The sequence below is a fragment of the Xyrauchen texanus genome, chromosome 19 (assembly GCF_025860055.1).
Source record: "Xyrauchen texanus isolate HMW12.3.18 chromosome 19, RBS_HiC_50CHRs, whole genome shotgun sequence".
Classification (NCBI taxonomy): domain Eukaryota; kingdom Metazoa; phylum Chordata; class Actinopteri; order Cypriniformes; family Catostomidae; genus Xyrauchen; species Xyrauchen texanus.
In genome coordinates, this window is record NC_068294.1 from 32,112,670 (window position 1) to 32,256,848 (window position 144,179).

Here is a 144,179-nt window from a genome sequence, read left to right on the forward strand (position 1 = left end):
AAGTCCCATGGACATTCTAAATTTCATCCCTAGTGAAGCAGACAAACTGGCTAATCCATATATCTGCTAGCTGCCTTGAAACATCACACAGGTCACATAAACTACAACATATAGAGACTGTATTACCTAGATATCATATAGAGACTGTGTGTGTTCCCCAAACTACCAAACACAAAACTCTCACAAAAATTTTAAGAAAAAATTTTGTTAAGGTAAAACTTTAAAATAACAAATAATGTAAGATAACATCTATAAATGTAGTGCTACTAAACATTAGATCTCTTTCAACCAAAGCACTAATTGTAAATTAAACGATTACAGATCATAGTTTGAATGCGCTCTGTTTGACTGAAACCTGGCTTAAACCAGATGAATATATTAGTTTAAATGAATCTACTTCCCATGTTATTGTTATAAAAATTAGCCTCGTCTGAAGGGTCAAGGAGGAGGTGTTGCTACAATATACTGTGAAGTTGTTGGTGTTACTCAGAAGACAGCATATAAGTTTAAGTCTTTTGAACTAAAAATGCTTAATGTGACACCATCTAATACAAATAAAAAATCTCTATCGTCTTTTGCCCTTGCTACATTACATAGATCACCCAGGCTGTATTCTGATTTCCTTGGTGTATTTGATAATATTCTGTCAGATTTAGTTGTTACTGTGGATAGAGCTTTAATTGTTGGTGATTTCAACATTCACATAGATAATGAAAATGACACATTGTGATTAGCATTTATCAATATTCTCAACTCTCTTGGAATCAGACAAAATGTAACAGGACCAATACACCACCATAATCATACGCTAGATTTAATTATTTCATATGGAGTTGATGTTGATACTATAGAAATTCTGTCACAGAGTGATGACTTCTCAGATCATTACCTCGTCTCTTGTATACTGCGATCAGCTAATGTTACTCAATCTACACCATGCTATCGTTCAGGTAGAACTCTTCTTTCGACCACTAAAGATAGCTTCACTAATAATCTTCCATATATATCTTATATAATCAGTAAGCCACATAGTCTAGAAGAACTTGATGTAATAACCAGTGGTAGACAGTAACAAAGTAAATGTAATTCTTTACTGTACTTAAGTAGCTTTTTTGTGTATCTATATTTTACTGAAGTATTTAAATTTGGGGAGACTTTTACTTTAACTCCACTACATTTCAAAGTCAAATATATTACTTTTTACTCTACTACATTTTCAAAATCAGTCGTTCCTTTTTATTTATGAGTGGATAAAAACGTAACTGGTCAAACGAGCCACCAATCACAGTACAGCGTGCGCGCTTTGTTTTGAACTTGCCTTGGCGGCATCTACTAAGCGCGAACCAGGGGTCCCAAAAGCATCGTTAGCCAACTATTGTCGCAATTTCCGTCGTTATCATCATAGTTCAACGAGTCGGTGTTTCCCGAAACCATCGTTCCAACGAACATTCGCAAACAGCATCGCAGAGTTGTGTGGTTGGAACGACAGCTCTCGACCTGTGGTTAGAAGCAGAGTTTCTTGTTATTATAACATGTGGGCTTAATAAATTATTATATTGAGCCAAATAAGCAAGATGACATTCAGTACAATCAGTATCTTTTATTTAGAAGACATACAAATGTCCTTTATGTCTTTTAGTTTGTAAATAGATTTAAAGCACCGTTTTTGAAGAGTGCGCATGTGTGAACGTGCTCTAGTGCAAGAACGAGCCTATGATTGAATCTGGAAATAAAGCAAATAACTGAGAAAAATATGAGATAGTCCTCAGATGACATGTCCGTAATTTATAGCAAAACATCTAGCATTAATTCGATCGCAAACAGATTCATTAAAAGTAGTTTTTACTCCACCACATGTGTGACATCATTAAAGGGTAACTAAACCCTTAACCAACTTTTTTTAGTTAATGATCTGTAAGAATGGGGCTTTATTAGTACTGGTCATTGATTCAAGTAATTTTTTTGACATTTGTGTATAAAGTGTTTTAATTCTACAATATATGGTGTAAAAACGTCTGAGTGCTGCCCTCTTCAGGTTGAACGGTGGCTACTGCAGTTGAATTTTCCTATTGGCTGTTTGCGGTACTCGTGACGTAGCGGTGACAGCTGACGTAAGCAGGTTCCAACTCACCACGCCCTTGGTACGAGCTACCACGCCCATGGCAGTATAAAAACCATCTCGTTTCAGTCAAAACCACTGTAGCGAGTCAGGAGTTGGAATTGCGAGTATTGAAAACGATCAGGATAGAGTATTTTAGCATCTATTTAGCATAGCATTTATATAGTTATTTAGATTATTTCGTGTAGCCTAGGTAGTTAATTAGCATATTTGTTAGTGTAGTATTGTTAGAAGCATAGTTAGTTAGTAGCATAGTATTGCGTCAGTTAGGATTGCTTCAAGTTAGCGTAGATTATCTGTATTTAGTACAGTGGTCAGGATGGTACGTAGGTGTAATGTTGCTGGTTGCAACAGCACTGCTGGACTGTATTGCTTTCCATATAGACTTGGAAATTAGGCGCCAGGGGTTGCACGTCCTTGTTCTGGAAGACCGCGAGTTCCCGCCTAGAGCTGGAGGAGTGTGCAAACTGCATTTTACGCAGGATTGCTTCTCCAACGCAATGGAGGTGGAAATGGGCTTCTCCAAACAGCTCGTGCTGAAAAGCGTCGCAGTGCCAAACGCTGCTTCTCCTGCATGGACTCCACCACCGCAGCGGCGTCTTGAGGTGAGTGATCATATATATTTGAATCACAATTTATGGTTAGGCTAAAGTTAATCCTCTGGGGTAGACAAACGTGCGTTCGCGATGCGGGAGTGTTAAACGTATTGCACCCTTATACATTGTATTACGGTATTGACTACCTGTATAGTTTTATTTGGAGGTATACGGTTTTGTACATGATGACGTTACGCTTTACGTCACATTCTTCTAAGTTGAGAGAACAGCTAACTGATGTTATGTTCAAGTGAAGCTTGCTAAATAAAAATCCTGCTAAAAGGATAAACATCACTGAACAGTGTTTCGTTTGTTTTTCCTGCACGCGAGTGAAGATGAATGCGCACTCGGATGCTCAACAGGGAGTTAAAACCGCAGTTTGAGCCAGCGGCTTGAATTGATATGGCTCCGGCCCTGTGTCCACAGACAATTCACCCTCCTCCACTTCAGGTGAAGGTGGGGGAGAAAGGTCCTCGACTTCAAAAGTCCGCTCCGAGGCAAAGCTACTTGCGTCACTCCAGTCACTCTCCATTTTAGAGTCTGACAGCAGCTGTCATTTAATTTGTCACTACGGGTCTCAGGTGCACGCGAGGTGTTTCGTCCCCTCTATCCCCGCTGGGGTCTGCCCACTTTGAGCATTTTTCAAATATTGCTAGTGGGTGGAGTCAGACTCTGAGCAGGGGTTTAGTTACCCTTTAACCAACGTGGTGGAACAACCAATTTGCGACAATACGGTTTCGGGAAACAGTCGTGACTAGCAAGTTGATTTCTTCAACAGTGCATCGTACTACGGTAGTGGAGCAGCAAGTTACGTCGTTGTATGGGAAACGCACCCCAGAGCCGTTAAATATGAGAGTTGCGAACATAGACGGTTGCGACAGTGATCTCGCCGCCAGCGTCACGTGATTCGTGTAGCTCTCAATAGTTCCAAACAAATTGCGTTGCCAATGATTTTAAGCGGGGCAGAGAGCAGCAGCTATTATTGCAGCAATTATCGGTAAATATTGACGCATAATGTACATTGCTTATTATGTTGACACTAAAATGACTTGCATATAATAGCATTGTTTTTCTGGGGAGTAGCAGAAACACTGCATTAATACGTTTTTGTGTTTAATTTTGGAGGAAATTGGCTGCTCCCATAACATATATATATATATATATATATATATATCTATTTATATATATTCTATGTATGTGTGTGTGTGCTGTAGCGTGCGTGTGTATATATATATATATATGTATGTATGTGTGTGTGTGCTGTAGCGTGTATGTGTGTATATATATATATATATATATATATATATATATATATATATATATATATATATATATATATATATATAATGGCGTTGTGCAGGTTTATGTGAATGTATCATAACATTAGGATGTTAATAATTATGACCATAGACACTCCAGAAAAATATATACAGTAAATACTGTAAATGCATTATACCTTATGGGAACAGTCCCTTCCATCCAAAATTAAACACACAAAAAATTTATTCAATTCAAATATATATATATATATATATATATATATATATATATACACATGTCATTTTATTAATAGATTGGTGTGCCAAGAGTGACATTAGTCTTCATGTAGACTGAGTTAAGCAAGAGTCTTGTGACAAATTATAATAGGACATTATGGCCATAAAAAATCATAGTACTTGGATACTTAAGTACATTTGAAGGCAAATAATTTTGTACTTTTACTCAAGTGAATGTTTAAAGGCAGCACTTCTACTTTTACTTGAGTAATATTTTACCTTGAGTATCTTTACTTTAACTCAAGTACATGGTATGTGTACTTCGTCCACCACTGGTAATAACAGAAAATGTAAAATACAGTCTTCTCTAGCACTCTTGATAATGTCACCCCCCTTCGATTAAAGCAAATGAAAGAAAAACGCCCACCATGGTACAATGATCACACTCATGCTATCAAGAGAGCAGATTGGAAAATGGAGCGGCAGTGGAAGAATACAAAATTAGAGGTATTTTGTGGTACATGGAAAGATAGTTTCTGTAGCTACAGGTCAGCATATTTGAGCAAACTCACAGAAAATAACCACAAATATCCTAGGTCTTTATTCAGTATTCTTATTCAGAATCTCTGAACCAGATATTCTGTAGCAGCACAATAGTAATATTGTTTTCATCAGCTGAATGGGAGACTAAACAGTGTTAAAGTGTGACTGCGCATGCAAGCCATTCACCGATCAACTATTTAGCCCTTTTCGGGGAATCGAACTTGCAAAATCCTATAACATTATTTCCAGGTTTCATATATATTGTGAATAGACTCTGATTTTTGAACCCCACAATGTGGGTTTATGTTTTCTCTTTTAATCGTTTAATGTAATTTTGAGTGTGAATACGGTACCTGCATGCTGGGTTGGAAATCTCAAGGATTAATGGTGGTGTTTTTATTATTACATATTGTTCTGAATGCAAAAAGAAACAAATGAAACACGGAATGTAGGCTGTCATCTGCGCACGTTGTGTGATCTTGAGGAACGATTACATCAAGATGTAGATTGGAATGCAGGTGCAGAATTTATATAAATAAAAAAGTCTAGCTCTCTTACCGTTTCTGGCATACCAGTGATTACCCCTCCGCGTGCCAGTGCTGGCATGCGTGCCATAAGTTTCCAACCCCTGACATAGACTATCAATTAATTGCCAACAAAGCCTTCATCAGCTAACTAAAAAAGGACAATCCATCTATGTAAATGTCTGCAGTTCATCCTGGATAGACTTCAAAGACATTAGTAATTAATCTTACAGTTCATACAAAATCTTTGTTTAAACACTGACCCTTAACACTTACTAAGTTTCTCATTTTAATCCATGACTTGCACTGTACATAAATAAGTAATATTGGCATTATATTTAATATAGTGAGAGGGGAAGTGGCCCCCACAGTGAGCCTGGTTTCACCCAAGGTTATTTTTCTCCATTAACCAACATCTTAAGGAGTTTTGTGTTCCTTGCCACAGTCACCTTCGGCTTGCTCACTGGGGTTCTAAAAACAATTATTATTTATTTATTTATTTTATACAAAATTTACAATCATATTTAATCAAAATAAACAAGGATAACTCTAAGACTATAAATATATTAGTTTCGTTTTCTGTCAATGCATAATTTTCTGAAAACCTGCTTTGAAAAGATGTGTGTTGTGAAAAGTGCTATACAAATTACTTGACTTGATTCTTTGCCAGGATTTTACTACAGCTGTCTTAAATTGCTGCTTGTGTTTCTGCTTTCAGTTTGGTCTTTAGCAAGTGAAATGCATGTTCATTTGGGTTGAGGTCAGATGACTGGCTCATGACTTTCAGCCTGATGATGGCCAGCTTTGACAGCATTGACACCTCTTTAGAACTCATAATGACAGTTTACAGCAATGGCTTCCAAATGCAAATTACAAGTTTTGAATCAGCTCCAGACCTTTTAAATGCTTAATTTTTAATGAAATAAACTGGGAAAAGTCCACACCTGGCAATGAAATAGCTTCTCAGTTGATTGTCCCATTACTTTTGAGCCCCTGGGAGACTGTGTATGAATCGTGCTGTAATTCCTAAATCGTTCATCCAATTAAATAACTTTAAATTAAAGCTGACAGATTACACTTCAATCACATATTGATTGCTTCATTTCAAATCATTGTGGTGGTATACAGGGCCAACATTATGAAAAGTATCTCTGTCCCAATACTACAGTACATTCATATCAAATTCCAATTAAAAGGAAATTAAACAGCACATACACAGTGTCTACTTGGAGCATAAATAGCACATAAATACTCAGAAAGAGAATAACTTTTTATTTCTTAGTTTCATTTGCATGCCATATAAAACAATGAACATTTTTACTGTTTTAGAGAAATCATTTCTGTATTACAAATGTCACACTAGTAAACTTATTATTGATGAGCATGTTACATTCTAGTTAAGTCGGACAGGTGATGAGTCTCTTCAATAAATAATTTATGTTATTGTAAAAATTTAAAATAAATTATATAAATTTTAGGAATTTATATAAGACAAACGTCATCAGGTCTGATATTGACAACATGGTTAAAATATTAAACAATGGCATTCAAATCTATTGTAGTAGCATGCCAAAAATGTATGATCATAAATTACATTGGACCAGTAACTATATACAATACATATTACAAAACCTTTACATAATGGAGAAATATCAATATGATATATTAGAATATTTTCTATTGTAAACATTATTAACATTAAAAGTCATTAGTTACAAACAAGTGCTAATTACTTTGGTGTTTTTTTTTTCTTTATTTGTTTTTCTTGTACTTTCAGAGACAACTTTCTTACAAGTAGTTTCGTGCTGAACCTAGTCTCAGACAAAATGTATATTCAGATGAAAATTGTTCATGAGTGTCCACAAACATTTTGAGTAAACAAACACAGTGTTTTGTTGCAAGCTTACATCTGGAAGTATTCACAGTGTTTTTTTAAGATTGTTTATCTAAGATCAAAATATATTTGACACGACATTTCACAAGTAAGCATGTCAAAATGCATGATGTTAACAATATATAAATAATAGAATTCTCAGTAAATTCTATTTCAGTAAAATGTATATTTGGATAAATGTGAAACTCTTCTCTCAATATAAAATGTGAAAATATCATATCATTCTACTACAGTTAAAAATCTTAAGCATTATTTTTATTTCTTTTTTTATAACTTCTAATCTGTAGTAGTGAGATATCAGAGCAAAAACAGAATGAACAGCACACCACTGTCTAAATGAATGATTCCAATGTTGACATCAGCTTTTATTAACTATTTGTATTTGCTATTGAAAGAGCATTCCAAGTGTTGACATCACAGGCCTCTTTTTGCCCTGCTGTGAGTGCTATGAGAGCACAGCTCAGGGAATCAGAGCTTTCAAGGCATTTTCACGACCACTACACATGCCCCGGCCCTCCCAATGTTTAGCGGGACCTCCTGGAATAACAAGAGACAGAGGTTAATGACGAGTGTCCAAACACAGCAAATTCCCTGCTCCGCATTGCTCACAGTCACACTCAGTCTGTAGTACCCGTTTTGAAATAGTCTACAGCACCATATCATGTTATGAAAGAGAGAGCAAAAGGGAGCCATTGGAAGCTTAGACTTAAAGCAAAATAGATGTGAATAGAGTGTTTGTAATTCAGGCTAGCTGTGGAAAAAGTGGTTAACCTCATGGTGCTCAGTGCCATTTTGACACAGTGGAAAAGAAATGAATGGCAGGAAATGCATGCAGTTCCTCTCCACAGACATACATCATCCAAGCATTCAAGGAAAATTCACAAAACTCACGGCTTTGACACTTATTCAACATTCTAAAACATTTATTGGTGCAATTTTTCTCAATGATCTGTGCAAACAAAACAAAACAAAAAATCAATAATAGAATTAAAGTAAACAGCGATAAAATGGGGGAGCAGTTGTAACATTTTTTTTTTTTACATTTTCCATAACTCACCAGCTATTAAAAATGTAACTGTCATATTTTTGTATAAATGTGTGCCAATATTAATAGTACCAAAATATTTAAATTGAGAGTGTCTAGATCACAGTATTGAATTTGAAACAAGAAGTCAGAGTGTTACACCCCCTTTCAGTGCGATTAATTTTGCTAAAAATAACGCATTCAAAAAATTTACGCCATTAATCGCAATGCCCCCGGACCGTTATATGGAAAATTCCTGAGAAATGCAAGCTTGTAGTACCACCTGTTTACTACAGAGGGCAGTAAGTGAAACTTCAGCTGCGTGGCAATGCGCAGTTTATATAGTGCAGAAAAACACCCTTGAGCAGCAGAACAACATGTGTTACGTTCTTGATTTCAAAACACTTGATGAAGCGCAAATCCGAATTAAGGGATTTCAGTATGTTTTCTAAGTATTAAACTATATTTATCTTGTCACAGTGACCTAAAAATGTTATGTTTATGACACTACACAAGTATGTCTGATGCAGTTATGTCTGAACTGCCCGAGTTACAACAGGAACGCACAATCCCTCCATCAGCGCTCAGACTGTCCGCAATAGGCTGAGAGAGGCTGGACTGAGAGCTTGTAGGCCTGTTGTAAGGCAGGTCCTTACCAGACATCACTGGCAACTATCGCCTATGGGCACAAACCCACCTTCGCTGGACCAGACAGGACTGGCAAAAAGTGCTCTTCACTGACGAGTTGCAGTTTTGTCTCACCAGGGGTGATGGTCGGACTCGCGTCTATCGTCGAAGGAATAAGTGTTACACCGATATCTGTATTCTGGAGCAGATCGATTTGGAGGTGGAGGGTCTGTCATGGTCTGGGGTGGTGTGTCACTGCATCACGGTCTGAGCTTGTTGTAATAGCAGGCAATCTCAGCGCTGTGCATTACAGGGAAGATATCCTCCTTCCTCATGTGGCACCCTTCCTGCAGGCTCATCCTGACATGATCTTCCAGCATGACAATGCCACCAGCCATTCGGCTCATTCTGTGCATGATTTCCTGCAAGACAGGAATGTCAGTGTTTTGCCATGGCCAGCGAAGATCCCAGATCTCAATCCCATGGAGCACGTCTGGGACCTGTTGGATCGGAGAGTGAGGGCTAGGACCATTCCCTCCAGATATGTCTGGGAACTTGCAAGTGCCTTGGTAGAAGAGTGGGATAACATCTCGCAGCAAGAACTGGCAAATCAGGTGCAGTCCATGAGGAGGAGATGCACAGCAGTACTTAATGCAGCTGGTGGCCACACCAGATACTGACTGTTACTTTTGATTTTGACCCCCCAGTTTCTGTTAGTCACATGTTTGTGAAACTTGTTCAGTTTATATCTTTTTTTATTTTTTATGTTCATACAAATATTTACATATATACATATATATATATACACACACACACACACACACACACACTTTTATATCAAAATAGGTACATATTTACAGACATTTAATCAAAAGTACACTTGTATTTCCATCTACTTTGTCATGCTTTTGTTGGGTACATAATGTTTGCACACTATTTTGTATCTAATGTAACTATAATGTTTAAGTAATGGAACATGATATTTAAAAATTATGTATTTCTAATTTTATGCATTTCTAGCTGTCATGAATAATGTGTGTTTAAAGCCAAATTCTTATTGAAACGTACATTATAATTATTGAAATTAGTTAAATCCTTTTTACTAAATTATATTTGATAAGCTGATAAGTCAAGAACAGTCTAGAACTGAATACTTAAATGACAATATTCATCACATATTTTAAATAATTAACCTTTAAATGTACAGTAGAAATATCATTTTTAACATTAGTGTTACAATTTAACCCAACCTAACAGCCGTGATAATTCTATGTGGTAGCTCTAGAATTATGCATCTTTTAACCAACAACCTAGAGATAAAATATCAAAAGAGTATCAAAGTAGAGTATCAAAACATAAAAATAATAATATTAATAATAGGGGCCTGGGTAGCTCAGTAAGTAAAGACACTGACTACCACGCCTGGAGTCATGAGCTCGAATCCAGGGCATGCTGAGTGCCTCCAGCCAGGTCTCCTAAGCAAACAAATTGGCCCGGTTGCTAGGGAGGGTAGAGTCACATGGGGTAACCTCCTCATGGTCACTATAATGTGGTTTTTGCTCTCGTGGTGAGTTGTGTGTGGATGCTGTGCAGAATAGCGTGAAGCCCCCATACGCGCTATGTCTCCGCAGTAACGCCCTTAACAAGCCACGTTAACTACAGATAGCGTGGATTGACAGTCTCAGACATGGAGGCAACTGAGTTTCGTCCTCCACCACCCAGATTGAGTCGAGTCACTATGCTACCATGTGGACTTAGAGCGCATTGGGAATTGGGCATTCCAAATTGGAGAGAAAAATAATAATACAATTATTATTAGTTTTACACTCATAAAATCAGTTCTTTGTTTCAAAACCTAGACATTTGCAGAGAGATAATTGTATTGAACATGTGTTGAATAATTGTAAATAACATGTTTGTGATTGAAGGAATTTTGTGTGTAACAAATGCCCCTGGTCTCTCCAACTAAAAGGCAGTGTGATATGATACAATACCCTTACCTCAGTCCATTCATTGTTCTGTGCATCATAGGACTCGACACTATTTAAGTAGGTCTGGCCGTCATACCCTCCAACTGCATATAACCTGTCTCCCAGCAGACACACCCCCACTGCATCTCGGGGGACGCTCAGGGATGACACTGTGGTCCATGTGTCTGTTTTGGGGTCATACCTGTAAATGCAGTACAGAGCATAAGAGACACAGTACAGCAACCTTTGTTTTGCCCTAAACAAATTACTAAAATATACTAGAGCTCTTCTCAGAACTCCACTCCACCTTTTATTTATTGTATCTTTTTCAAAATTTTCAGATTTTACTGCATGTTTTTTTTTTGTTTTTTTTGTTTTTTCAGTTCACACAGGTGCCCTGGCAAAATGTAAAACATATTCCACAAAGTTTGACAACCTGAGTGTCTGAGTACTTTCCTGTTTTAAATTTCATAACAGAATAACTATTATGTCTGAAAGCTAATAAACCTTTTTCTGTGAAAGGTTTTTCTTGAAATGTGTGTTTGTGCTATATTTTATCAAAATAAATTCCACTTGGTTTGATCTCTCCCCCTTTTTTGTCATATCATGTCAAAGATATTCATACTTTTTAATCGTTTAAATGTAAAAGCATTGAAGTTATGTAATTTCTGCAACACCAAACAGAATTTCAAAAATAAACTTTGTTTTCAAAACAGCTTTCTGAATACACCCACATCTGCCATTGGTCAAACAATGTGATAGTCCCACCCCCCACCCACACCATTGGTTGCGGAACATTGTTGGGGCGGGTCAAAGCAGGTCGCTCAATACAGCCATTTTCATAGTGCCACAGAAAGACAGTTTTTGAGAAAATGTACCTATGAATGGCTTACTTATAGTTGCCTTTGCATTTTAAGCTGGGATAGGCATTTTAACCTGCAAAAAAGTTACATCAGCTTTAAATGTTGCACTGTCAGCTAAATTATGCTCAGTGGTCTTCTATTTTGCAATCCAATGGGGCAACCCTTGTGTACCTGCTCTTTGTCTTGTTGTGTGGCATGCTTTTCTTTGTCAAGTATTGTTCAATAATGTTTGGAAGCTTAACTAATTTCTCACTAATTCACAATGCAGTTGTTGTTTGTCATAGTACCAATTATCACCAGCAGGAGGCGTCTGACACCAGATTATGAATTACCATAGTTTCCGGCCACATTCCTTAGTTACAAGGTAACAATGTGAGAAATGTGTGTTCAGATGTACGAATTGCAGTGCTTGGCATCCACTTTCAAAAATCTGCACTCACAGCCTACTTTTTGTAAGGTGTTATTGTTGTCATGATTACACATAATTAGGTGTTGGGTTTCTTTGTTGTCTTATGGTGTGCCATGGTAACTCACCTCTCCACACAGTCAGAGAGGCGTGAGCAATGGCTTGAAGCTGGTGCATCATGGCCTCCGACTGCATACAAGAAACTGTTGTATGTGGCCACACCCACTCCTCCTCTGCTCTTTGACATTGCTGCACACATGCTCCATTTATTGGTGTGAGGATCAAAACATTCCATTGATCGCAGACAGGAGCTTCCATCACGACCACCTACAGCAAACAACCTGTAGAAATACACATATAGGCTTTACTTAAAGCCAGTGTTAAACAACATTTGCAAACCCATTGTACTTCCATAAAGTGATGTAAATCTGAGTGAAACAGCATATTCAATGAGAACAAAATACAGCGCAGGACTTGATTTTGTCCATCAGGAATTGATTGGATTTTTAAAAGTGGACATTCCATACCAGAATGGAGACAGACCAGCCCTGCTAAAAAGACCAGCAGGACTAGCATGCAATTCCCATGCTGGTCTAGGCTCCTTTATTTGCTGGTGTAACTGGTGGACCAGCATGGTATTTCTGATGAAGCTGGTTTAGCTAGTTTAAAAGCCTGTTGGGGACAACAGCACACCAGCATCCCATTCTGGGAAAACAGCACCCAAAACACAACATATGCTGGTCTTGTCAGCAGGGTGGGCTGTGTCTAGAAGGTAACAACTCAGCAACCTAAGTCTTGTGAGAGTCTCATTCACTGATACTATGGTTAGGTTTAGGGTTAGATTTAGTGGTAGGGTTAAGGGTCAGGATTAATGTTTCTGTAGGACTCCAAATAAACAGTGTGTGAACGTTGCGTGTGGCTTGCGGATACCTTCTAGACAAGACCCCAGACCAGAGACAGTATAAGGAGAAGAGTATGGACCACTTAGAGGTAAAGCATTGCGTCATGTTATTTCTCTAGAACATGCATGCATATTTGCTGAAACAACATAAACAATAAATTTTTTTGCCTGATTTCAGCTAATGAAGCTATTTATTAAACCATTTTTGTCACATTTTATTGTGATTTAAAATATGTCACTGCCAAGAGATTTCTGTCTTTTCCCAGCTAGCCCAGATGGTTACCATGTTTACTGACTTAAAGGGACCTTAGCCTGACCTAAACACAAATTTACAGAGGATTGTTGATGAATACTCCCCTGCTGGAGGTTGAAGTTCATGTTCAACCTCAAGAGCATCTCAATTAATCCCATTGGTAATGCTACTTATTCAAATCTACCTTTATTTGGTATTATCTCTATAACCTTTATTACAATCATTTTAACTGTCATTAAATGGCATGTTAATTATTGTCAAGATTTTAGAAAGGCTGCATTACCTTCAACAGTAACTATTTTATAATTGTTTTAAACTTTATTTTTCTTATTGATATTTTCTTCAATGAAATAAAATGCACAGATTACCCATGTTTAAGTATAGGATCCTATATTAAAGGTGTTAGTTCACCAAAAAAAAAAAAATTCAGTCATTGTTTATTCACCCCTGTTTTGTTAAAACCCCATATGACTTTCTTTTGTTTTCTTAACACAAAGGGAGGAATTGTGAAAACATTTTGTGCCATACATTTGTGTTATACAATGGCAGTTAATAGTGACCACTTCTTCAAGCTTCAAAAGGACACATAAGTATAATTCAGCAGTCTAATACATTATTGTTTGTGCTTCTTGTCTTGTTCTGAATGAATAAGATAAGGATTATTGAGAAACAGACCAAAATGTAATGTATTATTTAATGAAAATCTTCAACAACCATTCATGAGACAGCATGCACGCAAGCTTTAGAGCTCCTTGCATGAGAGCAGCCGCTCATGAGATGGGGTCAGCCTAACCCAGAAATGGGGAGAAAGGCGGAGAGAGCAGGAATGTCTGTCACCTCTTCTGCATTCTAAACCTGTTTGTGTATGTGCATGTGTGTGTTTAGCTCACAGAGTGATGTGATGCAACAGTGCAGTAGTTAGAGGGAAGCTGCATGTGTGCTTCCTGCCTGCTTGCTAATCTCTCGCTTGCAGTGGTCCCCAGAGGTTGTTCTTGGCCAGCCACTACCCTGCTGCCTTGTGGGAATGCCTATTGAGGCAAAGGCTAGGGGAACACACCTGGAGAGAAGCAATGTGTTGGCGGCACACGTTAGGTGGTTCTTCAAAAGACTGGAGCTCTGGCAGCCTCCAGCAGCCATGTTGGGGGACTGGTTGTCCTGGGTTTCCCCCTTGCCACCATGATCTACCTCATCATGGTGAAGGCACCCCCTGTGGCACTCTAAAAAAACACTTTGCATATGTCTCCACCTCTGACCACTGTGTATGATATCTGACCTTACATTCGGTTGAAGTCTGGGTGAGATGGGGTGCCTGCCAATGGGAGCAGGGAAGAATGGCCTGGGAGCTCCTAGTTAGAAATGTGCATGTCAGCGGCAGAGGGTATATGGTCGTTAGCAGCTGGGGTTGAGTGGTAGCTGCTTTTGGCAGACCCCTGTGCAACTGAGCAGCCCTATTTAGGGACCACACTGCCTGCCCCAAAAGGGGAAGGGCCTAGAAAAGGTGGCCAAAAAATGTCCCACTCTCCAGGGTAGGTTAGAGTACCTACTGGGAATTCCACCCTTTGGTCAAAATAAGAAAAGGATCCCCTTCAAATTGGCAACATGGAATGTCAGGACTCTCCTGGATAGTGACAGTAAAAGACCTCACCAAAGGACCGCACTGACTGCTGAGGAACTGAGGGGCTACAACTTGGACATCACTGCTATTAGCGAGACAAGCTTCCTGGGTGAAGGTTCTCTGAAAGAATTGGGAGGAGGATACACCTAGTTCTCGAGAGGCTACCCCCCTGGAGGCCAAGATCAGCATGGTGTGGGTCTAGCAATCACAGACAACCTTCTACCAAACTTCACTGAGACACCCACTGAAATAAGTGAGAGGCTCCATATCCCCCTAGCAAAGGCATGATATGCTACTCTGAGTGCATATGCACCAACACTGCCAACAGACAACAGTGTGAAGGATGGCAGGAACGGCAAGATTTTTTTTCTGGGTGACTGCAATGCAATGGTGGGAAGAAACAGCAAAATATGGAGTAGAGTAATGGGTAGGAACAGTGTTGGGCAGGGCAATGCTAATGGCCTGAGGCTGCTAACACTTTGTGCAGAACATGACCTCACCATAACGAACACACTGTTTTAGAAGACCAAATACAAAACATCTTGGATGCACCTGCGATCCAAATACTGGCACCTGATTGATTACATTATAACAAGACTTATTGACACAAGCGATGTGTTGTTGGCCGGGCCATGAGAGGTGCAGAATGCTGGGCGGATCACTGCCTGATCATGACCAAGCTCCATATCAACGTGCGCCCCCTCTCAGGAAATCTACTAAAAAACAGCTGAATTGTGTTAAGATAAAGTCAGCTAAATGTGATAATGTTAGTTAATAGAAGATTTTATACAACGTTACCAAATATTTGAAGCATTTTTATGTTAGGGGGTCCTTGTATTTGCAGACAGTCTGGGTGAGGAGACCCTGGATCATAAAGGTTGACAACCTCTGACATTGAGAGACTGAAAATGCAGCATCTCTAAATATACCTGTGATATGTCCTGTTGGAAAGACTGATCAATGAATCACTTGATAAGGACATTGGGCTCTAGAGGTAGCTTGTAGGGTTTGATTTTGACCTGGTTTCAGAAGTGCCCCATGAGTCATCAGTTAATGTTCTGTTAGATATAAATCTATGGTCTCTGTTTTCTTGGATAAAACTAACTCCAGCTTGTCTGGCATTCAAGTGACTCTAATGTAAAAGGCATTAGGGATTATTAAGTCTCAGGGCCTATTAGCTCTTATCTGACTTTACTGGGTTACACTATGTATTTGATAGAGCACCTAATCAGACCTCACCATGATGAGATTCTATGGAGGAAAGTGTACGGCCACAGAGCACAACACATGGGTTGATGACATTAAAAACTTTTAGTAAGTGACATGTCTTTCAGTGTGAGATACTGTCTCTAAAACCATTTTAACCCTTTATGACCAATGGACATCAGTTTTCTGTGCTGTTTTTTTTAAGGGTTTTTTTCATTAGGTGCCACCAAAATCACAAAGAATTATTAGATTAAATGATGCTAAGTCAAACTATGATGCACTATTAAAAAAATAATAAAAAATCCTTTGAAATAAAGCATTGCAGCTTGACACAAGGTAACAAAATTGCATAATTCAGAACCAATATCTAATGTAATGGAGATCCTGAGATAACTATTAACCCTATAAAACTGTGTGTATCAAATATAGTACACAAAGTGTAACAAGTCCTGTTTCACTCTCTGTTCAAGCTGACAAGCCAAACAACCTATGGTATAAGTTTCACATGTTTATGGCACCATCTAGTGTTTATTTATTTTTATTTTTTTTGTGATCTATTTAAATAAATCACAAAAGTGACAGTAATGATTATATTGATTATATACTAAAATGAGTTTGCCAAATATAAACTTGTGCTTGTTTAACATTTTTTATATTATTTTATTGAAAACCCTTGAAATCCATGGAACAGGTTTTTGAGGTATAGCTCTCAATCACATTACAAAAAAACTAAATAAATCTCAGAGCTTTGAAAATTCTGACATGTAAAATGTAAAATATATTTTTAAAGTGTGAACTATTATTTATTTGTATTTTCATATATACAGCCTACTCTGTCATTATAAAGATCTTATTATTTTACATTACAAGCTATTATGATGTCATCTTACCATAAGTTCCTGAGACCCAGCGAAAATGTTTACAATTAACCTTTTTTAAATGTCAATGTAGTGTTTGATGCATAAAATACATATGATATATTTATATATTGAAAAAATATTATTTTATTCAAATTGTATTTGATGTGCTGAATTTAACTGTGATACATTTTAATCCATATTTATAGACCAATGAGAGGAAGTTATCAGGCAATTCAAAAACATTTGGTGTCTCTGAAAATCCCAGGGAGTCCTCCGATAATACCCCAATATTTACCACTGTAGCATGTATAGGCTAAGAAAAACCTCAATAAAAATATCCTACACAAAAATTAATGGCTGGGCCTCAGGAGGATAATGACTTCTAAAGCCTAATGTATCAAATATGATACCTAAAAAAAACTTGCAATTATTTGTTTTTGTTTTTTTACTTTTTCTTTTTATAGTTTGTATAATGTTAAAAAAAGAGTTTAATTCTTCATATGTAAGGCTTTATAGGATTAAAATATTACCATAAACTCTTTTATTATTATTGATTATAAATTTATGGCTGCATTTGTATACAAATAAAATATGGCCATATTTTTTGTTTCCCTGAAACATAATTAGGGTCTGAAAGGGATAAACACCATCTTGCTAATTATCTTATAATTGTTATGCATGCAGCTTTTATTTGCCAAATTAACTGAGAGACTATAGGGAAATTTGTACTTCTAAAAATTTATTTTTAACTCTGTAAGACCATTTAAAAAGTGAAGGAAAAATGTCATTAACAGCCAAAAACAAGGTGACCAGTCACAGCACTTAAAATATAGGCTACACTTTCATTAATAAATTAACATTCATTTCAACATAAAATCTTTTTACATGTTATACATCAACTACTCACATACTGCTATACTGCTACAAATGGCCATTTTTAACTTTTGTCTTTAGAGTACATAAAGAAATATAACAATCTATAAAAAAAAAGTTACATATTACTTATTCTACCTTACAATATCAGTGGTAATATATTGTGCTATTCCCTTTGGACAAATAAAGAACTTAAAATACTGTATAACAAGTTGATAAATGAAGAACAAGATGCAATAACACTTTAAAGATAGGAATTCCAAACTGGCGAACAATTGTAGTCTTACAGCACAGAACAACAAGACAGATAGACAAAACTAAAAGCAAAGCTGCCATACAAGAAGTGGAGCTAGATGGAGGAGGGTGTTAAGTCCAGCTTGCACCCATGCAATGGAAAGGCAGCTAAAGCAATGAATAAATGGAGGATTTAAATAGAACTGCTCTGACAAGCGTCTGAATTGTATTGGTAGACGTCATGATCAGCTGAGCATAATTTTTGCGAGCTTGACTCACGAGACCTACCTGAATTGATGCTGTACATGATTTTTCTATGATGTAACAAATTTCTAAATTGTGTAGCTGCAGCAATATACCTAAAAAAACCTTACTTTCCATGGAGAGCAGTGACTCCAACAGTGCTGCGCGGGGTGGACATACAGGCCACATAATTCCACTGCCTCGCCTGGGGGTCCCACCTTTCCACTGTGTTCAGATAGCTCCATCCGTCATGGCCTCCCACTGCATACATGGGGCCCTCTAGCACGGCAATTCCTTTTTGAACAAATAAATAAATAAATAAAAGGAAAGAGACAATACTCCAGGCTGTGCTTTTGGTGACACACACCATACATCAGACAAAGGCACAATCTAATAGCAAGTGTCTCGCTGCCTTTTTGTGTCGCTGTAAAATTTGCAAATGTCAAAATTTGAATATCAATACCATGGAATTAATATCAAAAGGATTCTTCTTAGACTAGATAACAGGAGCATTAAGATTTTCTGTTCTTTTTTTCGGTCAGACCCTAAGGACAAGAGCCCTGATTTGCTATGTTAAGCATTAAGTATTCATAGTGCATCTCGCTGCTCCCTTTGCAGAAAAGGTCTCTCCCATTTCTGTTATAAATCTCTGGCTGGGCTGTCTCTTTTTGGCTCTTGACAGATAAATCTTCTCTTGACTGACATTTTGGTTCTTATATTGCAATGCACTCAATGGGCAACATTTGAGTTTCAGTTTTATGGTGTTATTGTACAGTGGATTTTCTCCTCCCTGAGTTTAAATTACCTGCCATATATTTTATATACATTTTTGTGGGCAGCCCAGATTGCCTTTGTTGATTTATACAGTGTCGTTTTGATGTGGCCACCCAGTTATTTTATATTGCAATTTGTTTTTGAGGAGCTGGTGATTGAACCTCACAATTTCAATTATGCCCAGGTGGCTCTGGTGCTTTTAGTGAGATAGATGCACAGCAATAAGGTGTCTCATTTTATGAAACAAAAATTAGATGTCTTGTTATCTATCAGTTGATTTAGGTTACTATATCTGGTGCTTGTTTTCGGTTAGTATAGCCTATTTGGTGTTTGAAACATTAAATGGAAAAACTGAAACATATTGTCATAAAAGTCAACAATATTTTTAACACATCAGAACTAATATTGTATTATAAAATGGATAGTTCTGGTCCAAGATGCTGATTGGTCAATAACAGTGCTTTATTCATAAATACTTTCTCCTATCCCAGCTTAAAAGTGCTGTAAGTGATTTTTTTTCATGAAAGATATTAAAGAAATGTTCACTTCCTGAAAGATATTAATGAAATTAGTGTCCTGAGATATCTCACCAGTCTCTGTGACTGCTCTAGACTGTAAACAACAAACAAAAATCTGTCTGCGGGCCGTGGTCTCTCTCAACCTGTCAATCATTTTGCGCATTCTCATAGTACTGTAGTTGCAGCAAATTATTGAGGCTTACAGCCATTTTATGCTATGTTGTTATAACAGTTGTAAGTTGAGTGTGCTATTTTGTTGCTGATGTTTTTAAAAAACGTTTCTGCATGATGTCGGTCTCAATAAAGCTCATTGGGTATCTTTGGAGCGTGTGGAAAGAGGGGGCGTAGCTAATCCAACGGCTCAGTCTAGTGCAAGTAGAATGGCTAAAATTGATTACAGCACATTTAATATTCAGAGACAGGCATATGTAAGACATTCATAGGTTCATTTTCATGAAAACTGTAAACATTGTGTCTCTGTGGCACTATGACAATACCCCTGATTGTTTGCGTGACATGTCTCAGGAGAGATAACAACATTATCCCGGCCAGTCAAGTGAGTTGGGTGCAGGACTATTCAGTATTCAGAAAGCTGTTTTGAAAACTATGTTTATTTTTGCAATTCCGTTTGGTGGTGCTAGTGGCACAGAAATTACATACTTCACACAAACATCTTAAACATTTAATGAACACACCTAATCCATGTCTGTGGGTTGACATTGGAGGCATGGAGGACCAGACTTTAGTCAGTGGGTTGTAGCACTCCACCATGTTCGAGGTCTTGAGGCCATCCCTTCCCCCAACCACATAGAGTTTGTTATCGATCACTGCCACTCCAAACTGAAGTCTTCGTCCATTCATGATGCCAACCTGATTCCATCTGTTTGTGCGAAGGTCATATTTCTCTATTGTTGTGGATCCTAGGAGCAGACAGAGGCTCAATTCATTGATACTTGTAGAGCCAGTTGCATGCTGCTAGACTAATTGCTGTCAAAGTGTTTCTCAGGAACAAAATCAAATATGATAATGACTTGAATTCTTGATTTGAAAATACACAATTTCAGTGAGAAAAAGTATGAAACTTCTATTTGTGTAAAACAAGGTGTACCTTTTGATGCATCCATCCCCCCTACAGCATACAGAGATCCAACAGTGGATTTCCGTGGTTTAGTTCTTGGGCTCTGTAGCATGGGACGGCGTTCTGGTAAAAGATGATACTTCATGGCTTCCATTAGGAGCTTCTGGCATTCTAGGTCTTCTGAAAACATCTTATTGTTTTCCAGATCAACAAGAAGCTAAAGAAAAAATAGTGCATTGGCAACCAAAAGAAGAAGGGACCAATCAGTTCATGTGTTGAGTAAATATGTAAAAAAAAATGTATGTTAGCAGATATTTAGCTATTATATCAAAAAATGATCTACATTCTAGAGTCTCATACATGTATACATGTTATTGGCAAACCTGTGGAGGTAAAAGGGGGAGTCGGATGTATGCCAGCAACACTCCCAGATCCTGTTGCCGGTGCGGCACATCATAGCGAACCCACATCATTAGTGCTTGGAAAATAGTTTCTTCATCAGGAACGTTGATGTCATCACTGGACAAAAGCTTGACAATTTCCGTTGTGGGTAGCAAGAGGAATTCCTGATTCTGAATGACTTCTAGAAAGTGTCCCTGTAAGATTAACATAGTTGTTTACTCGTATCATAACTCTGTGTGCTTCAATGGAATGGGACATTGTTTTCAATATCATTACGAAGCCTGAGTTATATCAAAGTCAAGTCAGTTAACTCTGTTGCCATCTTTGTAATGCCCCTGGGCACATTTCTGTGTAGGCAATAAGTATACAAGTATAGCTCCTATATGGCAACAATAGTATCTTAAATATAGCTTTTTTTAGATAAAGTCAAGCTGTTTTTTACTCTGTTCCAGTTATTGTGCTTTCACATTTTAGAAAAAACAAACACTACCAAAAGACAATTTGCTTTGTTTTAGCTGAAAGGCGAGACTTCCATTTCTACAATCGCATTTGAGTTGTCCATTTTTCCCATTAATTTTTCTAAGAGTGGTTCATCTCTTTCCTTTTATGTTGCTGGTTATATTTTATATATTTTACTATATAAGTGACATTTCATTTCATTGTCCAATTCAGTAATGGTAAAATATAAAGAAAATATTAGAACAGATATATAATATCATTTTTTTTTTTTTTAAATATGCATTAAGGATAATCTAATAAATCAGCCTTTCTCATATGTATTCTTTGTCATTCATCTCAGCAATATAATGATCTACTCCATTGCATCCACAAGGACATTCATAGCTGCCCTCTGATAAAACCGTTTTGCAGGGTTCTACTTGAAGGATATGGAAGCGCAGCGTATAGTTCTAGCGGGAAGACTAGCAGCTGTACATCATCACATCATTAGCTGGGTAATTCCTAGCCAATCACATGTAAGCCATTGCTTTATAAGTCTGCTCACAATCTATCACATTGCTGTTTCAGTGTGCTAACACTGCAAATAGACACGTTTCAACCTCTCCAGGCCACATGAGAAACAGTGCACAGAACATCTCTGGAAGCCTGCCTTCCCTTTCCAACGACGTCATCACTTCAGCTCAACTTCTGCCAACAACAAACCCATGGGGAGTAAACAACCAGCAAACCTTATCTTCACCCATTTCTTATTCATTTAGGAGATCTCTCTCAATCGGATTGCATGACCCGGCGCGGAAGGAGCGCGCTCCACGCCAAGTCCGTCAAAATCATCAGCTCAGGCAGCAGCTGGTTTCCATCAGAAATGAGCCAAGTCATTTTCATATCCATCAAATACATTCAGATTTCGTTATAGGTCTGGCCGTCTGGGCCTTCCGTTGCCATGCTGCCTGTTAATTTTAAAGTGGCAATGCTGTCTGTTCATCATAACGCATCAATATCAAAAGCCAGTATTTCATGTCAACCGCGCATTCACTCATAACGCATCCGCATCAATATCAAAAGCCAGTATTTCATGTCAACCGCGCATTCACTCATAACGCATCCGCATCAATATCAAAAGCCAGTATTTCATGTCAACCGCGCGTTCACTCTCATAGTAATGGCAGGCAATCACGCAATCTCATCAGGGCAAATCAGTCAAGGTTCATTCACATGCCATTCACCATGCGCATGCCCGAGCATTCCCCATCGGGGAATTAAGATAATACTGTGGGTACGGAAAGTATTCAGACCCCCTTACATTTTTCACTCTTTGTTATATTGCAGCCATTTGCTAAAATCATTTAAGTTCATTTTTTTTCCTCATTATTGTACACACAGCACCCCATATTGACAGAAAAACACAGAATTGTTGACATTTTTGCACATTTATTAAAAAAGAAAAACTGAAATATCACATGGTCCTAAGTATTCAGACCCTTTGTTCAGTATTTAGTAGAAGCACCCTTTTGATCTAATACAGCCATGAGTCTTTTTGGGAAAGATGCAACAAGTTTTTCACATCTGGATTTGGGTATCCTCTGCCATTCCTCCTTGCAGATCCTCTCCAGTTCTGTCAGGTTGGATGGTAAACGTTGGTGGACAGCCATTTTCAGGTCTCTCCAGAGATGCTCAATTGGGTTTAAGTCAGGGCTCTGGCTGGGCCATTCAAGAACAGTCACAGAGTTGTTGTGAAGCCACTCCTTCGTTATTTTAACGGTGTGCTTAGGGTCATTGTCTTGTTGGAAGGTGAACCTTCGGCCCAGTCTGAGGTCCAGAGCACTCTGGAGAAGGTTTTCGTCCAGGATATCCCTGTACTTGGCCGCATTCATCTTTCCCTCGATTGCAACCAGTCGTCCTGTCCCTGCAGCTGAAAAACACCCCCACAGCATAATGCTGCCACCACCATGCTTCACTGTTGAGACTGTATTGGACAGGTGACAAAGTTTGGACAGGTTCTCCACACATACCGCTTAGAATTAAGGCCAAAAAGTTCTATCTTGGTCTCATCAGACCAGAGAATCTTATTTATCACCATCTTGGAGTCCTTCAGGTGTTTTTTAGCAAACTCCATGCGGGCTTTCATGTGTCTTGCACTGAGGAGAGGCTCACTCTGCCATAAAGCCCCGACTGGTGGATGGCTGCAGTGATGGTTGACTTACTACAACTTTCTCCCATCTCCCGACTGCATCTTTGGAGCTCAGCCACAGTGATCTTTGGGTTCTTCTTTACCTCTCTCACCAAGGCTCTTCTCCCCCGATAGCTCAGTTTGGCCGGACGGCCAGCTCTTGGAAGGGTTCTGGTCGTCCCAAACATCTTCCATTTAAGGATTATGGAGGCCACTGTGCTCTTATGAACCTTAAGGGCAGCAGACATTTTTTTGTAACCTTGGCCAGATCTGTGCCTTGCCACAATTCTGTCTCTGAGCTCATCAGGCAGTTCCTTTGACCTCATGATTCTCATTTGCTCTGACATGCACTGTGAGCTGTAAGGTCTTATATAGACAGGTGTGTGGCTTTCCTAATCAAGTCCAATCAGTATAATCAAACACAGCTGGACTCAATTGAAGGTGTAGAACCATCTCAAGGATGATTAGAAGAAATGGACAGCACCTGAGTTAAATATATGAGTGTCACAGCAAAGGGTCTGAATACTTAGGACCATGTGATATTTCAGTTTTTCTTTTTTAATAAATGTGCAAAAATGTCAACAATTCTGTGTTTTTCTGTCAATATGGGGTGCTGTGTGTACAATAATGAGGGGAAAAAAATGAACTTAAATGATTTTAGCAAATGGCTGCATTATAACAAAGAGTGAAAAGTTTAAGGGGGTCTGAATACTTTCCGTACCCACTGTAATTCAGGCATATCATCATGTACAGTCAGTGTTTATTGTATGGGGTCCCATTACTCCTTTCATTAAGATATCCCCATTTTGCTGGTCGCCTTCACCCAAATCACGTAATGGGTGCTTTCCAATACAATTTATCATCCCTATGCCCTACGTATTAGGAAAGACCAAGCCCATGATGTGGGCATTCAGAGGGAGCATGGCATCACAGTTTAACCCCTCGATGTGCGCTCCCCTTTTTCAGTACAAACCATGATAATGACATACCTGAACTTAAATGGTTGTATTCACTTGAGCCTTTGGAGTATGGACACAGTTGTAGTATAATTTGAAAGAAGACACTCTGGGCTTTATTTCACAAGTTTCAGAATTAATATATGTTGTTATTTTTTAAAGTTGGAGAACTATGAATTTATAGTAATGGAAATATTTGTGTTGAAAATTTTTTTATATAAACAAATTGCTGTTTCTGGAGGGTTGCTATCACGCAACAGAGATCGGATATCAACGTTGAACCCTCAGACCTTTGAAAAGATGTATAATTGGTTCACATTAATTACATATATTGATGGTAAATTATATATTAAATGTAAGCAGAGTGATGTCACTCCCGAGTGTGAACAAATGCGTATCAACAGGTTAATATAGCTTTCGCCAAAGCCTTGCATAAGGGTCCTTGGTGAAATAAACAACTTATTTTGTTCAGCACAACATATCGAGTGATGTTCACTGAGCGCCTCCAAGGGCGCATTAATGCCGATCCATAAACGCAGCATTTTTTTTACTCTATACGTACTTCCACGTTCTCATCACAAGCACGACAACGCACCTCTGACACCGGGGATATTCAAGCACTCGGGGCTTTATCCATGTTCCAAATTTCAAAGCCCAGAATCTAACAGCAATGTCAGCCCAACTACATTACTTTTAAGAATCAAAGCATCTCATTATGAGCTGTTCCCTTCTAATGTGCACGGTCAGGGACGTTACACTTTAGTAGCAGGTAAGTAGGTCTGTCAATCGCTGGATAAATCCTGTGCCGAGTCAAGCTCATTAATAGAATCGGTTACCATTAAAGGAGACCTAATAAGTCCCAGATGTCTCCAGAATGCATCTGCAAAGTCTCAGCTCAAAATACCCCATGGATCATTTATCCACAAATGCACCGGTCTCCACAAATGCAGTCAGAGACAATGGTAACCTCAGCGCATTAGCCGTGGAATCCGCTATCAAGCACATTTGGAAAGGAGATTTGCTAATATTCACAAAATCAGGACGTAAAGCTGGGAGTCAAACAGCTGGTACTGATCCATGCTTGATAATCACATTTTGAAGATCCAGATTTATATTGACACACATTCACAAAGCAGTCCAGTGTAAAATGATTTGCACAAACATGCACACATTTTGTATGTTTTGGGGCACATTTCTCAAAACAAAACTGTCCACTGCGGCTCTGACCCTGGAAGTACATGAGACTCCCCATGTTCACTTTTACAGCCAACAACAAAACTCTTAGGAAGCCTAGATATCATTCTTCTCACTCTATTTTGCTCCAGCTAGAGGAAGGAAGAAAGAGAAAAAAAAAAGGGGCCACATCTCTTGAATTTCTAGGCATCACGCTCCATTCTCTAAACCCGCAAGCTTCCTGCCTAAAGACACACGACAGGATCAGATATATTTGCACGTCGTTCTCTGGTCAGTTTGGGCCTCATAAGCAATCTCCAGTCCCTACCAGGCCAACTCAATTTTGCCATGCTTATCATTCCTCAAGGCCACTCCTTCGTTTCCCGCCTCCCCACACTAGCTCATTCCGTAGACAAACTCTCCTACCTATCAATCGATGATGGCTGCCTCTCCGGATGACATGTGCCTATTCATGGACGCAGCTCACTCCACAGGACTCAGGGTTAATTTGTAGGATCATGGTTCACAGGAAAATGGACAGAATTATACTATAGCTTCCTACGGTCCATCCGCTTTCTTCAAAATGAATCCCATCGTTAGGTAATTTCGTCATTTAATGTATATAATACATTTTCTTGATCTGCAATCCCTGTCTCGATGCGGCTCAGCTGAGGAAAGAAAGATATGACAGACACTCAAGCTATCAAATCCTTCCATGTTTATTCGTATAGCAATTAATTATATGGTCCAGCAAAACAACATTCCACTATAACCTCCAATGAAATGGTTCTTTACCCTATATGGGGTAGCATATGTTTGAGTACAGGAATGGGATATACATTCCCAGAGCAGCTGCACTTCGTGATGCTACAGCAAGCTACATCAACAAGAGAAGTTTAAATGAGGCCTTTATTATTCCCAACCACCATCACGGCCAGCGTCATATGGGTTTCCTTCAGACACGCAAATGCATCGTAGTTATGCGACAATTCCGCAGTCGTCACTATAAATCAATAAAGGCTGGTCCCCCTCGAACCATCATGTTCCTTATGAGACGTCTGACATGGCAGAGCAATTCCTGCAACTTCATTATCCCAGCCAGACACATCCCTGGGTTTTCAATGTAATCTCTGTCTCCCTCCCTTGTTTCGCAGGAGTTCCACAGACCAGCGCCTACTGGCACGCTTCAAGGTATACTGGAATCCACAATGGAGATGCTCTGCCGCCGATCTCCCCAATCGTACCCGAAATGGTCAACCTAACTCAAATCATCAAACAAGCTCAACTCTCCATCAGCCATAAGCTCTCATGCATATCTGGTGGTGGTTGGTGGCTCTCTCCCAGCACATCCGATTCAACTCAAGCACGCCCACTATTCACAAGGATGGCGCATAACTATTTTCCCCCCCTTGCCATGGTTCCTTTGCATGGGTATTGCACAAGCCAGCCGCTGGAAAGCTGGCACCATAATGGGATATTATTCGACAGGGTATTGCACGACAACATTGCCATTATCTACCATTACCAGCTCTACTACTTTCTCTCTTTTTGGGGGTAGGCTCCTCGCCCCTGCCTCCTATCTCCGGCAGGACATGACGGTTCTGGGTACAACTCCCTCGGACCGCCGGACGGGCCCTACGCCAAAGAGAGAGACATTACTTTCTGTTTTACATTTATCAAATAAATGGCATCTTTAACTTCACTCAAGCCTACGTGTCTTCCCGATAGAAATGGAAGCGCAGCGTAGTTCTAGCGGGAAGACTAGCAGCTGTACATCACATCATTAGCTGGGTAATTCCTAGCCAATCGCATGTAAGCCATTGCTTTAAGTCTAATCACAATCTATCACATTGCTGTTTCAGTGTGCTAACATTGCAACCTCCACCACCAGTTGAGCCCTGTCCCGCAGGGGGGTAGGCTCCTCGCCCCTGCCTCTTATCTCCAGCAGGACATAACTGTTCCGGGTACAACTCCCTCGGACCGCCGGACGGGGCCTACGCCAAAGAGAGAGACATTACTTTCTGTTTTAGATTTATCAAATAAATGGCATCTTTAACTTCACTCAAGCCTGCGTGTCTTCCCGATAGAAATGAATATGCCGGAAATCTCTCTTAACAAGCTTACTTATTATGTATGGCACTTCAAGCATTTCCTTTGTGCATCAGAAGTAATCCTCATTGATTCTGTTGCAAATAAGGGTAGTAAACATCCTATTGATCATTAATCAGATATAAACAGCAGAGTCTCTGATAAAGCATTGCCTGGGCTCTAGAAGCTTAGCTCAGACACACATAAATATATAAGTACTTTGCTTTGAACCCCTCCTCAATATAGATTTAAACTCTACTTCTTCTGGTGACATTGATGGGTTCATTATTCACAATTACCATCACAAGTACCCTGGCAATTAATTTAATACATTAATTCTGTTTCACTGCAAACATTCATTTAAAAGCCTCTTGAGGGCATATGTATTTGAGGAGAGGGCATTTAACTGAACAGTGAGTAACAGGTCCTGCAGCATCATTTGTGTGAGGGGGGCTCAGTATGATCTAAATGGATTCAATTAGAAGGGAGATGTGAGAAAATAATGAACTGTGCCAAATCGCATGTATTCACGAGGCAAGAAAATGACGTAAAGCAGTGTTTGTGTTGTCTTAATGATATAAGTCATTTATCCAAGCATATTTGTATAAGGCCTTTTCACTTACAACTGTAAACTAAACATTTTAAATTAAAAGGAAAATATGTAGACTTCTAACCTTTCTGCTGGGAAAAAAAAGCCTCAACTGGTTTTCTGATCTTCAGTTGGATTAGCTGGTCTCCCAGCCTGGTCAAGCTGTTGTTTTCTGGTTTAGCTGGTCAGCTAGCTGGTCTCCCAGCCTGACCAGGTGACAGGTGCCCCAAATACCTCTAAAGCCAGCAACGCAGACCAGTCTGACCATCCTGACATACCAGCTAATACCAGTAAAACAGTTTTGGCAAATTTCGGCTGCATTTTTAGTCAACAGAGCAGCTAAAACTTCTCAGTTACTATCGTAACCTCCGTTCCCTGATGGAGGGAACGAGACGTTGTGTCGATTGTAGTGACACTAGGGGTCGCCCTTGGGAGCCTATAAAAGGAGCTGGCTCGCAAAAAAAATTCTGGTTTTTTGCTGAGAAGCCGAGACAGGTTAACAGACTTTTCAGCGGGTAGCACAGCATTGTGGCAAGGGGGACACAGCGTCTCGTTCCCTCCATCAGGGAACGGAGCTTACGACAGTAACTGAGATGTTCCCTATCTGCCACTCACTCGACGTTGTGTCAATGTAGTGACACTAGGGGGGTCCCTATACAAAATGCCACAGCTAGCTGAACTGTGTTACGTGGGCTCACCAGCTGCACATGGAAGAGGCTCGGTGGTAGGTCCTGCCTCAAAGGAAAGGAGCTCTCCAATCACCGTGTGTGTGACCGTACCACGGAAAATACATCACAGGGGGTTACTTGAGTAACCGGCACCTGTGGCATATGAGCACACATACTGGGTCTGGCTGCGAACTCCTCCACCGAATTCGCAAGCCACAGGGCTAGGGAGGAAGGGCATCCAGGGTTCACGGTTCATGAACCTGGCCAGCTGTCCCGTATTTCACAAACTTACCTGTTTGTACCTGACAAAACACAGGACGAAACTGGCTCGACACGGAGAATGTAAAATCTAGCAAAGGTATTGTGTGTTGCCCAGCCCGCTGCTCTGCAGTCTGGTAGAGAGGTGCCATTGGCCAGTGCCCACGAGGATGCCACACTCTATTCCCAAAGGGGCGGGCATGGCCTGGGCCTATCATGCCTAAGCGATGGCATCCACGATCCAGTGGCAAGCCTCTGTTTGGAGATAGAATTCCCTTTCCGCTGTCCCCCAGAGCTGCTCAGAGTGCCTAAAGCTCTGTGTGCAGTCCAAGTAGATGGAAGTTTCCACTCCAGCCCGACATTCGTGGCGGCCCGGGCAAATATGGCGGTCAGCTCCACGTTTGGTGTCTGGCATCACCAAGGCACTCTCTGATGCAGCAATCGAAAGCTCATCCATCTCACGAGCTCCGAAAGAGACATTAGGATGGCACTGAGGCGAGTTGCCTGTCACATCCCAGAACTGGAATGGAACAAATGAGCATGCTGGGGAGTGAGCAGTCAGCAGGGGATTCCCCAGCGGAACTGAAAACATTGGAGACCCCAAATTGCCTCCAGAGTCAACCGGGCCGGCCTCGTACCCGTAGGTAGAAGGCTCATCTGGGGGGGTGGCTGAAGTTGCTTTCCTCCGGAAGAAAGTAAGCCGAGACCACAACGTTGCCATGGTCATGTTCTCACAATGAGAACATGAACCGTCCATGAACGCTTCCTCAACGTTATTTACAGACATGTGAGGCAGCAATTGTGGCCTTCAGAGGTGAAGAGATAACGACCATACCCAGAAACTACACAAAGACGGAAGGGCAGCTTTAAAAAGACGCGTCTCTAGAAAGAGGTTCACATCAATGCGTTTTCTCAATTTTACTGCAGAAGGAGAGAAAGCTGCTGAAATGCGCCATATATCCAACAGCAATTGGCTTATTTCGAGGAGAATGGACCGGCAGAGAAGTACAGCGGTCTGCTGAATCAACTGCTCAGCTCCGAAGAAAAAATCTGAATGAGTGGTTGTGAGCCAGCTCCTTTTACACCCGTATGTCCAGGGGAGTGGCATGCAAATTCCACTCGCCAATTCTCATTGGATTTTTCTCAAAGATCTGAGGTGCGACCCAAGAGCGGCCCCTAATGTCTCTACATCGACACAACATTGAGTGAGTGACAGATAGAGAACCATCGATATCTTGAACTATAGACATTGACTCTAGTAATTCTGAATTTTTATAAAAGGACAGCATGTCAGGATGAGAGAGAAAAGTGGAAAAAACAAGCATGCCAAATAATAACTTTTTATTGTGAACGTCATGAAAAGCAAAGCAGGAAGCTTTGTTAAAGGTATGTTCATTACCATAGTGATTCAACAGGAAATGTTCCTGCAAGTGTTCCCTAGATTAGATTAATCTCGCCTCTCTGGAAAGCTCTGTGTGAACAGCCTGTACAGATGTCCTGCAGAAGATAAAGGCTTCCTAAGTTGTTTCCGCACTTGGACAGAGAAAAGCCCATCAAGCAAATGTGCTATGTGGATCCTAGTATCCTAAGAATACTTAATGCATTAGCATTATTTGAACAAAGCTGCTTTTGCTGCATTTCTCACACAACAAATAGGTTTGCACATCCCTTAATGTGATGTTTCTTAACTGATAAAGATGCTGAGAGAAAAAATGTCACATCAAGTAAATTTGAATTTGATGAAATTGGAATTGTCTATGTCTGTGATGAAGTTTACAAATTGTGGACTGTATTTCCTTTCTGCTTTTTAAAGACCCATTGAAATGACAAGGAAGTTGAGTTAGGCATATCAAATGGCTCATCCCATTAAAAAAAAAAAAAAAAACAGCTTCAGTTAACATCACATCCGTGAATGATGGCTGATGGCTTGCTACTTGCTGGTCAGAGGCAGGTGATATTGGGAAGGGATATTCTTATTTTAGAGAGCATTTGAGAGCTTTAATATTCTTGGTCAATTTTACCGGAAGATACATTTTAAATGCACATCTGCCAAGTTCATTTTAACAACTATGAATAAGAATACATCCACATGGCAATGGCATCAAAGACTACAGACATGAACTCAAAACCACAAAACTCCAATTTTGATTTAATTTGGTCTTTAAATGCAGGAAAAACAGTTCTATGTTGGAATTGTCTAACTGTATCTAGATATACCTTTAATTATTGCTATATGAGCTACTATATATGCTAGCTCCTACCATAGTGTAGTTGTGAGCGACGTTTAGAAGATCCATGCATCCCTGAGCATCAGCAAATGAACGGATCCCCAAGCAGTTGGATGGGTGCAGTTGTTTCATCAGAAAGTTGCAGCAAACTTGAATGACTTGTGAGAGCTGGAGAAGACAAGCAGCAGCTAAAAGACATTCAATTGTCTCCTCTTTTAGCTCCAGGACTCCTGTGCATTTAGTGAAAAGAGCAGAATATGCAAGAAACCTTTCAATTAACAAACAGAGTGGAATCAAAATTATTTCAGAAACACAGTGTGGTGATTTCATGCATGTTGTTGATATGTTAGATTATTAGGCAACAAGAATGAATAAAATAAAGAACAGAATTCTAAGAGGCACTAATGGTTGCTGATATTGAATCTGCATAGTGTAACATTTATCTAAACCTTGTGTAACTATTAATATTCAAATAAACAAATGGCCTCACAAAGATAACATGTAGACATCATGGGTGTAAAGTTACAAATTACAAATACTCATGTTACTGTAATTAACTACTTTTTCCCAAGAATTTTAAATTAGTTTAAAAATGTTATACTTTTAATTGAGTTCATTTTAAGTGCTGTAACTGTACTTTTACTGCCCTATTTTGCCACTGTCTGTGTTTGCTACTTCTCTGTCCTGATTTTATTTTCTATCTATCAACATGATTGGCTGGCAAGAATCTTGTGGCTCCCGTCAAATCAAATTACATGTAAAAAACTTGAGCTGCAGATCTGGTGCCAACTGTGGAGAATTCCTCAAGCATGGTTCAACACCTGAACATAACTGTCTGCAGCTGGAAGGGATTTTCACAGTGAAAAAGGCCAATTGTTTGATCGTGTCATGTGAGTTTAACTTGCTCAAGCCAGATATCAGTATTAATACTGTCTCTAATTTGAAGAAACATATCGAGGTAAATTTCATATTCCTGCTTACTAGATTCTGTGTGTCTCTAACTTAGCCTGTAATTTATCTATTTTTCACTGAGATTATTGGGCTGCTGTGAGAGATTAATGCAATGTTATAAATAAGGCAGGGCAATAAAATTATCTAGATGTTTATCGGAAAAAAGAAAGATGTACTCGATCAAACTTTTTAATAGTTTTCTAAATTTAGCCTATGTTTTACATCTAAAACAGGGGGGTTCATTACATCAATCACGATAGCAAGAGCACCACTGGTTGGATGATCTAGATGAAATATAATAGATTGACTTTTTATTTCCTGATGTCTGTCGCTGCACGCTGTTTGATTGACAGGCTGTAAATGTTTGAGCGTGATTGCGGTTACGTGCCTAAATGATCAAATACACTTAACAATTCCGCCAATGGACATCTTGTTGAGGATTTATAGTAAACGTAGTCGTTTATGTCTAAAGTGATCTTAAACAGTGGATCAAAAAGATTATTTGCTCCAAAATGTTGGACTTGAAGTGTACATGTATCCGAATTGAGCACTGTCTAGTAGGCTATGTCATAAAAAGTCTATTAATCAGACAACAATAACAAGGAAATGAGAAAACCACACTACTTTTGGCTGAATAACTAGAGTAGCTTTACAATTATTAATGTAATAGAATAAAATAGTGACATTTTTAATAATAATATATTGTTTTAATATGGATCGGTTTTTTTATAATTTTGACCCCTGATGTAGAGAGTGAGTTAATTGGTATAATAAATTACCAGGAAAGTAGAGATGATCAAATCATTTACAATTATGCTTAGCCTTTATATAGATAGAAGATTTGCAGAGCAATACTTCAGCAGAACATTCCATCATTGACAAACTTCAGAAAATTGTGCATCATGCATTAGAATGAGAACACAACTATTGCAGGGCTTAAAAGATACAAGCACTAACTCAATGTGGAACATTGTATCTCAAAAGGAGGACAATATGGCCCCCCATGTGTTGCTTAAATAATTCAAACAAAAATAAAAATTATCTTATCATTTACTCACCCTCATGCCATCTTTCTATGACTTTCTTCAGAACACAAATTAAGATTTTAGAAGAATATTTCAGCTCTGTAGGTCCATTCAATGAAAGTGAAGGGGTGCAAAAATGTTATGCTCCAAAAAGCACATACAAGCAGTAAAACATTAATACATTCAACTCCAGTCGTTTAATCCATGACTTCAGAATTGATATGACAGGTGTGGGTGAGAAATAGTTCAATATTTAAGTCAATTTTTGTTAGAAATTCTTCTCTCTGCCCAGTAAATAGCTATATGCATGAAGAATGTGAATCACCAAAAACACAAGAAGAAAGTAAAATTTAATGTGGAGATTGACTGAGCAGGGAGGAGAATTAATAGTAAAAAAGGAATTAAATATTGATCTGTTTCTCACCACATCTATCATATCACTTCTGAAGACATGGATTAAACCACTGAAGTCACATGAATTAGACTACTTTTATGCTGATTTATGTGATTTTGTGGAGCTTCAATATTTTAGCACCGATTCGCTTTCAATGTATGGACCAAAAAAGATGAGATATTCTTCTAAAAATCTTAATTTCTGTTCTGCAGAAGAAATTCATACACATCCAGGATGGCATGAGGGTGAGTTAATGATGTTAGAATCTTCATGTTTGGGTGAATTATTCCTTTTTTTGCATTATGTAGCCCCTGTACCAAACAACTTTTCCCATGTCTACTCTACCTCCTCTTTTGTGCAGGACATGAAGTGCCAAGTGATCCTGCTTATTTAGCTTCTTTTTTTTTTTTTTGCATTCCTTGCATTGTTCGAACATGTTTTATGAACAACAATAATGCTCTGTCAGCATTAAGGGAAATTTAGATCCTACACATAAACTGATTTTAATGAAATTTTTTCATACATTACGATATAAATAGTGATCAGTGTATTGAAAATAACTTTTTACATTTTCATTTCTGTCATCATGTCTCCCTTTTATTTTTTGGAATCAGATTCATGTAGTGTTTATCATATCAATACTTTTAAATGAGCTACTCTTTTACTCTTACTTGAGTAGTTTTTAGGACAGCTACTTTTACTCTACTCACACTAAATCTTTTGGGAAGTAACAATACTTCTTCTTGAGTATGATTTTTCAGCACTCTTTCCACCCCTGATTTCCCACTTTATTACACTGTATACTACGAATGCACAAATAAATGCACCCAAGTGGGAAAGTAGATTCTTACCGGTATATGCAAACTGTACCAGTGCTCTCAATGCCTCAGGATCAACACCCTCCATTTTAATTTCCTCTTGTTTTGCCTCCCTCACATCATTGGTGAACATGGCAGCAAAGTAGTCTGACACTGCACTCAGAACAAGTCTGCAAATAATTGTGCAAACCATTCATATATGTGACTTCATACTTCACGATAAAGTTATTTAGAGTTGCCTTTGTGGAAAATTCCTCAAAAACATAAATTTCAGCATAGTGAGAGTTGCTATTTTCACCAGGTTGTTTCATGCAGCACTGGGTTGATGTTGATTGAGCTCAGTGTCAAAATGGAACGGGCAGTTGACTGTGACTACAGAGGATTCTCTGGCAGAACAACATCAAAACATTCAGCGACCGAAAGTTCTTTAAATAAACATTGTTTTATAGGCCTTGAAGAAACACTCTCAATAGTTTGAAATACATGGCTTCATGTAGAAAAGCTTTGACTCATTTTGACATTTGACATTTGAATATTCATCCTTAAAGTTAATTAAAGGTATTGTAGAATTAAAGCTTTAACCATTAGAGACCCAAAGCATTGATAATGATAAATGTTTTCTTCAAATGTGTTTTTTAGAAATCCACTGAAAACTTTGGGAATAAAATTGGGAAAACATTTGGGCTTTCAGGGTTGCAAAATTTCACTACAGTTATGAATATGCATTTAAGTACACATGCTTTTTTACTTTTCCAGCTTGCCAGAAATCTAGTAGGCTGAAAGTTTGTGTCAGAGCAGCCATCTCAAGTTTAATGATCTCAATGACACCCCAGGATAGTTCATGAAAAATGCATATTTACACAGAGGCTTACAGCAGTTGTTTTGACCTTTATAAAATTCAGAATGCCAGTAAGCTAGAATGCTGAAATTTTGACATGTACATCTCAGAGTTGGGTTGTCCCATTACACTTTTTTGTGTAACACTGACTCCCAATAAAGTACCTAAATAGCATATTTAGAGCCCTACTGTTAAGCTGGTCAAACCTTTATAAAAAGCTTATCCATTAAACAAGAAAGCTGAAACTAAACTTAGGAAATAATTATACCAGCACGTCTGGCACCAAAAATCATGCCACGGTCAAAATCACAGAGATTTTCCCCCATTCTGATGGTTGAAGTGAACATTAACTGAAGCTCCTAACGCATATCTGCATGATTTTATGCATTGCACTGCTGCCACATGATTGACTGATATATATATATATATATATATAAATATATATATACACTCACCTAAAAGATTATTAGGAACACCATACTAATACTGTGTTTGACCCCCTTTCGCCTTCAGAACTGCCTTAATTCTACGTGGCATTGATTCAACAAGGTGCTGAAAGCATTCTTTAGAAATGTTGGCCCATATTGGTAGGATAGCATCTTGCAGTTGATGGAGATTTGTGGGATGCACATCCAGGGCACGAAGCTCCCGTTCCACCACATCCCAAAGATGCTTTATTGGGTTGAGATCTGGTGACTATGGGGGCCATTTTAGTACAGTGAACTCATTGTCATGTTCAAGAAACCAATTTAAAATGATTCGAGCTTTGTGACATGGTGCATTATCCTGCTGGAAGTAGCCATCAGAGGATGGGTACATGGTGGCCATAAAGGGATGGACATGGTCAGAAACAATGCTCAGGTAGGCCGTGGCATTTAAATGATGCCCAATTGGCACTAAGGGGCCTAAAGTTTGCCAAGAAAACATCCCCCACACCATTACACCACCAGCAGCAGCCTGCACAGTGGTAACAAGGCATGATGGATCCATGTTCTCATTCTGTTTATGCCAAATTCTGACTCTACGATCTGAATGTCTCAACAGAAATCGAGACTCATCAGACCAGGCAACATTTTTCCAGTCTTCAACTGTCCAATTTTGGTGAGCTCTTGCAAATTGTAGCCTCTTTTTCCTATTTGTAGAGGAGATGAGTGGTACCCGGTGGGGTCTCCTGCTGTTGTAGCCCATCCGCCTCAAGGTTGTGCGTGTTGTGGCTTCACAAATGCTTTGCTGCATACCTTGGTTGTAACGAGTGGTTATTTCAAAAGTTGCTCTTCTATCAGCTTGAATCAGTCGGCCCATTCTCCTCTGACCTCTAGCATCAACAAGGCATTTTCGCCCACAGGACTGCCGCATACTGGATGTTTTTCCCTTTTCACACCATTCTTTGTAAACCCTAGAAATGGTTGTGCGTGAAAATCCCAGTAACTGAGCAGATTGTGAAATACTCAGACCGGCCCGTCTGGCACCAACAACCATGCCACGCTCAAAATTGCTTAAATCACCTTTCTTTCCCATTCTGACATTCAGTTTGGAGTTCAGGAGATTGTCTTGACCAGGACCACACCCCTAAATGCATTGAAGCAACTGCCATGTGATTGGTTGATTAGATAATTGCATTAATGAGAAATTGAACAGGTGTTCCTAATAATCCTTTAGGTGAGTGTATATACATATAGTGATTCCAGGCTTTTGCACTGGGGAACCGAGAATAAGGTACGGCCATTTACATTGGTAGGTCTAGTGTTGTGGCAAGGGGACACAACGTCTTGTTCCCTCGATCAGGGAACGGTGGTTACAACAGTAACCATGATGTTCCCCTTCTGTCACTTACTAGATGTTGTGTCAAATGTAGTGGCACAAGGGGTCCCATTTAAAAACGGCATGCACTACACTGTTTTACGTGAACTAAAACAGGTGCAAGCAAGCTACTGCATGCTAGAAGCAACTGTATCGGCAGCAAGTAACCCTCCCCAACGCCCCCAGAAAAAGGTGTCATATACAGACCTTAGGTTTCCAGCACCACTAAGGGGGGAACAGAAAACATGACTATCATGGGAGCAAGCCGGCCATGGGGAAGGCGATCTATTCCATTCCTATTCTTTCATGGGGAAAAGACCCTGCGGAGACCACATCCTGCCCAGACTGGAGTGAATGTAACATGTGGCCAATACGTCACATGGGTTGTCAAGTGGAAGTGGCGCGGTGGTAGGTCCTACCTGGTGAGGGAGGAGCTCTAAAAACACAGCGACTGGGGGCAGAGGGACTGAGCTAACCTCTGTTTGGAGACAGCGTTCCCTTTCCACCATCCGCCGAAGCAGACAGAACTACTCTGAACATCTAAAGCTCTGCGTGCGGTCCAAATAGATACGCAAAGCACGTACCGGACACAGCAACGAAAAGGCCTCCCGGGGCAGCGCTTGCAGGTTCACAAGCTGGTCCCTGAAGGGGGTCATAGGAACCTTGTGGACGTAGCCCGGTCGCGGTCTTAGGATGGCGTGAGTATCTGCCGGACCGAACTCCAGGCAAGTGTCGCTGACAGAGAACGGTTGTAGGTCCCCAACCCTCTTGATGGAAGCTAGCGCTATCTGGAGGGCCGTCTTCAAGGAGAGGGTCTTGAGCTCAACTGAGTCAAGTGGCTCGAAGTGGGGTCTCTGAAGGCCCTAGAGGACCACTGAGAGATCCCAGGAGGGGAACTGGCTTGGCTGGGGAGGATCCAGCCTCCAAGCACCTCTAAGGTACCTGATAATCAAGACTTGCTTATCCAAGGACTTGCTATCCACTGTGTCATGGTGGGCCGCGATAGGGGCTACAAACACCTTCAAGGTTGAGGGGGACAGCCTCCCCTTCAACCTCTCTTGCAGGAATGAAAGCACTGACCGAACTGTGCATCTCTGCGGGTCTTCAGACCAGAAAGAACACCAATTTGCGAACAAGCGCCACTTTAGGGCGTAAAGCTGTCTGGTAGAGGGAGCTCTGACTTGGTTGATCGTGTCTACGACTGCAGGTGGTAGGTCAATCAGATCTTACGCGTCCCGTCCAGGGGCCAGACGTGGAGATTCCAGAGGTCTGGGAGCAGATGCCAGAGAGTGCCCCGTCCCTGTTAAAGAAGGTCCTTCCTCAGGGGAATTTGCCAGGGAGGTGCTGTCGCGAGGAGCGTGAGATCCGAGAGCCAAGTCCGAGTGGGCCAGTAAGGAGCCACTAAGATGACTTGTTCCTCGTACTCCCTGACCTTGCACAGCACCAGTGCAAGAATTCTCACTGGGGGAAATGCGTACTTGCGCAGCCCCCGGGGCCAGCTGTGTGCCAGCGCTTCTGTCCCAAGAGGGGCCCCGGTTAGGAAGTACCAGATTGGGCAGTGAGAATTGTCTTGGGAGGCAAAGAGATCTACCTGTGCCATGCCGAACTGGCCACAAATCAGCTGGACCACCTGGGGGTGGATCCTCCACTCTCCTCTAAGCTAGACCTGTCGCAACAGTGCGTCGAGGTAGTTGAGTATGGGGATGCCCACTTCTCGCCTGGCCGTCGAACGTGAACCATAGGAAGGGTCTGTGTTGAGGCAAAATGGAGACGTGGAAGTACGCGTCCTTCAGGTCTACCGCCGCAAACCAATCTTGATGCTGAACGCAGGTTAGAATCTGTTTCTGCGTGAGCATTTTGAACAGGAGTTTGTGTAAACCCGGTTGAGAACTCGCAAGTCCAAGATTGTCCGCAACACATGCCTTTTTTGGGTATGAAGTAAGGCTGTAGAAACCCTTCTTCATCTCAGCTGGAGGGACAGGCTCTATCGCGTCTTTGAGCAGCAGAGTTGTAATCTCTGCCTGTCAGGTGCTGGCATTTTCGCCACGCATCGAAGTGGAGCGAATACCGCTGAAACAAGGTGGGAGCCTGGCGAACTGAATCGCGTAGCCATGTTGGATGGTCCTGCCAGGGATGGGTAGTCACTGGTCCGGAGGCGAGGTAACTGCATCCGAAGAACTGGGACTGTAGGATTTTGGTGCCGGAGCACCGTGAGAATGGCACACACAGGCTAGATGACCAAGGGAGTGAGGAAATTGCTCTTTTATTGACAGTGTGGGTACAACAGCCCGAAGGGGGTACCCAATTGCTCCCAATGGTATGCTAGCGCCTTGCATATCAGGTCTGGCGCCATTGGTGTATGAGTGTGTGTGAATGGATGATTTACCTGTTGCTTGGATGCAGGGGGACACCCTCGGCGGGCAGAAGGGGCGCTGCCAGCACTGGGGTGGCGCCAAGGCATGTTGTGTGAAATCGCTTTCGTCTGCTTCTTTACCACCAAAAACTGCTGGACAAAGTTGACGACGGTGTCGCCGAAGAGGCCAAGCTGGGAGATGGGGGCGTTGAGAAAGCGGCCTTGTCAACATCACGCATCTAGACCATGTTCATCAAGAGGTGGCATTCCTGGACCATGAGGGTGGTCATCGCCCGCCCGAGTGCCCGCGCTGTGACCTTCGTGGCTCTGAGAGTGCAGTTCCTGCAGCACGTTGGGGTCAGGACTACCCAGGTTCAATTCTTTGAGTGCCTTGGCTTGGTGGACCTGCAGAAGAGCCATGGTATGCAGGGCAGATGCGGCCTGACCAGTGGTGCTGTAGGCTTTCGAGGTCAGTGACGATGTCATCCTACAGGCCTTGGAGGGGTGCCCTCCATGTCATCATCAGCTCGACATTCACTTCCGGGAAGAAAGGTACTGGTGGGAGGGTGTGGCTGGGAGCCACGCCCTGACCCTGGGTACCAATCGTCAAGCCATGAAGGCTGTGGGGAGGACGGAGGGTTCCAGTCCAACCCAACACTCACGGCGGCCCAGGAAAGCATGTCGGCAATCTGCGCATCAGCCTTAGTCTGGGCAGGCTGACCCGAAGGTGGCAGCCCATACGAGTCTTCTGCGTGAGACACTTGAACACTCTCCGATGCAGCGGCGAAATCATCCAAATCAGGGGGCTCGAGGGAGAATGCCGACTGGCCGTGAGGCGGGCCACACTCACCTCGAGCCCGGATGGAAGCAAGCAAGCGTGCCGGGGAGCGGGTGGTTCGTGGGGATTTACATGGCGAAATCGAGCCCGCTGCCATCCCTAAATTGCCTCCATCACCAGCCGGATCGTCCTCAATCCCGTGGGAAGGAGCGACGTGGGGGCGGCTGAAGTGGTATTCACTTTGAGAAATGAAAGCCGTGACCGCAACGTTGCCATGGTCATATTCTCGCAGTAATTACATGTACCATCCACAAACACTGCCTCAGTGTGATCGCTACCCAGGTACACGAGACCGCATCCAGGAACTACACAAGGGCGGAAGGGCATTTTGTCATTGGCCTTTTCTCAAGTTCAGAGGTACGCCAGGCTCTCAAGAAAAAACCCTTGTGTCACTACACTCGACACAATGTCGAGGGAGTGACAGAAGGGGAACTAAGGTTGCCGCTGGAAGAGGTGTTAGTGAGGCCAGCAGGGGGTGCTCACACTGTGGTCTGTGTGGGTCCTAACACCCCAATAGAGTGATGGGGACACTATACTGTAAAAAGGCACTGTCTTTCAGATGAGACATTAAACTGATGTCCTGACACTCAGGGGTAATTAAAAATCCCAGGGCATTTCTCGTAAAGAGTAAGGCTGTAACTCCGGTGTCCTGGCCAAATTTCCCCATTGGCCCTTATCCATCATGGTCTCCTAATAATCCCCATCCATTAATTGTCTGTATCAGTCCACTCTCTCCTCTCCACTAACAGCTGGTGTGTGGTGATTGTGATTGCCTCTGTCACATCATCCAGTTTGGTGCTGCACACTGGTGGTTGTTGAGGAGAGTCCCCTACTCACTGTACTTTGAATGTACTGTAGTATCAGAAAAGGACTATAAATGCAACATTCATTTCATAGGTGGCAGCCCAGTGCATATATATATGCACTGATGAGCCAAAACGTTATAACCACCTGCCTAATATGCTGTTGGCCCTCCACGTGCCACCAAAACAGCGCCGGACCGCCGAGGCATTGACTCTACAAGACCCCTGAAGGTGTCCTGTGGTATCTGGCACCAATACATTAGCAGAAGATCATTCAAGTCCTGTAAGTTGAGAGGTGGAGCCACCATGGATCGGACTTGTTGGTCCAGCACATCTTACAGATGCTCAATCGGACTGCGATCTGGGGAATTTGGAGGCCAGGGCAACACCTTGAACTCTTCATCATGTTTCTCAAAACATTCCCGAACAATGTGTGCAGTGTGGGAGGGTGCATAATCCTGCTGAAAGAGGCCACTGCCATCAGGGAATACCATTGCCATTAAGTGGTGTTCCTGCTCTGCAACGTGTGGTATGGGTCAAATTGACATCCACATGAATGGCCAGACCCAGGATTTCCCAGCAGGACATTGCCCAGAGCATCACACTTCCTCCACTTGCTTGTCTTTTTCCCTCAGTACATCCTGGTGCCATCGATTTTAAACGATGCAGCAGTGTGCGATGCACTGTGTGTTGAGACACATTCCTCATGTAACCATCATTAAAATGTTCTGCAACTTTTGCCACAGTAGACCTTCTGTCGGTTCGTACCAGACGGGATAGCCTTCGTTGCCCTCATGCATCTATGAGCTTTGGGCACCCAACACCTTGTCGCCGGTTTGTGGTTTGTCCCTCAGACCACTCTCAGAAGTATTCACCACAGCTGAATTGGAGCACACCACAAGCCTTGCCGTTTCAGAGATGCTCTTACCAAGTCGTCTAGCCATAACCATTTGGCCCTTGTCAAAGTCGCTCAGGCCTTTACTCCTGCCCATTTTTCCTGCATTCAACACGTTGACTACAAGAACTGATTGTTCACTTACCATCTAATCTCCCCAGACCTTGACTTGTTATATGCTTCACCTGTGAGTGGTCATAATGTTGTCTCATTGGTGTAATATACTGTGTATATATTTAACTTTTTTGTAAATACAACTAAAAGTGTTTGGAATTGAAACAGAAATGGTGTCATTCGGCACGTGAACATGTTGTGTGACATTGGCATGCTTGAAGATTAAAATTGTAGTGTGGGCTGCTGTTGTTTTGTTTAACCTATATTTATTGAAAAATAAATAGTATTTAATTGCTGCATTATTTAATTGTTTTAAACACGTTGCAATGTTGCTACTGTGGGTCTCTGATGGCTAATACTATCATTAAGTTTGTAGGCTAAAATGTTAATCTGTAAGACTTGATGAGTAATATAATAATGAAGTATTGTTTGATGGTCTAATGATTTCTGTGAAGTAAATGCGCTGCATTTTAAACAGTATTCCCTTTTGTCCTGTTCATCTGTTTGTTTTATTATTTTTTGCAGAACTGAAAGTAGTATTTATGAAAGCAAGGTGATTTGATCCAGATGAGACTCACCTGTGCGCGGGGATCTTGTGATCTCCGGCTATCAAAAGTACATCACACAGCTGCTTGTGCTGAAGGTAAGTCTCCATCTTTCGAAAAGTCTGTTCTGCATGATTTGTGGCCTGGAAAAACTCATCTGAGCAATTGGAGCTCATCCTGGAGAAACTGCTCAAAGCAAAACTGTGGGAAAGAGTAAGATCAGAATTCAGTTGGGGCTGAACGATGTGCGCTTTTGCCAGTTTGGCTATTTGATCCAGGTGAGTGACAGATGGGCCACTTGTGAAAATGCTGCTATTTTAATATTTTCAGAGTAACAATTTGAGTGTAAATTTAAATAAGTATCAGGGGCGTGTCTAGGGGGAGGCTGGGGGAGGCAGTGCCTCCCCTAGGATAAGCTCTGCCTCCCCTGAGAATTTGAGAAATAATCTGTCCATCTGATGATAAATTACAATTTAAAAGTGGATTGTTTTGTGCATATTTTTCCATCGCTAGCAGATGAGTGAGGTCTGACACAACAAAAATCAAGTTTTGGCGCTGTTTCACGGCGTACGCGCTCAGAAAAAATGCATTATGTCAGAACACAACGCAAATGAAATGTTTACCTGGCAGCGCTTTAAAGCACGAGCAAACAATGAACTTTTGTGATTGCGAATAAGTGCAGTGTCCTGTGAGTGTAACTCTACCGCTGCATTAACATATGATGTGAATGTACGTCGAGTTTTCGGGGACCAGAACTGCAGCTGATAGAATGTGCGGCAATGAGAAAGCAGTGTGCAGTGCACTGTATGCGGATGCTTTCACATATGCTGCGTTACTTTGTAGGCTAACTGATCCGCGGCTGTACTGTACCAGAAACACATAGGCATACTCACTATTTTTTTTTTTTCAAATCCTGAAGTTATCAGCAACTTTTATTTAAAAAAAAAAGTTTTGTCAGCATTGCGATTCTCTTTGTACACATATACACTCTTTAATAGACGTATTCACGTTAAAACCCAATTTAATCAACTTATTCAATGCATTACTTCTATACAGATGTATATATTAATTTGCTCGAGCAATTAAGTGGAAAAATATTTAACCATGTATTTATATTAAAATCACAAACATTTTAAATTAAAACTTAAAATTGACAAAAACAGCAGACTCATAACTTTTCTTTTGCATTTCAATTTTAATACAATAAATCTTGCATTTCACAAAGAACTTGTTTTTCCACCTCCACGAATGAGACTAGAGTCGTTCATTATCCCGCCTTGTTGAGGTAAATTTTAGTTTTCCTTGCTTTACCCCGGTCTTAAAGTAAAAATGAGACTGTGAAAAATAGTAGTATTTAATTAAATACATTTATCTAAGTCTGTTTTGACTATAGATCTCAAAACTCCTCCAGTAGCCCCTTAAATAAAAAACGAACAGTCCTAACTAGAACGTTCATTAAAAAAAATGTAGCCTATTGCTTTTCTATTGGCCGTTATTGGGTGTGTGGCAGTCTGCTGCCGGATCACATTAACAACCAGAGTGCACAGTAGTCACAGTCAGTCGATATATATTTTGAATCTGTTGGTAGCTCGTGTTACAAGGCTCACTGCTCACAACTTTGTTATTTTCTCATTAGTGCTAGTGTGTACTTATAAGCTTTTACTAAGAGTAATTCACGAAGCATTTTAGCCCTAAAAGTAGCACCTAAGTCTGGAATAGCTTAGAAGAACATTTACCTCTTGTCTATACAAACGTGACTTCAGATTCATTTAAAAAACTCTCTCATCTCGGTTGCCTACTCGTGTAGCACGTCTTCTCACAAGCAAACACCTGTCACTCATCACCAGGCAATCACCGTGATCTGATATATGAATCTGTCAATAATAATAATAAATAATAATAATATCATCATCATATTATTAATGTTGACCTGGTTTAACTAACTTTTATGTGATAGCCCTATAGTCTAATTGGGGCCCTGTGCCTATCTCTGGGTTCCTGGCTTAGAAAAAGATATGCACTAAAACAGATTGTGTGTAGTATAGCTTAATTTTGTGCCGATTTTTTCAATTGTTTATGTTGCCCCCCCAAACAAGCCAAATGCCCTCCCAAACATGATATCCTGGTAACCCCTCTGATAAGCATATAATAAAAATGTATTTACTCATTTAGAATTTCTTGGTATTTGGTATTTCTCCCCTTTTGCTGTAATGGCAATAGGCACTTGATTTGGCATAGCCCTCACAAGTTTATGCCAAAACCTGATGATCCCTAATATCCCAGCATGATTTGAGAATGTTCCAAAGAGCTTCTGTGTGCACTATAGAAAGTATGGAAATCTGACGTTTTGTATAAATATGTTAACTGTCAATGTCATGAATTTCTTTATTTAGTTAGTGACATAGATATTGTGCATATTCATAAATATTTCTTATTCATTTTATGTTATAATGATCTTTGTTTGACATTTTTCAAAATTTCAGTTCATTTCCAAGTTTAAATTAGATTTTGAATCCCAGATTTGAATGAATGTGGACTTTTGAACCCAGCTGTGTGTATTATTTGGACATGCTGTGACAATGGACTATTTGACTGTCACAAAGTTGTTTGATTAAGTTTTGTGTATGCTTGAATTGTACACTGTTCAAAAGTAATATCTTTTTCTCATGCATCCTAGTTGGACATTAGTGATTCTTTGTATGTCTTCCTTCACACTTGTCAGAGCTCAAATTAAAACCATTAGAGCTAAACTCCGTAAAAGTGGATGGAAAACCAGAGTTTTCCAAAGGGGCAGATTACTATTTGCACAAACTTTACTGTTTTATTTATTTAGATGCATGGGACTTTGTGGGGATCTGGTCTCTTTATAGAGCTTTGATAAAGTAAATTCTGAGCTGCTCTCCCTGCAGAACGGTAGATTACAAGCCATTGTGCTGCATCTGAATAATCCTCCTGACTCACGGCAAACAATCTAAACCCTTTATTTTGCTGTCCTTCACGGAACAAATGCATATTTGACATTTAACCAGTCCATAACACTGTTCAAAAAGTCTAGCTGCCAGAGGGAAGTACCGCAGAGCTGTGCATTTTGATTACTTTTCTGTAATCTATGCCATAGAATATGACATTTTCAAAAACTTCCAATTAATCATTTTGTAGCAGTTTTGTGTATCAGCACCATTTGTCCAATCGAATTACAGCACTGGAATTAACTGTAAAAATACTTTTAACAACAGCATGTTCTGTTGCCCTCTTTATCTTTTAAAATGAGTTCCAAAACCATAGAGATGAGAGTAAAAATGAAGCACCTGATAAAATGTAATGATCTCATAAACGTTTTAATTACTAAGTAAATTCCATTGACACCTGTGGTCATTGGATCAATGGATTTGAGACCTGTGACTCTGCCCTTAGAGTACACGCATAAAGCAGAATTTCACCCTTGTGTCCTCGAATTGGAGGGCAGACGTGCTCCATCATTAGGAGCTAGTTTTCAAGCATACTGCAGCACAAATCATATTAATTTGCTCTCTATTTATAGTTAAGCAGAGTAGAGTAACTGTGATAAGTAGTCTATTGGCCCATTGGAATGGAGATGTGTTGCCATGTGTTGTCTTAATGAGCAAGGTGACTCTCATACGAAATACATTATCTTTATCTCTCTGGTCAGCTGTCAGTGGTAGGTGATCACACTGATATTTACAAGCTGAGGGGGGGGTGTTGAATTTGAAACCTTTAAAATAGTCCTGGGGTTGCTATGATCTAGGCTGTCTGGCTGAAGGATTTTATAAAATAGTCTGATATTTCACATATAGGCCATGCAAACAGATGGGTTGTTAAAAATCATGTATGTTTGCATGCTTCCTTTTTTTAATTTCTGTTATGAAGATCCACTCAAAAAGTGAATGCTTGAACAGTGAATAGTGTTTATGTTGTGTGGAAGGCAATAGCTAACAGTCTCTGAATCATTCTGGTCATTATTGGGTGGTTTTTATGTTAAATAGATGGGTAGTTTATCACCCTGACATTATAACTATGTTTTGGCACAACACTTGAGTGTCCTGAATAAGAAATAAGCCAACAACGAGGGGTTGTAAAACCTAGATACATTACTTTTTGCTCAAAGGAATGTTGAGAGGACTTTTTATGTCTACCAATTTGAGAGAACCGAATTGCTTCTGTATCACTCTCCGGAAGGCTGTAAATTTACTGAAAATGTTTTCTTTCTGCCTGTGAAATTGGCTTTTTAAATAAATGGTATAAATAAATTCAAGCCACAATGCACCAGAAACCTGATGTGTAGCAAACAACTGAAAACATTTCTGTAACCCCTGAATAGTGTCTGACTTTGCTACAAATAATTATTATATCTAAATATGATAGTTAAATTACATTAAATTGAATTAATTGCTAAAGACAATTTAAGGAAAAAATATGTATTTATTTTTTAAATTCAACGAATAAATTCAAATAACACTTAAAACACTATTATGTGTGACTGTGTATTATGGCTCATATGACAAGGGATGTTGATTAAATACCACACATTTATAAAGTTGAATTATTACTTGTTTATTATCTGTTTATCTATTTTTCTTTTGATTCTTTGATTTAATGTCTAATTTCGTTGATGTTGATAATACACTGGCTTTAGAACACTATTTGTGGCTTAATACTAAATCTGTGCATAATTAAGCACTAACATTAGTAAATGCATTAGGTATCATTAACTAACAATGAATAATATATATTTTTAAAGCATTTATTCATCTTTGTTAATGTTAGTTAAAAATTTTAAAAAATTACATAATTGTTAGTTCATGTTAGTTGATTGTGCATTAACTCATGTTAACATATACAACTTTTGATTATAAAAACATGTATTACTATATGGTGAAATTAACATTAACCACAATGAATAAATGCTGTAAAAGTATTGTTTATTGTTAGGTCATGTTAAGTAATGTAACCTGTAACCATGTAAACAAATGGAACCTTATTATACAGTGTTACTAAATTATCAATATCAATCACTGGTTTAAATTACTATGATATTTTTCACACTGTATATGTTAACATATACAACTTTTGATTATAAAAACATGTATTACTATATGGTGAAATTAACATTAACCACAATGAATAAATGCTGTAAAAGCATTGTTTATTGTTAGGTCATGTTAAGTAATGTAACCTGTAACCATGTAAACAAATGGAACCTTATTATACAGTGATACTAAATTATCAATATCAATCACTGGTTTAAATTACTATGATATTTTTCACACTGTATACTCACAGCTCTGTTTTTTGCAGGATGGATCTATTTGTTGTATTGTGGTGAATTACATAACCCATTATACTGTATATCCATATCAATAGTGTCCGTGCACTTATTGGACTTGAGATGTGGCACTCGACCAGATCAATAACAAGTGGGCAGTTGATACAGTTACCTAAGCATACAGAACAGCCTACTAACAGACTCAAATGCTATTTCAAGAGCATGTACTAGTGTATATCACCACAAAATGCTTAACCAAAAAGCAGATTAATATCTTAAGGTGTGTTCCAAACCACACACTTCTGCACTATTCTGTAAGTAGTACGAGTAGTATGTTAAAGACCCAATTTATGGTGATCCAATCACATGTGGTCAGACCTGAATATAGGTCTAAACAGGATCTAAAATTGGATCGAACCACAGAAATCACATACAAATGTGGTCAAAAATGCATATGTCCACATCGCATTTGAGGTGATCCTGATAGACGATGTCGCCGCAGATGGCCACCTTGGTGTGGAGCTCTTCAATACTTTTGTTGTTTTTGTTTGTTTGTCCTGTGTTTAGTCATTTTGTTCCAATCAGTTTTAACAGGGACGAACTTCTGAACATTTGGCAGCACATACCAGACTATCTTTTCCTGTTTTTTGACTATTCAGATGTTTTTCTGGACATTTAAGTTGGAGACGCAGCTGTGTTGTTTAAGCACGCTATGACATGCAGGTGAGGGAAGCGAGCCGACGTGCTGGTCAAGCTCCGACTGCGTGGCTTTCGAAGAGCGCTGCTGAGTCAAGTGAATCTCTGCTCTCTCCCTAACAAAACAGATGAACTACATTTCCTCACCCATACAAACATGGGCTTTTCAAACTCTGCTGCCTTGTGCTTCAAAGAAACCTGTCTGAGTGAAACCATTCCGGACAGTGCATTACATCTGCTGAGCTTTCAGCTTTTCAGAGCAGATCGCATTGCATAGTTAACAGAGAAATCTATGTGTAACTATGTAAGTGTTTATATTACACACGTGTGCTTGAATGCAGCTCTGAAAAAGCTGTCTGATCAGATCACAGACATGGAGCAACAACACCTGGACTCACTTATTATTATTGTCGGCGATATTAACAAAGCCAACCTCACACGTGAACTGGCAAAATACAGACAGCACATTACATGCCCTACCAGGTACATTATATTGTATATATTGGACCACTGCTACACAACATTAAAGGATGCATATCACTCTGTCCCTAAAGCAGCTTTGGGACTCTCTGATCACTGTCTGGTTCATCTTCTTATAACCTAAATGCAGAAACTTAAATTAGAGAAACCTGTAGTAAGGACTGTAAAGAGCTGGACAAATGAAGCAGAGCTGGAACTACAAGCCTGCTTTGACTGCACTGATTGGAGTGGTTTTGAAGCTGCAGACACCAATCTAGATGAGCTCACAGATACTGTGACATCCTATATGAGTTTCTGTGAAGATATGTGCATTCCTACTAGGACTTATTTAATGTACAACAATGACAAACCATGGTTTACAGGAAAACTCAGACAGCTTCATCATGCCAAAGCAGATGTTTACAGAAGCAGGGATAAAATCTTGCATAATCATGCCAAAAACACAGTGGTTAAGGAAATTAAAGTGGCTAAAAAAAAGATACTCTGAGAAGCTGAAAAACAAGTTTTCAACTAATGACCCTATATCAATGTGGAGAGGCCTGAAAGACGTTACTAACTTCAAGACACTATCCCCCAACACTGTAGGGAACCAACAACTAGCTGATGACATGTTGATGTGTTTTACTGTAGATATGGAAAGCCCAGTCATACGCCCCATACCCGCTCTGACCTTCACTTCACACAAACACCAACACGTCCTGCAAGCCCCCTCCTTGTATGTGGAAGCATACTTGGCAATAAAGCTCATTCTGATATCAACACAGATGACAATCACAAACAGCTGAAGCTCCTTTAATAAAGGTAATCCACTAAAATAACAGATAATTCTGCTTGACATGTGGAATTTTTGCTTAGATAAAATTTAAACCACATCTGGGAGAAACAGTGCACCGTTTTTTCACGCTTTGTCTTTTCTGGCTTTGTTGCGCTTTATTATCATGCAACACTGACATAGTGATTGATGTATGACATCATGAAACAGAGACCCTCCCCTCCAAATCCGAACACAAGTGGTCACAGGAGTAAACTGTCCAGGTGTAAACGGTGTGGTAAAAAAAGCTTTAAGTGTTCCATTTGGAACAATACTACACTTTGAAAATTCACATGTGTATAAGTGCATAGTGTATAACGTAAAAACTGCAATTAGTTTAAGAGTACTGGCTCTTTATATTTTATATCCACTTGAAAAAAGTATATCTTTTCTGTATATAACTCTGTTTATCTTATATCTACTTCATATAACTGATCAATACTATCAACAAAAATGGTTAAACAGACAACCAAATCTTAATAAAAACAAATCCCAAAAATAAAATTCCACAAATTCAGTAGCACATATTGAAGCTCGGGGTGGTTGACGATCCAATTGGAATCATGCTAGGAGGCAGGTATAAAGGATTTTTCAAGGATCTTATATTAAAATATTTTCAGCATCTCTGCTGAGATCTGCTCTGCGCTTGTATATGGTTGAACTTTCAAGTAATAGCTGCTGAAGCAGCCCTAAGCGATTTTATTTGGCAGGATCTTAATCCTCATAGAACAGTATGTCAATGGCTTTTCCAATTTTTGAAGGATGCTTTGTTATTCAGTGTTGCATAGTGCACATATAGTGTTGAAACAGCGCAGCATAGAATAACTGAACTGCTTCAGGGTGTACAGTATATGTGGTACCTTTTGCCAATTGTTTTCCTTTTAAAAAAAATCTTTTTGAACAGGAATTACTTTTTTCAATGTCAGTGTTGATTTAATCTAATTCTGATGATGAATCTTAACTCATTCTGGACATATTTTTTAATGTTGAAAGAATAAACAAAGTAGCATCCAAATAGCCTGCTTAAAACTCCAGCTTAGGCAAGCTTGAATTTCCATGCTGGCCAAACTGGTTTATGCTGGTTTGGTGGTGGTAAATCAGCATAGCCATGTAGGTCAACTTGCATGGTCTTTCTAATAAAGCTGGTTGAGCAAGTGAGGCTTGCTGGTTATACTAGTTAAAAAAGCATGCCAGGGAAACCGGCATACCTGCACCCCATATAGAGTACAATAAATATTTATTTTTGAGTGAATATTTGCACTAGGTGTAAATAGCACTTGCTACACTGTCAGAGAGGTTTACACTCCAGTAGTCTGATGGGAACACAGAAATTGAAGTCCCAGTGTTGCTGCAATGACGTAATGTGTCTAACATGTGGATGTGCTTTTTTCATGTGGATGACCCGGGTTTGAATCCACCTTTCGTCCCACTTTTTTCAGGGATGCACGGTGGCCGATATATTATTGGCCGATAACCGGGAAAATAAAAATATCATACGAAATAGCCAACTTGTAAATTATTTAAGAATTTTCTTCTAATCAATTCTTACGAATCGATTATCGGTATCGGTCACAATGAGCTGTGAATTATCAGTTATTGATATCACCCAGAAATACTTACAACAGTAATATGGTGTTAATATAACCACGTGGTTACTATAATTTTCTAGAAAATACCATGATGAAACTATGGTTACTCTAGTAAAACCATGGTTAATTTTTGTAAGGGAAGGTTAGGTTTAGGGGTTGGTGTATGTTGTCTATGGGACTCTAAATAAACACGCTGCAATATTATTCGCCAATTTTTGTGAATGTGCAGTAGAGATTTAGTGATAATTTTCTGGCCTTAAATGCCTCGCATATCTTTTAAGCTGCAGGTTTTGCTTGACATATCTGTACATTTTCAGTTCGGAGTAAAAGTTAAAATCCTAATAAAATGCCTTATGTCTAACTGACAATTCCATAATAACAAACTCTAAAAGAGGATTACAGCTATCTCTGCTCCCTCAAAGGCGTGAGAAATAATCAACTTTATCACAGCTTAACTGAAGCTTCATTCCTCCAGCATTTTCACCCACTGATCCTTTACATCTAATGTACTGAGTGTGGTGGGGGCTTAACCTTATTTTTAAGCTGGATCTGTTTTCATGTAAGCCCCAGGATTTGTGCTAAAGGAACTATTTTCATGCAGTTCAATTTCTCTATTCCAGCAATCAAAGAACATGTCTGTTTTGGAGATAAATATCCAGTCATCTGCATTTACAGGGCACTCTGTAATCCTGGGGTCATTTATCATGTTTCCATTTGTCAGAATGCGTATGAATAATCAGATTGAATATTTCTTGATGGCAATTAATTAAATATTCCACCTTTAATATAAATTAATTTATATTATCCCACTCTACTAGCAATATTTTAAATGCAATTTGCATTGATTATTACGGTGCTAGAAAATCACTGTATTGATATTCCTCAAACATTCTTTATTTTACATATTTATTCAGTTAATTCAGCACAAACCACTTAACATTAATTTCAATAAATGAATGATTAAAGTTTGAAAATCTCCCATTGGCTTACATCAATAGAATGTTCTATAATCAAAATCTTACAGCGATGACCTCATTGTAATTTTTCATACTGAATCTATTTATCCATCTACATTGCCGATTACCATAAATGTATCTCCCTTTCTCTATCTATCCTTTTACCTACAACTTTAAAAATATTCTTACTGCTTTGCAAGCACTGGTATTTCCTTAATTAAATGCAAATCTAGCTTTCTTAACAGTCCTATTTTTAATTTAGGCACTCCAAATAATGCCAGAGATAACACTGTGTGAGCTAGAGTCTATATGGGCTTCTTGTTGTTTTCTTGTAAGCTCTTATGAGCTTGAATTTGAGGCTGTTTTTGTTCATTTTTAACAAGGAAAGCTGTGTAGGCATAGAACAGTAATGAGAAAGGATGTATCAGTAGAACAAAACATGTACAAGTTGGGTTTTCGTCATATGATGTCTTTTTGCATTTGAATAAGGGAGTAATGACAAGTATATCTCCCAGTATGGTTGCCTATAGCCACTGAGACATCAGCTGAACAATACCTGAGATTGCAATGCTTAGAACGAGCTTGATTTATTTTATTTTATCTTTTATGAAATCACACTGCTTGTTTATTAATAGTGAATAACCAATTCAGTGTCAACACAGTGACAACAGATAATGCATAACAATTCAACATAAATGTAATAATCCACATTCTGTGAACAGTTTTTTTAAATCCTTATAAATGAGAAGTGAACGGATATTTAACACGTGAACTTCTGCGATTAATTGTTGAATGTTTAACGCTTCCTGGACCCACTAATGCTTTTCCCCATTTCCTGTGGCTAAAATTGCCATATAGGCTATAAATTTCCAGGAGTTACATGTTTGACTCGACTGCACATCCTAGCACTGAAACAGATTGTGTTGAGCAATGCCTATTCATTACGCTCGACGCATGTCCCGGGAATAATAAACATGGGAGCTGATTTCCTGTATAGAGCAGGGGTACTCAATAGTTGGACTCCGGTCCAGATGCGGACAGAAGGACATTTCAATCCAGACCGTGCTCTAAATATTTGTGCTAGTTATCTGACACCTTGCTAAATGATTGTGTATGCATACGTGTATATCGTTCAGCGCTGGAGAGAAATTGCGTATAAAGTGCGTTCAGCACTGAACGCTTTATTCCCGCTCTGCTGCATTGCCTCTCTCCCCTGTACCCACTATAGACATGAGGCACAGCATAAAGCCTCATTTACCGTATGTACAAGTTGCAGGTGTGATTATTTTAACATCAAAACATTCACATCAAAAATGTTATAGTGGCGCCTTTAGACTATAATGTTTTTTCCCTGTCTAAATTTAGCTTTATTAATCAGCAGTTTATGAGCCTTTCATAATAAAAAAAAAACAGATTTTTGTCCTAATTTTGTGAAAATTAGATGTCGTCATGGAAAGGAAAGCCTATTTATACTTATTATGCAAACAGTACTTCACTGTTGTTATCTAAATTGATTGTTGTTAATAGATTCTCACTTTAAGGAAAATATAAAAATAGTCTATTGAGACTTTTACATTTGTTTTAAATATTCTCTCAGGGGATATCCCTGTGTTACGAATGGAGGCAGACGAGGAGAGCGGATCTAAATGCAAACTTACTTTTATTGACTTAGACAATCAACAAACACAAAGGAAAACCCACAATGGGGAAATAAACACAAGACTGAGGAAAACGGGCAGAGAACACACACCAGGCTAACAACATTCAACGATAGACAAGGACTGAACCAAAAACCAGGGTATATATACATGAACATAGAACTAAGGGGCCAATGAACAAACAGAACACCAAACAAGATAACGAGGGAAGAAACAGAGGCAAGTGGCAAGTTAACGAGGGACAACAAGATGACGGAAAACACGAACGCTAACAAAGAGACTATGGAGTTACATACGGGACAAAAGTGAAAACTATGGAATGCAAAAAGTGACAAAAATGGCAAACAAGAGGGAACAGTGAAACAAGACGAGGTATGCATAACAGAGCCCCCCCACAAGGATCGGATTTCAGACGATCCGAAATAAATAAAAAACAAATAATAAAATAAAAAAAAAAAACACCAGGAGCAGACGGGCAGACCAGGGGGGCACGAGAGCAGGCAGGAAGTCCAAGGGGGCGCAGAGGGCAGGCAGGAAGTTCAGGGGGGCACAATGGGCAGGCAGGAAGTCCAAGGGGGCACGGAGGGCAGGCAGGAAGTCCAGGAGGGCACAAAGGGCAGGCAGGAAGTCCAAGGGGGCACAGAGGGCAGGCAGGGAGTCCAAGGGGGCACAGAGGGCAGGCAGGGAGTCCTGGGGGGGCACAAAGGGCAAGGACAGGTTCAGGTGGTCTGGGAGCTGGCCACAGGGCAAGGACCGGTTTGGGGAACCTGGGAGCTGGCCACAGGGCAAGGACCGGTTTGGGGAACCTGGGAGGAGGCCACTGGACAGGGACTGGGTCAGGGGCCCTGGGAAGAGGCCACAGGACAGGGACCGGGTCAGGAGGCCTGGGAGGAGGGCACAGGACTGGAACAGGGTCAGGAGGCCTGGGAGGAGGCCACAGGACAGGGACTGGGTCAGGAGGCCTGGGAGGAGGCCACAGGACGGGAACAGGGTCAGGAGGCCTGGGAGGAGGCCACAGGACGGGAACAGGGTCAGGAGGCCTGGGAGGGGGCCACAGGGCTGGAACAGGTTCAGGGGCCCTGGGAGGAGGCCACAGGACAGGGGCCGGGTCAGGAGGCCTGGGGGGAGGCCACAGGACGGGAACAGGGTCAGGAGGCCTGGGAGGAGACCACAGGACAGGGACTGGGTCAGGAGGCCTGGGAGGAGGCCACAGGACGGGAACAGGGTCAGGAGGCCTGGGAGGAGGCCACAGGACAGGGACTGGGTCGGGGGCCCTGGGAGGAGGCCATAGGATAGGGGCCGGGTCAGGAGGCCTGGGAGGAGGCCATAGGACAGGGGCCGGGTCAGGAGGCCTGGGAGGAGGCCACAGGACAGGGGCCGGGTCAGGAGGCCTGGGCGGAGGCCACAGATCAGGAACAGGGTCAGGGGCCCTGAGAGAAGGCCCTAGAGGCGGAGACCTGGAAGGCTCTGGTGGCGGGGCCGATGGAGGTGGCGCCATAGGAGGCTCTAGAGGCGGAGGCCTGGAAGGCTCTGGATGTGAAGCCGTAGGAGGCTCGGGAAGCGGAGCCCAGGAAGGCTCGAGAAACTTGAGCGGAATCCTAGAGAGCCCGGGAGGTGGAGCCGTAGGACGCTCGAGAGGTGGAGCCCTAGAAAGCTCTGGAGTCTCTGGGAGCAGAGCCGCAGGATACTCGAGAGGCGGAGCCGTAGGAGGCTCAGGAGGCGGAGCTGTAGGACGCTCGAGAGGTGGAGCCCTAGAAAGCTCAGAAGTCTCTGGGAGCAGAGCCGTAGGAGGCTCGGGAGGCGGAGCCGTAGGAGGCTCGGGGAGAAGGGCCGTAGAAGGCTCGAGAGGCTTGAGGGGCGGAGCCCTGGAAAGCTCAGAAGTCTCTGGGAGCAGAGCCATAGGAGGCTCAGGAGGTGGAGCCGTAGGAGGCTCTGGAGGCGGAGCCACAGGAGGCTCGGGGAGAAGGGCCGTAGAAGGCTCGAGAGGCTGGAGCCCTGGAAGGCTCGGAGGGCGGAGCTCTGGAAAGCTCGGGCAGCTCGGAAGGCAGAGCTCTGGAAAGCTCGGAAGGTGCTGGCTCAGGGACGGTCGAGGCTGCAGGCGCTGGCTCTGGGATGGACGAGGACTCAGGCTCGCTTGCAGTGGCAGGCGTGGGCTCTGGATCGCTGGCCGTGGCAGGCGTGGGCTCTGGCTCGCTGGCCGTGGCAGGCGGAGACTGGGGAGCAGAAGCGTTTCCTCTTCTCCTCCGCCGGGCGGACGAAGCTGGCAACGCCGGCTCATTGGCCGTGGCAGGCACGGAAAGCCCAGAGGCGGAAACCGGGATCGAGAGAGGTGGTCCCCGGCAGCGAGTTCTCCCAAGACTAGACTCACATATTCCCTCCACGTGAGGTCTCCGGAGTTCGGCAATTCCCACAGCTGGTATGTTGGTAGCCCAAGCTGGTAGATGGTCTTCAGGGATGTGTCGTCGAAGCCGGTGTGGATGGCAACAGCGGAAAAGAAGTGGGAGTACTCGCGGATGGTCAGATCCGCCTGGGCCAGTTCCATAAAGAAAGCTGCTAGATCCATATTTGGCGGTCTATCGTTCCGTTACGAATGGAGGCAGACGAGGAGAGCGGATCTAAATGCAAACTTACTTTTATTGACTTAGACAATCAACAAACACAAAGGATAACCCACAATGGGGAAATAAACACAAGACTGAGGAAAACGGGCAGAGAACACACACCAGGCTAACAACATTCAACGATAGACAAGGACTGAACCAAAAACCAGGGTATATATACATGAATATAGAACTAAGGGGCCAATGAACAAACAGAACACCAAACAAGATAACGAGGGAAGAAACAGAGGCAAGTGGCAAGTTAACGAGGGACAGGTGAAAGCAATGACGGAAAACACGAACGCTAACAAAGAGACTATGGAGTTACATACGGGACAAAAGTGAAAACTATGGAATGCAAAAAGTGACAAAAATGGCAAACAAGAGGGAACAGTGAAACAAGACGAGGTATGCCTAACACCCTGAACCCCCATACAGTGTTTTTTATCTGTTAATAGGCCTCCTGTGTCCCATATTTATATATACATATTTAAATGAAACAACTGTACTGCTGTCATTCAGTTTCAAAACGAACTGTTGATATTATCTTTTAATATTCATATCCAAGTGCCCTCAACTGATGAAGTCTTGATGCAAAAGTTTAATCTTTTGGTAGAAAAGATCTCTCAGACCCCTCCTACTTTGGCTGTCTCTGGGCCCCAAATGTCCTCATCCCTGCCCAGTTTTGAAGAGACTATTTTGACTGTTTAGGAATATATATATATATATTTTTATAATGTGTATATATATATATATATATATATATATATATATATATATATATATATATATATATATATATATATTTTTTATTTATTTCTTTTATTTACAAAGTACTAAGCTACATATTATTATCCTGACCTTTGCTGGGAAGGAAATGTGGAGACCAGACCTCTTGGAACTTTAATTGAGAACCCCTGGTATAGAGAATGGAGACTTCACCTGCAAATGGTGTGCCAGGTGTGGGAGAGGAACGGACCTAGCATGTGCGCGATATAAACTGGACGGCAGCCAAAGAACATAATAGTTTTGAAATTTTAACCTTCATCAAATTATACTTCAGCATTCGATTTTTTTTTATATATGTAGGACGGCAGAAGATTTTGCCCAACTTTTAGTTATAGCATGTACACTGATTTTATGGCATTTAAACTTGTAAATACTTGTATGAATTTATTCCTGTAAAAATGTGTCTAATTAACTCTATCTGAATGTACATATTTAACCCTTGTGCGACCTTTGGGAAATTTTTGTCTTTTTCATTTTTTTACTATCATTTTGGCTGTGTTAATTTCAATTTAGCAAAGGTGTGTATTTTTGGGGGGAATGAATAGTTACACTCAAATAACCCAAAATAGTTACACTCAGGACCTTATGGACAAAAATTATCCCATTGCAACTGCAATAATTGATCCCAGTGCCATTAAAGCATAAAATAATGAATTCTATGATGTTATGCTTTCATAATATCGGAGCCCTGGCTTCAAAATTTAACACAATTATATTTTCCACCAGATGGTGCCATTTTTCTCATATTTAGCCATCCATCCATCCATCGTCAACCGCTTATCCTGTGTACAGGGTCGCGGGGGGCTGGAGCCTATCCCAGCTAACATGGGGCAAAAGGCGGGGGACACCCTGGACAGGTCGTCAGTCCATCGCAGGGCCACACATAGACAGACATACACTCACACTCACCTCCACATCCACGGCAATTTTTTTTTTGGAGACGCCAATTAACCTAGCCTGCATGTCTTTTGGATGGTGGGAGGAAGCTGGAGTACCCGGAGAGAACCCACGCAGACACGGGGAGAACATGCAAACTCCACACAGAAAGGCCGGGGCAACCAGGGTTTGAACCCACAACCTTCTTGCTGTGAGGCGACAGTGCTAACCGCTGCACCACCGTGCCACCCTCATGTTTAGCCTTTAATTTATAATCTGACTTTTGTTATTCTAGTTGTAAAACGCTTAATAATTAATTGTAAGGTTGTGAGCCCAGGAAAATCAATCTTAACCTTAGTTACAGGAGGTTGCAATGTGTCTGCTTCTATATTGGTGACTTTAAACCACTGAATCCTAAATTGCCTAAAAGGGACTGTCTTTAATGCATGTCACTTTATATATATATATATATATATATATATATATAGATAGATAGATAGATAGATAGATAGATAGATAGATAGATAGATAGATAGATAGATAGATAGATAGATATTAAATAAATATAAATAAGCATGCAATATAAACATTTTAGCAAAGGAATTTTGTATTCATCACTTTGTGGGGATAAAAACTCCCATGAGAATACTAAAACCTGAAATTTCTGACATTGTGGGGACATTTTGTCGGTCCCCATGAGGAAAACAGCTTATAAATCATACTAAATTATGTTTTTTGAAAATGTAAAAATTCTGAAAGTTTTCTGTGAGGGTTAGGTTTAGGGGTAGGGTTAGGGGATAGAATATAAAGTTTGTACAGTATAAAAACCATTATGTCTATGGAAAGTCCTCATAAAACATGGAAACCTGTGTGTGTGTGTGTGTGTGTGTGTGTGTGTGTGTGTGTGTGTGTGTGTGTGTGTGTGTGTGTGTGTGTGTGTGTGTGTTTTCAAGTGTCTGGCAAAGATACATAATACTTATTATGCTACTATATAGAACTTTAAGAATGGCTCATTTATAATCTGACTTTTGTTATTCTAGTTGTAAACCACGTAATAATTAATTGTAAGGTTGTGAGCCCAGGAAAATCAATCTTAACCTAAGTAACAGGAGGTTGCAATGTGTGTGTGTGTGAGAGAGAGAGAGAGAGAGAGTGTGTGTGTGTGTGTGTGTGTGTGTGTGTGTGTGTGTGTGTGTGTGTGTGTGAGAGGTGTGTGTGTGTGTGTGTGTGTGTGTGTGAAAGTGTGGTGAGTGAGTGAAAAACAACAGTGGCATTATGTAAACAAAAAGTCTGAGTACTGAGTACTATTAATGAGACATAGTAAAACAATATTATAAATACCAAAACAGACCAAAGATAGATTGTATTTAATATAAACATATCTGTTGTGGAAACATGGAGGAAAATAAATTACCTAGTGAAGCAGTATGTCTTGATATTCTGTACTATTATCATCCTCTCTATTAGGTAGTGTTCAACTGCGAAGTACATTTTAGACAAAAACTTCACTTTCTTTCATTGTTTTGGCTTATATGTTTTATGAAGATCTGGGCAAACACAGTACCTCCAGACAAGACTGTTACTATTTGTTTGTTTGTATCTCTTTCTCTCTCTCTCTGAAAAATAACCATGCACTGCCTCTTAGATGCTGAACAGGAGCAAAGATGAAAGCATGCAAGTGTTGTAGAACTCTCAGCTCAGGCCTCTTCTCATCATTATAAGCATTGATTATGAACACTCATGCCCCTAATATAACATTTTTAGGGGCATCGTTTTTTGTGGCTGTTAAGTTAGTATGTTACAATACAACGTATTCACAACCAGGCACTGAAAAAATATATTAAGAATTACTACAGAATTACAAAAGAATCCTAGGATATACTTGATATGTGCAAAATTACACTTTTTAGGATAATACTTTTCTGTATTATTATTCAACACCTTACATTTTCCTGACAGACAGCACCAATTTATGCCTGGCTTTAATGTATTGACCTCAAATGACAACAAATCCTGATTTATTAATAATTATGTTAATAGCTGTATTTCAGAAGACAGACAACATTCTACTGCAGCAATACAAATGTGATTGTCTTTTGTGAGAAATGCAAATTGCATGTATTAATAATACCAACTGTTTCTGTAGAGTATAACCTCTCTGTTAATAGAATGTACATTGAATTTTGAGACAAGACAGAGTCTGTCTCAAAATGTAGATGCAAAAAATACAAATAAAAAATGATTTAAAACTAATTCATAAACTCTACAGAGATTTCCACCCAAATTAAGCAGTCTGCAGTCTTGAACTACACAGATTAATGAATTATTCAAACATACTGGCACCCTTTGAAAGGAACAAATAGTCTCCATCTTTTTCAGCTGCCCTTTATTGAAGCTTTTATAAAAAGTCCTTTTGAAATAGTAATATTTTAAGGGCTCTTGTATGATGTTTTAATCTGTACATCTAAAAACCTAATTCTCTGACTAATCAATAACCTACAAAAATCAATCTTTAAGCCAAAGTCTGATTAAAAAAGCTGTACAGCTATTTAACATCTTGGAGTCCTTGAGACAATTTTTATTTTTATTTTGTTCATTAGTTATTTTGATATTTTATTTTCTCCCTCTATTTAAACTTCAGTGGTTTTGACGCGTTTAACCAGCTAGCAAAGCTGTGCACTCATATCACGTATCTAACCAAAAATTTTCCTGTCATACTGCATTTCATTTCTCTACTTGTTTAATGTCTCTTAACCTGTCAACGTTTTATGAAGATACTATAAATCTTTTCATGAAATGGAGCTCTAATCTGGCTAGGACAAGATGGTATCATTATTTTCCAAGGCAATTGAGAGGGAATTGAGATATCATTCAACGTAACAGCTGCTGACTCAAGTCTTGTCTGTTTCCTTATTAAAGGGTCAGGGATAACATTTCTGTCATAGACAACGTTTCATCAAAAGCAAGAGATTCTTTTTTTTTTTACAAAGACTGCTCAGCTGGTGTGACACTGAATTTATTTTCCGTACCGTCTTTCTAATATAAGACAAATCTCAGAAGCTTGAAGGTGTTAAAATGTTTTATAGCCTTCTTAAAACCACATATTAAGTTGGTAGGTTTTACTGGTTTTAGATGTGTTTGGGGACACTGAAAAAAAGTCATTAGCCTTAATTAAATTATAGAAAGAATAAGTCGGTTTCATTGAGTCGACATAATTTAGTTGGATTATGTAAAATAAATGTAATATACTGTAGCAGTTTTAACTCATCTGCATTAGGTTCATCAAACTGGATTTACTATGGTTTATATCAGATATTTTCATATGTTGATCCAATTTAATTTCAGTTATTAATCATTAGTATATTCCAGGTGAGCATGTGTAAGGACAGTGAAACTGTTGTACTGTATTTAATATTTAATTGCAACTGCTTATAAACCTAAACACAAGTGCCATACTTCATCACAAAGGTCACCCCTAAAACTACAGCATAACAGACAATCAGACATTCAACAAAAAATTAAACATTAAAAAATCTTCTCCAAAATGCATGCTGGGAAATGGAAATCCCCTGCCCAGTTTAATCAATGCTACATTAACACCACAAAAAGTATTTATCTAGCCCCAACTCACATGGATTAAGTAAACGTCCATTTTACACATTTAAACTGATAGAACGCAATGAAATCAAGTTGTGTCAAAATGGTCTAGAACTGTGTTGCTTCAGCTCGTTTTAAATAAGTAAATTGAACAAGCAGTAAAAATCCTCTGGCCAGCTAAACACCAGCTTGGCCAGGCAGTGAGACCAGCAAACCTTTAAGCGTTTTGTTTTTTTCCAACAAGGTAAACACAGAAATGCATGGACATCTGATATATTGTGTTTGTAATATCCTGTGTAATATCATTACTATTATAATACTGATGAGTTCGTTAAAAAAAAAGAAAAAGTCTACAAAGCGAAACATTTATTTCTAAAAGCAAAATGTATTCGTATTCGTTACAACAAAAGAATGCTTACAATTTATGCATAACATCCATTTGCTTAGTGACCTATAGCTGCTCTGTGTGTCTCTATGAAAACAGCAATGGATTAACAAAAATCCTTCAAGCAGAATTACTTCTAGCAAGTAATTATAGCTACGGCAGTTTGGAATTTAGACCTTTCACTAAGTATTCCTCTCTGGGAGTACATCCCTTTGACAAAATTTGACTTTCATCAAATTCTATTGCATTTGAGTCATGTGAAGTATTCAATGGAGATAAATCACACTTAATGTTTCAACCTATAGCAATTGGTCATTAATCATGTCCGCTGTTTAAAGGTCACACATAATTGTTTAAAAAACATATTTTTATTAATAATTCTCTGTTTTCATATTAAAATCACTAAACAATTGTAATTTATCAGAGTTTGTTACATTTTTAATTGCTTTGTTTTTATGAGAATGTTTGAGATTATTTTTATGTGCACAGAACAATGTTGTATTTGTACATATCATGACCCTTTGCACGCCAGCATGGTGTCAGCTTGTCAGACAAGTCAAAGAAATTATTAAACAGATCGCAGACACAACCATACGCACTTCATGCCAGCAGGGAAGTTTAGTACCCCAGACATTTCTCACTCTGCTTGGTGTTTTGAAAGATCTCAATATCAATATTTCACGTATGAAATCTCTTTAAAAATATATAGGCTGACTTTAAAAGCCCATCTGGATTTGCTTGATAAATGAAAAATTTAGGAACTGGTATGTGCTTTATGACGAAGGTTGGAGCTGCTTGCCAATGTCTTTCCAATACAACACTAAAACAGCTCATTAATATTAATCTCTAAACCAGTGGTTCTCAACTGGTGTGTAGTCTCATTTGTACCCAATGAATATTAAGATTAGAACAGTTTTTCACTGATTTCTGCTTAGGTTGCCAGCATGCCTTCCGCAAACATGATGCTTACTGGTTGCTTTCAGTTACTGAATTAGATTTTCAATGTTCATCATTACAAAATCACCATGACCTCTGTGGTTTCAGTAAATATTGCATGCCTCTTCTTCATCTTTCTTTCTGTTTCAAAATATAAAATAAAAAAATATGGATATTTATCTCTGAATAATTTATGACGAGGAGGTCTGCACCCTCGCAGTGATATTACAGAAGATCGAACGAAGCATTCTAAACATAGGATTCAGCTGTTTTCATCCAGTCCCATAGTGATACAGCTTCTAGGCTGAATCCAGATTAATTTCTTCCCAAAAATATTTTATTCATTACTGCCTTGGCTGCCTCGTAGGATTTTGATGTTCCACTGCTCCCTGGTAATCAAGGTGTTATTTCAGATAAATATAGCTTACATTTCAGATGCAATTTTTGTAAATCATGATGGGTTTAACAGATCTCCTAGTTATATGTTTAATTTGACTTAATAATTCAAGTATTGACATAATTGCTCATTTTGTTTAATAACAACATGGCACATATGAATATGGACCCTTTCTCGGAATGACACGAGCCAAACTCCTAACCGCTGTGCCATGGCAATGACAAATGTAGGCTGTTTTTGTTTTTTAAAATGATGGGCTGATAAATTGAATAAAATATACTATTACCATCCATATTGATTTATAGTTGAAAATAACTCAGATGTTAAACGCTGGTGTCTTAAATATCGTAACCAGCTACATTTCCTTGGTAAAACATACACTAACCATCATTAACCAGCCTGGACAAGCAAGGCAATGTATCCTGGTATAATTATTATTTATTTATTTTTTTGCAGGTTATACACCCTTTCTGCTTCCTGATCTCACTCTATTAATGTACTACTGCCTCCTCTTCAATTAGCTCTCTCCTCCATTGAGTAATTTCATGCAGGGCTACAAAATGTATTTCAATGCCTGCCTAGTATATCTACCTTTTCCTTTTGGGTTAAAACTGTGCTATGGGGAACTTGCTAATCTGACTAATATCTCACAAAGTGATGTACAACTAAATCTTTAGTCTAGAGGCACATTAAAGGCCTCATTTCCATCGCACTGTTCCTGCGAGGCAAATTTATGCTTTATTTATGCATACTAAATTGAAAGTGATAAAAGGGCAGAGAAGAAAAACACAAAATAACAAACAAATGCTACAGCAGATTGTATACCTAGAGACTCTGAGGTATGATAATTTAAAGCACATGATGGGGCAATCTCAAGGGAACAAATCTATTTTGTTTCTATGTAATTACCTAAATAAATATTCATAACGCAATGTATGATAGTCTCACTATGCTACTCATGAAAACATTCCTGTTAATTATCAGGGGCAAAGACTAATTTTCCAGTGTAAGTAAATCTTCAATTTGTTTTAATGTTGTAGCTCATGTTATTTCTGTGTGATAAGTCGAATCCATGGTTGGATGAGAATAATTAATTAATGGTACTTGCAGTAGGTTCACAAGACAATACTAATCATAGGACACTGCTATTAACATTAAAAAATATTTTAGACCATCGAAGTAATTAACATGCGCTTTTAACAGGTAAAAATTGATGTTTGAAAGCCCATGCATTGCACATAAGCAATGTGTACATGAGAATGGCTCAATAAAGAATAACCCTACAATATTATAAACTGTTGTAAAGATACAAGGCCGAATTCTTAAAAAGCATCACTGCACACACTCAGAAACATTGATAGGCTCATAAATATTCATTGCACATGTTACTATTCCGGAAGGCATCAATATTCCTGAGTAATCCAAAAGTCAAACTATGAAATAGAGAATGTATGTCTATAATAATAACAAAAAGCCAGTATGAAAAAAAAATCACAAATGAAATCTCATTAAAAATCTCAATTGTTTTTTCTAGACAGCAGCAAGATCAAATGGAGAGCAAACTGAGAAATTTCTTTAGGTGTCCTGCATCTCAGAGTTTTCTCCTGAGAAAAAGACCCTCTTAATCTCATATTGGTTCTCTCCAAGAGCTTCAGAAGAGATGTAAACAAAATGGTCTCAGATTTGCCAAGATATCAAAGTCTGCGAAAGTCAAAACTTTCAATATGAACTCAAATATTTATCATCAAATTCTGCCATCGTCTCTAAATTGTCTGAGCCATGCATTCAACATTAATTGTATAGCTCTATTCTCTTACAGTTTTTCATGAATGTTCTCATTTGTATTTATTTTAATTTATCTTTAGGAATGTAAGGAGAAACATCTGAGATAAAGTTGATACTTTGATGAAACATAACTGGGCACTACATTAAGTCTCATGAGCTATGAAGGAGCAATACAATTTCAAGGGGGTCTCTGATGTAATTGTTTTCTCTCTGTAAAATGTATAAATCGAAGAATTCATTTTCATTGGAGTACATTTAACTGAGAGTATCGTCACGTTCCAAGATGGTCGCACTCTGTGAGAACTCTGCAAACTTAAGAGTTTACAACGGTTAGTCTTGCTAAATTTTAAGAAATTCAAAAAAGTTTTGGAGATTGTGGAAATGGCACCGCCTAAGAAAACTGAGAAAATGGAAAGTGATATGGAAGAAATTCGCAAGTCTTAATCATATGTCTGGGGAACTTGTCAAAGTCACCGAACAGCTGACAAAGCTAATGCAAGTTGTAGAAGAGGTGAAACAACTGAAAGATATGATAAGCGCAAAAGACAAAATAATCAACAAACTCGAGAGAAGGCTCGATAACATTGAACAACAGACGCGAATGGAGGATGTAATGATTACTGGTCTGACCATCAAACCTCGGTCTTATGCGAAAGCTGTTGCAAGTGGTAGCAATGTCAGCGAGGATGCGGAGAAAGCTGATCTGCAAACACTGGAAAGGCAATTTCTTCAACTTTTGCAAGAGAAGGATATACATGTGGATCCGAAAACCATCTCGGCGTGCCATACTTTACCACGTAAAGACAAGACGAGGCCTGCAGTTGTCTTGCGCTTCATAAATCGGAAATCAAAACTGAAATGCTGAGCCAAGGGAAAAAGTTGAGAGGAACAGCGGTGTATCTGAATGAGCATTTAACGCAGAAAATGGCAAATATCGCAAGAGAAGCCCGCACCCTGCGGAAAGTTGGTAAAATTAAGGCGACATGGACAAGAAATTGTAAGGTATTCATTCAACTTAATGGGTCAAATCCGGAACAAGCTAAAGTTGTGATGTTAAGAGATTTGATAGATCTACAACAATTTAAATAATGGGATATATTCCTTTTTGCAATTTTGATACATCTCAAGATATGCCGATGTTGAACCCTGTGGGAATGAATATAATCTTGTCAAAATGGAAACTGTGGTCAGATAAACGGATTTATTTTGTTGTTGGACTGAGCCTGTATGATTTTATTAGAATGTCTATTTGACATTCAAAGTACTCATTTTTTCTATTATGGTCCCAAATGTTGATATAAATAGTGACAAAATATTTGATCTGGAAACTGTCTTTGCACATAATATATTAGCACCTGGGGAATGTCATTACTTTACAACACAAGAGTTTAATGGGACTACACAAAGGTTTTCTGATGACGCATTTTCCATCATACACTTTAATAGCCAAAGTTTGAAATGTAAATTATCAAAGATTAAAAACTTTCTTAGCGATTTAAAACGGACATTTAATGTGATTGCTGTAACAGAAACCTGGTTGAAGGAAATGCAAGTTGACAGTGTACAGATCAACGGTTACACCATGTTTTATGTAAACAGGATGGGGAAAGGTGGAGGAGGTGTTGCCCTCTATGTTGATGCTAAACTGAAATGTAAAGTCGTTGAGCATAAAACCATAGCTGTGACTGATTTGATGGAAGCATTAACGATAGAAATTATAAATGACAAAGGAAAAAATGTATTAATTACTTGTGTTTATAGACCTACAGATTTGTTTACAGAAAAAATAATAGAATTGTTTGACGATGTAAAGAATAAATCAGTAATTGTATGTGGTGATTTCAATATAGATTTGGGTAGCAAAATAGTAACTAATGATTTTAATAATTATATGGAAAGTGCAGGTTTATGCCCAATGATAAGCAAACCAACTAGAATTACAACTCATAGTGCTACGATTATTGATAGTATATATACAAATATACACGGCGAAATTATAAATGGTATTTTCACAACAGATGTGAGTGATCATCTCCCTGTATTTATAATTTATGATAATTTTTGTATTAAGACCACGCAAGATAACTCTTTCGTTGTTATAAGGGACAAGTCTAGTAAAGCTATTGAGGACTTTAAAGAAGATCTTAAGAGACAAAACTGGGATCAAGTATATACGAATGACTTAAATAATGCTTATAATGCTTTCATGACTATACTAATTAATTTATATGATCAAAATTGTAAACAAATCAAAATTTGTGCTCAAACTGCAAGAAATCATTTGATAACCCTTGGATGACAAATGGGTTGAAAAATGCTTGTAAAAAAAAAAAATTATCTGTATAGAATGTTTCTTAAAAAAAGAACAGAAGATGCAGAGTGCAGATATAAAAAATATAAAAACAAACTTGTATCAATTATAAGAAGACAAAAAAAGGATTATTATACCAATCTGATAGACAAAAGTAAAGGCAATATCAAAAACACATGGGGTGTATTAAATACAGTTATGCATAAAGGTAGGGCCAAAATTATTACTCCTGATTTTATAACCAAGAATAACTCAGATAAATATGCGACAGAAGAAATTGCAAATGAATTTAATAATTATTTTGCAAATATTGGCTCAAATTTAGTACAATACATCCCAGATGAAAATATTGATGGTAGTATTATTCCACATAGTGTAAACAGCATTTTCCTTGAGAGGGTACAAGCGAGTGAAATTTTGAAAATTGTTTATGAATTTGCAAATAAAAAGTCAAATGATTATATAGATATGAATATGTCACTGATAAAGCAAATAATAGACGTTATTGTTGAGCCTTTTACTTATATTTGTAATTTGTCATTCACTACAGGGAAATTTCCAGAATGTATGAAGATAACCAAAGTGGTTCCACTTTTCAAAAAAGGAAATAAAAATGATGTTTCGAATTATAGACCCATATCTCTGTTACCACAGCTATCTAAAATCTTAGAAAAATTATTTGTGAATAGATTAAAAAAATTTTGGGATAAAAATGAATTGTTAACAAATAGTCAATATGGATTTCGCTCAAATCATTCAACAGCAACAGCAATTTTGGAACTGGTAGAAGAAATAACCAATGCTATGGATAAGAAATATGTTACTGTAAGTGTCTTCGTGGACTTGCAAAAAGCGTTCGACACTTTAGACCACAAAATATTATTGATTAAATTATATAAATATGGTATAAGAGGTATAGCTCATCAGTGAGTCAAAAGTTATTTAAAAGACAGAGAGCAGTTTGTTGAAATCAATAGCATAAAATCAAGAAATTGTCCAATAAATTGTGGCGTACCCCAGGGATCGGTACTAGGTCCAGTACTTTTTCTTCTTTATGTGAATGATATAGCAAATGTTTCTAAGTTATTAAAATGTATTTTGTTTGCGGATGATACTACTTTATTTTATGCTGGCAAAAATATAAATGAGGTATTACAAGTTGTAGAGTATGAGTTTGGGAAAATTATTAGATGGTTCAATGCCAATAGACTGTCCTTAAATATCAGTAAGACAAAATTTGTGATTTTTAGTTGTATAAAAATGGATTTAGATGTAGCATTGTCAGTACAAGGAGTACAGATTGAAAGGACTCATGAATTTAAGTTTTTAGGTGTTGTGATTGATGAACAGTTGACATGGAAATTCCATATTGACCAGGTTAAATCTAGGGTATCCCAAATTATAGCTGTGTTACATAAAGTAAAAGAATCTGTTAATAAATGTGCCTTAATTTTGTTATATAATTCATTGATTGTTCCACATCTGACCTATTGCATTGAAGCATGGGGAAGTGCAAACAAGACTTATATAGAACCTGTATTTAAATTACAAAAAGCGTGCCATTCAGCGTTGTAAATGGAAGTGAATATAGGGCCCACACAAATCCAATATTTATACAGTTAAAAACTTTAAAATTCAATGACTTATTAGAATATAGCCTTCTAAAATAATGTATAAAGCTCATCTGAAAACATTACCTGATAAATTGCAAAATAGACTCATCAAGAGAGTTAGTAAATTTAATTTAAGAGGAACTGAAGTCTTTCAGAAACTTGAGTTTAGAACAAAATTAAAGGAAAGATGTGTCTCAATGCAAGGTGTCAGTCTGTGGAACAATCTAAATAGTGAAATTAAAACTTCAACATCGTTTTTTGTTTTTAAGAAGAGTGTAAAAGCATTACTAATAGAAAAATATAATGCATTTATTTAGCAGGACAATGTGATATTTGATTTATGACTTTGCATAGGTGCTGCAAAGTAGATGTGTGTTGTAAGCGTACCTTTTTGGAATTGTAATTCAATTTATGTTGATAAGGGGCAGATATTATAAGTTTATCTTCTTTTTGCTCCTTTTCATTTCTTTTTCAAAAGAATGAAATAAATATATATGAATGAATGAAAAGAATGATGTGAAATATTGCTTCAGGTTATGAAAATGCAGACTGTTAAAATGTAGGGATATTTCTCTGCAAACCCCCTCACGGCTTAAAGAATATGTTACATTGCAAGCTATATCCAGATGCCTCTATGTTTTCCTCTGTGTTTTGCGAAATGTCTGCTTGATGAATAATTTATCTGGGATATTTCAGAGAACTGCTCTTCTACAACCTGTACGCCATGTGAATTAACTATTCCCAGGTGAGCAGTGGTGGCAGCTGCAATGGTGGGGATGATTGAAAATGATATTCTCTCAGGACCAAACCAATGTGTAAGCAGCCATCATAAGTACAGGCAACACAGGAAATGAAAATAAAACACTGAATAAAACAATTCTGAGTGAATTTTGCCAACATAATCAGCTTGGATTGAGTTAAACATCGTACATGTTCTCAAACCCGACACTCCCTGGGGCTTACTGTAAATATACTCTGTGCCAAAATAACACCTCTTTCAGCTCTAGCAACAGAGTACAGTCTGTTTTCATTACTAGAAGGAAGGCAAAAATAGGATTTTACTCTAAAAAAAAATGCATGGATCTTTCAGGCCTACAGCCACTTTTTACCCTGAATGTGTAGCTGACAGCTGCAAGCACCTCTTATGCTTCACACATCTTGTTCTAAGATGCTATTTCTGCACAGAGCTTTTTACCTTTCTGTGGCTTCCTCCTCACAGGGATCCTCTGGATTGCTCTTCTGATCCTCATGGCTGCTCTTCGCCTCCTCTTTCCTGGAACTGCAAGGTGAATTGCTCTTAGGAAGCTCCTCACTGGTATGGATGTTCTGGAAGATGTTTTGCTGCTGGTGCCATGATTGATTGCCAGGCCTAACATAAACAGGTGTGGGCCCAGGGTTCGGAGCCAGAATGCTGTGCATTGGGCTGTTGCTCTTGCGGAGTCCTCCTCTGTCCCGGGAGTGACTCTTTAACCGAACTGGTGTTCCCCGGTGGTCGAAACCTTCCTGTTGGATATAGCCCCCATTCCCACCTGTGGTCTGGGTGCTATGACTGAACCAGCGCCAACGGAGCCTGAGGATCTGCTTTACGTCAAACTCCTTTTTTCCAGACACCGACATCCTATTCACCCTCGACGTGATGCCAGTCGCACATGGAATCCGAGGAATCTCAAGCCTGAATGCCTTAGTCTCAGATTCAGAGGCTTTGCCTCTTTGTCTTTGTTGTAGATTCTGGCCAAAAAAAGGATTGATGTCTGTAGGTTCTGTCTTTTCTTCAACTCTGTCTGCTCCTTTTCCTCAGTTATAACACACACATGATATCCTCTGCCTGTACCACCCTCCTCCCTTCCCTTTGTCGTTCTATGTATCTCTGCACACACGGTAAACAGGATATAAGCCAAAATAAGGATCGCTTACAGCAATCTGCTCAGTCTCCAGCAGCAAATAATGAACAGCTCTTACCAGAGGAGATGTGGCGCCAATGTGACAGGACGCAGAGGTCAAACCTTAGTAAGGGAATTCTTGTTGCACAGGAAGCAAAGCCAAAACCAACACATTCTCCATCCACAAGCAGCAGCATCTGTGCTCGCTCACACTCTGCCCCTTTTCTTTTTGTGAGCACACATGCTCTTTCCCTCGCTCTAGCTCTCTCTCTCTCTCTCCCTCTCTTTCACGCATGCACATAGACTTGTCATCTTACATGCGCTGTAAAGTCCCCTCATCTGATAGGATCCCGGGGGAGACAGTCTCAACTACTCAATGAAGAAAACCATGCAGAAAAATTATTCTCCTACTGTTTGTGAAACCAATGAAACTCCAAAGAGGATCACTGTTTTTTAAAGTCTATTTTTATGCCTCCATGGTTTTATCTCAGGTAAATGTCTGTCTGTGTGACTATGCAACCTTTCTTTGAGAGAGGAGACTGCTTTGGCTCTGTACTAAGATTTCGTTCACATACCACTGCAATGAGAAGACCTACATTTAGAAACTAATATGTGTCTTTCAGTTACACATACAAATAAATAATGATCAATAGACAGCTGGCAATTTGTTGTGTGTTCATTCAATGCCTCTTGAACACTAATTAGCTAACCAATGTTTACAAAAAATATATATTAAAATTGTAATTGCTTATAAATATTTTGGTTGGTGGAGTACAGAAATGGCACTGACTAATTATTTACGATTATATTATTTGTTACAGATTGTTATTTTTTATTGGGCCTGAGGTACCTGGTATAGGCTCCAGCACTCACAGTGTGACTCTACATAGGATAAGTAGTTATAGAAAATGGCTCGATGGATGAATAGGTGGATGTTATTTTTGAATATAATAACCAGTGGAGGAAAAAAAACTGAAATTTAAAAATCTTCCTATTTTCTTTTTGCAATGTGTAAAAGTCATAACAAATTTTTATCACAATGCTATTATTTGCTGATGTTTATATGCTGGAAGGAGTACAAATTAATAAATGTTCTACAGCTGAGAGCTTGTGTTTACCCTATAGAATGTGGATCTAAATGTGCTGCAGTGTATTTCATATTGTCCATCGTCTCCAGCAGGATCTAAAGATTTGCTGTTCCTATACAGTAATGCATTCATTTATTTATTCATGTGCAGGGCCTTCAGTTGACTGTTCTATTGTCTTGCTCAAAATACGTATACAGTCATATGTTATGGCATCCATTACGGTGAGGAAGTTCCCTTTGCTTTATTCCATGGTGAAATATGGTGGGGGGCGGGCGGGGGTCTTTCAGCAAATTGTTTTTAAAGTTTGCATGGATACATTTGAACATTTTCATTATCATTTAACAAAGAAGAGTTTTATCTTGTTTTTATATTATATACTTGTCTTAGTTTTCAAGGCAGATACTAATTATTCATGTTCTCCCCATCATTTCAATTATATTTATGTTGTTAATGTAGACATCCATCTTTCTTATAGTTTCAGAACTTTTGTTTTATGTACATAAAATCTGATTTTCTCTTGCCTTCATATGTCCTACTACTCCCCCCAAATTCCTCACCCTAATAGAGTAATTCTTTAAGAATATTAGAACTAATTAGAACCTGTGTACTACCATATATATCAGTATGTTATGTATGAGCATATACATAATTTAAAAGTACTGGTATTGTTACACTAACACAGTACTTTTAAGGCTGTGTAATAAAAATAAATACTAATTTAAACCGATTATGTCCAATTAGACCATGACCAGTTATCTTCTTGTTCTGAATCTTGTTCTGAATCTGGTTTTCTCACCGTGGCTGTGTGAAACGTCTCGGGTTATGACTATAACCCTTGTTCCCTGAGAAGGGAACGAGACACTGCGTCGTTGAAAACGACTCTTTGGGGAACGCTCCTTAGCGTGCGCCTCTGAATTATGAATGAAACTATTCCAATCTTGATTGGTGTTGCGTCATGACGTAACATGTGACGGCATAACCGGATGCATAAAAGTGACGCCGGTACACACACATTAGCCTAGCGATGAAGCAAGCCGCTCTCAGGCATTGAGGAGCGTGGCAGGACGACGCAGTGTCTCGTTCCCTTCTCAGGGAACAAGGGTTATAGTCATAACCGAGACGTTCCCTTCCGAGGGAACTCGCACTGCGTCGTTGAAAACGACTCTTTGGGAAGCGAATGCCCACTAGGCCACGCACCGAAAAAAGGCCTGCCCTAGAGTGAAACTGAACTCAGGCACTCAACTAGGGCGAGCACACATGCGCCAGGCGTACTAGGGAGGTGCAGACTATAAAACCTGATGAAAGTGTGCGGGGTAGCCCAACCGGCTGCCTCACAGATCTCCTGGAGGGCACTCCCGATAAGAGAGCCCTAGAGGACGCCATGCCTCTAGTTGAATGAGCCCTTATGGCCAAAGGTGAAGGCAAATTAGCACCTTGTAGGCCGAGATAATAGCCTGAACAATCCAATTACTAATGGTTTGTTTCGAGGCAGGAGCCCCTTCTTAGGTGACCCAAAACACACTAACAGTTGGTCCGACCTCCTTCAAGAAGAGGACCTCTCGAGGTAAATGCCCAAAGCTCTGACAGGGCAGAGCAAATGGAGCCTCTCTTCTTCTGCCGACACATGAGGTGGAGGATGAAAAGCCTGCAGGACCATAGACCGTGCCGTGTTAGAAGGCACCTTAGGCACATAGCCAGGTCTCGGGTGCAGAATGGCTTTAACTCCGCCAGGGGCAAACTCCAAGCAAGCTGGTGTTACTGCCAGGGCTTGAAGATCTCCCACCCGCTTTAGAGAGGTAATAGCTAAGAGAAAAGCCATCTTGAACGTCAGGTCCTTGGGCGAAGCCGACTGAAGGGGTCCGAAGGGGGCCAGGGATAACCCTTCGAGAACCACCGCCAGATCCCAGGCAGGAACCCTGGACCTGGTTGTCGGTCTCATCCTCCATGTACCACGGAGAAAACGAATGACCAGCTGGTGCCTCCCCAGAGGCCCATCACTCAGTGGTGCATGGAAAGCCAAAATGGCAGCCACGTACACCTTAAGTGTGGAAGGGGAGAGACCCGCAGAGAAACAATTTTGAAGAAACTCCAGAACTGAAGCCACCAGGCAGTTAACTGGATCTAATTCATGTTCTCTACACCAAGTGGAGAACACATTTCACTTGAGGCCATATAATCTCCTAGTAGGCGGAGCCCTAGAGCTAAGTATGGTTTCAACCACCCCCGCTGATAGACCAGCATTTAGGTACTGAACCCCCTCAGGGGCCAGACCCACAGTTTCCACAGCTCTGGACGAGGGTGGAAAACTGTGCCCCCTGCCTAAGACAACAGATCCCTCCTCAGAGGAAACTGCCATGGCGGAGCTATCAGCCACATCGGGGCAACCAGAAGTAGACTGATGCCCTCTTGGCGGACCCTTTACAGGACTCCCGGGAGCAGAGCAATCGGGGGAAATGCGTACAGGCGAGGCCTCGGCCAGGCCTGTACCATGGCATCCAACCCCAGTTGGGCTGGATGTGAGAGGGAGAACCAAAGTGGACAGTGGGACGTCCCTCGAGACGCGGATAGATCCACTTCCGATGGTCCAAATTTGTCCCCTATCGACTTCACCACCTCTGGATGAATTCTCCATTCCCCGGGCCTCAGCCCCTGCCTCGACAGGATGTCTGCTCCCTGATTCTGAACCCCGGAACATACATTGCTCTGATAGACAGTATTTTCCCTTGGGACCAAAGAATTATCTGATCGCCAGTCTGCACAGAGGCGCGATCTGAGTCCCCCTTGTTGGTTCAGATAAGCTACCACTGATGTATTGTCCGAACGTACTAGGACATGGTAACCTTGGATGTCTGGAAGGAAGCTCCTCAGAGCCCTGAACACAGCCAACATCTCTAGACAGTTTATGTGCCAAGAATGATGATGGTCCTGCCACAGACCCCTGGCAAAGCGGCCGTCCATGACCGCGCCCCAGCCAGTGAGGGAGGCGTCTGTCGAAACGGTTTTCCGGCGACATGACGCTCCCAACACTGGCCCTAGGGACAGGAACCAAGGTTTCTTCCATATTAGCAGAGAACGAAGGCACCTGCGCATTACTCTGATTATACAAAATAGATTCCCCTTGGGGGAAAACCCCTTGGCTTTCAGCCACCACTGGAGGGACCTCATGTGTAGAAGGCCCAAAGGTATAATGTTGGATGCCGCTGCCATGAGGCCCAGCAGTCTTTGAAACTGCTTTACAGTGATGGCCTGGCCTAGCTTTAACCCGGACACCATCGCCAGAACGGACTCGATACGTGCAGGAGACATGCGTGCCTGCATCGTAACCGAGTCCCACACAACACCCAGAAACGTTGTGCACTGGGATGGTTGTAACACACTCTTTTTTGTGTTGAGTCTCAACCCCAAACTTCGAATATGGCCAAGGGCGACATCTCGATGCCGAACCGCCATTTCTCGAGACTGGGCCAGAATGAGCCAGTCATCGATATAATTCAGTATCGCGGATGCCCTGAAGTCTCAGAGGAGCAGGAGCTGCATCCATACATTTGGTGAATGTGCGGGGAGAGAGTGCTAGGCGAATGGAAGAACCCGATATTGGTAAGCTTCAGCCCCGAGCGAACCTCAGGAACCTCCTGTGACATGGAAGGATGGGTACATGAAAATAGGCGTCTTTTAGATCTATCGTGACAAACCAGTCCTCAGATCTGATCTGACTCACGATGACAGGAATGGTAAGCATTTTGAACCTGAACCTCCTCAAAGGCCGGTTCAAAACTCTGAGATCTAAAATCGGCCTCAACCCCCCATCCTTTTTTGGAACTATAAAGTACCGGCTGTAAAGACCGGACTCCCTGTCTGAATGCAGCAGAGATTGCACTTCCTGTTCCATCACCTGTGCCTGCTCCGGAACCACTGTAGTCTGCACCACCCCAGAGAATTTGGGGGCGGTGCCCGAACTGCAGTCTGTACCCTGATTTTATTATATGCAGGACCCATGCAGATATGTTGGGAAGATGATTCCATGCCTCTACAAAATCTACTAAGGGAACCAGCCTCTCGAGGCTGGTCTCGGGTGTTTTTCGAGCACTGTTCTCGACTTCCTGAAGCGAGATACCGGCAGGATTTAGCTGATACGGTTTCTGTGACCACCATTGATGCTTGTTTTTTATTTTTGACACGAACGGCACGGTGTGCGTTCGCTGGAAATTGATGTGGCCCGAAGCGTCAGAGACGGCGGGAACCAACACCGATTTCCTGAGGACTCCGCTGCGAGAGCAACCGCGGTTGCTCTGCAGCGGGGGGGGACAGCCCTCCGAGGTTCTACCACCTCGGTAGGACCTCTTTCCCGAAGCTTCAATTAAGGGAACCAGCCTGTTTTTCGAGCACTGTTCCCGACTTCCTGAAGCGAGAGACCGGCAGGATTTAGTCGATACCGTTCTTGTGACCACAATTGATGCTTGTTTTTTTATATATTTTTTTTTTTGACACTGAACGGCACGATGTGCGTTCAGCTGGAAATTGATGTGGCCCGAGCGTCAGAGACGGCGGAAACCAACACCGATTGTGTGCGCCATGTAAGCCCTACTTATTAAAGCAGATGTATCTCTGCAGGGCTTACTAGGCAGCGCCGGGTTTTAGCCCATATCCCGTGCCCCCAAAACATCGTCTGTAATCAAACACTGGGGCTGGAGATACGGGACGAATGCGGTTTACTCCACGATCTCGTTTTAGATATCTTTGTGGAGATCGGGAAAAGCGGCAAACCCGGCTCTGAGGTTGTGATCTGTGTCGCAGGAAGCGCACGTCTAATTTGCTTTCAACTTGCGTTCCCTGCTCATTTTGTGGCCAGCTGATATTCAGTCTGGCCACGGCACGCGTCACAACCTCAATCAGCTCCTCATAAGCTTGGCCAAAAACTGGCGTGCTTGGCTCACGGTCGATCCGCATCGATGCTGAGCATATCCACTTCCTCGAAGCAGTGAGCTCAAGCATCGGGACCTGATCATGGGCTGAAGAAGCGCGACGCGGCTTCTGCACCACTCACAGTAGGCTCGGGATCCTCAAGCGAAGAATGAGAAAGTGCCGCAGCAGTCTCATTCTCATCTGCAAAATCCAGTTGCGAACCCCGCGATCTCAATCGCCGCGCTGCCTCAACAGACGCGGGACCAAAACCGTGAGGAACGCGAGCCTGACCGTGCTCATCAAAGCACGCCAACCGGGAGCGCAGCACTCTCATGGGTAGTGCTTCACAACTTTCACAGGCAGATCCCTCGAGAGCTGCCTGTGCGTGCTGTGCTCCCAAACAGTTCACACATAAAGCGTGCGTGTCCCTATCCGTAATGAAACGAGGGCAGGGGTGCCGCACTTCTTGAACTGTTCGGTGGCCATAATATTTTTAAATCAGACAAACAACACCAAATAAGACAAACAATTTCAACACAGAGCACTTGCTGAAGAGCGAAAGCTAATGTGTGTGTGTACCGGCGTCACTTTTATGCATCCGGTTATGCCGTCACATGTTACGTCATGACGCAACACCAATCGAGATTGGAATAGTTTCATTCATAATTCAGAGGCGCACGCTAAGGAGCGTTCCCCAGAGTCGTTTTCAACGACGCAGTGCGAGTTCCCTCGGAAGGGAACTGTCTAATTACAGACACCTAGCTAATTTTAGAAATGTCTGTTCCTTGATGCTTTATATAAGCAGTGGACAACAGGGGGTGGAGGTCACATGGATCTCCTTTGGATGCACTAACTAATCTCATCTGGAGCTACCTGTACACTGAAATGACTTGTAGACTGTATGAATAATGTTGCACCACACAATTATTCCACAGTGTAACTTGGTTTTGAACAAATAGCTACAGTATGTCTGAGTAAATATATTTATTCTTATATGACAATAATAAAAAAGGCAGCTCTACACTTCTATGACAATAAAACCACTGTGGTAGATAAAATACAAATCTAATTAGAAATTTTACCTGTAAATGTAACTTTATGATATATGTATATATGATAAATGCATGGACAGTTTTTTTATCAACGCATGCATGATAAAAGATACATGTTTTCTAATATATATTTTTCACAGTACCCAACATTTAATACTTTATATCTACAGTAACACATCAATTCAGAGCTGTTAAAGCAGAGAAGTTCCAATCAAAAGGTCATACCAGAATTCAAATTTTTTAAATCTGTATGTCAGAGTTAAATACATTTTTAGAACATGTAATATTATTTAGCTCAATCAAGTTGCTCTTTAAATTCCAGGTCTTTAAATCTCTATAAGTCAGTATATATCTTCTCAATAATCAATGTCCCAGGTGTACTAATTACTTTTCATGCATCATACATAAAAACAGGTGGAAGACAGATCGAGTGAACAAAAGACATCTTTCTATCAATTGTTTTGATTAAATGGGAGCATCAAATTGTACATTTTATTTTCTGATCTCTGATTCTCACCTGCATACCTCATGGCATGTTCATAGCATGTTTATTTTACAGTGCATCCAATTATGAGCATTTTATAAACACAACTGGCCCCTTTTTGTGTTCTATACCTTACAACAGATTTGTAATTACTATATTTTTGGAAAATGTTAAAAGTACTTTGTGTGAGTGTAAATGTCCTGACAAGACTGTCTTCTTTTCATGGCTCAGATTTAATAGTCTGAGCAAAAATTCTCAATGACACTATCTGAGAAAGGATCCATATACAAAATGTTTACATTTACTTAAATCTTCAGAAGGTTACTGATGGTGAAGCCTTCCTCATTGAACATATTTTTTATATTATTTCCTAACATAATTTAAAAAACTGTTTAGTTCTAGAAATTATAGTTCTAGATAATTTTATCTCTCCTAAAATAAATAATAAAAAAACATGACTAGAATTATAAGCTATGCATAAAAATCACTTATACAGTTTTGTCCATAATTAATGGACAAAACTGTATAAAACACCATTCAGAATTAAAGTTGTTCAAGGAGTAAAGAAATCCAACATACCCACTAAATTGCTTGTAATGTCAATAGCATTCCATAGTAAGAGACAAATATTAATGTCTTACATTTCAAACAAATAAGATCAATACAGGTATTTGTCTCTATTCCTCTCAATTATGAACATAAGAAAAAAGATGCTTTCCCTTTATTCTCTTCTCATCCCAGTTCTGATAAAAAATATTTACATACAACACAAACCACACTATCCTCCCTCAAAGGAATATCCTGATCATTTCCTTTCTCAACAGTGGTTTGGTTTGAACAACCAGGACAGAAAAGTCTGTTTCGTGTTTTGTTTTGTGTGTTTAAAAATATTCTTAGAAAGCAAAAAACACACTGGTTGGATTGACTGAGTTAATGAACAAATACAACCATATTACTATTGGTTCAGTTATATTATTGAAGAAATTTGGAAGTTGAAGTTTAGAAGAAACTTTCAAATGTTATACATTTAGCAGATTATTTTATACAAGTTACTAAAACGTTTAAGTAATGCAAGCAAAAGTGAAAAAAAAAAAAAAAAAAAAAAATATATATATATATATGTAATGTACAGAAAATGTACACTGCTATAATATAAATGCATTACATTTAACACACAATTGTAATGATAACTGAAAACTTTATTAATTGATTTTCAACTGACACAAGGTGGGAAAAACATTTAAAAAGTCAAAAACTTTGCAGTCTAAATGTCCCATTATTTACACAAGCAATGAACATTTTATGCCTTTTTTAAATTTTCTATTTAACTGGCATTGCATTCCTGTAGTTATATCACCACATTACAGCACAATATGTCAAACTGAAATTATTAAGAGAAAGAGAGAGATTCAAACGTGTAAGACATAAGTATAAGGGGGGAAAAAAGCCTTAGAAACCATTTAAATCATAGCAAGTCACAGCTTTGCCAGCTGCTCCTTGGTGTATTTTTAAGAGGTTCTCATTTAATTAGTCAATTGAAAAAGACAGTTTTAGATATAAATACATTAGAAGATTATGATCTCTGTGTAAAATCCATTACAATAGACTATTTGAACTGTGGTATTATTTGGACAAAGTTATGTCATCCCATCTAATTTGAAGCCATTTATTTACAGTTTGTACAGTCCTTTAAAAACAATGTGCTTATTAATGCTATCTGGTCTATCTCTATTGAAATTAGTTATTTAACTGTGGTGAGTTAATAAGATAACCACTGTTTATATAACTGAAGCTTTAAAGTCATAACATCCTTTCAAATGTAACTAAAAGCATTCCTCTTGCTGAGTGTAAATGTGTCCAGACAATCTTTAGAATATTTCAAACACTTAACCATTTCCCAAAAACTTTCAACAGGTACAAAATATAACAATTTATCAGATGAAAATGCAAAGCTAGACTTTAGCTAGATTAGCTTTTAATTTTAATTTAATTTAACTAATTGTTGGACTGGATTCTTTGTGGATATCTACAAAAAGTAAAAATGTAAAATTACAATACAGATTCATCTTATTTACAGGTAAATTGTGATAAAAAAAAAAAAAAAAAAAACTTGACATCAATGCCTGTAAAGAACATTTCGGGGAACTGAAAAATCACAGAAGTCTGTATGACCGTGCACTATTGTTTAAATGAACTACATATTTACATGAGACTGTCTAGATTTAAACTAAATTATGTAAATGAACTTTGCATAGATAGAGTGAAAAATTATTATTTCTTAGGTGAAACTGCTATTTCAAGTTGCGGTAACCGAAAACTTCCTCTTGAACCACTATCACTGCTAGAGGATGATGACATTCTGGACTTCTTTAAAGGCAGAGCAACTCCACCAGCAGCCTCAGTCCTAGTCTCACTTTCATCTCCAAGTGTCACTTCATATGAACCCTTACTTTTTGAGCCAAAACCTCCAATTGTGGCAAACTTCTTTCCTTTTTTGTCTTTAACCTTTGTTTCTCCAGCATCTAGTGAAATTTTGCCACCCTCTGCCTGTAAGTGCCCTGTAGTAGAAACAGGAGAAGATAAACCTCCTTCATCACTCATTGAGGATGAGTGATGTCGTGATTTTTTGAAGAAATCAAGGGAGGCAGATTTACTTTTTGGTGAAACTTTAAATCCAGAACTTCCTTGTACTGCCATCTTGCTACTTGCCAATTCCCCATGACTAAGACTCAACTCTTTAGATACATTTGCACCACCTTTAATGGTAACATCAGTGTCTTCTCCCTGAACAGCAAGATCAGCTTCACTGCCACCTTTTGATTTAGATTTGCCAAACAGCTTTGTCATCTTGACTTTCACTTTTCCACCACTACTTTTCACATCTGTATTGTGCATTTCCAGACTCTGGGAACTAACTCTACTACTACTAGCCAATTCTCCTGAACCTACACCTACTCCCATCTCTCTTCCTTCCACTTTAGGCAATGCAACACCAAACTTTGGTACTTTGATTTTAGGAAATGTTACATTACCTTCTTGGTACTCCATCACACCAGATACTGATTCATCTGATCTTATTCCAAACCCACCTGTAACCTCTCCCTGTTGTCCTATATTTAAGTGTGGCATTTCAATGTTCCCTTTTAGAGCCTTTTGTTTAGTGAGATTTAAATCAGCATCTAAGGCACCTCCATGGACATTAACAGATGGCATTGTCAACTCAACATCCTGTATTCTTCCTTCAACATCAACTTTAGAACTACCCTTGCCATTAATATCGGATCCCCCCATACTGACATCTGGGGCATGCAAGCTGACACTCTTTTCTGGTGTATCTACCGTTATGCCTCTAACATCCAAATCAGGAGTTTTTATTTTAGATCCTGAGATACTAAATTTTGGCATTTTGATTTTTCCCCCTTTTGCTTTGATATCGGGGCTCTCCAAACTAGTATCTGGAGTCTGAATATCAACACCATGAATATCTGTTTTAAGGCTTGCAGATGGCAAATCAACATCAGATGATTTAATAGTTCCAGACACTGAAGAACTACCTTTAACTTTTGGAGATTTGATGTCCAATTCCACATCAGGGAAATAAAGTTTTCCAAAACGAGGTTTCTTTACTTTGGTTGACTTCAATTGTGAGTCAGGTTCACTTGTCTCCAAATTGAAATTTTCGGTGTTCATATCAACACCAAAAGTCTTTGACTTCCCTTTTACTTTAGCTACTTTGAATTTACCCTTCTTTCCTTTCACATCTACACTCAAGTCCGTCCCATCTAAGCTACCACTAGCATCAGGAATATCGGTGTCAAATTTTGGGCTCTTTCCTCCAAAATTAAATTTAGATTTTTTTGGTTTTTGCACTTTGATGTTTGCATCTGGTCCGCTTATGTTAACATCAGGGCTTTTGACATTAAAGCTTCCCTCCATATGTTTTTCAGGTATTGAAAGACTACCACCTGAAGGCTTTATTCCAAAGCTGGGACCTTTGAATTTTGGGAACTTAACAGATTTTAAACTGCCCTCCGGTTTCTCAAAGTCAAGATCAAGAGTTTCTATGTCAATTTCAGGTCCTTTGATGTCAACATCGGCCTTTGGCAAATTTACATCAACCTCTGGACCCTCCACCTTAGAACCCTTGAGTCCAAATGATGGCACTGTAAGTTTAGGCATCTTCAAGCCAGCTTCTGGGCCCTCAATGTTGACATTAGGACCTTCAACGTCTACTTTTGGAGCCTTAATGTCACCTTCAATCTTTGGAACAGCAACATCCATATCACCCTTGATTTTGGGACCTTTAAGATTTAGGTTAACATCTGGCATAGAGATCTTTGGACCAGATATTGAAGGCATTTTGAACTTGGAACCTTTGATTTTTCCCTCTGGTCCCTCAATGTCAAGATCAGGTATTTTGATGTCAAATTCAGATCCTTTGATGTCAACATCAGCTTTTGGCAGGTTTACATCAAAGTCTGGGCCCTCAACTTTAGGACCCTTGAGTCCAAATGATGGCATTTTGATTTTAGGCATCTTGAAGCCTCCTTCAGGACCCTCCATATTTACATCATGACCTTCAACTTCTACTTTTGGAGCCTTAATGTCACCTTCAATCTTTGGTACAGCAACATCCATATCACCCTTGACTTTGGGACCTTTAAGATTTAGGTTAACATCTGGCATAGAGACCTTTGGACCAGATACTGAAGGCATTTTGAACTTGGAACCTTTGATTTTTCCCTCTGGTCCCTCAATGTCAAGATCAGGTATTTTGATGTCAAATTCAGGTCCTTTGATGTCAACATCAGCTTTTGGCATGTTTACATCAAAGTCTGGGCCCTCAACTTTAGGACCCTTGAGTCCAAATGATGGCATTTTGATTTTAGGCATCTTGAAGCCTCCTTCAGGACCTTCCATATTTACATCAAGACCTTCAATGTCTACTTTTGGAGCCTTAATGTCACCTTCAATCTTTGGTACAGCAACATCCATATCACTCTTGACTTTGGGACCTTTAAGATTTAGGTTAACATCTGGCATAGAGATCTTTGGACCAGATATTGAAGGCATTTTGAACTTGGAACCTTTTATTTTTCCCTCTGGTCCCTCAATGTCAAGATCAGGTATTTTGATATCAAATTCAGGTCCTTTGATGTCAACATCAGCTTTTGGCAGGTTTACATCAAAGTCTGGGCCCTCAACTTTAGGACCCTTGAGTCCAAATGATGGCATTTTGATTTTAGGCATCTTGAAGCCTCCTTCAGGACCCTCCATATTTACATCAAGACCTTCAATGTCTACTTTTGGAGCCTTAATGTCACCTTCAATCTTTGGTACAGCAACATCCATATCACCCTTGACTTTGGGACCTTTAAGATTTAGGTTAACATCTGGCATAGAGATCTTTGGACCAGATATTGAAGGCATTTTGAACTTGGAACCTTTGATTTTTCCCTCTGGTCCCTCAATGTCAAGATCAGGTATGTTGATGTCAAATTCAGGTCCTTTGATGTCAACATCAGCTTTTGGCAGGTTTACATCAAAGTCTGGGCCCTCAACTTTAGGACCCTTGAGTCCAAATGATGGCATTTTGATTTTAGGCATCTTGAAGCCTTCTTCAGGACCCTCCATATTTACATCAAGACCTTCAATGTCTACTTTTGGAGCCTTAATGTCACCTTCAATCTTTGGTACAGCAACATCCATATCACCCTTGACTTTGGGACCTTTAAGATTTAGGTTAACATCTGGCATAGAGATCTTTGGACCAGATATTGAAGGCATTTTGAACTTGGAACCTTTGATTTTTCCCTCTGGTCCCTCAATGTCAAGATCAGGTATGTTGATGTCAAATTCAGGTCCTTTGATGTCAACATCAGCTTTTGGCAGGTTTACATCAAAGTCTGGGCCCTCACCTTTAGGACCCTTGAGTCCAAATGATGGCATTTTGATTTTAGGCATCTTGAAGCCTCCTTCAGGACCCTCCATATTTACATCAGGACCTTCAATGTCAACTTTTGGAGCCTTAATGTCACCTTGTATCTTTGGTACAGCAACATCCATATCACCTTTGACTTTGGGGCCTTTAAGATTCAGATTTACATCTGGCATAGAGATATTTGGACCAGATATGGAAGGCATTTTGAACTTGGGACCCTTGATTTTTCCCTCTGGTCCCTCAATGTCAAGATCAGGCACTTTGATGTCAAATTCAGGTCCTTTAATGTCAACATCAGCTTTCGGCAGATTTACTTCAACATCTGAACCCTCAACTTTAGGACCCTTGAGTCCAAATGATGGCATTTTTATTTTCGGCATCTTGAGGCCACCTTCAGGACCCTCTATGTTAACATCAGGACCTTCAATGTCTACATTTGGAGCCTTAATGTCACCTTCCAACTTTGGTATAGAAACGTCCCAATCACCCTTGACTTTGGGGCCTTTAAGATTTAGGTTAACATCTGGCATAGAGATCTTTGGACCAGATATTGAAGGCATTTTGAACTTGGAACCTTTGATTTTTCCCTCTGGTCCTTCAATGTCAAGATCCGGCATTCTGATATCAAATTCAGGTCCCTTTATGTCCACATCAGCTTTTGGAAGGTTAATGTCAACCTTTGGCCCATCACCTTTAATGTCCTTCAATCCTAATGATGGCATTTTGATTTTAGGCATCTTTAAACCACCTTCAAGGCCCTCTAGATTAACATCAGGACCTTCAATATTGACTTTTGGAGTCTTTATGCCTCCTTCAATGTTCAATCCAGAAACATCCATATCACCCTTGACTTTTGGACTTTTTAGGTTAAAATCTACATCTGGCATAGAGATTTTTGGACCAGATAAAGAAGGCATTTTGAACTTGGGACCTTTGATTTTTCCCTCAGGTCCCTCAATTTCAAGATTAGGAGAGTTGATGTCTATGTCTGGGGATTTTATACTGACATCACTGGCAGGTACACTAACATCAATATTAGGCATATTTCCTTTGGGTGACTTAAATCCAAATTTTGGCATTTTAAATTTTGGCATCTTAAACCCTCCCTCTAGACTTTTGCCTTCAACTGTTGGAGTATCAACTTCCATTTTAGGTACATTGACCTCACCCTCCACACTGACTCCAGTTTTGACTTTTGGTCCCTTTAAGTTGAGGTCTACATCAGGTAGGGAAACATTTGGACCAGATGTTGATGCCAATTTAAACTTGGATCCTTTTGCTTTGAAATTAGGTGCTGAGACGTCAACATCAGGGGCTTCAATCTTTGGCCCTCTAAATCCAAACTTGGGCATTTTGAATTTGTTTTTCTTTACACTTGCCTCTGGAACATCCAATTCAAAATTGGGGCTTTCAATGTCTACATTTGAAGATTTAATATCAACGCCTTTTAAATCGGGACCCACAAGACTAAAATCCCCTTTAAGATTAGGTGCTTTAAGGTTGATATCCACATCTGGCATGGAAAATTTAGGACCAGAGATTGATGGCATCTTGAATTTTGGGCCCTTGATATTTCCTTCAGGTCCCTCTAGGCCAAGTTCTGGACCCTTGATATCCATATCCGGTGAGTTAATTGTCATTTCAGTTTTGGGGAGATTAACATCAATGTCAGCACCCTCTAATTTTGGACCCTTCATTCCAAATGAGGGCATTTTGATCTTTGGCATCTTAAAACCAACATCAGGACCCTCAAGGTCTGGGCCTTCAATTTCAAACTTTGGTGCTTTAATATCTCCTTCAATCTTTGGAACTGTCAAATCCATATCACCTTTCAATTTTGGCCCTTTCAAATTAAAATCCACATCTGGCATGGAGAACTTTGGACCAGAGATTGATGGCATTTTGAATTTGTGGCCCTTGCTTTTTCCTTCTGGTCCTTCAATATCAAGCTCTGGAGCCTTGAAATCAACATTTGGTGCCTTTACCTCAAAATCAGCTTTAGGAATTTTTACGTCCATGTCAGGACCATCAACATTTGGACCCTTGAGTCCGAATGAGGGCTTTTTGATCTTTGGCATTTTAAAACCACCCTCAGGACCTTCAAGGTCTGGGCCTTCAATTTCAAACTTTGGCGTTTCAATATCTCCTTCCACTTTTGGAACTGACACATCACCTTTCAGTTTCGGACCTTTCAGATTGAAGTCCATATCCGGCATGGAGATCTTTGGACCAGAGATTGAAGGCATCTTGAATTTGGGGCCCTTTATTTTTCCTTCAGGTCCTTCAATATCAAGCTCAGGACCCTTGATATCTAAATCTGGTGATTCAACCTCAAAATCAGCTTTAGGGATTTTTACATCAACATCAGGCCCCTCAACTTTTGGACCCTTGAGGCCGAATGATGGCATTTTGATTTTTGGCATTTTAAATCCACCCTCAGGGCCCTCGAGGTCTGGGCCTTCAATTTTAACCTTTGGTGCTTTAATATCTCCTTCCACTTTTGGAACTGACATGTCAACGTCACCTTTCAGTTTTGGCCCTTTCAGATTGAAGTCCACATCTGGCATGGAGATATTTGGTCCAGAGATTGTAGGCATCTTGAATTTGGGGCCCTTGATTTTTCCATCAGGTCCTTCAATGTCAAGCTCTGGAGCCTTGAAATCAACATTTGGTGTCTTTAACTCAAAATCAGCTTTAGGGATATTTATGTCTATGTCAGGACCATCAACATTTGGACCCTTGAGGCCGAATGAAGGCATTTTGAACTTTGGCATTTTAAATCCACCCTCAGGGCCCTCGAGGTCTGGGCCTTCAATTTTAACCTTTGGTGCTTTAATATCTCCTTCCACTTTTGGAACTGACATGTCAACGTCACCTTTCAGTTTTGGCCCTTTCAGATTGAAGTCCACATCTGGCATGGAGATATTTGGTCCAGAGATTGTAGGCATCTTGAATTTGGGGCCCTTGATTTTTCCATCAGGTCCTTCAATGTCAAGATCTGGAGCCTTGAAATCAACATTTGGTGTCTTTACCTCAAAATCAGCTTTAGGGATATTTACATCAACATCAGGCCCCTCAACTTTTGGACCCTTGAGGCCGAATGATGGTATTTTGATTTTTGGCATTTTAAATCCACCCTCAGGGCCCTCGAGGTCTGGGCCTTCAATTTTAACCTTTGGTGCTTTAATATCTCCTTCCACTTTTGGAAGTGACATGTCAACGTCACCTTTCAGTTTTGGCCCTTTCAGATTGAAGTCCACATCTGGCATGGAGATATTTGGTCCAGAGATTGTAGGCATCTTGAATTTGGGGCCCTTGATTTTTCCATCAGGTCCTTCAATGTCAAGCTCTGGAGCCTTGAAATCAACATTTGGTGTCTTTACCTCAAAATCAGCTTTAGGGATATTTATGTCTATGTCAGGGCCCTCAACTTTTGGACCCTTGAGGCCAAATGACGGCATTTTGAACTTTGGCATTTTAAATCCACCCTCAGGGCCCTCGAGGTCTGGGCCTTCAATTTTAACCTTTGGTGCTTTAATATCTCCTTCCACTTTTGGAAGTGACATGTCAACATCACCTTTCAGTTTTGGCCCTTTCAGATTGAAGTCCACATCTGGCATGGAGATATTTGGTCCAGAGATTGTAGGCATCTTGAATTTGGGGCCCTTGATTTTTCCATCAGGTCCTTCAATGTCAAGCTCTGGAGCCTTGAAATCAACATTTGGTGTCTTTACCTCAAAATCAGTTTTAGGGATATTTATGTCTATGTCAGGACCCTCAACTTTTGGACCCTTGAGGCCAAATGATGGCATTTTGAACTTTGGCATTTTAAATCCACCCTCAGGGCCCTCGAGGTCTGGGCCTTCAATTTTAACCTTTGGTGCTTTAATATCTCCTTCCATTTTTGGAACTGACATGTCAACATCACCTTTCAGTTTTGGCCCTTTCAGATTGAAGTCCACATCTGGCATGGAGATATTTGGTCCAGAGATTGTAGGCATCTTGAATTTGGGGCCCTTGATTTTTCCACCAGGTCCTTCAATGTCAAGCTCTGGAGCCTTGAAATCAACATTTGGTGTCTTTACCTCAAAATCAGCTTTAGGGATATTTATGTCTATGTCAGGACCCTCAACTTTTGGACCCTTGAGTCCAAATGATGGCATTTTGAACTTTGGCATTTTAAAACCACCCTCAGGACCCTCAAGGTCTGGGCCTTCAATTTTAACCTTTGGTGCTTTAATATCTCCTTCAACATCACCTTTCAGTTTTGGCCCTTTCAGATTGAAGTCCACATCTGGCATGGAAATATTTGGACCAGAGATTGTAGGCATCTTTAATTTGGGGCCCTTGATTTTTCCTTCAGGTCCTTCGATATCAAGATGAGGACCCTTGATATCAAAATCTGGTGATTCTACCTCAAAATCAGCTTTAGGGATTTTTACATCCACATCAGGACCCTCAACTTTTGGACCCTTGAGGCCGAATGATGGCATTTTGAACTTTGGCATTTTAAATCCACCCTCAGGGCCCTCGAGGTCTGGGCCTTCAATTTTAACCTTTGGTGCTTTAATATCTCCTTCCACTTTTGGAAGTGACATGTCAACATCACTTTTCAGTTTTGGCCCTTTCAGATTGAAGTCCACATCTGGCATGGAGATATTTGGACCAGAGATTGTAGGCATCTTGAATTTGGGGCCCTTGATTTTTCCATCAGGTCCTTCAATGTCAAGCTCTGGAGCCTTTAAATCAACCTTTGGTGCCTTTACCTCAAAATCAGCTTCAGGGATATTTATGTCTATGTCAGGACCCTCAACCTTTTGACCCTTGAGTCCAAATGATGGCATTTTGAACTTTGGCATTTTAAAACCACCCTCAGGACCCTCAAGGTCTGGGCCTTCAATTTTAACCTTTGGTACTTTAATATCTCCTTCAACATCATCTTTCAGTTTTGGCCCTTTCAGATTGAAGTCCACATCCGGCATGGAGATATTCGGACCAGAGATTGAAGGCATCTTGAATTTGGGACCCTTGATTTTTCCCTCAGGTCCTTCAATGTCAAGCTCAGGACCCTTGATATTCACATCTGGAGCCTTTAACTCAACATCAGCTTTAGGAATTTTTACATCCACGTCAGGCCCCTCAACTTTTGGACCCTTGAGGCCGAAAGAGGGCATTTTGATCTTTGGCATCTTAAAACCACCCTCAGGACCCTCTAGGTCTGGGCCTTCAATATCAACTTTTGGTGCTTTAATATCTCCTTCAATTTTTGGAAGTGACATGTCAACATCACCTTTCAGTTTTGGGCCTTTCAGATTGAAGTCCACATCTGGCATGGAGAATTTCGGACCAGAGACTGTTGGCATCTTGAATTTGGGACCCTTGATTTTTCCCTCAGGTCCTTCAATGTCAAGCTCAGGACCCTTGATATTCACATCTGGAGCCTTTAACTCAACATCAGCTTTAGGAATTTTTACATCAATGTCAGGCCCCTCAACTTTTGGACCCTTGAGGCCGAAAGAGGGCATTTTGATCTTTGGCATCTTAAAACCACCCTCAGGACCCTCAAGGTCTGGGCCTTCAAATTCAACTTTTGGTGCTTTAATATCTCCTTCAATTTTTGGAAGTGACATGTCAACATCACCTTTCAGTTTTGGGCCTTTCAGATTGAAGTCCACATCTGGCATGGAGAATTTTGGACCAGAGACTGTTGGCATCTTCAATTTGGGGCCCTTGATGTTTCCTTCAGGTCCTTCAATGTCAAACTCAGGACCCTTGATATTCAAATCTGGAGTCTTTAAGTCAACATCAGCTTCAGGAATTTTTACATCCACGTCAGGCCCATCAACTTTTGGACCCTTGAGGCCGAACGAGGGCATTTTTATCTTTGGCATCTTGAAACCACCCTCAGGACCCTCAAGGTCTGGGCCTTCAATTTCAACTTTTGGTGCTTTAATATCTCCTTCAATTTTTGGAAGTGACATGTCAATATCACCTTTCAGTTTTGGGCCTTTCAGATTGAAGTCCATATCTGGCATGGAGAATTTCGGACCAGACACTGATGGCATCTTGAATTTGGGGCCCTTGATTTTTCCTTCAGGTCCTTCAATGTCAAGCTCAGGACCCTTGATATTCACATCTGGAGACTTTAACTCAACATCAGCTTTAGGGATTTTTACGTCCACATCAGGACCCTCAACTTTTGGACCCTTGAGGCCGAATGATGGCATTTTGAACTTTGGCATCTTAAAACCACCCTCAGGACCCTCAAGGTCTGGGCCTTCAATTTCAACTTTTGGTGCTTTAATATCTCCTTCAATTTTTGGAAGTGACATGTCAACATCACCTTTAAGCTTTGGGCCTTTCAGATTGAAGTCCACATCTGGCATGGAGACTTTAGGACCAGAGACTGTTGGCATCTTGAATTTCGGGCCCTTGATTTTTCCTTCAGGTCCTTCAATGTCTAAATCAGGGCCCTTGATTTCTAAATCTGGTGCTTCTACCTCAAAATCAGCTTTAGGTATTTTTACATCCACGTCAGGCCCCTCAACTTTTGGACCCTTGAGGCCGAATGATGGCATTTTGAACTTTGGCATTTTAAAACCACCCTCAGGGCCCTCAAGGTCTGGGCCTTCAATTTTAACGTTTGGTGCTTTAATATCTCCTTCCACTTTTGGAACCGAGACGTCAACATCACCTTTCAGTTTTGGTCCTTTCAGATTGAAGTCCATATCCGGCATGGAGATATTCGGACCAGAGATTGAAGGCATCTTGAATTTGGAACCCTTGATTTTTCCTTCAGGGCCTTCAATGTCAAGCTTAGGACCCTTGATATTCACATCTGGAGCCTTTAACTCAACATCAGCTTTAGGGATTTTTATGTCTACATCAGGACCCTCAACATTTGGACCCTTGAGACCGAACGAGGGCATTTTGATCTTTGGCATTTTAAACCCCCCCTCAGGACCCTCAACCTCTGGGCCTTCAAATTCAACTTTTGGTGCTTTAATATCTCCTTCAATTTTTGGAAGTGACATGTCAACATCACCTTTCAGTTTTGGGCCTTTCAGATTGAAGTCCACATCTGGCATGGAGAATTTAGGACCAGACACTGATGGCATCTTGAATTTGGGGCCTTTGATTTTTCCTTCAGGTCCTTCAATGTCCAGCTCAGGACCCTTGATATTTACATCTGGAGACTTTAACTCAACATCAGCTTTAGGGATTTTTACATCCATATCAGGACCTTCAACTTTTGGACCCTTGAGGCCGAATGACGGCATTTTGAACTTTGGCATCTTAAAACCACCCTCCGGACCCTCAAGGTCTGGGCCTTCAATTTCAACTTTTGGTGCTTTAATATCTCCTTCAATTTTTGGAAGTGACATGTCAACATCACCTTTCAGTTTTGGTCCTTTCAGATTGAAGTCAACATCTGGCATGGAGATATTCGGACCAGAGAGTGAAGGCATCTTGAATTTGGTACCCTTGATTTTTCCCTCAGGTCCTTCAATGTCAAGCTCAGGACCCTTGATATTCACATCTGGAGACTTTAACTCAACATTAGCTTTAGGGATTTTTACGTCCATGTCAGGGCCCTCAACTTTTGGACCCTTGAGGCCAAATGATGGCATTTTGAACTTTGGCATCTTAAAACCAGCTTCATGACCCTCAAGGTCTGGGCCTTCAATTTCAACTTTTGGTGCTTTAATATCTCCTTCAATTTTTGGAACTGACATGTCAACATCACCTTTCAGTTTTGGCCCTTTCAGATTGAAGTCCACATCTGGCATGGAGAATTTCGGACCAGACACAGATGGCATCTTGAATTTGGGGCCCTTGATTTTTCCTTCAGGTCCTTCAATGTCTAGCTCAGGACCCTTGATATTCACATCTGGAGACTTTAACTCAACATCAGCTTTAGGGATTTTTACATCCACATCAGGACCCTCAACTTTTGGACCCTTGAGGCCGAATGACGGCATTTTGAACTTTGGCATCTTAAAACCACCCTCATGACCATGAAGGTCTGGGCCTTCAATTTCAACTTTTGGTGCTTTAATATCTCCTTCAATTTTTGGAAGTGACATGTCAACATCACCTTTCAGTTTTGGGCCTTTCAGATTGAAGTCAACATCTGGCATGGAGATATTTGGACCAGATATTGAAGGCATCTTGAATTTGGGGCCTTTGATTTTTCCTTCAGGGCCTTCAATGTCCAACTCAGGACCCTTGATATTCACATCTGGAGCCTTTAACTCAACATCAGCTTTAGGGATTTTTACATCCACATCAGGACCCTCAACTTTTGGACCCTTGAGGCCAAATGAAGGCATTTTGATCTTTGGCATCTTAAAACCACCCTCAGGACCCTCAATGTCTGGGCCTTCAATTTCAACTTTTGGTGCTTTAATATCTCCTTCAATTTTTGGAACTGACATGTCAACATCACCTTTCAGTTTTGGGCCTTTCAGATTGAAGTCCACATCTGGCATAGAGATCTTTGGACCAGATATTGAAGGCATCTTGAATTTGGGGCCTTTGATTTTTCCTTCAGGGTCTTCAATGTCCAGCTCAGGACCCTTGATATTCACATCTGGAGCCTTTAACTCAACATCAGCTTTAGGGATTTTTACATCCACATCAGGACCCTCAACTTTTGGACCCTTGAGGCCAAATGAAGGCATTTTGATCTTTGGCATCTTAAAACCACCCTCAGGACCCTCAAGCTCTGGACCTTCAATTTCAACTTTTGGTGCTTTAATATCTCCTTCAATTTTTGGTATTGACATGTCAACATCACCTTTCAGTTTTGGGCCTTTCAGATTGAAGTCCACATCTGGCATAGAGATCTTTGGACCAGATATTGAAGGCATCTTGAATTTGGGGCCTTTGATTTTTCCTTCAGGGCCTTCAATGTCCAGCTCAGGACCCTTGATATTCACATCTGGAGTCTTTAACTCAACATCAGCTTTAGGGATTTTTACATCCACATCAGGACCCTCAACTTTTGGACCCTTGAGGCCAAATGAAGGCATTTTGATCTTTGGCATCTTAAAACCACCCTCAGGACCCTCAAGGTCTGGGCCTTCAATTTCAACTTTTGGTGCTTTAATATCTCCTTCAATTTTTGGAACTGACATGTCAACATCACCTTTCAGTTTTGGGCCTTTCAGATTGAAGTCCACATCTGGCATAGAGATCTTTGGACCAGATATTGAAGGCATCTTGAATTTGGGGCCTTTGATTTTTCCTTCAGGGTCTTCAATGTCCAGCTCAGGACCCTTGATATTCACATCTGGAGCCTTTAACTCAACATCAGCTTTAGGGATTTTTACATCCACATCAGGACCCTCAACTTTTGGACCCTTGAGGCCAAATGAAGGCATTTTGATCTTTGGCATCTTAAAACCACCCTCAGGACCCTCAAGCTCTGGACCTTCAATTTCAACTTTTGGTGCTTTAATATCTCCTTCAATTTTTGGTATTGACATGTCAACATCACCTTTCAGTTTTGGGCCTTTCAGATTAAAGTCCACATCTGGCATAGAGATCTTTGGACCAGATATTGAAGGCATCTTGAATTTGGGGCCTTTGATTTTTCCTTCAGGGCCTTCAATGTCCAGCTCAGGACCCTTGATATTCACATCTGGAGTCTTTAACTCAACATCAGCTTTAGGGATTTTTACATCCACATCAGGACCCTCAACTTTTGGACCCTTGAGGCCAAATGAAGGCATTTTGATCTTTGGCATCTTAAAACCACCCTCAGGACCCTCAAGGTCTGGGCCTTCAATTTCAACTTTTGGTGCTTTAATATCTCCTTCAATTTTTGGAACTGACATGTCAACATCACCTTTCAGTTTTGGGCCTTTCAGATTGAAGTCCACATCTGGCATAGAGATCTTTGGACCAGATATTGAAGGCATCTTGAATTTGGGGCCTTTGATTTTTCCTTCAGGGCCTTCAATGTCCAGCTCAATACCCTTGATATTCACATCTGGAGCCTTTAACTCAACATCAGCTTTAGGGATTTTTACATCCACATCAGGACCCTCAACTTTTGGACCCTTGAGGCCAAATGAAGGCATTTTGATCTTTGGCATCTTAAAACCACCCTCAGGACCCTCAAGCTCTGGACCTTCAATTTCAACTTTTGATGCTTTAATATCTCCTTCAATTTTTGGTATTGACATGTCAACATCACCTTTCAGTTTTGGGCCTTTCAGATTGAAGTCCACATCTGGCATAGAGATCTTTGGACCAGATATTGAAGGCATCTTGAATTTGGGGCCTTTGATTTTTCCTTCAGGGCCTTCAATGTCCAGCTCAGGACCCTTGATATTCACATCTGGAGTCTTTAACTCAACATCAGCTTTAGGGATTTTTACATCCACATCAGGACCCTCAACATTTGGACCCTTGAGGCCAAATGAAGGCATTTTAATCTTTGGCATCTTAAAACCACCCTCAGGACCCTCAAGGTCTGGGCCTTCAATTTCAACTTTTGGTGCTTTAATATCTCCTTCAATTTTTGGAACTGACATGTCAACATCACCTTTCATTTTTGGGCCTTTCAGATTGAAGTCCACATCTGGCATAGAGATCTTTGGACCAGATATTGAAGGCATCTTGAATTTGGGGCCTTTGATTTTTCCTTCAGGGCCTTCAATGTCCAGCTCAATACCCTTGATATTCACATCTGGAGCCTTTAAATCAACATCAGCTTTAGGGATTTTTACATCCACATCAGGACCCTCAACTTTTGGACCCTTGAGGCCAAATGAAGGCATTTTGATCTTTGGCATCTTAAAACCACCCTCAGGACCCTCAAGCTCTGGACCTTCAATTTCAACTTTTGGTGCTTTAATATCTCCTTCAATTTTTGGTATTGACATGTCAACATCACCTTTCAGTTTTGGGCCTTTCAGATTGAAGTCCACATCTGGCATAGAGATCTTTGGACCAGATATTGAAGGCATCTTGAATTTGGGGCCTTTGATTTTTCCTTCAGGGCCTTCAATGTCCAGCTCAGGACCCTTGATATTCACATCTGGAGTCTTTAACTCAACATCAGCTTTAGGGATTTTTACATCCACATCAGGACCCTCAACTTTTGGACCCTTGAGGCCAAATGAAGGCATTTTGATCTTTGGCATCTTAAACCCACCCTCAGGACCCTCAAGCTCTGGGCCTTCAATTTCAACTTTTGGTGCTTTAATATCTCCTTCAATTTTTGGTATTGACATGTCAACATCACCTTTCAGTTTTGGGCCTTTCAGATTGAAGTCCACATCTGGCATAGAGATCTTTGGACCAGATATTGAAGGCATCTTGAATTTGGGGCCTTTGATTTTTCCTTCAGGGCCTTCAATGTCCAGCTCAGGACCCTTGATATTCACATCTGGAGTCTTTAACTCAACATCAGCTTTAGGGATTTTTACATCCACATCAGGACCCTCAACATTTGGACCCTTAACATTTGGACCCTTGAGGCCAAATGAAGGCATTTTAATCTTTGGCATCTTAAAACCACCCTCAGGACCCTCAAGGTCTGGGCCTTCAATTTCAACTTTTGGTGCTTTAATATCTCCTTCAATTTTTGGAACTGACATGTCAACATCACCTTTCAGTTTTGGGCCTTTCAGATTGAAGTCCACATCTGGCATAGAGATCTTTGGACCAGATATTGAAGGCATCTTGAATTTGGGGCCTTTGATTTTTCCTTCAGGGCCTTCAATGTCCAGTTCAGGACCCTTGATATTCACATCTGGAGTCTTTAACTCAACATCACCTTTAGGGATTTTTACATCCACATCAGGACCCTCAACTTTTGGACCCTTGAGGCCAAATGAAGGCATTTTGATCTTTGGCATCTTAAAACCACCCTCAGGACCCTCAAGGTCTGGGCCTTCAATTTCAACTTTTGGTGCTTTAATATCTCCTTCAGTTTTTGGAACTGACATGTCAGCATCACCTTTCAGTTTTGGGCCTTTCAGATTGAAGTCCACATCTGGCATAGAGATTTTTGGACCAGATATTGAAGGCATCTTGAATTTGGGGCCTTTGAGTTTTCCTTCAGGGCCTTCAATGTCCAGCTCAGGACCCTTGATATTCACATCTGGAGCCTTTAACTCAACATCAGCTTTAGGGATTTTTACATCCACATCAGGACCCTCAACTTTTGGACCCTTGAGGCCAAATGAAGGCATTTTGATCTTTGGCATCTTCAAACCACCCTCAGGACCCTCAAGGTCTGGGCCTTCAATTTCAACTTTTGGTGCTTTAATATCTCCTTCAATTTTTGGAATTGACATGTCAACATCACCTTTCAGTTTTGGGCCTTTCAGATTGAAGTCCACATCTGGCATAGAGATCTTTGGACCAGATATTGAAGGCATCTTGAATTTGGGGCCTTTGATTTTTCCTTCAGGGCCTTCAATGTCCAGCTCAGGACCCTTGATATTCACATCTGGAGCCTTTAAATCAACATCAGCTTTAGGGATTTTTACATCCACATCAGGTCCCTCAACTTTTGGACCCTTGAGGCCAAATGAAGGCATTTTGATCTTTGGCATCTTAAAACCACCCTCAGGACCCTCAATGTCTGGGCCTTCAATTTCAACTTTTGGTGCTTTAATATCTCCTTCAATTTTTGGAACTGACATGTCAACATCACCTTTCAGTTTTGGGCCTTTCATACTGAAGTCCACATCTGGCATAGAGATCTTTGGACCAGATATTGAAGGCATCTTAAATTTGGGGCCTTTGATTTTTCCTTCAGGGCCTTCAATGTCCAGCTCAGGACCCTTGATATTCACATCTGGAGCCTTTAACTCAACATCAGCTTTAGGGATTTTTACATCTACATCAGGACCCTCAACTTTTGTACCCTTGAGGCCGAATGAAGGCATTTTGATCTTTGGCATCTTAAACCCACCCTCAGGACCCTCAAGGTCTGGGCCTTCAATTTCAACTTTTGGTGCTTTAATATCTCCTTCAATTTTTGGAATTGACATGTCAACATCACCTTTCAGTTTTGGGCCTTTCAGATTGAAGTCCACATCTGGCATAGAGATCTTTGGACCAGATATTGAAGGCATCTTGAATTTGGGGCCTTTGATTTTTCCTTCAGGGCCTTCAATGTCCAGCTCAGGACCCTTGATATTCACATCTGGAGCCTTTATCTCAACATCAGCTTTAGGGATTTTTACATCCACATCAGGACCCTCAAAGTTTGGACCCTTGAGACCGAATGACGGCATTTTGATCTTTGGCATCTTAAAACCACCCTCAGGACCCTCAAGCTCTGGGCCTTCAATTTCAACTTTTGGTGCTTTAATATCTCCTTCAGTTTTTGGAATTGACATGTCAACATCACCTTTCAGTTTTGGGCCTTTCAGATTGAAGTCCACATCTGGCATAGAGATCTTTGGACCAGATATTGAAGGCATCTTGAATTTGGTGCCTTTGATTTTTCCTTCAGGGCCTTCAATGTCCAGCTCAGAACCCTTGATATTCACATCTGGAGCCTTTATCTCAACATCAGCTTTAGGGATTTTTACATCCACATCAGGACCCTCAAAGTTTGGACCCTTGAGACCGAATGACGGCATTTTGATCTTTGGCATCTTAAAACCACCCTCAGGACCCTCAAGCTCTGGGCCTTCAATTTCAACTTTTGGTGCTTTAATATCTCCTTCAGTTTTTGGAATTGACATGTCAACATCACCTTTCAGTTTTGGGCCTTTCAGATTGAAGTCCACATCTGGCATAGAGATCTTTGGACCAGATATTGAAGGCATCTTGAATTTGGGGCCTTTGATTTTTCCTTCAGGGCCTTCAATGTCCAGCTCAGGACCCTTGATATTCACATCTGGAGCCTTAAACTCAACATCAGCTTTAGGGATTTTTACATCCACATCAGGACCCTCAACTTTTGGACCCTTGAGGCCGAATGAAGGCATTTTGATCTTTGGCATCTTAAAACCACCCTCAAGACCCTCAAGCTCTGGGCCTTCAATTTCAACTTTTGCTGCTTTAATATCTCCTTCGATTTTTGGAACTGACATGTCAACGTCACCTTTCAGTTTTGGCCCTTTCAGACTGAAGTCCACATCTGGCATGGAGATCTTTGGACCAGATATTGAAGGCATCTTGAATTTAGGGCCTTTGATTTTTCCTTCAGGTCCTTCAATGTCAAGCTCAGGACCCTTGATATTCACATCTGGAGCCTTTAACTCAAAATCAGCTTTAGGGATTTTTACATCCACATCAGGACCCTCAACTTTTGGACCTTTGAGGCCAAATGAAGGCATTTTGATCTTTGGCATCTTAAAACCACCCTCAAGACCCTCAAGGTCTGGGCCTTCAATTTCAACTTTTGGTGCTTTAATATCTCCTTCAATTTTTGGAATTGACATGTCAACGTCACCTTTCAGTTTTGGCCCTTTCAGATTGAAGTCCACATCTGGCATGGAGATATTTGGACCAGAGATAGAAGGCATCTTGAATTTGGGGCCTTTGATTTTTCCTTCAGGGCCTTCAATATCCAGCTCAGGACCCTTGATATTCACATCTGGAGCCTTTAACTCAACATCAGCTTTAGGGATTTTTACATCCACATCAGTACCCTCAACTCTGGGACCCTTGAGGCCAAATGAAGGCATTTTGATCTTTGGCATCTTAAACCCACCCTCAGGACCCTCAAGGTCTGGGCCTTCAATTTCAACTTTTGGTGCTTTAATATCTCCTGCGATTTTTGGAACTGACATGTCAACATCACCTTTCAGTTTTGGGCCTTTCAGATTGAAGTCCACATCTGGCATGGTGATCTTTGGACCAGAGATTGAAGGCATCTTGAATTTGGAGCCTTTGATTTTTCCTTCAGGGCCTTCAATATCCAGCTCAGGACCCTTGATTTTCACATCTGGAGCCTTTAACTCAACATCAGCTTTAGGGATTTTTACATCCACATCAGGACCCTCAACTTTTGGACCCTTGAGACCGAATGAAGGCATTTTGATCTTTGGCATCTTAAAACCACCCTCTGGACCCTCAAGCTCTGGGCCTTCAATTTCAACTTTTGGTGCTTTAATATCTCCTTCAATTTTTGGAACTGACATGTCAACATCACCTTTCGGTTTTGGCCCTTTCAGATTGAAGTCCACATCTGGCATGGAGATCTTTGGACCAGATATTGAAGGCATCTTGAATTTAGGGCCTTTGATTTTTCCTTCAGGTCCTTCAATGTCAAGCTCAGGACCCTTGATATTCACATCTGGAGCCTTTAACTCAACATCAGCTTTAGGGATTTTTACATCCACATCAGGACCCTCAACTTTTGGACCCTTGAGGCCAAATGAAGGCATTTTGATCTTTGGCATCTTAAAACCACCCTCAAGACCCTCTAGGTCTGGGCCTTCAATTTCAACTTTTGGTGCTTTAATATCTCCTTCAATTTTTGGTATTGACATGTCAACATCACCTTTCAGTTTTGGGCCTTTCAGATTAAAGTCCACATCTGGCATGGAGATCTTTGGACCAGAGATTGAAGGCGTCTTGAATTTGGGGCCTTTGATTTTTCCTTCAGGTCCTTCAATGTCAAGCTCAGGACCCTTGATATTCAAATCTGGATCCTTTAACTCAACATCAGCTTTAGGGATTTTTACATCCACATCAGGACCCTCAACTTTTGGACCCTTGAGGCCGAATGAAGGCATTTTGATCTTTGGCATCTTAAAACCACCCTCAGGACCCTCAAGGTCTGGGCCTTCAATTTCAACTTTCGGTGCTTTAATGTCTCCTTCAATTTTTGGAACTGACATGTCAACATCACCTTTCAGTTTTGGCCCTTTCAGATTAAAGTCCATATCTGGCATGGAGATCTTTGGACCAGATATTGAAGGCATCTTGAATTTGGGGCCTTTGATTTTTCCTTCAGGTCCTTCAATGTCAAGCTCAGGACCCTTGATATTCATATCTGAAGCCTTTAACTTAACATCAGCTTTAGGGATTTTTACATCCACTTCAGGACCCTCATCTGATGACATTTTGATATTTGGCATCTTTAAACCTCCCTCAGGGCCCTCAAGGTCTGGGCCTTCAATTTCAACTTTTGGTGTTTTAATATCTTGTTTAACTTTAAGATCCGAAATATCAGCATCTCCCTTCAGTTTTTGCACTTTGAGGTTGATGTCCAGCTCAGGCTTCGAAACCTTTGGACCAGATATTGATATGAATTTTGAGCCTTTCATTTCTCGTTCAGGTCCCTTAATGTCAAGCTCTGGACCCTTGATGTCCAAGTCTCGTGTGGTAATTTCAACATCAGCATTGGGATGATTTACTGCAATATCAGGACCCTGAACCTTTTTTCCTTTGATTCCAAATGAGGGTACATTGTCTTCTGAGGTACCCCCTTTCATCTTTGAATTAAACGAAGTCGTTTCTCTTGTAACTGACACACCCTGATTCCCAGTTATGTCCAAACTCTTTTTACCAGCATCTTTAAAACTTTGATTGTTAAAATGTACTGGTAGATTAGCACCTGCTAAAGCACTTTCGTTTGTCTCAAATGTTACGTGGGGCATCTTGAATCCACTACCACTTTCCAGGTTGTAAACAACTGATCCACTAGATTCAACCTTTGGTAATTTGTCTTTATCTTCCACATCATGGACGGCAAAATCAGAGCTCTGACTAACTTTAACTTCAGGGTGTTTAATATTTACCTTGGGTCCTTGAACATCTATGCTACATTTAGAGAATTTGGTTTTATCATCAGACCCATCCTTGACTGCAACAGACAAAGATTCTCTGCCAATACCAGATATGTTACTGTCCCCTCTCCACCCACTAATTGAAAAACCAGAAACATGAGTGTCTAAACCAGGGCCCTGCACTGTAGCAAACTCAGTTCCTCCCATCATACTTGAATCTATTTCCACTGGAGAAACTGAAATATGTCCCACTTCTCTGTCTAATCCCATGGTTACTTTTTCAGAGAGACAACCACTGCCTGTAGCAGTTTCTGTCCTTCCAGAATGTTCTTTAACCCCCTGTCCTTTTGTCTCTGACAGTCCAGTGTCTGACACATTCATTCTAAACTCTCTCTCACTCCTATCTGATTCCCTTGTTGTTTTGACAGATCCGGTGCTACAGTACTTTATAGAGGAGCCAGTGACATGTGGTCCTCCAAGAGATATGCCCCCCATTTTTATATCTCCATGTGCACTGCTAATAAGGCTGCCATGTGGTAATCTGATTTGAGCAGAATCCCCCTCTGACTGCTCATGCTGTGAGGCCTGAATTTTGAACTCAGGACTTGTGTAATCAATTTGCTCGCCAGTCCCCCCAGGCATGTCCACAGTATAGGTAGTTATTCGGCGAGTAATTGTAGTGATGGTGCAACCATCACTGCTTGTGCTGCTATGACGTTCTGTGTGCACATCAACACCCTCAGCAAGATCCTCTGACTTCAGTCTGGGTTTAATCTTCTTAGAATAGATTCTCTTATAGTCTTCGTCATCACCACTCTGTAGTGAGAGAAATATTAAATTAAAAAACTGAGGCAAATTATAATACAGTACGTATGTGAAAAAATGTTGATTCAAGAAAGAGAAATTAATAACTTTAAATAAGTTTAATGTGTAAAATATGGAAACGCTTACCATACTGAAATTTACAAGCATTAAATATCAGTGGCAAATAACTGGAAAAATAAAATGTATTACCAAAAGTGGAATTAATTTCATTTGAACTGATAATGTGTTACTGTATATTTGTTTGTGCCCTTGATTTTTGTATTTTGTTTTTCTATAATGCACACAGAATACCTAAACAGTATTCATGTGCACGTGCACATATACAGCATGTAAGCGTGGCCTTAAAGAAGGGATGCACCGATACTACTTGGTAATATGCGTATCAGGCCAATACTGGGGTTAAATACTTATACCTAGCTAGTTTTAATTTTATCCATTTAAGCGAATATATTTGCGGCTTCTCTTGCATAAACACTCACTCACTTTCTCCCTGTGCATGCTTGTGTGAGAGCAAAAGAGCACTTTCACCAGACTTGCACTTTTTAAGTCATCCATGATATTTTTTAAATGTTGTCTGACATTTTGATATATTAAAAAACTGAAAGAAAACTATTGAAACTAGTTAGCTTTTATTCTGTCCATCTTCACATGATATATGTAGCTTCACTCTATCTCCTCACACAGTGAGGGAGGGAGGGGTAGAGAGAGAGAGAAAGTGAGAGAACGCTTTAATCAGACGCACCAGATGGTCGAAATTTTTGTCCAAAACACCACAATAGCATTACTACCATTTTTATTACACCAATAAAGCAGATCTAAAGCAACAGACAGGATAAAGCAATCGAACATCAAAAAAAAATTCAGATGAAACATAACAAACCCAGAACAAATAATCAACACTAATGCCACATTGCAAACTCCGTGAGTGGACAAAAATAAAACACATAAAGTAGGCTAACACAATTAAAGAATTAATAAAGTATCACATATTAGGGATGTGCACGAGTAGTCGAATACTGTATGAGTATTCATATTGCAATGATATTGCAAAGTATTCAAAAAGTAAAAATACTATTACAATTTTGCTAAATTTTGCTTTGCTGGCCATACAGTGAATGAGATGCATGTTAAATCCTGAACACACAAAAGAGTTATAACAGAATGCACTGGGTGGCGCTGTTGAGTATGGACACAAGTTGATCACATTTGTTGAGCTAACCATTCTGTCAGTACGTTTAAATGGACACCAAAAGCAGGATATTGCCATAATGTTGCTTATTGTGGGAAAGGTGGATTCCTGTTTAAATGTACTGTATAAGCGGTGTACTCTTTACTCCTGTATATGTGCAACTCATCAGAAAGCAGCGTCCCTGTTGCAATGTAATCCCTGTGATGCTTCTGTAAACAACAAGCATAGCATCTGAGAAAGACTATGCTAGCTGAGGGACATTCCATCAATTAAACTAGTGTCTATAAATTAGTATAGTTTACGGAGCATGTGGATATGCAAATTTTTCTTAACAAAAACGTTGCATATAATTATGTTTATATTATATCTCATGCCGAGTATTTATATTCTTCCTGTACGTTAATTGCTTCAGTCTACTTTATTAGTGGTTTCTTTTTCTTAGCTTTGCATGAGCTTAAATGTTTTCATTCTGTACTTTTTTGTTTTCACGCATTGCTAGTTTAAATGTTTTCAACAAAAAAACACAGGATATAATTCAAGCTTGTTTTGGATGTAAATAGATGCAAACTTTATGAATAAAAACAATATGTTACAAAGTCTTTTTCTCATTAATTACCTTCATAAAAATAATAGAATATTCAAGTATTTGTTTTTATGAGCTTAAAAATGTGAATACCAAATTATCGATGAATGCCCATCACATATGTTAGCTGGTTGCTTTTAAATGAAAGCTACACCCTGATATAAATGGTAATGTAATTTTTAATTACTGAAAACACTACTATTGTCTATATGAAGATATCATATGTACATACACAAATGGAATTGCACATGCACACTAACACAAAACTACTTTCTTTCTTACATGAATCACAAAAGATGTAGAGTGTAGGAGGGCGGGGCCGGGCTGGAACAACGCACGCCCGGTCCCCAATCAGCCTGATGGGGGCATGCGAGGGATAAAGGCAGCCAGTGACGACAGTTCGAGGGAGAATTACAGGCAGCTGCTCTGTGTGTTTATGTTTGTGTGTTTTTGGTTCAGTTTATTATTAAATTATAATTTATATTGCCAAGCCAGTTCTCGCCTCCTCCTTACCCCTTTACAGTGCAAATAAAAAAAGTATTCACAAGGTTTACTTGCCATACTATAAATTAATAGTGTCTATCATACTCAAAAAAAGGACCCCCCAAGAAACACCATTAAACCACAGTAAAAGTTATCGATACGACTATGATGTCATGTTGCATGTTTGGAAAAGAGACAGTAAGAACCAATGAGGTTTGATGTTATCAACTGCCATGTTTATTATAAGTGCATTATTAATAATATGATCTGATTGGAGAATAATAACTCAATTTCATTCAGTTCATGTCACAATGTGATCGTATTGCTTCAGAAGTATTGGAATATTTAGTTGTATTTATTATTTTTACTGGGGTTTTCTTGTTTTGATTTTTGTCCTTTTTCCAAGATTGACAAACCAGTCACTATTCACTTATAGTATGGCAAACAAATGTTAAGATTTTAAACAACTTACTGTATTTTGTATCATGTTAGTGGATTTTAATTAGCTAAATAGCTAGGCACTTCACTTTAAAAAATTATTAGATATCGTTAACCGAATACAAGCTTTGGTTTATTGTATAGGCCCAGAAATTCCATATCGGTTCACCAATAAAATATACATTTGACATTTTTTGCTCTTTCGCATGAGTATGGATGCTGAATGAAAACAATGGAAAATATTAAGATTTATGGTTCACATAGTTATACACATGGTCCATATAACACAAGGATTAATGCTGAGGTAATTTTACCAGGAGAATGTCTGAACTTGAGCCTCCTAAACCTCCACGTCCTTCCCATGACAATGTCCCCATCGGAGAGCGGCAAGGTGACTTGTCTCCAGGCTTGTTTTGTAATTTCAGCCCAACCTTATGTCGGTTCAGAGTCTTCAGTAGCTCAGACGTTTCCTCTGAGCTCATGTTGTCAAAGTAAATAGTGGCCCCCACAATTTGGTCACCTATGAAAGAGCAGTAAATGGAAAGTTCGATCGAGATTAAGATAAACTTTTTTTTCCCCCAGTTTGTCCAAGTCAAACATTATTTAGTACTTATACAAGTAAAACTAGATGCAATAATATATATTTTCAAAGTTTTCAGATCTTAAAGTTGCAATTTGCAGGGTCATTTTGACTTTATACCTTCATGCACTTCTCCAGTATGAGAAGCAGTGGACTCTTCTTTCACCTCTTTGACAAAAATCTCTCCATGATTTGTTTGCTCTATGGTGAGCCCATGTTTATCAGCGCCCATCCACTGGGAGAAAAGAACTTCTCTTGTATCCTGCTCGTCAGCCATCTTTAAAAGAAATTATAGAATTTAGATTTTACTAATACATAAATTATAATATGCAATGCCTGTTAAAATACAATATCAAACATAGTAGGTATATGTTCCCTACCATCTGAATGATGAGTTAAAATTAAGCAGATGGTATTTGCATGACATTAGTAAATCAAAACATAGTCCTAAACTATTTTTCAGTACGGTCAATGTTTGGAATGCATAACTCTAAACCATATAAATATTTTATTACATTATATTATTAAGTAACTCCACATACCTCGTAATGTGTTTCTTAGCCTGTCCTCTAGAGTGAACCGTGTCTGCCCTCGTTCTTTCCTTAAAATGTAAAGAAAATAGAATATTAGAGACTAATTAGAGAGTAAATCAAATTAAGCTTTCACAGAAAGGTTTATTTGAGACAATAAGCATATTTGTTTATACAATGAAAACCATTTAAATTCAATCTTATTGAAATCCGTCAGCCTTTAGATGAAGAACAAGCTGACTACCACTAGATGGCAGTAACCTCTCCAACAAAAAGTAATGAACAAGAATGAATTCCACTTGGAAGGCATCTTGTAAGATTGAGTTGCATGAAGTGGTTTAAGACGAGTCCAAGTAAGAACAGCCTAACGTTATCCCATGCTTTTCCCAGTATAAAGAATGAAACTGTATGGTCGTTTTTGATGCATAAAATGTCTCCTCTGGGACTATTAAAAAAATATATCCATTCATTTTTGCAAATAATCCAAAAGATATCATCACTAAATGTATTCAGCTCAATTTAGTATACAGATTAAGTCAAGTATAATGTTTTTCACAGAACATACTGAAGCAGCTTCACAGAAAATCATGCCTTTAAGCCCTCAGTGAGCAAGCCAAAGGTGACAAAGGAAATAACTACGTAAGATTTGTATGTACTGGAGAGAGAAAGCTTTAGAGGAAACAGACTCAGCTGGGGAGCCCATTTTGTACTGGCAATACAATAAATACACATAAGTAAATATTATACAGTGGGGGTGGTACACAATGCTGGAGAGGACTTCTGGTATCCTTGGGATGGGTAGATTAAACATACCTAAATATCTAGAAAGCATGTGGTGTTCTTAAAATGCATAAACAAAAGAGCTGGTAGGGCTCTGCTTGATTACATTTTTTTAACATGAGTTATTTAGCTGATACGTGGGCCTGCCATTCCAGCTTTCAACACAGAAAGCTCATTGTTTCAGATATATCACCTCCTCACAACATTCACCATGCAATTACACAGGACCTCTTGGATATGAAAAGACCTACATGCATTTTTCACTAGTTTCCATAAGAATTTCTAGTTCTTTTAATTCTCAAAACAAGCAAAGAAAGCAAGGAAAGACAAACTTTGCTCCTCCCAAACAAACATTGTGTATGTTTACACGGGCAGTTATAATTGAGGTGCCACAGGTTTTTGCGTTGTTGAGCACAGTCTTAATCTCTCTGAATCGATTCGCTGAAGATGTCACAACCGTTAAGAAAATAAGTTGTACAACAGTTACAACAACATGGAAAGCATTACAGCCACATGCATTTCTTACATTCTTTATGCATTGATTTTGGTGCAGATCAGATGTTCGTTATCTGCTGTGTTTATGGTGATGTCCAAAAGCAGAAGATGCACAAGTATACGAGCAACAAACTCAGTCTAAAGAGAAATAATAATGTTTAGACTGAGGAGAGATGTTGTGACTAAATAGACAATTAAGAAAATATATGGTTTGTCTATGTAATATTTACATCATGTATTCATGGTGCTAATGTTTGCATGTTAACCTTGGCCACTGTATGCCTCTGTTACCCTGTTGCATTTTTTATGATGCATTGTGTGAAAATAGTCCATGTAAGATCATTAAAGTTTTTTATACTTGTTTTATTAAAAAAAATATGTATTGCTACTGCAAAGATCGGTGTTTGCATGTATGATATGAGTTTTACTATGCCAGACAAATGGGAGGATTAGTTAATGGACAAAATAATATTAATTAGAGGCACATTAATGTGTCAAAGTTGTGAATAGTTTACAGACTGCTTATCCATCCAAAAATGAAGATTTTTAGCATTCACCATGTGTCCCACTATGGGATAAATTACATGGGATAAAGGGCACTTTGAAAGGAAAAACAATCATAATAATTATAAATCCTCCCTTGATTCAAAATAGCAAGTATACACACTTCTGAAAAAGCCTGACCCTGATCTTAGTGGATTACAGAAGGAATGCATAGACTCAAAACAAAATAGGCCAATGTGAATAAAATGCTGCAAAACAGAGGATATTACTAATAGGGATGCACTATATCCGATCAGCATGATTTGACCTATTATGATTGTTGTGTTCACATTTAAAAATTATAACAAATGAGTGCTGTAAGCGTCAGTGAATGTGACATCTTCTAATTCATAAAAATTATGGATAATGATTATTTGTAGCGCAACATCTGAAAGTATCTGAAAGCGTGGCGCTCTTGCACGAGACCCTGCAAAACATTGAGAGCTGGAGCGACTTCCATCCAGCGCAAGTTTACATAGGAAACAAATTTAAAAACATTCTGATCAGAGACAAAACACATTCAGTAAGAATGGCCCCTAAGACAAAACGCGTTCAAGCGTGACACTGAAAATATCAAACGGGCCGGATTTGGCCCACAGGCCACCAGTTGAATAGGCAAATGTACACTGGCAGCCAAAAGTTTGGGAAAATGTACAGATTTTTCTGTTTCAGAAGGAAATTGGTACTTTAATTCACCAAACTGGCATTCAACTGATCACAAAGTATAATCAGGACGTTACTGATGTAAAAAAATAAAATAAACAGCACCATCACAATTTGAAAAATGTCACTTTTGGTCTAATCTAGACAGGCCCTATTTACAGCAGCCATCACTCCAACACACTTTTTCCAGAAAAACAGAAAAACAAATACAAAAGGTTAAAGTGGGCAAAGACACACTAACATTGACAACAGATAATTGGCAAAGAGTGTTATGGATCTTTACCCCATTGAGCTTTTGTGGGATCAGCTAGACTGTAACGTGCGTGAGAAGCACCCAACAAGACAGCCACATCTATGGCAAGTGCTACAGGAAGCAGAAATGTCACCTGAGTATCTGGACAAACTGACAGCTATAATGCCAAGTATGTACAAAGCTATCATTGCTACACATGGAGGATTTTTTGACGAGAACTCTTTGAAGTAGTTTAAGAAGTTCTGAAAAAAGTTTATGTAAAATTTACATTTTCATTTTAATAATGTCCTGACTACACATTGTGATCAGCTGAATGCCACTTTGGTGTATACAATTACCAATTTCTTTCCATAAGAGCTAAATCTGTACATTATTCCAAACTGTTGGCCACATAGTGTATAATACCAGGTGATAAGACTGATACCTCTTTGTTGTCATCAGATATTATGCATGCAATGGCATACTACACAATACTGTGAACTTATAAAGACACATCTGAACTCTTTGTTCTCTGTAAATTATTCTTTATATATATAAAATTATATTTTGAAGCCCTTAACAGTGAGAGAAATACAGGATATGAGAGACCCCACAGAAGCTATGCAATCCAAGCCTTAAACAAGCCTTCTTATTATTGTTGGCTGGGTCAGGTATTTACAAAAGGAAAAGGGGAAACCAACAGTGCTATGTACTCAACAACTCCCTAGCAAGCAGTGTAACAGACTATTATTTTACTCCCTGTATGCTACATGTTCTCTCTCTTAACATGTTGCCACACCCTATGCACCATTGCATGCATGTTCCACTTCATTCAGCCCCCTTTAAAACTATATGATCTGCAAAACTATTTGGGCAGTACTTGTTCTCACAGCTCTGACAGATTCCTGGCCATATGCCTTGGAAGGAGCAAATACTTAGAGTGGGAGTCTAGAAGAGGAAAACATGGTAAAAAAGAGAGAACTCTGATTACGGTTCCCATGGAATGGGGCAGATCAGCACATCCTTGAGAAACTGCACAAAAGAGCACAAAACATGCCACTAAACCAGGGGTCATGAACCAACCCAGTGACACATCCAGTAGATTTTGTTGGTAAAACTACAACAGATATAATACTCTTCATAAATAATATTAACAAACCATCAACCAGAAATATAAAATAGCTACAGATCACATATATCACATTTGGAAATGCATTTTGTAATAAATGTAATTAATTAATTAATAATATATATATATCGACAGGCAAAATTAACGCAATTAATCGCATGCCCATGGACCATAATAAGCAAGATTCCTGAGAAATGCAAGCTTGTAGTACCAGCTATTTACTCCAGAGGGCAGTAGGTGAAATTTCAGCTGTATGAGCAACGCGCAGTTTATACAGTGAAGAAAACACTTCAGTAGGCAGAACAACACAAACATGCGTTACGTTCTTGCGTTCAAAACACTCGAAGGAGCGCAAATGCGATCTAAGGGATCTCAAGATGTGTTTAAAGCTTGAGTATTAAACTATATTTAACTTGACACAGTCACCTAAACATTTTATATTTATGACACTACACACCCGAGACGTCTGACGTAGGTGTAAATTGACGGGCCCTTAAACAAGCCCTCATAATAACAACTGATTGACAAATTCACTTGTGTAATAGATTGCTGTGAACTGTATGCCAATGACTGACTTATGATCAATAATATGGTAGTAAACAATACATTGTATTCTAAAGCCACTTTTTGTATGGCCTTATCAATGATTAACTCTTCTGCTACAAGAATGTAAAGCATTTTAATTATCTGAATATTTTTTATATATATATAATTTTTAAATATTTAAAGATAACTATGTATAATTATATATTGATATAAATATGCATAATCATTATATACTGAGTTATTGTTACATGAGGGGCTTTCTCAGCAAATATTTGTATATGCGATTAATTAATCGGGACACCATGTAATTAATTTGATTAAATATTGTAATCGATTGACAGCCCTAATATATATATATATATATATATATATTCTTAAGAAATCCTTTTATTTATTAAAAGTAATTCCACAGATGATTACAGGAACATCCCCAGTTGAAAACCCCATGGCACTAACAGAATTCCCTTACACAAGCAGGCAGATTATACTTCTCTCTTAACCTGCATTATTTAGGCACCATTAAGTGCAGTACAAATTACATTTCTATGGAGAACTGAGAGTGTCTTTGACTTTCACAAGGGTACAAACATCGTGTCACTGGTAACCAGAGCCTTATCAGAGGGTATTTGTTTAGAGCAGTTGGCTCTTACGAAAATCATATGATCTATGATCTAAGAGTAAGTAGTGTGTACAACAAATGAAACGGAAGCAAAAAAGGAATAGCAATGGCTATTTATCAGTGTGATTTTCTATAAGTAAAACATGGGCAAACAGCCCTATTAAAAAACATGTCTAGCTCATTAGGACTTATAATCGACAACACATATGTCCCTCAGGTACTGTGATGATTAGTCTTGATAAGCTAAACTATGGCATTGGGACATGTGGTCTGGCAACCATGAGAGAAGGCAAATGCTGTGGACTGAGAGTGTCATGTTACTCAATGCTGACTTTACACCATAGGTATTCACAGTAGGGAGGGTTGTTAAACCTCAAAGTGGCTTTTACGATTATTTTACATTAAAAGCGAATCCGGTTTTGTATTTTGAAAAGATATAGGGGTTTTCTCATTTTATTTGTAATTATATACACTAAAAAGTAATTTTGCTTTAATTATTAATATATCTAATTTAGAATGCACCTACTATGAATTCATGCAGTGAGGTTTAAAAGTCAATTTTTCTAATTTATTTTATGTCATAACATTTCTTGGTTTAAAATATCAAAAGCCTAAAACTAATTTTGTTTTCCAAGAATTTCAATGAGCACTTTTAAAACCCACTGTGTATATAATATTACATATGTTTAATAAGTTAGGCTTTTATATTGCAATAAACATTAAAAGTCTGGACACATTATTAAATAAAATAACCTTTAATTTATCAGGAGGACAGAGTGACCTACTGAACTGCCCAGGCTAAAGCTCAAACACTCTCCCGTCTTCCTTTATTTTCTGGAAAAAAAAAAGAAAAAGGAAATCACATGTAACATCTATCAAAGTCAATGTTTCTAATGCATCAAACAGTCAAATGACAAAACTTGGTTTTTAATCTTCACTGTAATCACATTACGTACATTTTGAGTAAAATGAATAAAACTCAAGAAACATTATTATATTTTCATATGAGAAGATCTTAATGAAAACATTGTTTGCATGGTTTCAGGATTTTAACCTAGTGGATCAGGCTAACTTTATTACTCCTTTTCCTTCAAAATTGCAGCCCCACCCTAGTTGGTTTTATTCTTTTCTCTGGTTTGCCCTAAGAGGGCGACAGTGACTGAAACAGTTGCAAAATGAACACAAAAAACAGGGAGTTTTCCTTTTAGATGAACCTATGCCAAGACATAACCTGTGTCTACACAAGCTTAAACACTTTCTCTGGATGTTTCCATTGAATGACTGTCAGACTAGTTTTCTTTATGCTCACACACATAATTTGGGCTTTGTTTGTGTTTAATCCTCAAGTATGATAGGTCCCTTTGAAAAGTAGCTAGTGTTAATTGTCAAATACAGATATTAACATCACTCCCTCTAAATAAACTCAACCTCATATGGACACCAAACCACCTGTGCTCCAAGGGTGGAAATCAGTTGGCCTGCTATTAAAAATAAAATACATTATAAAGCAAGATTTTACTGTGTTATACAATTATACTTTCAATTGCCATAAACCAAAACTATAACTCACTCAAACTTTTTTTTACATCATCTCGCACTGTCACCTAGGCACTCTTTTACGACCTTTGATGTCATAGAAGTAATTTAAGACAGTTGTAAACTAAAACATGTGCAAGCCATTCATAGTAACCATGCCAATGCTATAAAACTGTCACTTTTCACAAGAAAAATAAGGTTTATCTCACAGGAAAGAAAACATCAAATCATGTGCAAATCCTCACTTGATCATCTAAAAGCCTCATGAGCCACATATTTCACTTCACACAAACTGGACAATCAAACTTCATTATCCACCCTTATCTTAAGAATGCAAAACAGAAAAAGGCACTGAATCAATCCATTGTATTAACCGAAAAGTTTAGATGGCTGATTCACGAGTTAAACTATGCCTCAAGCAGGTCAATATTTGCTCAATACCACCTCAGTATTTGTTTTCATATTGCACGTCTCTAGTTAAGCAAAGCAGATTTGTGACCATTGTTCAAATGCTATAAGCTGCAAGTCAAGTGACTTCTCAACAAATAATATTCTTCCTCAATGCTGGTGCATTCGGACTCATGTGCATTAAAATTGAAGTATGTAATTTCAGTGAAACTAGCATCACCAACGGAATTGCTTTTAAACAACTGGTCCCCGAAACAGTCCTGTCCCCAAACTCACGTCATTGGGCTGATCAGGGTGTTCAAACAAACAGAGAGATGTTTTTAAAGTGCCACATAGCTACTGTGATTATATTTGTCAGGGGAATCAACATACTTTATGCTTTAAAGAAAACTTTAAATTGTAAAACGTTGACCTCTGAAGTTGCCCTGTGGCTTTCATTCCAATTTAGTGTTTCCTTATGTTCTAGCATACGCCCATTTGTTAAAAAATGAAACTGAAGAGGCTGAGCACAAAGAGATATCTGTTTTAAGCCTGTCGGCCTGGGCTACAGAAATGTTGGGAATTTGTCAGATTTGCAGACATGCCTTTAAGGTTTTTGAAGTATTGATGCATGAGACATTTCCTTGAACACTATGATTAAAGATCAATTAAATGTGAGATCAAGTTTGAAAAAAAAATTATTAAATAAGGCATATAAGTGAGGTCTGTGAAGTAAATAACTGTGGTTATTTGAAATTGAGAGGTTCTCCATATAGCAGTAAAGGTGAAAAATACTGGAATCAGCACAGACAGGTAAATGCTTGTGGGTACCTGCCCTGATATTTATTCTCCCAGTACTATTCCACTGTTACTGACTCTTAACACATATACAAAACAACTGTTTACAGTAAAAGTGATCATTTAGCACTGCCATAAAAGAGCTGTATACTTACACTAATGTATAATCAAAAGGACAAAAAAACCTTTGCGCAAATCTTTTACAAACCAGACACTCGATAAGGAGTTTGCAACTCCCTGTGCACAATATATCAAGAAAATCACCAGCTATTTAATTGTGATGATCTTCTCACAGGTCTGTGGGTTCGCATTGGTAGGAAAGAAAACACTATACACTTTTTTTCTCTCTCTTCTCTGAGCTGCTAACTCAAACTTCATTGTCTATTATTTGGAAAGCATTGCTAGAACCTCTCACTACCCTGTAGTTCATTAAGGGACGGGTATTTCTGAGCTGTGACTGAAATAGTTTTGGGCACGTGGTGATAAAGGCTAGTCTGGACAAGGCTGTAACACTGTTTGCAAAACATTTGGCAAAGCAGCTGTGTACACTCAAAGGGGTGACATCTACCAGCCCTCTACTTAGTTGTATCAAGTTTGCTGTCACCTCGGTAAAGGTGGAGCATGCAGAACAAAACTGCTGGCAAAATAAAGGCTAAAAAATAATTCATAACAAAGTTTAGCAGTTTTACATTAAAACATGCTCTGAGCTATTAACGTTTTCCCTGCACAGCATTGATAAAATGGCTTAATAAAAATGTACTTGTAAATACTTTGCATTTCTAAGAAAGACTGGTGCTACAACAAAATTGGACAATAATCACAGTCCCAGAATATGTTAAACGACACCACAATGCTTCCATCTGGCAACAATGCTACAAATCTATAAAAAGAAGATATAATGGTCTAACGCTTCTGCAAACGTTGCATCCGATGTCTGGGACATGCCCTTCGTACAATAAGAGAGAAAGTACATGCACACCATCTTTCACACAGCCTGCACACATAGAACAGTGAGCTGCGAGCCCCACCCAGGCCTCCAGTCACACACATTCCTTGATAGAGCCGTCAGGCCAGCTGGAAGAGAGCCCAGCCTCTTCTGCAATGACTAACTCCAAAGCAATGTCCTACTCTCGACCCACTCAACTCACCCATTGGGTCTGAGCTTGGTACAAAAACAGGGTACTCATTTTCATGCTTTCCACTGACTAACACTAAATAGAGTAATACAATTTGATAATTGGTTTAATTGCAGGAAGTTAATTTCCACACTTATATAGACAAACAGAAGCCCCTCATCATGACAATGATGAATGCAGAGCAAAATAGATCGTACAAATTGTTTGCAAAGCATAAAAAGCCTTAGTGCTCCAGTGAAAATGTGAGGTATCTCCCAACTATAAATCTAAATTTATAAATGTTTGCCAATGCTGAGGGGCGTTAGATAAGTGATCATAGCATTGTTGGGCTGACGACCAGACCACTAATTATAGAAAAGCCACTGTTTGAGTCTTAATGCTACATTCTTGTCATTTAAGTGTTGTGATGTTTATTAAGAGACACATGCACATACAGTCAGCAATTAGACAATGTAACAACACAAAATTGTAGCCTTTGGCTTTGAATACTGGAGTTACTTGTTACTTGCCATTTAGCAGACATTTTTTCCAAAGCAAATTACAGGATACTCTTTAATGTGACAAGTGTAAAGTCATAATTCTCATCAATCATTTGTCTTGCTTTGAGGCAGGCAATTTCTGATGTAAAAAAAAAGCGCTGATACATTCATGGAAAATCGGGATAACTACCATTTGGTTAAATATTCCACACTTTACTTCCATGTGGGCTTAATTCAAAACCCACATTCGACTAAACTTTCGTGCAAAGATACAATGTGTAAATTAAATTAAATCATTAAAAAGAGAGAATTTTTAAGAAGTGCTTTTGAACCATTATGATCTTGTACCTTCAAAAGGTGCTGTATTGAGTTACACTAAAGCATGTTTGTGACTTATGTAGGTGACGTTACAGGAACATTTACGCAAGTGTGTGCATTAGCTATGTGCTGTTGAGACTTGCAGTGAGTCACTTTTTTTGTCTTTACTGACTATAATGCCACTGACACTCGTTCTGTAAAAGTGAAAAAGGCATAATTTGCATCCCAACACTTAAATGACCAAAAATACAACTAAACAAACTCAGAAAAACTTTGCAAAAATGAATATAGATGAACAAAGTTTGAAGCCAACATCCTCATGCTGTTGTACACAAGTAGATGTGCTTTACTGCATTACTGAAATAGCATGATGTAGGACAAGCTGTAGTCAAACACTTCAATACATCAAGAAATGTAGATCATTGAATGCTCTTAAAGCGCATTTTCGAAAGCATTAGCATAATCAAAATTAGACCTCAATCGTGGCCCATTCAGCACATTTCGCGGCCAACCCACCGGCCCGCTCAGTTCTATCGATGGCCATTAAGGCCCTGAACGGCCCAAAAGTGCATCGGCCCACCGGGAAACAATGCACTTTAACTATATACATAATTTGCAATAAACACTTTTGCACTATACTGTATGTGTTGATTCTGCTTTATTGCATACACTTTAATTTAACATGTAACCCAGTATGTTACGTGGCAAAGAGAGGTGTGGCTACGTTACGTCATGCAAGTCAGCCCATGTGTGTCTCACCTTGGCCACTAATTAGGCTAGCCTATTATTTACTGTACCATTAAATTATGGTAAATATAATATTTATTTGAACTCACTGTGTATTAAATAATTCACAGAACATATTACATAATATAATAAAACAAAATGATTTTTTGAACATAGTTAAATGAGCCAAATTGGGAATAAATGCATAATATTATCAAAAGGGGACTGTTTGTATGTGACAAACTGAATTAAATGAGAGTCAAAAACTATGTCAGCGACATCTTACAACACGACTCTGTCAAAATGGAAAATTATGAAATTATGACTCTGACTCAAGAGCAATACTGGCAGAGATTTGGTTTAGCCTTTGTTTTAGCTTCAAGACAGTATTTCTCAATCATGGAACCATGATAATGCCAGGGTCTGTCTGAACAGGATGACATGTACCAAGATAATGCAACAAAGTCTAAGTCCAAACATGTTTGTTTTTTTAAATCTCTTTAATAATCCCAACATCCCACAAACTATTTCTCTTAAACCAACAATGACAGTAGCTTATCTGTGATGGATAATCAAAATTTGGATTGGAAAATTCATGGTTATTTGAACCCTTTCAACCTAGTCTTTTGAATGACTGAATTCAAGACAAAGAAAGATCAAGATGTGAGAAAACAAACAAATGGCAACTGTAACCACATTTAGGAGGCCTGTCAATTCTCTTTTAGCATGGTGTGGATGGCAAGTTCTCGACAAGCCTTTAAGGAAATGACAGAGGAAGTGTGCACAATTCCAAACTCTTTCCGTTTCACACTGGAATTGCAAGTCCTAAGAAGCACACCCTATTCTGGCCTATCAACACAGAGCAGGAGAACGTTGTGCATCCACTGTAAACCTACAAGACAATGATGCATAAGATAATGATACACAGGCCCCATTTCTAAGTCTAAACATTGTTGGTACTTAACATCCAAATCCCAAATAATTCAAGATAAGCAAGATGCTTCCTGTTCTGTTTTTAAACAAACACTTTGCAACCTTCAGATAAAATTAAGGTTGAAATACAAGACAGTGAACTTGAGGCAACCCCAGTCATAATAAAACATAACAACTGCCTAGCATTGTAAAATCCTGCAAAATTACTTAAATTATAATTTTAAAAAGTTGTTCTTCTATAGTTGTACTCATACAATATTTAGAAACTGGTTTAGACTTCTTGAGTTTGCCATGGAGTCATCTCTTCTGACAAAACAGAAGAGAGCTTTGGGTGTGGCAGCCGAAGGGGGATGGGCTCTAAACATTTCTCTTGAAAACTCTGTTCATGAACATGCACATTCATCACAAAGCTACCTTAAATCACACAAGATTACAAAACAGCTTCTTGCATGTCAAAATTCCATACATATCTCCAAATATCAGTGCTTATCTGCAACATTCCATCAATGTCCTTTTCTCTACTAAATCTATTTATTTTTGTCTCTTACTCAGTTATATAACAAATCTGCAGTAGTCCTACTCCATACAGTTTCATGACCAAAGTCATGCAGCAGTTGGGCATGAATAAAACACCTTATTCTTTCTCCTCCATAGCAAGCCTTACTTTTCCCCTTTATGCTTCAAACCTGGTTTCAATTAGTAAGTCTTTCCAAACCACTACATTCCATTACACCCTCCTCCCTTCCCCCTCTTACACACTCCCCACACCCTGGCCAGAGCTCCAGGTTAATAAAAATCAAAATTATAGATTCACAAATTAAATTAATAAACGTACATTTTCTAGGGATAATGAGAAGGTTTAAGCATAATTAAACCTCAACTTAAAATAACATAAGGACAAAATATCAGGGGAAAAAAGAAATTTCAGTAGTTCAACCACAGCGCAGAATGTTGTCCAAAAATCTCAAACTGTGACCAGATTTGGTAGGGTTGGGTAATTTTACTTCCAAGAGGAAAGTTTTGAGGAACCCAAGTATGGCATGACTAAAAGTCAGATTATACACATACAGTGCGTTTAGGAGGGGAAAGTTTGTACACACCAATATGAGTAGATGACTCCATCTCATGACAAATCTATTCGTTTTAACTTACAGAACTAGCACATTCATGCAAGAGACACCCATTTTATCCCAGTTGCAGTTCTTTAACTCTGTTGGACTACAACTACTTGGGTGTATCTTTTGCATGGTATGCAACGTTTCAGGAAATGTCCCTCAAACGAAAAACGAACCCTGTTCTTTTAGCAGGACGAGTTTCAAAACTAAACGTTGAAATCTGAACAATCGCAAACATTAAGGCAAGTATGGTGAGAAACGTGCGCAACAGATGACAATTTTGCATCCAGATACACACCCACTGTCAACATGCTCGCACTAACAGCTGCTGGTATTTTAAAGTTCGTCAGATGCAATGTCTTTCTTAAAATAACCAAATAAACAAATGTATTGTATTAGTAAGACATAATCAAACATCTAAAAAGCTCTACGCAGCACAAAAAAGAAGAAAAAAAAATGTAATTACAAGCTAAAATTGTGGTTAAGCTTTTTGAGCGTTGCATAACAGAATTATACTAATTAGGAATTTAAAAAAAGTTAATAAACTTACCTTAAAACTTCAACACCTTTGCCAAGGCATCCTCCGCGGTCCACTTCTTTCTGCCACAGCCCAGAAAAGTTTTCCTCCGAAACCTTACAAACGCCTTCTTAACTTATTCGTGTTCTTTCACTCTCTTACACAAGGCATGGAAGCTTACTTGAGTTTTTATAATTTTTTGTTACTTTTTGTTCCTTGCTCTTCTCTCTCTCTCACTTTCGTGCTGCTTATTTGGTGCAACTTGTAACTCCGGGCTATGGAGAATGGAAGCGTTTAGGGTGAAGCTGTAGTGTTCTTCATTTGGGAAGAGGGCGGAGGTAACGGTGTAGCAGGGAGTGGTCGCTCATACTTTTAGCCCAGCCCACCCACTGTTTCAGCGAGATGTTGGAAACAGTGTAGGGATGGGCATCCTACTTATTTTCTTTTCGATCCGATACAAAGCACTTTTAAGCCAATATCGCTGATATGGACACCAATTCCGATGCCTCTGTTAAACTGAATTTTACGAATTATTTGGATAAAATGATTAACTTTATTATTGCTTAATAATTTAATACACTAATTTATAATATATTTAAGGGCCTAAAGATAAAATGTTTAAGCTACTTTGTTTACCCTTTAAAAATTAGTTAGTAAAAGCCACATATAAAACCTCTAAATTAACCATAGATAATATGGTACTATTACTAAAACCAAGTTACCATGGTTACTTAAACCTTGGTTACTACGAAAAAGAAGAAGAAAAAAACATGGTTACTACAGTCGTGGTTACTACAATATTACTACAATAAATCCATGGTAAATTTTCATAAGGGTATCATTTATTTTACAAAGATTACAGATCATTATCAATGTATTTTTAGAAAAATTAATTAAACTTGTCATTCTCTACAGAAACAGTACCATGTTAAAAGTGTAGCCTACGACTCCTCCCATCTTGGAAACTAGAGTATCAAAATTATCTCACAGTTTCTTAGTCGTAATTACAATTTGAGGGGTCGTTCCTGTGCAAATTCCAAATGGGAAACTCGTATTTACGATCATTCTAATAATACGCATCGTGAATGCAGCTTTATTCACAGTAGCACCATCTTTGATTTTTGACGGGAATAAAAATTAGACTGTGAGGGATAGACTTACCGTCTCTTCAATGACATTCACTGTATAAAGCAATCAAAAGATTCACATGTAATTTTCCCACAACTCTTGTTGTCTTAAGTTTTTTTTGTCTACTGAAATATCTTGGAAACCTTACAAAAATCTAAACTAGCAGCAAATTTGCCTCTCTTTATTTTCACATGCAAATGAGCTTTTGATTCGCCACAAATGTTTGTCAGAAGTTTGCAGATCTTTGGCGGTATGAACATCCGGCAAACCTTTGGCAAGAATGGACAGTTTGCCACAAGTTTGCCGCAAAGCTCAATTGCATGTGAGAATTATCAGTGGCGAATTTGCGGCAAGTTTACGGTAAATTTGCCACAAACTCTCAATTTTTGTAAGGGAAAATATTTATTCAATGTTTTGGCAGTGGAATGAGCCAAATACACTGTAACCAACTGTAATTGAAGAAACTGTATGTGTACATCTATGCTTTGCAGCTTCGTTGCCATTTCCGAAAATCAAAAATCAAAGATGACGCTACTGTGAATAAGGTCTATATCCAATAAACAATCAGATTCCCAACAATGTGGTGTTTTTTGTTTTAAGCGCAATTATCTTTACTCCATTATGTCCATTCACTTATATATTCATGTAGAATAAACATGGATTTTGTTACTTAAATGCACAGCGTGATAGTAAAAAAATTTAACATTTAAATTTAAATTTAATTTAACCAAAAAAAATCAAATATTTTCAATAATATAGATAATTTGTGCATATATTAAATAAGCCATTGCATATTTTCTAAATTAACTTTAGGGAAGGGCATCTTTCCTGGCAGTCTTTAAGAAATTACCACAGGTGTCCCACAATGACCTGTGTATACTGTTTATAATGTCAAGTGCTGTATTGTGTCTATTGTGCTGCACATTATTCATGTGCTTAAGTCAAGTCATTTTTATTTGCATAGTGCTTTTCACAACACACAACATTTCAAAGCATCTTTACAGAATATCATGCGTTAACAAAAATCAAACTGTAAAATCTATAAAGTCTTAGAGTGATCATTGTGTAAATCACTATAATTTGTACACTGTGTATACTGTGTGTGGATAGTTGACATTAACTTGCATTGGAAAGTTTACATGTCCTGCAGTGTGACATGATATGCTCCATCCTAACCTATTTGATCAGCATTTTGCCAATTCATTTGGCACTCCGCAGGGCCACTGAATTGCATTAGTGAAGGCAAAATTGTGATTAAAAACTTGATAGATGTAGGTTTTAATGTTTTTTATGATGTAAAATGTTAAACATTTGTTGCCATTTGAAAACTGCTTCATATCTTTAATAATGTGCCATTGTCTCAGTGAGAATAGACAGTGCCTTCTTTGAGCCAGGCCATCAACATTATCATACTATTTCAGGCTTGTGTGGTTGTGTGGGGCTGAAATAGTATGAAAATGTTGAGTTTTTGTATTTTATTTATTTATTTATTTATTTTTGAAGTCCTTCTACCCTCTAAAATTGATTACTGTACTTATATAATTGATCAGATTTTAATAATCTCACCTGTAGTATGTCTGTCTCTCCTCTGGGAAGTTTTAACAACATTCTGAATGTGAAAATGTAAATTATAGCATAGTGAGTGGAGTTTTCAGACGGTCCCTTAAATCTGCGAACCCGAATGTCGATTGTCGAACGTCAAACGCTAAACCATTGAGGCCAACAACATCCAGCTGGATAGTGAGTATAGGTCGAAAAGAGCAGGAGAGACGGGGAAAAAAGCAGGCATCAGCGTCATTGTCGCAGAATATTGAACATGTTTAAAAAGACTGCCAAACAGGGTACGGTTGTTATACTTATTAAGCAATTTGAAAACATTGTAGTCAGGGCTGGACTGGTAATCTGGTATACCGGGCATTTTCCCGGTGGGCCGACGAACTTTTGGTCTGATCAGGGGTGGAATGGCCATCGGGAGAACCGATCGGGCCGCGAAACGTGCAGAATAGGTGCATCAAAAAGTGTGCTCGTTAAGATATCAGCAGACAAGCTCTGCATGAGTTAATAAAAAGTCACCAAAATGAAGTATTTCAACCTCACAATGAAATATAAAATAAGGGGGAAAACTGAACACAACACTTATATGTTACTATATGTTAACGTATATTCCTAAACTCCCAGAATATTTTTCTTTGTTAAATAAATTTAGAAGCCTTGTGCAAATAGTTTTTGGTAAATATGTTTGCATATACCTCCTGCTAAACTTCAAACAATAAAACAATTTTAAAATATATCAGTTAATTTATTTTAAAGAAAGCTACAAAAACATCAGCCAATTCAAACACATCAGTCAGTACCCAGACAGTCCCCATCAGACAGTTTGGAAAATGAACCGAAGCCATTAAAATATGGCTAAATGCCGAAGTAACACAAACTGTCACAATTACATTTAATATGTTTGTTTTTATATAATTACTATATAAACATGAGTCAGAACTCTGCTGTCAAGGCATTCAGTTGCAACTATGCCTTGCTTGATCTATTTCACATAGCAATCATAAAGTTTGAATGTACAAGATGTTATTCTTGTTTGTTCACATTTTTTTGCAGTTGGCATAGTTAATGGTATCAATGAATGACTAAAAGCTAGAAGTAATAAAATAAAAATGATAGCCAGCCTTAGTGATGTAAAAACATTAAAAGAAATAATGAAGTTGAAATACAGTTGAATAATGACATTAATGATCTCAAATGCTGTGATCACGCAAATATTTTGACATTGACCATATTAGCTGCATAAGTGCATCATGGGAACATCCACGAATCAGTCTGGGATAATATGGATCATCAGGTTTTGAACAAACTTGAGGAGTCCATACCAGCTCTGGTACATGCCATCATTAAAGCAAAAGTGGCAAATACTAAAATCAATTCTGAACTTTTTCAGTTCAGCTTTTCACTCAAATTGTTATGCTGAAAATAAATAAATAAAATGTAATGGGAAAAACTGTATTAAATTTGTGTATTGAAGCCTAACACAAGTACCCTTGGTTATGGCTTTAGTGTCCATCTGTAGTGTTTGTGTTCTTTTAAATCAGAAAGTGCAAATAGGGTGATATATTTGAATAATTGAATCTTGAATCATTCAAATGCAAATACAAGAAATGTCCTGTTAAGGACACAAAATGTGTACATGTGTGCAAATTCCTGACTGTATTTTGTAGAGAAATGTAAGCCTAAGAGAAAAGCTAATATAATATAATAAACCTAATCTGAAGCAAGAATTAAACACTTTCATTGTTGATGAGCTACCTGAAAGAACTGGAATGCTAAGGGAAATTTCCATCTATATCAACACTTTTTTTATTTATTCCTGTCTTTATGTGTACAGCAAGTATTCTACTTATATTGCTACAGGTTTTACCCTGAAGCAAGCAGATCAGTCACTCCCTTTCAACACTGCCTCTCCCTGAAGCGCCTCACATTTTACTCTCTGCTTTTCTTTTTTTTTTTACAGCCGGTCTCCTTTTGCTTTGTTTTAGCCTGCCTTGATTTCACAAAATATATTTCACAAGGTCTAAATCACATTCGATTGAGTAAGAGGACTGTTACTTCAATTAGGTGCCTGTTTCAGCTGCCTTAGATATTGCCAATGCTGGAAATGAAGGTATATAGTGTAGGCGTTTGTATGTGGTTCTAGGGTGGGTGGGAGGCAAACAGACAGACAGAAAGACAAAAAGAAAGAAAGACAGGCAGAGAGAGAGTCACTTGGTATACAAATCCACATGTCACACCCATATTTACGGCTGTGTAATGGTAAGCAGAAGATGAATTCTCCAATCGAAAAATGAGTTGTATTGTCTGCCTTGTTAAGAAAAATAGGGAGTGGCAAGTTACTTTGAGTAAATAAGTTGCTTTTTAAATGTACAAGAAGTATGTTGCCATATAAGGCTATTTCAAGTATTAGAACTATTGTAAATACTGTGATCAGATGAATAGTCAAAAAGCATTAGATGAGTCAGGAAAGAACTGGAACAACAGTGTGTATATGTTCCAATGTTCTCATTTGTTGCTTTCTTGGTGTAGGAGTTTTGTCTCCCAAATGCAATAAAAGTTTTGGATTACAAACAGGCAAAGAATGTCAAGGAACAAAACACTCATGCTTTTCTGCAGAGTTCTGAAACCATGTGGGGAAAAGAGACATGAAATGGCCATAGAAAATGCTACAAAGCTCTCTGCTTTGATGCAGATGCATATTTGAAAGATTAGTCACTGTAATCTTAACAAGAAGATCCCATGCTTTTCATTAGTCTAAAGTGTATCCAGCGATGTCACCATGAAAAAATATCTTACTAGTTCAATTCTAGGATATGTGGGAACGGGTGTTTCCTGGTGAGTGGTTCATAGGTGTGTCTGCCTGTATGAACTAGTGTGAATAACACCAGTCAGTGTTGGTGTGTCAGGGTGAGTCATATCATATGACTACAATGCACGCAGTACTATACCAGCGACAGAAGGAAAAAGAACAAGGAGGGGCAGAGAGGCTGAATTTATTGGGTGTGTCCTGCATGGGATCAACCTTGAGGAGCCACTTTATTTGAAGTTCAAACAAAACAACGGGGAACAATGTGCCCTGAAATGTGCACTCTGAGTTGTTTTTACTTGTGAAACTGAGGACAGCTAGTTTAACTTCAGGGAGTCTGTATACTCTCTTACAGTATATTAAACTTGAAAGATTCCATTGATGCTGACTCACTACCAGTGTTGGGTGTAATTGGATTACAAAGTAATTAGTTACTGTAATCGAATTACTTAAGGCACAAAAAGTAGTGTAATGCTTTACATTTTTAAATTCTTGTAATCAGATTACAGTTACTGACTTTTAATGAAAGTAATTACTTTTTACTTAATTACTTGGGTTACAAATATTTCTAAAAAATATTTCATTATATGTAATACAATTTAAATGTGAATTAATATATTCATATGCATGTCTGTTTGCATTTCTGTGACAGCTGAAGGGTGTGCGACAATGAACAAGGAGAAAATAGACATTATTTTGAATTTGTTGAGTGGAAAACAAGTGTTTTAGAAAATAACTTGAAAGTAATTAGTAATGTGATTACTTTTTTAACAAAGTAATCAGTAAATTAATCTTATTATAATGTTTAGAAAAGTAATCAAATTTAACAATCAAACTTTTAAAAAAGTGTTTTTTCCTACAACTAATCAGTTTGAATATACACAGATGTTAAAGCTGAAGTGTATAATTTCTGCGCCACTAGTATCACCAAACGGAATTGTAAAAATAAACATTGTTTTCAGACAGCATTCTGACTATACCCTCTGTTGCCATTACAACAGATAGTCGCAGCCAAAAACCCATGCCATTGGTTGAGCCAACACAGAGGTGCATTGTTTACAACTTTTTTAGAAAATTAATCTATGATGGGCTTAATACATTTAGTTGTCACTGCAAAAAAAAAAAAAAAAAAAAAAGTACATGAAAAACGTGCAACAAATACAAGAAATATATATATATATATATATATATATATATATATATATATATATATATATATATATATATCACCCAAACAGATAGGTGTGCCTATTTATTTAGCAAATTTAAATAAAATCCACACACATTAGTGCCAGGTGTTTTCTAACACTGCTCAAACATAACAGGTTATTGTATCTACAGAATACTACAAAACAAAAATGAGGTTTTCCGTTTTTCAATAGGTTCATCCTGTCCTTTGTGGGAGGGCTAGTTTCTCGAGATGAGGGCGTGGGCTACCTGTGTATGTGGGCTATCTCCATGGACAGCAATTATTATTACTGTTGGCACATCTGGTTTTCCTCTTGAGTGTAGAACAAGGGGGAGGATGTGCATGAGTACACTCAGTGCATGAGTACTGTATGAGTACAGAAATATTTTTACACATACGATATCTGATGGGGTAAAAAGGGAGGGAATGACAGAACATACACCTAAAATAATGTATTCCTTTTTACTGGTCATTTAATTGTTCGTTTGTTCTATTTACTTATTTGTATAACAACAGTTTTGTGATACTAGAAACTCCCCTAAATGGAAAATCTTGGCCCATCCCCGCCCTCATTAAATGTATTTGATCCCTGTGGTCTCCATAGCCACATTTTTTCATGTTTTTATGGAGTTCCCCTTTTTGAGATCCAGTTCTAATGTTCTTGTCAAAAAGTAGGGAAGAAACATCATGAGATACAGGCTGAATTGTGGTTTCCCCTGCAGGTTGTGAGTCATAAACACAAGGGAGGGACAAACTGAAAAGGACTATTCTGGGATGGCTGCCATGGCAACATAATAAGCAAGGGGGAAGGTTATGGCAGCGATGTTTCCATAGCGATCTCCGGTGTGTATATAAATATTGAATTTCAAAATGTGGTTTGAAAAGTAGCAGCATGATTGGTTATCATGCAGTCAGCAACGACATAAAGTTATCAAATTTGTTTCACTTCACAAAGATCATTCACGCATTCAGTCATGCCATACTGCCAAAAATACATTGGTTGAAATAGTTTGAATAGTGAAAACTTCACACATTTCTGACTAAACATATAGTCATTATTGTGAAATGTAATACAAATCTACAATAAGACTTTATTAGACTAGTACAGTGTAATTTTAACATATTGGACTTCTCTTTTAGCCATCCAGTCATGCAGTGACACAGTCAGTCATGCTTTTGCTCATTTAGAATGATGACAATTATTGAAGTGAAGTTCATCCTCTTTACTTCATCCCCATGGTAAAGAAAAAGGCAGCAGTGTTTATGTTCACTTACACTGTCCCATTTTGTCTTGTTTTTAGACACAATAGGCCATCATCATAACATTCCTCTCATAGTTGTGAAGTGTTTCAACAGCGCAGTCTTTTAAGGGTGGGTTTAAATACTCAAGCACAAGTTAGTACAGGAATGACTGTCGATATTCTACAAACAGAACAACCTGTACATCAATGCAAGCTCTCATACCAAAAGCTCTGATAATTCAGAAGATTGCATCAGACATAGGCCTACTTAGATAATTTGGTTTATAGACAATTTTTTTTATAAAAAAAACAAAACATTTTTACTCAACTCTAGATTTTAGAACCCCATTAAAATAACTGAATAGCAGAAAATAGTAAGCTCCTAAGTACTTTGATTACATCCTCATTACTGAATTATTTTAATTGCTGAAGAGATCATTTTTTTAATTAACGCATGGATTACCTAAAGTTATTAATTAAATAACTTAAAATTATAAGCATAAACTATACACCAACATGCTACCCTATATGAAATATTTAATGTAAGGGTTTAACCGTAATTTATCTTACCTGAGGTAACATGTTTACCACAACTTATTATTGATTCTTTATGGAATACATACCTGTGGTTTTATGGTTATTCCTGGTCTGTATAAGCGTAACATGAACATGTTTAACCTTTTCAGACATGAATAAAAACACAGACATATTGCACACAAAAGGTACACATCTACAAAAGTGTAAGTGTCAGAACCATAGATTCCTCTGTGGCCACTGTTATTTAACCTGCGAAATGTGCAACACACTAAATGATAACAAATGAGACTATTATTAGTTAATTTATATGGCATCATGAACTAACGATGAACAATATATTTCTGAATTGTTCGTTAGTTCAAAGTGAATTACCTAATGTTAACTAATACAACTTTTTTTATTTAAAAAAAAATTATTAGTATATGTTGAAATATACATCAAGATTAATAAATGCTCTAAAAGTATTATTCATTGTTAGTTCATGTTAACAAATGGAACCTTTTTATAAAGTGTTACCAGTTTACTCTTTGTCTCTTTAAATCACCAAACAAAATGCTGGCTCAAATCATATTGATAAAGAGTCCTCAAAAAGTCTAAATGATGCAAGGCAGCTAATTATTATTATAATATACACTCACCTAAAGGATTATTAGGAACACCTGTTCAATTTCTCATTAATGCAATTATCTAAGCTCACCAAAATTGGACAGTTGAAGACTGGAAAAATGTTGCCTGGTCTGATGAGTCTCGATTTCTGTTGAGACATTCTGATGGTAGAGTAAGAATTTGGCATAAACAGAATGAGAACATGGATCCATCATGCCTTGTTACCACTGTGCAGGCTGGTGGTGGTGGTGTAATGGTGTGGGGGATGTTTTCTTGGCACACTTTAGGCTCCTTAGTGCCAATTGGGCATCGTTTAAATGCCACGGCCTACCTGAGCATTGTTTCTGACCATGTCCATCCCTTTATGGCCATCATGTACCCATCCTCTGATGGCTACTTCCAGCAGGATAATGCACCATGTCACAAAGCTTGAATCATTTCAAATTGTTTTCTTGAACATGACAATGAGTTCACTGTACTAAAATGGCCCCCACAGTCACCAGATCTCAACCCAATAGAGCATCTTTGGGATGTGTTGGAACGGGAGCTTCGTGCCCTGGATGTGCATCCCACAAATCTCCATCAACTGCAAGATGCTGTCCTATCAATATGGGCCAAAATTTCTAAAGAATGCTTTCAGCACCTTGTTGAATCAATGCCACGTAGAATTAAGGCAGTTCTGAAGGCGAAAGGGGGTCAAACACAGTATTAGTATGGTGTTCCTAATAATCCTTTAGGTGAGTGTATATGAAATGTTGGCGTCCTTCTGTGACATGCTAATCTCCATCTAAAACTACTTTAAATGCCATTTTGCTAATTATTATATACGTACATATTAGCTCTGAATACGTGGAATTTTACTATTAAAAGACATTTTACCATTTAAAAATAATACTGAAGGCAAAAAAGTGTTTAAAAATGGTGAAAGTCCTTGGACAGGTTAAGAGACTACCCATATATTAATGCAAGCTGTAAAATATGACAATGTATATTTATATAGTTGTTTATCCATTTTTAAAACACTGACAAAATAATACGAAACAAACTTAATAAAATCAAGTATATACTGTACGTCTATAGTACTGCACAGAAAAAAATATTTGATTGTGGTACAGATATATATATATATATATATAAACAAATCCACCAGGAAAATAACATATTTTCAGCTCCAGCCCTCTGTATCCAGTATAAATGATGAAAACATTTAGTCCTTGAGCTCTGGATGAAATGCATTTGCTCCACCTCCCCCAATGGTAATCTGAGCCTGCAGAGTTATGTATGGGGTCTCGTGTCCAAAAATGCAGGGGCTGTCTGTTTTCGTTCTCCCCACTGATTTCTGCAATGCCTTGCATGACAATCATGCAGTAAGCTTCTCGTGCAAACACAATGAAGAAAACTGGCAGGCTCTGGTAGAGTTTAAAACTTTGGAAAATAAAGAAAGGGACTTTAGAAGTTTAAATCAACAGATGCTGTATTGATGAACCTTTAAGATGTTCCCAGTGATTGACAGCACCATCCACATTCTTCCCTTTGGCACCTTCACCTTCCACCCCTGCAGTGGAATGTAAAAATTCCTACAGGAAGAAATATGCAGGTCATCATCAGCAGCCAAATACATCAGAATACCTGTCCTCACATCATAATCTGGGTTAAAGGAATGTCATCCTCATATCCAGTACATTTTGTTAGATTGTGTTGTTTAAAATTAAAGTGTAAGAGTGTAATTGGTGAATACGTCTATGCTTGGTTCTGTTGTGTGTGATTGCACACTAGCATGGCTATTTTTTCCTGGCAGAACAGCATGGTGACTGACTCCAGGGGAACATTTCTGTATCAGCACAACACAGAACAAACTGATTTCATAGAAGATATACTTTCACAGCCTGGTTTCTGTTCTTGTTTTCCTCATCTTAATTTGAGGTTTCTTTACTGACTCATCGTTGCCATGAGACCTCTTGTTTATAAGGTAACACGTTTGTGGCACAGCCCTGCAAAGTCATAATGTAATGTTCTAGAGTTACTGAATACTGAATGCAGTAGTGACCAAATGTATTTTTAATTTTAACCTACCTAGAAATAAAGCTATAGGGCTTTGAAAAAAGAAAAGAAACGCTATGACAAATTATTGTTTGTACTATATTTCTAGGTCACTAATCAATTGTAATCAAATTTGTGACATTGACCATGTTCACTCCAAAATTAAGTTAAACTTTTCACTGTTTTCACAATTTGAAACAAGAACAACACTAAATTACCAAATAATGCTAAATAAAAAGGATTTTTACTTGCGGCAGCAAACTTTTAGACACCGTTATATGTTATAAAACTCCCCATATACTGTTTTTAGGCCGAATCTCTCTTTAAAGCGCATTGCTTTCCTGACCGCTGCTACCCATCACTCTTTCCAGATGTGAGGAGCAGATGCCTTACAGAGGCATACCAAGCTTTTTTCTTCACATGGAGAAACTTCAACTAAATGTACAGTACAACACAGACCCTGGGTACCTCTCAGTCACTGTAACATTCAATCCTGAGGTGCATTCAATCAAATCAATTCTGTAGTAGTAGTGTGATGGGAGCTAAGAGAAGAGCCGGGGTGGGAAACACAGCAAGAGACCAAGGAAGCACAGGGGAACTTCAGGGGGAGCTGGCAGTGCAAGTAGTGTTGCTGTTGGCATTACAACAAGTATTGTTCTTGAAGCTGGTTTAGTTTGACCCATTTAACTCCAATGTCTCTGAACCAATACAAAGGAAGAGGAGGTTTTCTGGTAAACATTCCAGCTCCACACACTCCGTTTCCTAACTCGGATCATATTTTCACCCACCCATTTGCTCAACTCTTTCTTAACGCATTGAAAACCATGAATTTACGGATTACAAATACAGAATAAAATTAAAGGTGAAGTGTGTGGGTTTCTCTTTTTTCTTTCAATATTAAAATACTTTCTCCTAACCCCAAATAAATCTGAGCATGGAAAACCATACTTTCCGACCAACACAATGGTATATGTCACTTAATGACTTATCACCACCAAAATGTTTCCTTGGTTCATTGCCTGCATCACCAAAACATCAGCCTCAGTCCATATTTAAAATGTCACTGATGCCTTATTGAAATAACTTCAATACTTTACCCAAGGCTACAGTACATTTTAAAATAAAATCACTGCGATCATTTACTCATTGCTTTATATATTATTATTTTTGTCGTAGGGCACAAGGAGAGTTTTCAGAATGTCTGAAAATTTGCAGCTCGAAAAATTAGAAAAGAAACAAAAATTATCATGAAAATAATCCATGCCTTGCACTGTATTCCAGATCTTCCGATGCCGTGTGATGGCTTTGTGTGAGGAACACATCTAAATTTAAGCCTATATTCAGTGATCAGCGTCTCAATTCGCCATAACGCTCAAATCCCGTTCTCCTCTCATTTAAACACTCCTCTCATTCAAAATTGTTGCCTCAACAAGCGTTAGCGGTCACGTAAATGATGCCAAGTGCCATTGGTTCTTGTAAATCTTGTGACCAAATACAATATTTAATGCTTGGATGTACATTTTTTATGAGATGTGACTGCCTTCAAGGAGAGGAAGGTTTTCAGCAATTAAAATTAAAATAAATTCAAACTGTTCCTCTCAATGAGCCATTGTCTGACTTCGGAGGACTTTGAATGCAGCAGGAGTCATTTGGAATACTTTCATGGTGACTTTTTTTTAATTTGTTGGAATAAATTATTGTGGCTTGATATGCCAGTAACAATTTACTGTAAGGTTCCATTTTTTAACATAAGTTAACAAAATAATTTTATATGAACTAACAATAAACAATTGTATTTTTATTAACATTAACAAAGACTGATAAATGCTTTAAAAAATATATTGTTCAATGTTAGTTCATGATACCTAATGCATTAACTAATGTTAATGAATGGAAACTTATTGTAAAATGTTAGCGATATGGTTGCCTGTGTTATTAGTTATACTGTGTTATTGGTTAGATTTAGGCATAGGGGTGGAGTTAGGTGTTCAAAAATATCTATTTTATAGTGTGATGTAAATAAAATTATTGTGACTACAAAACATGTAACAGGCATGCAAATGTATTGTTTGTAAGTGGTTAAATCTGGGGCTGGGGTTTGGTTAGGGGATCTAAAATATCTATATTATAGTATAAAAACATTGTGGTTAAACGCACAATAAGATTGTCGAGCCTGACATCCCGGAATTCTTTGAACTGAGGTGAGAACGGAATGACTGACGTTTTCCTGATTTTTTGTCATGAGCCAGCCATGGACCTACAAAGCCAAAATCTTGTAATAACACCAAGCCTGAACTTTGATCGGTTTGCGGGTCACGGGCTCGAGGACGCGCAATTAAAGAAATGAGAAGCATCTGCTGTACAACTATTAAGACATTGCTCAGTTAATGTGATCATCCCGATTGACCTGACTAAGCAACACTGGACCAACCAATGATGTGAGATTGGGATGGGACTATCTGTTTGGGGAGGGGGGGGGTGTTGTTGTTACCTTTAAATCACTGTGATTGCAGCAATCCAGGGACTGATCAAATTAGGATCATGTCATGTGGAAATTCCAACTAGGGCCCAAAGAGCAGCTTCTGTCTGTGAGATCAAGTGAGTAAAATCAATGTACTCTTCAAAGGCATGCAAGTGGATCAGCTATTCCAATGTGACAAATTCCTGATACACACATAACAGTTATAAGGTTAAGTTAGGTCAGGCGATACCTTTCAAAGAGTGTGTCATGCTTTGTAGAGCCCAGACCACACCCTGTGCTCACCATTGAGCAATACAAATTCTCATGAGGAAATTGATCTCATGAGTAAATCTCTAGTACTACAGCATCCCATCTTTTGCACAACTTTGTCAACGTAGGCGTGTTTGGCAATTTGTTTACTTAACACCAATCTATCAATTGCAGTCTACAGTGTTGCTCCCCCAAATGTTTAATGTTCTTAAAGCAACTTTAAGCTATAGCAGTAGTTCAATTCTCCCATAAGGATCAAGGTCATTTTCTTTTTTTCACATATGAAATGCAGGGGATTAGTAATCAGATTCAACCATAATGGATCAATTTACCAGTTACACCCCCCCAGGTAAGGTGTGGCACATTTTTTTTGTTTTGTTTACACAGTCTTAGCTCAGGTGTGTCAACTGACATGACAACCTGGCATAATCTGTGTAAACAGAAATGTGTGCTTGGACATTTGCAGATGAGTAAGTATGGTGTATACAAGTTCCCATCACCACTCAAGAACCACACAACAATATCATTTTGTAAGAATAGATAAACATGCTTGAACAAAAAGCCTATGAGATATAGACAACAGCTGAGTTCAGAATGGCCTTCTACCATTACTATTGCTGCAGTATCTAATTTGTATATTATGCACAGTAGGAAAATTCTGTATATAGAATACCAGGATGACCAACCACCAAAATAAACAGCATACAACTGATCTTAATACATGGAACGATGCATCATACAATGTGCTCGACTTAACCTTCCATTCTCAGTGTTGCAACTGAACTGGAAATGTACTGCCAAATGTTAAGGCATTTGTAGTAAAATTATATTGACAAAATGATAAATAATAGTTTTATTTCTGAAACGAAGAGGTCTTGTGCCAATGAATCATAGTTTACAGATACATTTATCATGGAATGTCTACAACCTCACTATTAAAAACTAAAAGAATTAGGCGGTAGTGTATAGAATGTACTGTATATTGTATTGTGTGTACACAAAGTATGCTAGTTTTCCATTCCAAACATAGCAATTGTGCACAAGTGGTTTGAAAACCAGCAGTTAACTTTGAAATAATTTGAGAATTTGAAGCCTAATGGCAAGATACTTAAATACCCTGGACAACAGACGTTGATCCTGACTTAACATATGTCCCAAAAAATACTTGAACATGACAGGGCCTGTCTGAAACTTCACATGTACAGATGAGGCAGATTTTGAACAATTGTAATGGGACAGGATGCATGTCACACATTAAGATTTAAAAAGGTTAGCGCCAATTTATCATGGGATTGAATCAAGGCAGCTCAACATTTACCTTAACTAAAGAGAAAGCCGCAACTGTACCTGCAAGTTAATTTTTACGGTTCACTGGAAAACAAAATGGAACGAGTACCACATGCACTTTAAATGAAGTAGTCCATAAAGCAATTGAAGGGCGGGGCTCATCTGCAACACATCTGCGACTTCAAGCTTTCAAAATGTGTATATATTTACAGGTCACCATGAACGAACGACAAGCTTCGCTTAAAAGTCGTCAGGACCCAGATTGTGCAATCTTCCAACACTTTCATGTGATATGTGACTTTTGGCTCCCTCTGGTGGACTTTCTGGTTTATCATCATTTCCAAATGTCATTTACAAACATTCCCTTCATTAAATGTGCAGGACGCCATTTTGTTCCCGGAGAAGTAATGATTTCCAGATTTGAAAAGTTCACAATTTATATGCTTTATCATTCTCAGATCCCTGAAGAGCATTAAGCACTGTGGTGAAATATTTTGTGGAACAGTAAAGCCAGCACCACCCAATTAAGAGCAACTTTTATACTTTACCTCATAGGATAGCTTCCCAGAACATCACAAAACTGTTAACCATTTACAAGAATAGAAATGAACAGATTTTAAACTCATTTTTGTAGCAATGCCTAAAAACAGGCCACACTTTAAACTTGCTGCACCCCCCCCCATTGATGCAAACTTTCAAATTGACAGCTGATAAATTTACTTAAACTCCTTTTAATCAAAAGAACACTTCCAAAGAGGGATTGTGAAAAAGTTTTTATTTTTTCTCAACTTAAATCTTCCTTCCACCACAGCACATTAACTTGTACATGGGATTCTCAAACAGGTTTCATGTCCATTGAATCTGACGTTGATAAATACTGGCTGTTGGATCCAGTCTCACTTGAAAATCTTGCCCTGGTTGAAAGGTTTGCCTACATGTTTAAATTCTCCCTCCCATGCAAAGTATTCCTTCACCATGGTCTTGCACTCATCACTGTCCACATCCAACTTGCGCCAAGTGTATGACTCATAGTCGATCTGCCAATCCTCACTCAGCTGAGAAAAGATGAGAAAAATAATAAAAATTAGCTTTTTCCTGAGAAAATTCTTTTAATTGTGCCACCAAACAATAAATCTGTCAAATAACGGACCTCCATACTGGTTAAATGGAGTCAGAATATTTAGCTACAGTTCAATTCAAGTTATATCCAGTTGCAGGGCAGAAGCGCCAGGGCAGCAGTCTCTGGGCGGAATATAGTTGTTATTGCAGTTAGTTTCTGATCAAAGCATTCGAGGGATGTTTATGTGCTAGAAGTTATATCTTTTTTTTTTGGTGAAGTAGTTTACTCGCTAAGTGCTTGGATACGTTTCCTGTTAATGTTGTTGATGCTTACATTTGTCATGCTTTAATGAATCAAACATTACCTGGGGATATTGCATTTACCTTCTGGATTAACAGTGTTTATTACAGAGGTTTGCCAGTAAAACTAACAAGTTTACATTGTCTCTTTCAAAATGAACTAATATACAGATTTATTCGTTTAGCCTGCTATTTAAATGTAGATAGAGCTGTTGCTTATTTCTCCATCATGTCTTTATTCCCAAACTAACACAATTTTTAAGAAGAAATTAGTTATTATATAATTGTACATATAAAAGTATAATAGAGTGTGCTTCGCCATCATTACTGAATCCTCATTCATTGTGTTTTTACTTTACAATTTTATTTTGGCCTGCTATTTTAATCTTACTAATGATTAGTTGCATTGTTCAATGAGGTTGAAAATGTAATACAAAAATAGTTAAGGGTAATCCATTAAATTCAAAAGTCACATCACGTGTCTCACCTCTTGAATTAAGGCTATTTTAATAGGTAAAACCCATCCAGAGACTGCTTTTTGACCTCTTTTTCACACTCACATTTAAAAGCTCATTTACACATACTGTGGACTAATGGCCAAAAATTTGTATACTTTTTCAGAAAGCTTAAAGCACACACAATCTTAAAACGTGTTTGTTGTAGTAGAATACTTATATATATATATATATATATATATATATATATATATTTTAACACAAAAACAGCATATCATAGCTTCGCCCTCCCTCCTGCCCTGAGACTGCTGCTTCTGCCTTGAAACTGATGGTGCTGCAGGGCTGCAGTTGGATACTATTGCCCAATACTCTTTCACTGAAAATCTTAAAGTACATTTCCATTGGCACATGATGAGTGAAGGATTTCAACACAAACATTTCTAAACCGAAATCCTTTCCTGACAAAATATTTAAAAACCCATTACTTAATCTGAGAAACACTGACAAGAGAGCAAGATATAATGGCCCCCACCTAAGGGGCTGCTCACACTGAACGCATTTGCTTTAAATATAAGTATTAATATAGCTAATATATTACCATATTAGCATTCAAATGTCAATTTTTATCTAATAATTAACTAAATCACGCTTTAATTTGACAACCTTTCTATTAACAAAAACTACTTGCCTGCCAACTAAACATCAAGAATCAACCAACTATCAATATTTTATAGCACACCTGCTTAGACTATGGATGCAGCGATACCGCTTTTTCTCTTCCGATCCTGATATTGGAAATCTCAGTTATCGGCCGATATCGATCAGATACCAGTGTTGTTTTTTGCATGATTTGGAATGGTTTAGAATATATTTACATTATTGTGTGAAACTAATTGGGTGTACTCTTTAATATGGAAAGAAACACAAGCCTCTAACTACACATTTTAATATAAAATGTATAGCTTAAGAAAAACTTTGTTAACTAGTATACTGGATAATGTAGCAGCAAGACTCCAGTATATTTAAGTTATTCCAGTACAAGTCATCAGCAAAAAAGTTACCATTCTTTTTAAAAAAAAATTTCAACTTGTATCTGGACTTTAAAGGATTCAAAGCTCTTATTTGTTCAATTTAGTTATAAGATATCAGCTACATTTTCATTCAACTTAAATATTATTATAATTTGTAAACAAATGATAATATAGTAATAGATCTCAATCGTGCGCCATTTGTCACGGATCCATCGGTCTCACTCTCTTCCTCACTTCAGTCACAGCTCACTCTACCCCGAGTTCTGATCTCTCACTCACACACACACACACACACACACACACACACACACACACACACACACACAATTAGTGGCTAACCAAGAAACGCATATATACCCCTCTTTCACACACACACTTTGTCCGTTCTCAACAATAGCATCTCTGAGACTTCAGACCTTTCTATGTCAAACATACCAGTGTCTTCATTATTGCAAGTATCACAAGACTGTTGTTGCAAGTTATATGTTCATCGTGTCTATACCCTGTCTTTATATTACTCACCTGCTGTTTGCCACCCTGCTCAACTAGATTTACTCACAATGTTTACATCACTGTTTCAATCGTCTGTTCAATAAACCCTGCTACGGAGTTCATATCTCTGCCTCAGTGACATCTTTAACTTTTAAACCCTCACACTTTTATTTTGACATTCTGAACTCTCCAGGAAGTCCTGTATGTGTCTGTTTGTAGGAAAGTTCACAGTAGTTTAATTCGCTTCATATTCAAATTCTGGTAAAAATGCACCTCTGGTGCCGTTCTAAATGCATATAAGTGAACCAAACTATTGAGCATGTACATTTGAGATGTTGTTAGTGAGTAGCGCTCAAATATTACGCACCGCGCGAAGGCAAAAAATAGGCGTGCGTGTGTAATCGGCAGTGCTGGAGCTGCGTGTGCATTTTATACATTTACTTATAAAACACATGATTCACAGAGCTATTGCAAGTCTTCAAGTGGCTTTGAATAATATGCAAGAGTCATATGAAACACTTTTAATGGTGATTGTGTCATTTTTGGAGCTTAACAGAACTGAAGTAGCACATAATATCGGATTCGGATTGTTTATAAAACGTCAGTATCGGAACAGGTCTGCAATGATCTTGAAATTAATATGACATCAGACATCATAATTTCAAAATTATGCCCTAAATGTACTGATGAGTACACCAGCATTCCCTGCAAAGTACAACAAGTACCAGAAACTAGATAACCTAGCAAAGATGGATAAAGCTATAAATGCCATTAAAACAGAAGACATTCTGGTGAAATAACTTCACTGAACATTTTTTTATTTTAATTTCAACCTCAGCTTCAATGCAACTGATCGGAGAGACAAACAAACGATCAAAAAAACTCTTTAGCCGATAACACCAGCGTTCTATATAATGGTGACAGTCTTACAGCTAACATTTTTAGCAAGGAGGCATGTCATCCATAAAATTCAAATTTTATAGGGAACGCAACAGAGTGGAGAAAGATTTAAATCACTCACAGTAAAAGCAAGGTCCTGGCCTCTGAAGACCCAGATCCCAGAGATGCAACTGTCGTTGTTTGCACCAAACAGGATGACACTGGCGAAAGCATTCTTACGCAGCTTGTCAAGTCGCTGGAACATTCCTGAGGAGAAGAGCATGAGAGTACTTGCAGACAACCCTAACTATGAGCTGCTCATATCTTGTGCAAGTTGTTAAATTAAACTGAATAAACCAAGAACTCAAAGTAATACAATTCCTGACAATTAATGATTAATGGTTTTGAAACTTCAAACAAGAGATAAAGACAGTGTGACCCAATCGTACCGGTGATAAGATTACAGCTCATGAAGGCCATAGTCAGCTCTTCAGGAAAGCGGTACTCCCCATACCAGATTGAGAAGCCCTCACGATCCAAGTGCTCCCAGAAGTAAGGCAAGGCCACAGACAGAGTGTCCTCATTGGAGTATTTTCTCTTGAACTCATCCATGATAAATGAACTGGTGACAAGACAGGAAAACACTATGATGAGAGTTCTGAAGGGAACCCATCTCATAACAGGTAGTCATACTACCATTTAGGGGTGCAACAATTGCAATCGGCTGATTTTCATCTTAAATCTGTGATTGTGCCTAGATACAGGGCTAATCTTTTTTTGATTGCAGCACACACAAACTTACACACTGCTTCTCTAATGAATGAGCACTTGCTCAGTCGTCAAAACATGACAGTGCAGCCACTTGAGGGTGAATTATTGACAATCTTAAGAATTTGCACTATGACATGCTGTAATTCAGATGAATATGCCACTCGCTGAGAGGCCCAAGATACTGCAAACATATGTAAAAACAAACAAAGATGCGAATACAAATCGGAGTACACATGATGTAATGCGAGTCACAATAGTCAGGCAGTATGTAGAGTGATATATTATACACACTGTTTCACGCAGTCCAACAGGTGCACTCTCAATCTCAGCCACTCATTGCTTTTTTGTGAGAACCCAAATTTAATTGAGACATGTTTGTCACAACACCACTAATAACAGTATTTATTAGTTTAACCTTTAATAACAGCACCACAACTTCACACAGTTGCTTATTAATTAGTGATGCATTACAATAAACAGCAATGATGATAAACAAATAATTTCTCACTGAAGCTTGTAGTGGATATATCTTATATTTTTGAACACATATCTGCTGTGTGTGACGCTTTCATGATGTTTACTGGTTGTCAGTATGTCACAATAATCTTTGATAGTGAAAACAAAACAGAACTATTCATTAATGTTTTCAACTCAATGTTAGCATTTCACAATTAATGTAAATTGAAAGTATACTGTGTGGGGCATATAACTTGTTGCAAAGTGACAGGGGGCACATCAAAAATATAGGTGATCGGATTGGCATTGCCCAATCAGAGTGTAAAATTTCCTGATAGGTGCACCTCTACTAAAATTAGTGGTCAAGCATTAAGTACCTTTTTGGAAGGTGAGCAAAAGGGTCCTTGGTTTTTGGCTCAGCAGCCAATGCAGCCTCACATTCGTCCATCTCCTCCTCAGCAGGTGGGGCCTTCTTTTCTTCCTTTTTCTTTTCTTTTTTCTCCTGCTGCGGTTGCTGCTGCTTGCCTCCTTCCTTACCACCCTTCTCTTTTTTAGCAGGAGTCTCCTTCTTGGGCTGCATTTCAGCAAACTTCTTAGCTAGATAAATGACAATCGTAGGTGAAGCAAAATGACTTGTACATTAAGCAAGGGAGATTTCACTGTAGAGCTCAAAAAGGGTAATAAAAAAACAACAGACTTAATCTGAGAGATCCAATCAAACTTCTACCTTAATATTAAGTTTCAGATGCCAAGGACTGTTCAAGATCTGCACTCAAACTGAAGATGTTGAACAGTTTTTATACAGGATGGGTATAGGGCATATTATTTGAGCACCACTATATCACCTTTCATTGTTGTCATATTTATGGTGTTTTACCTTTGGCAGGGTAAAAAATTTTTAAGTGGTAGTATGCGCAAAAAAAAGTCTCCCTTTTAAAAATAAAAGCGAACAGAACCATAATAATAAACATGATAACAAAAAGCATGTAACTATAAGATGGTATTTAACTAAAGCATGTTAGCATAGCATGTTAAATTAACTACTAAATGAAAAATAACATCAGCTGTATGAGTAATGTCCTTTGATTATTAACAATTAACATATACTGAAGGTGCACAAAAGCGAGGCCATACTGCTCCTTAATGCCGTGGTTCTCAACTGGTTTTGCTTCAGGACAGATTTTACATTGGAAATCAAGTGGTGACACACCATAGTAAAAACGTAACCTGTATTTAATGTATCCTTGGACGCATTACCTACCATCCTGCATAGTTTTGTTCATGGTTTTCAAGTACAAGGACATGCATCAAGTGACATCATTTTTGTTGCTGGCGTCAACAAAACAGGAAGACTTCTCTCCCCCTTTTTAAAAATTGAAGAGCATATTTACTTATAAGAGCCCATTATTTTCCTGTTTGTTTCCTAATTTTCCTAACAGAACACTCATATTACACAGGAGGAAAGGCACCTCATTACCATGGTTTGGTTAGGTCATTGTAGCTCATCTTAAATAATAGTAATAATATACAATTATAGTATTTATGAAAAAATAAAGTACTAGCTGAAACACACCGTGAAACTTTAACTACAACTGCCACTGTTGATATAAAATGGAGGTCTAATAGATTCTACTTTTAGATTACTACAAATGAAACTTGTTCATGTGAAATCATGAAACAATTTTGTAAAGGTGATGTATAATAAAAAACAAATTAGCACATAGCACAGTGTTGCTCTTTTCCTCAGTGCCGTTTGTCATGTCTGGGCTGCCAACTGTTTGAGGGGTTCGAATTGACTTCTTAACACTTTAAACTAGAAAAGTCTCACTAGAATTTAAATTGGTCACATCAGTTGAAGTCTGCGATCCGCAATATCGAGGGAAGCCCGGTTGTTGCATGCGCGCCAGAGAGAAGAGCAGATCATGATCGCGAGCTGGTTCTGTTACACTCGTGCGAAAGTGCATATGAGAAGCCTTTAGCTGATTGCAAGATTATCATTAAATCTGCCTAAGCAGTCCTAAATAGGCAATCATTTGTGTGGCTGCATAAATATCTTCAATGGGAGAACCATGGCATTGTTCTTTCCCTGCTGTCCATGACGTAGACCTGCGACCCATTTTTTGGTTATGACCCACCAGTTGAGAAACACTGCTTTAACACACACACACACACACACACACACACACACACACACACACACACACACACACACACACACACACACACACACACCCCTGACATTTCCTCCGCTGCATGAATATGTGTGTGGCGCAAGTTGACGAGTCTGACAGGCAAATGTACATGGTATGAAAACCGTTCATACCATGAAACCGGTATACCGCTGCAATCCTAATATGGACAAGTGCCAGTTTAGAAATGAACAGCAATGGAGTGGCTCAGGTCCATTTAGCTTGTGACATATACTGGCTTCAACATGATCATTGTTAAAATGAGACAAAAGATAAATCAACCGAAGGCAATCTAAAAACCTTTGCCTTGCACATGCAATATAAGTATACCTGAATTTAAGGTGAACTAAGCTAACAGTGACAACCTCAGTTTTTCAAATAAGGTACAACACCATCAGGTGTCACCTGCCAAATATTTACCTAACATTTCAATGATTTGCCTCAATTTCAAGAACGCTCCTTCAAACCTCCTTAACTGCGAGGTTCCAAGTAGATAGAAGTGATAATTCTGTAGATTGAGGTGCTACATTTCTCTCTGCTCTGACCGATTGACTGTATTTGCCTTTGACATATCATTGTCAGTCAGTTCATAAATTTTCCCCCTTGATATCACTTTGATAAACTGATACAGATGGGGTTCACATCCCTGTGCTGACTATATCGCCTCGGTTTTATCACACCAATTATTTTTGCCATAGCGAAATGGTAAAAACATGCAATTATTAGGAGAAACTTACCATCAAACTGAGCCATTTTCTCACAGAGCTTGACCTCTCCCAAAACAGCCTTAAACTGAGGTTGGTTGACACAGGTCACAAACCAGCGAGTGACATTGGGGTACGGCTGGCGGAAAGAAGGCTCAAGAACCTAAAGATATTAAAATAATGATTTTAACAACCACAACGAAAAATTCAGCATGAAAGGACAGCAAGCAAGAAGCATAAAACACCCGACAACCTAGAACTGAAAAATAATTATCCATATATTCTAGGTCTGTAAGTCGATTACAATTTTTAATTGCGATTAATCTGATAATTTTTCATAGTGAATCGCAGACTAAATTGACTGCTTAAATTTGACATCTTAGGAAACAAAACAATATTGCTTCATTGATATTTTTCAAACAAAGCCTGCCACAGTATAAACATAGAAATGTACTAAAATAGCACCAAATTCAAGTAAAATGTAATGTTTCACAATGTCTAATTAGGAGGATGACTAACTGAAAGAACTAGTCCCCACAAGGGCTGCATATTCATTGCAATGGGCATTAAATATCTTAATCTCTCATCCTCCACAATGTTAATCAGCCTGCAGACTCTGGATATCCGATTTAAGGAAATTGTGAAACCACATGCATGATCTCTGCTATCAAAGTCAATTTAAAACAACCCTTCTAATTAGAATATTTTAATTCCCTGAGTTTTAAGGCTTAATTCAGAGCTGTTCTGATATAACAATGAATTTCAGCCTTCCTTCGACCTGCTTACAGCACAGCTTTTCAAGAGATAATGTGCAGACTCACCTGTTTGTACAGCCAGACCAGTGAGCAGACAACAGTGATGTCAGCCAGACTGACTCTCTCCCCAACCAGGAAAGTGCGAGTGTTTAAGTGCTGATTCAGGACGGCAAGGGCTCGTTTCACCTCTTCCTTGGCTTGTTCTGTGGCCTATAAAAGACACAATATGTTTTGTTTTTACAGAATATTCGATGAAGAGGCACTACATTAAAAAGCATTCAATTCACATATACTTAATGAACAACTTGCAAAACTAACCTGTTTGTTGAACTGCATAATACCCAAGGTGGGGAACACCCAGGCACTAGCTGGAGGGATGATTTCAGAGTCAGCAAAGCTGACCCACTGCAGCACCTGTGCACTGGCCTGGGGAGTGCTGCCACGAAGGGCGTCATTGCTCACTGTCAGAATAATACACTGGTGTTAATATCTATTCCCTATAAAGGCAAACACATCAGCAACAGCACAACAAAATAAATCCAAAACAGTTGTTACTTACAATAGTGAGCAATGGCATTGCTCTCA

General features: G+C 39.0%; 3 protein-coding genes across 12 annotated transcripts in view; all 3 read right to left on the bottom strand.

Annotated features, from left to right (window-relative positions):
* Positions 1-6,569: 6,569 nt before the first annotated feature.
* LOC127659675 (kelch-like protein 4) lies at positions 6,570-71,841 on the bottom strand. The gene is made up of 11 exons (XM_052149598.1): positions 70,938-71,841; positions 43,013-43,180; positions 34,827-34,963; positions 31,639-31,835; positions 21,001-21,213; positions 20,648-20,834; positions 20,235-20,459; positions 18,379-18,541; positions 12,191-12,403; positions 10,824-10,995; positions 6,570-7,709 (listed from the first exon to the last, which is right to left on the bottom strand). The coding sequence occupies exons 1-11, from the start codon at positions 71,357-71,359 to the stop codon at positions 7,650-7,652; spliced, it is 2,157 nt and encodes a 718-aa protein (XP_052005558.1). The 5' UTR covers positions 71,360-71,841; the 3' UTR covers positions 6,570-7,649.
* An 8,485-nt stretch (positions 71,842-80,326) lies between these two features.
* Positions 80,327-119,671, bottom strand: ahnak (AHNAK nucleoprotein). Of its 10 annotated transcripts, XM_052149189.1 has the most exons (9): positions 119,418-119,671; positions 112,193-112,273; positions 106,445-106,503; positions 106,023-106,179; positions 105,637-105,842; positions 98,468-102,620; positions 97,415-97,765; positions 95,645-96,346; positions 80,327-95,293 (listed from the first exon to the last, which is right to left on the bottom strand). In XM_052149189.1, exons 4-9 carry the CDS (start codon positions 106,177-106,179, stop codon positions 81,420-81,422), a joined length of 19,443 nt encoding a protein of 6,480 aa, XP_052005149.1. In that variant the 5' UTR covers positions 106,445-106,503; positions 112,193-112,273; positions 119,418-119,671; the 3' UTR covers positions 80,327-81,419. The 10 variants fall into 10 exon arrangements, with proteins under 10 accessions (XP_052005149.1, XP_052005151.1, XP_052005152.1 ...); XM_052149191.1 differs by lacking the exon at positions 112,193-112,273 and having other exon boundaries at positions 98,819-102,620; XM_052149192.1 differs by lacking the exons at positions 95,645-96,346; positions 112,193-112,273 and having other exon boundaries at positions 80,327-94,591.
* Positions 119,672-135,261: 15,590 nt separating this feature from the next.
* The window catches only part of LOC127660168 (elongation factor 1-gamma), a 10,057-nt gene continuing 1,139 nt past the window's right edge, over positions 135,262-144,179 (bottom strand). Inside the window, exons 3-10 of the mRNA XM_052150277.1 lie at positions 144,154-144,179; positions 143,913-144,055; positions 143,661-143,804; positions 142,873-143,002; positions 140,324-140,543; positions 139,169-139,341; positions 138,862-138,986; positions 135,262-135,558 (exon numbers count right to left, since the gene is read on the bottom strand). The exon at positions 144,154-144,179 is cut by the window's right edge and continues 38 nt beyond it. Coding sequence (XP_052006237.1) covers positions 135,400-135,558; positions 138,862-138,986; positions 139,169-139,341; positions 140,324-140,543; positions 142,873-143,002; positions 143,661-143,804; positions 143,913-144,055; positions 144,154-144,179 — 1,120 coding nt within the window. The 3' untranslated portion in view covers positions 135,262-135,399. The remainder of the gene's footprint in view (positions 135,559-138,861; positions 138,987-139,168; positions 139,342-140,323; positions 140,544-142,872; positions 143,003-143,660; positions 143,805-143,912; positions 144,056-144,153) is intronic.

What these genes read in the sequence shown, in the direction of transcription:
- ahnak (XM_052149189.1), bottom strand. Translation starts at nt 106,179, where the DNA reads ATGGCTGACGAGCAGGATACAAGAGAAGTTCTTTTCTCCCAGTGGATG. An exon ending in GAAAGGCCCAAAACTGAAAG is followed by an intron (nt 96,347 to 97,414) that starts GTGATGTTGACA and finishes CAAAACTGAAAG; the next exon opens with GTGATGTTGACATGTCAATA. An exon ending in GAAAGGCCCAAAAATGAAAG is followed by an intron (nt 95,294 to 95,644) that starts GTGATGTTGACA and finishes CAAAACTGAAAG; the next exon opens with GTGATGTTGACATGTCAATA.
- LOC127659675 (XM_052149598.1), bottom strand. Translation starts at nt 71,359, where the DNA reads ATGTCGGTGTCTGGAAAAAAGGAGTTTGACGTAAAGCAGATCCTCAGG. An exon ending in GAGGAGGAAGCCACAGAAAG is followed by an intron (nt 43,181 to 70,937) that starts GTAAAAAGCTCT and finishes TCTTTCCCACAG; the next exon opens with TTTTGCTTTGAGCAGTTTCT. An exon ending in GGTACAGTTTGCATATACCG is followed by an intron (nt 31,836 to 34,826) that starts GTAAGAATCTAC and finishes CTAAATGCACAG; the next exon opens with GAGTCCTGGAGCTAAAAGAG.